A 118,931-nucleotide genomic window follows, 5' to 3' on the forward strand; every position below is an offset into this window, starting at 1 on the left:
GGTCAGACACCTTCCCCAGGCCCTGTCTGATGCACGGATGCCAGCGCAACGTCTCTGCTTGTGTTGGCTTGCTGGAGTATCACCCAGTGAGTGCCAGCTCCCAATTTAGCCTGGAAGCACATGGAAATGTGTGCGGGAAAGATGGATGGGGAGAGTTTTTCCTGGAGAAAAGCCATGATTTAATTGTGACCAATTTCCAACCCTTGAAAAGTCTCTCCTCTCTCTGAAGTGTCTATATTGGCCTCAAACCCAGGTACGAACCTGTCTTACCACTAGTTTGCAAAGCCGCTGCGCCTGGAGAAGTCTCTCTTGCATGGGCAGCAGTAGAGAAAGCAAGAGGGTCAGCATGGATGACATTGCCAAAAAAACAGACTTTTTTGAGAGCATGGTTTGGGTTGTGAGCGTTTTCCATAGGTCAAGTGACACTTGCCGTCTTCTAGTGCCTGTTCCCCAGGGAAGGACAGAGGCTGGTGCTGCCTGGGATGGCGACGTTTAGCAGGACACATGATTTGTTCTTAAAGCTTCATTATTTAAGGGGAGATCCAACTACAGCTCGGTTCTCACGCTACGCAGCCTTCACCCTTTCCCTCTTCATCCTCTTCCCAGCAGTTTGGCTAAGCAGAACCTGGACCAGATCCCTAGTGTTTGTAGCTCTCCAAGGCCTAGCTGCCTCCTTGCAGGCTCAGGTTGAGAAGATAACCGAGAGGTCTCGGCTCTTTCTGGAGAGATATGGAGCTGCTTGTGAAGATTAGGCAATGTGTAAGAGCACGATATAACCGCACTCCGCACACTTCTAAGAGCAGATGAGAAGCTCAGGGCTTGTTCTTGCTGTGGAGATGCAGGTGGGCACGTGGCCTTGGCGTCTGTCCTGCTCCGCAGCTGGCCGGGGAGCTCGGGTAGCCTGTCACTGAGACAGGAGCTGCCACCCACCAGTGCCTTCTCCAGGTGGCTGCGATGTTCAGCCTGCAGCGGTGGGTTGGGTGAAGGAGATGGGGCGAAGACCTGCAGCCGGCCTTGAGGTCCAGCCACAGCTTTTCATTTCTGTTCCCTTTCCCCTGTGTCTGCCAAACTTTGGTGCCATGGGCAGCTTTTGTGGGTGACGCCGGGGCCTGGCCAGAGTCTCCGGCTGTCCTTTCCTCTCGGGGTAGGGCACCTTTGAGAGTCAATATTTATTTGTGCTATTTGATGAAGGGCGTGAGTAGGTGGAGGAAGGGTGCGATGGGGAAGCATGCGCAGTGGGGAGGGGGCTGAGCGTCGGTGGGTGCTGGTTTTGCCCGTGCCCCATTAGGTGCCCTCTCGTTAGCCGGTTCCTTTGGCCACAGAGCTGGAGATGCTTGGGACGAGGTTGCGTTGCAGATGCCTGCACTGAGATTTGCACGTAACAGTCTCTCCCAGGCTTTGCCACGGGGGTGAGGCAATCCCTGGAGCTAAAATATCACCGTATCAAAACCCTCCTTTACTTTAACCAGTTAAAAACATCACAGGCAGCCTCAATAACCAGCCTTCCTCCCTGCACAAGTGTGTCCCAGATCCGCGCGTGGACGTTGTCCCTGCCACCGCTGCTGCTGCTCTCCTGCTTTATCCTCCCCCCGTCTCCTGTCTGGCACCTCTGCTCTCGGGAAAAGCAACCCGTGGAGAGAGCTGTGCCCACAGATGCCTCTGTAGTAGGAAAACATGAAGCAAATGAAAAATAGAGAAGTTCCCGCTGGTGGGTGAAGATGGCAGGCGCAGCTCCCGCGCTTGGCTTTGCCTTTTGCAAATGCAGGGAGCGTTTTCAAGAGTCACATCGGCGTTTGGGTTTCAAAGGCGAGCCGAGTTCAGAGGACACTGCTGGGAGCTTGGGGATGTGATCTTGGAAGGAAACCAAGAGCAAAGGAGCGGAGCGGAGCTGCACAGGGATCTCCCGCCTCTGCGGGGACGATGGGGCTCGCATCTGGTTCATCCTACCAGCAGAGGCAGGAGCCTTGCTGTGGCCTGGGACCCACCGGAGCTGAAGGGACTTGGGGGTTTCCTGCTCTTCCCCACAGCGTCCTTCGGGCTTAGGATGAACAACGTGGCCACCACTGGCTGGCAAGGGCCAGTGTCCCCATGGGTCACCACGGAGGAGCCCAGAGCAGGACACGTCTCTTGGTATCCTCCGTTCCTCCAGCAAGGTGGCTGGGAGAAGCTGGTCCCCAGGATGCTCGGGGGGGTGGGGGGCACTCGGCCATTATGGCGATGAGCATCACGGACTGATTTATTCCCAGCTGATGGCTGAGGTGAGGGAGGTCCCAGCCCGAGGTTGGTGCCTGGATGATGTTCGCACCCACCGCGCCGGCCGGGGAGGAGGTGCTGGGGATGCGGCGTGCTCAGGAGTGAGCTGGGGTCCAGAAGCAGCCCCATGCCAAGCAGCCAAGCGAGGGGACGCGTCTGCTGCCTGGTTTTTCTGCAAATGAGACATTTTGCTCTGGCTGTTTCTTTCCAAATCCTTTTGCAGAGCTTTTGCCCTGCCCTCATTTATCCCAGAGGAAGGAGGGAGGAGAACCAGGCTTGCAGCTGTGCAATGTGCAGCAGAGGGACAATTTGTCCCTTTCCCAGGTCCTCGCTCTCGTGTAACAGCCATGTCACTAAAGTCCCTCTTAGTCCTGCCTTCATGTGCTCTGTCCACCGCTTTGGTCCTTTGCACACCCACGGCCACCAGCTCGGCCCCGTTCCCCACTGAAGTGTCCCTGCAATGTCCCCAGTGGGTGAAGCACCCCAGAACCTGGGTCACAGCGCAGGGTGCTCCCCACCAGCACCAGTATTATTATCGCTGGCCCTCCGCCAGAGGGGAAACATCCGTGCCTCGGTTTCCCCGGGTGAAAAGCATCTTGCCGTCACGGTAAGGTCCATGGGAGCCCTTTGCGGGGACTTGACGGGGGGCAGATGCCCCATGGGACTCCCAAGAACATCTGGCCTCCGGCTTGGGCTGCGCTTTGACGTGCTGCCAGAGGAGAAACTTATCTTAAAATAAGGGGGGGGGGGGGGGGGGGCAAGCGCTCCTCTGTATCACAGAGGTGTTGTGGGAATGCACTACTTACCGGATCCCGGCGTGCTCCTAGAAAAGCTGAAGTGCCAAATATGATACAGCAGGGGACGTTTAAATAATTGAACCTTTAAATTTAGCTTCCAAGTGAACGAAGGCGCTGGCTCCTTGGGGGCTGGATGCTTCCCCTCTGCTTCCTCTCGTTGAAGCTGTGAGAGTTTTGCTGGAGTCGCAATTGCAGAGTTTGACCTGTCCAGTCTCCAAAAATACTCTCCCCTTTTAAAGCAAATCTCAGTTTGTTCTGCACCACCGTGGTGGAAACCCTGCCCCGGCCATGGGGTCCTGGAGGAAGGGGCAACGGCCTCGAGCCTGCCCGGGGCGGACGCTTCCCCGTCTCAATTCTCCAGCCTCGGGGCTCAGCCAGCTCTGCGGCTCGGCCCTTCCTCCTCACCGCTCTTTAAAGATGCTAAGAAGAGCCCCAAAGCGCTGGATGAGCAGCTCGGAGCCGCATGGAGAAGGACAGCTCTGCTCTCCACCAGCTTGCGAGGCTTCAACGGTGGCATCGCAGATGGTGCCGCATTGCTGCTCTTTCCCTGCCGAAGCCCGTCGTGGTGCAGCACGGGGGTTGCATGGTCCCTCTCTGCATCCTGGCTCTCCTCGCTCCCCGGTCTGAAGCAGCACCAAATCCCAGACCTTGGAAACCTTGGGAACAACAGCTTTCTTCATACCCAAACAGCCCTGCAGAACATTTTGGCTTTGAAACTGCTTATTCTGGCAAAAAAACCCCATATCTTAGCCCAACTCTTCCCAGCAGCTCCATCACAGACGTCGCCCCTGCCAGGGTGGGCAGCTGGGCGAGAGAGGAGCCTCTTCGGTGCCGGGAGCCAGTGGCATGGGGCAGGACCACCACTGGCATCGGTGTTGGCATCGGTCGTGCCGCTCGCCCAGCTTTCGTCGGCCCTCACGAATAACAGCGCTTGGCACCGTGGCTGGGAAAACGCAGATTAAAAGCCTGCGAGAAACAAAAGTGCTCTGCGCTGATTTGAGGAAAGTCAGTGAATTTTCCACAACATGTTTTCGTCCCTTTGACAACTTGGCATGTTTCATTTTTGAGTTTTTTTTTTTTTTCATTCGATTTTCTATCTTGTCTTCCAAACGGGAACAACATCTGCCGCAGGCTCTATTGCCCAGGGCAGATATCGCCGGAGGCTTCAACGGGACGGGAGCCTTTGGCGGGGGGGGACTTGCCACGAAACAGCAGCTCACTGGGGGCCAAACCTGCCTCCTCCCTGCAAGCCCCCTGGTACGACAGGCGATGCCAAACCTTGCTGCCACACACCTGCACTATTTCTGCGGCTTTGCAAGAAAAACCCGTCCCTGTTCCTGATGCAAAGGCTCCCCGAGAGCTCGCACGTTGGCCACCCCCTTTGCCGGGCTGCAAACGGCTGCGGTGCCGAGCTGGCTCGCTTTGCCGCGCTGCCCGCGGTTTGCCCGGGCGTCACGCTCGGCCGCTGCTGAGCTGCTGCGCGGCGGCTTCATCGCAGCATTATTTCGGCACGGGTTCAACGCAACGAGCAGCAGCGGTCGCCAGCCCCGGCGTGGGGGCTGCCTCGAAGCCCGGGGCCCTGCCAGGAGGCTGCTTCGCTCCGAAAATAGCTTTGCATTTAACCAGCGGAGGCTGGAGCGGAGGCTGGGGCCTGGGCGCCGGGTTTGCAAACGGCAGCGGGTGATTTGAGCGTGAAACCCGGCAAGGAGCCGAGGCGGCAGGGGCTCTGCGGGGTTTGCTTCGGGGCTTTGCTTTTTTCTTTTATTTTTTTTGCTTTTTTTGTTTTCATTGGGGATGGGGGGGGGGCTGATTGGGGACATTTAGCCCGGGAGAGCGGGAAGCAGCGGTGACGCGGGCGGCTGGCGAAGCAGTCGGAGCCGGAGGGGACCCTGCGCGTGACTTCTCCAGGGAGCCTTTTCCCCCAGGGGCTTTTTCCTAAGCCGCAGAGGAATTGGTTCAAAATGCAACATTACTTAATTAATTCTGGGCAGTGAGGAGCCCTCAGCTTCCTCCAGGGTGAGCATCAGCTGTGCCCCCCCCCCCGGCTGCACCCCTGCCCCAGGCCATTGCTTCAGGGGTCTTTTTTCCCCCTATAACAGCACTTTTCTTCCCCGTCCTGCTCAGGAACCAGCTCTGGCCACGGGCAATGTTTGCACTTGCTTGCAGCAAGGTCTCAACTATAGATTAATCCCTGAGCCGTGATCCCCCAGGGGCCTGGCCCCAACCCTGCCCGGCCCAGGCACTGCCTCCACCGAAGCGGTTTGTACGGAAAGGAGGGTGCTTTCATCCCAAAAACACCAGCAGGAGAAGCTCTAGGGTAGGGCCGTAGCTCGGGCTGAGCTGCCCGGGTGGAGCGCGACTTCCCTGCTGCAGCAGAAATGGGGATTTTGGGTCATCCGCACGCGCTGGAGGATGGAAAAGGTCCCTCTCTGCCCGCGTCTGGTGTCAGGGCTCGCTGTGTTTAGCCCGGAGGCCAAAAACAGCCCAAAAAGGGAGCTGGAGGAAGAAAAGGCTTTATTTTACGGAGCTGCACTGCAAAGCAGCAAACGGCAGCAGCGAGGGGCCTGAGGCTCCCCAGCCCCCCAGGGAAAGGGGGGTCACCAGCATCGCTAAATCCTCCCCAGGTGCTTGGCGAGGTGGGTGCAGCTGGGCTCGCTGGAGGTGCGATTGCTCCCCACACAGCTGTGGCCACTTAGCTAACGCTGCCCAGGCAGCAAAGCTGCCGGCTCCGGGCTCCTCGCAGTGGTTTCTGCTTCTTGCACCAGTCTTGCACTGGGGCATGTGGTGGCCCTGGACCTTCCCAGCCGGTAAGTCCTGCCTTAGGGCTTTGGGGCTAAGGAAAAGCGCCCGGCTCGCTGCACCGCGCTTGCAGCACAGCTGGGGAGGCCAAATGCTGCTGCGGCGCTTGGGGAGAGGGTGCTCTGCCAGAGCCACTGCCTGGGCGCCGGGAAGAGGAGGTGCTGGTGCAGGGGCCAAGCGCCTGGGGGGTGAGTGATGGCTGGAGCGGCATCCCAAACCTTTGGGGCTGCAGCTTGTTGCAGGGTGGGAATAAAATGCATAATTTTAATCAGCCTTATAGCATCTCCCCGACTTTCCAAACGTCTGTGCTCTGTTTTGGTGCCTGGTGCTGCTCGCTGGGTGCTGGCAGGGAGGGTGTGCGAGTCCCGTGTGATGTGGGGGCATCTCGTGCCTGCTCGAGCGAGCAAAGCCCTCGGTAAAGGTGGCCCGGGGGGGGCTCGAGGGTGCCCGGTTTGGGCAAAGCTGGCTTTGCTCTCGCGGGGCTGTTGGCGGGGACCCACGTGGCTTCATCCGTCGCGGGGGCATCGCGCAGCACCTGCACCCCTCGGCCTCTGCTTCTCTAGCTGGAGACCTCCCTTTGGCCCAGTGGAGCAGCCTGGGAGAGGCAGCCCATGGGAATGAGCCCTTCCCGGGAAGGGTCGGGAGGAGCCGGCGCTATCGCCGGTCCCCGGGAGGCCCCGCGGGCCCCGCTCCGTGCTGCTTTCGGCTGCAGCGGGCTCAGTGCAAGGACTCGCTCGGTGCCGCGGAGGAGCAAATCCCCATGGCTGGCGCTGAGCCGCTCCGGCTAATGCGGGATGAGGCAGCAGCCGTAACCCGTTCCCCACCGGACAGGATTCCCTAAATATCCAGAAGATGCTCAAGCTGAAGGCAAGCGATGCCCAGGTACCCGTCCGGCACCAAGGGGTTGGCCGTTATTCCCCTCTCCCTGGGGCGTTGAGGGAATTGGCGTTTCTGGGGTTTGGCCCAACCTTGGGAAAACCCTGTCACCCATCTGGACAAGCTCAGCAGGATGCATGTGCGGGGGGGAAGAGGGCAAAGCTCACCCTCGAGCACCCCAAGCTTCCCCACCGTGGAGGAAAAGCCACGCGGCTCCACGGAGCCCCCGGGATGCAGATGGCCCCGCCGGGAGCGGGGAGCGGTTCGGATGCGCCGCCGGAGACCCAGCTGATGGGTTACGAAACGGTGCCCCCAAATTTCGCCTGTCCTCCAAAGAGCTTAATCTTCAGGCAGCCGAGCAAAGCCGTCCCCGCGCTGCCGGAACAGCCTGTCTTTGCCCCGGAGGTCGGCGCACTTGGCCCGCGCTGCCGCCGCTGATTAAATGTTGTCGGCTCTCTAAATTTACCTTGCACTCATCAAATTAAGCGAGACGCGGCCAGCCCTCGGGGAGCTGCCGCTTCCAGCGCGGCGAGGCAATGGGGACACTGCACAGGGAGCTGCGCAGGGATTTCGTCGCTTGTTTGTCCGGGGAAAAAAATGGATAAGGAGATGCTGTTTCCCAGCTCTGGGGTTTTGGAGGTGAAGGAGGTTTCGGCACCGCAGGGCGCACAGCGTGCCGGCCCGGAGGCGATGGATATGTTCCCATTGGAGCTGGCAAATTCCCCCCAAGCGCTGGCACGTGGCCTCAGCACCAGTGAAGGGTGGGATGCTCTGCTTTCCCCCAAAATTTGTGGGCGGCAGAGGGGGAGCAGGGCAGGCACGAGGCTTTTGGGGGGGCAGCATCCCTTTGCACGCAGCATCCCCTGCAAGGGGGAGGTCACCCGTGGCCAGCTGAGCCCTCAAGCCCGGTGCCCGCCATCCCGCTGTGTCTCTCCCCCCTCTAACGGGCCTGGGGCTGACGTGCCTTAAATACAGCGGCTAAATAAATCCCGGGCTTCCTATCGCTCTTGGCCGGTGGCCGCTGCCAGCTGGCCGGGGCTCGCGGGTGGGCGCAGGGCCAGCCCGGGCTGCAGCTGGGCCAGGAGCGTGTTTGCTTTGGAGGGAGCCGGAGCCGGTGCCTCGCTCCGGGCTCTGCCGCAAAGAAACTTTCTGAGGCTTCGCTGGAGCTGGTGGGGCTTCGTCTCTGTTAGCAGCGGTGAGGGGGGCTCCAGCCTGCCCCAGGCAATGTCCCCCCAGGGGCTGGTGCTTGCTGCCCTCCAGCCCGGGACTTTCTCCTCCTGCCTCGGCTGGGGCTTTGCAGGGGACGGCGCCTCTGCAGCAGGCTCGTGGCTCACTATTTATTTATTTATGCATTCATTTTTTTCCCTTTTCCCCCTTGCTTTTTGATGCTGGGTCAGGGAGAGGAGCCGCAGGCGGCCGCTGGAGAGGGCTGTGACCTCCTGGGGCAGCTCATGCCACCGCTTTCCGCTGCCGGGAGAATTTCTCTTGATTTATCCGACTTGCTTAAGACTTTTGTGGATATATATATATATATATATATATAAAATTTATTTATTTATTTATTTTGCAGCTGGGCAGAACACCGCCGGGGCAGTACCGGTGCGGAGGGCCTGCCACGGTGCTGCCCTCCGCATGGGCGTGCAGAGGGGAAACTGAGGCACGGCGCTGGGGCAGGCAGTGCTCTTGCTCCTGTTGTAACATAGCCACCCAAAGCGGCACTGGATTTCGGTGCCTCTGCTCTGAGCTCCTGTTTCTGAGCCCGTCTGGTGAAGGAAGGAAGGGTTTTTTTTGGGTTTATTTTTTTTTTTTTTTTTCCCCCCCCCCCTTTTCTTCCTAACCCGCTGCATCCCGGCACTACGGGGCAGCAAGCGTGTTGCAATGGGAGCCGGGTGGCTTCCCGCAGAGCCAAGCGCTGCAGAAAGGAGGAAAAGCAGCGGGGCAGACCCCCCACCCCCAAAACTGCCAAAAGCTCTTGGCTTGCAGCTTGCAAATCCTTTAGCTTTGCTCCCCCAGCCCGGGGTCGCCCGGGACCCAGCTGTGCCCTGGCGCTGCCTTAGCAAACGCGACGCGCTGCTCGGCTCTGCCTCGCTGCAGGGAGCAAACCCAGCGCTTCTGACACACGACGGAAAAGCTGCTCCGGCGGTGGCCGTCACCCAACTCTCTGCGGCCGGCTTTTATGGTTCCTTTTTAATTTTGCTTACAGTACAGCGGGATTTACTACTTGGCCGGGCTTGAAAGCGCAGGGCCCGCGGGCGAACGGGGTGGCGGGGCCGAGTGACAGTGGGGTGAGCGGCTCTCCCGCACCGGCTGCATCGTGTTCCTGCGGGGTTCAGTGGCATCCGTGGAGCAGAAATGGTCCCCGGAGCTCAGCTGCACCTCAATGCAAATTTATTCACTAGCTGTTAAATATAATATAATGCTTTCGTGAATTAGGCGGTGATGCTTTAGGGGATGCTCGTCCCCGGGCCGGCCGGCGCGGAGCGCGGGAGAGCTCCAGCGGCGGCTGTGCACAGCGGTGGTGTCGGGCAAGAAAGGCTCGTGAGACAGAGGAGACGGTTTTGTTTGGAAGTTTATTGGAAAAATGCAATACAAGAAGCAATACTGAACACTTAGGTCTGCCTAAACGCTACAGCAACTTTCCCTTTGATTCACTATGAAAGTCCAAAATAACAGCTCCCGCCACTTACTACGCGGTCTATAAAGATTTGCCGATTCTTTTTAAAAATTCCTATTTTTATAAAGAGTGGAAACAGCTAGCCTAGACAATTCACAATTGCCTTAAAAAATTTTACAAAGCTCCTTCATAGTCTCAACTAAAAAAATGTTTTTGTTTTTTTTCTTTTTTTTTTTTTTTATAAGTTTAATCTCTAAGGTTGGGGACACTACCAATTCTTAAGGAAATTGTACAATTAGGAAATCAGCAAACCACAGTTTATTAAACCCAGAAACCAGTCGGTCCTTTGCTAACGCAGCGGTGGTGTTTAGCGATCGCTGTTCAGCGCTGCTGTCACAGGTGAATGGAGAACAGGTCAGGAGCTCCTTGCCTTCCTTTCTATAAAAACATTCATTCATATATAAATAGCTTCCATATAATGTATATTATACAATCAAGACAGTCTCTAGGTGAATTTGTGGACTGGGAAGAGCTGGGAACATTCATATAAATAGACCTTATATAGTTGCTTTGGCTCCAGCGATAGGTAACGCGCCAAGAGCCGGGTCTGCTAGAGCCCCGCGGCAGGAGGGAGGGCGCAGGCGGCCCCACCGCGGCCCCGGGGGAAGATGCGAGAAGCTACTTATGGTTTTTTGGGGGCTGGTGCTGCAGAGAGCTCCTCTATCTTCTTCCCAGGCTGCCGCTGCGTTTTTCCCGGCTCCATGTATGCAGCCTTGGCTGCCGGAGAGGCTCCGGAGGGCTGGAAATCCCCCGCGGGCTCAGACAACGGGATTGTGAAAAGCCATGGGATGGGGAGGTTGAAATAAAAGCAAGAACTTAAATGTAACCAAGGGGAAGTGTGAGTGAACAACCTGGAGAGAGCTGCCCAAAATCCAGCCAAAAAAAAAAAAAATATATATATATATATATATATATATATTAGGTTACTTTATTCCATGGCCCCTTAAGCAGGGGGGGCTCCCGCAGTCCCCTTGGAAAGGAGCCACCTCTCAGGCCAACGGGTTTCCGAGCCCCGGAGTGTTTCTGCAGCCGCTGCTCGGGATGTCTGGCTCTTTTCAACGCGCTCGGTCCCCGGGATGCCTAACTGCACGCACAGGACTGCACTACAGCCTTGCGCCGTGCTCCCCTACGGCTCGTGACTGCCAAGTGCCTTTAAGTGCTATGGAGAAACTTAATTTATCGCATTAGTTTTTCTTCTGGTAAAGCTAAAAAAATCCTCTTAAATGGCTCTGCGTGCCCATTTTTGGATGAATTACCCGCTACAGGGCGAGAACACAAGGAAGGACCAAGCGGCAGAAAGCCGCTTCCCCAGCGAGGGGACATCCCTGGAGAGATGCTCAGCGTGGTGCTCGGTTAAGGCAAGCGTTACCCAACGAGGACAAAGACAGCGAGCAGAGGCAGCCACCCGCTAAAGGATCTGCCCAAGGAAGGAAAGGGCTGTTCAGACATAAATAGGAAGATTTAATCTCTACGCTAAAGCCATGGAGTGGGATGCTGAGAACCAGCCCAGGCCCCCGAGGGTGCACGCGCGAGGAGCTGGCACCCGCCGGCACCATCTCCAGGAGGGACCAAGCCCTGGAGCAGCCTGGAGAGGAGCCACCGGCCCCGGAGGGCTGGGTGCTGACGTGGCCCCGCGGCCAGCGAGGCTCAGGGAAAGCAAAACGCACGCAGCTCCAGACAGCTTAATTAAAATTGCACCTGAATCCGAGAAGCGACACTAGCCATAGCGTAGGTCAAAGACTGTTTTCAGCTAAACAGCAAGTCGCTGCAGCCTGAGCGAAACCCGGTGACCTCTGAAACACACTATTCAAATCTAAAAATCGCAGAAAACTTCTTTTATTGCCATTTGCTTCCCTCCCTTGATGGAAGGGCGGCAGCAGAGCACTCCGGGCCCTCAGCTACCTGCGTGCCACACCAAACACAACCACAACCTCAAAGTCCTACTGAAGTGTTCACAAGCGCCTGGGCAGACTCTTAACAAAGCTTTTTCTTTAACAAAAAAAAAATCCCAACGTGCTGGAAGGAGAAACCAGGCCGTGAGCAGAACGCTTCCGTGAAATCCCAAAGCAGCGGCAGGAGTCAGGCCCTGACGCTGGGGAGGACGGGCACCGGGCACCGTACAGACGGGGAAAACGGGGGAGCTGAACGGGCCTCTCTGCCGAGCTGAAGATGCCTCTTAAAGGATGCTTCAGAAGCGATTGCAAGAGGAGGCCATAAACTTGTGTAATTGAGACAACTGGAGTGTCCACAAACACATTATGTCTGCTTTAAAAAAAAAAAAAAAAAAAAAAAAAAAAGACGTTTTTAAAGTGGTCTGTAAGCTGAGCCAGAAGATGCAACCACTCTAGACCTGGTATTTCATTCCAGCATGGTGGCCACAAAGCCAAAGTACAGGCCCTCGATTGGGTGCACGAGAAGGGGGTCAACGCTTTTGCGTGTGCCGGGTTGCTTTCCAGAGGGCTTGGCTTCATTACAGCGAGCAAAACCCAACGCCTTCCACAGCGTCTTGTCCAGCCTCCAGGTCTAAGAAGGATTGTCTAAAGGATTTTAAACTAAATCATAGTAGGATGCAACACCTTTGTCCTGATATGTGAGTAATGTGTTCGACTTTAAATAGCACTGGCAGGAGAGGGGGGAAAAAGTGACTTAAAATATCTTATTTAAAAATCAAGAACACAAACAAGTGGAAAAACTATGACACTGAAAAGAGGGGAAAAAAAAAAAAAAGCAGTTACTGTGAATGCTGCATAAGCCTACCTTAATAGCATTCAGAGTCAACGCATCTTAAACACACACTTCTAAGGGCGTTTTAATTTAATGGCAGTTAATCTAGAAAACACAAACAGGCAGGTAGCGTTCGGCAGAGCTACGCAGGAGAAAGGCGAGGGGCCTAGCGCAGCTCTCAAAGCTCTACAATTCACAGTATCAGATCCTCGAAGCAACTTCCAGTATTCCTTAAACCTAGTCAACTATTAAGATGTGGATATACGCTTACACCACCCAACCCTGCCGCGTTCAAACAGCGCCGGTCCGAAGCCCACGACGGCGAGGAAATGGAGACTAAAGGCAGCAGCGCTGCTCTGCGCGCCGGGGTATCGTCGCCAGCTTCCCAAAAAGCGAGGGGCGATTTGAAAGGCTGCACAAACTGAAGTCTGACTTTTTAAAACTGTCTCTTCTGGCAGAAGGACCCAGCGGTAGCTTTTTGCAAACAAAGTCTGCTCTCAGAGTATGCACTCGTGTGGCTTATCTCCGTTAGGCCTGACGAGGCGGATGGGGAAAAGACTCAACTTAAAAAAAAAAAAAAACCCAACCCTTTGAGCCCTGCGAGTTGTGGTTGGGCTGGCAGCTGAAGAGGCTATTGCGTGAGAGGGAATGCAAAACTGGAAACCTGTAAAAAATGTTCAGTACAGTTAGAAATATGGCATACTGGTTGTCACAATATAAAAAGAAAAAAACAAAACAAAACTATATCCAATAGGATCCATTGGATTCTGGAAAATCCCAAGTAAAATGTCAAAGCGCAACTCCTACTAAATGATATGAATGTTCAGTTTCTGAGTGTAAGTCTGGTAAATCTGAGGTCTCTGTGCTCCAGGTAGTTTCTTTGTAGTTTTGCTGGGTCTCTTTTCCCCCGTGCTCTGTCTGGAAGGAACACTGCCTAGAAAGAGAGAAATACGGCAAGTTATAAACACTCTCTTTCAGTGAAAGGGAAACCTGCTTCCCTCATCCTCGAAGTCATCTGAGAACTGAAAAAAGATGAGCTACTGTCTACAGCACGTATGAACTGGGGCTCACAGCTACAGCCAGGCATCTGTCACAAATAATACTCTATTCTTTTCCCTAAAGGGCCAATTTCCAGCCTTCCATTCAAGAGCTGCAAGTCCCCAAACCCTCAGAACAAGTGTCATGTTTGATTAGATGCGGAAGCGCCTTTAATTAGCGGAGAGTTGAAACACTGAACCACACATTGGCCTTTTCTCCTGGCCAGTATCTGCTAAATAACCTCGCCTGCCCCCGTGGGAAGCCAGGGCTCGTCATCCCTGGGTCAGCTCCCTACTTACACAGCCTTGCTACTCTTCGGCAATCTCCGTCTCCTGGTGCACGACCACTTTGGTCACCGACATGTCCGGGTGCTGCTCTTTTGCTGCTTTTATGGCTTGTGCTAGAACCTGAAAGAGAGCATATAATAATGATAATTTTGGATCCCTGCACGGTGACACTAGGTGAATTAAAGCCCGGTTCTAAGGCTCGAGCAGGGGAAATGCGCAGTCTGGCTGCTTCTGGGGAGCCCTGGGCACTCAGTGGGCCACGCAAAACGGCAGCACGCGCTGGGTCCCGGGGAGACGGCGACTTTCGGTGGCATTAGGTTATTTCCGAAAGGAAAGCTGGGTTTCTGAGAATACATCACATCTCTCAGCTGGCCCATATTATAAGATGGATGAGAGCAATTAAGCTTATATGGCATAACCAAACCCCGTTTATTGCTCCAGCAAGTGTGACAAGCACATTTCAAACACGTTCTCAGACATTTTCCGTCAGAATTAATAAATTAGTCTTCTCTTACAAATAAATTCCAGGCCCGTGATACTTGTGACTAAAATTAAATTCAAAGTTTGATTCTCTGATGACAAAACCATCACTTCCAACACACAAGCTAGAGGCCAGAGAGGCTGACTCATCAGATAGGCTTTCACATAAAGCCTGGGAGACTGACTGCAGGCCTCTCCTTTCCAGTGGTAAACACTGGCGGTGCTGAGTGCTAGGAAATGATTTCTGGCACTATATTGCAGCAACACTGCTTCAAAGTTAATTGCAGGTCATCCAGACATCAAGAAATACTTTGATATCATATTTTTCCAGATTTTTAAGAAATTAGATTTGTCCAAACCAATTCTGGAATCTAAACTTTGTTGCCAATACTAGTGTCAGAAGAGAATTAAGCTACCCTGGCCGAGCTATACATCTGCATACTGTGAAAAAGGAATTTATTACTGAAATCTGTTAGGCACATACAGATTGAAAAGTCAGAGAAAATTAATAAGATGTGACCAATGTAACCGCTCTGTCCCTTGGAAGCCCTGCCACTTCTTTTAGACATAAACCTAAAATGAGGCTGACTACCATCTGCAGATGAAATATTAGCAGTGAATAAAATCACATCTTCTATAAAAGCATGAAGTTTTACTTCTAGCCCAGCAGAACTTCCCTAGGTTGTTTTCCAATTAAATCTTCGGAGAGGCAGGCTGACTGCCTAGTTTGTTGAGCCAGCTCTGAAGAGCTCTTTTGGACAGTGCCCAAACCCTTACCTGGTCGTGGTCTACATCCACATCTCCTGTGATGACAATCCTCTTTTCAATTCGCGTCTCTGAAATGCCACCTTTTACAGTCTAGTACAAAGAGAAAACTATTGTTAGTCTCTAAATGAAAAGGAATTAAAGCGCAGAAGGGAAAATAAATACTCCATCACCAGGTCTTCAGCCCCCGCAGCGACTCTGCATCAGGCCCACTGCAGAGCATCAACACAACTTTGTGATTCTGCGAGTTTCCCGTTACCTTGGTGATCTGTGTGGTGGTGGTGCTGCTCGTGGTTTCGGAGGTGATGGTCTGAGCAGTCAGCAGGATGCCGGGCTCTTGGTCTCCGTTGCCGCCATCCGTCTGTGGGAGACACAAAACACGGCCATCAATCTCCGTACGCAGCGTGGACAGAAACAGGGGTTGTTCATCAGCAGAGCACAATGCAATCTGAGCTCCTTGATGTGTCTTTGTAATTCCAAGCAAAGTTTCATTTGGAAGGTCCTTTTTATCCTTCCTTGTACAAAAAGGAAGTGCTTAAAGGAAGACTTGCTTTAAACTCCTCAGCATCAAGGAAAGTCCAGGTATCTGCTGAACTAGAAACTGTTTTTTAAAGCCGGTTACTTGGTTCGCATCCTGCACAACTCAGACCTTCAAGATCTGCCTAAAAACCTAAAACAAGTTGTCCTTGCCAATTTAGCCTGGCTTTGCTGTCCATGTGCCACCTTAGTACAAGTGGAGGCAATGCAAGGGATGATACCACAGCAACGAACACTGGCCAAAGGCCTCGGACTGGGACCAGCACCGCAGCAAGACCATATCTGCAGTGACCACAAGGTGGGACCAGTCTCCACAGCAATTTTGTGGCACATCATATCCCAGTGCGCACACAGCCAACCTCACCCAGTCCAAGAGAATCACTTTTAGCTTTCATTTCTCTTGAAAAGAGAAAGATGAACACTCTCCTGTTCATCTGCGTTGAGCAAGAGGGTAGCACGCACCCCTCCCCGGTGCATGCTCTGCCCTCAGACGTCAGAGAAGATGCTAAGCAGCCACTGGTGGTAGATATATCCCCCAGGTACATCAGAGCTATTGGGAAGCATAAATGGTATCAGTGTCATGCTTCTTCCCACATTACAGCTGGGAAGCTTTTGAACACATTAAGAGCACAATTTTCGAAGCTGCTTGCTGAAGCCAGACACTTCTTCAGGCATCCCGGGAGAGCTGGATCTTCCCAAGGTGCCAACTGCTGATGTTCAGTGCAAGGCACGCAGTACGCAGCAGACTTGGATGAAATTCTGCTTTCTCAGCCCTGTTTTATTCCTCAGCACAGCTGGCCCTCAGTATCAGAGCGACAGTGTTATCCCCTATCCAGGAATCCCATATTATCCGAGCGTGGGGCACAGCCGAACTGCAACACCTCTCTCATCCTTCAGTTGTTACGCTCCAAAACCAGAGTATGGGCTGCTTTTAACAACTACCGTTCTGACAAACTCAAACTAACAGAGGATCCAAAATCTCAAATACGTAAATAAAACCTGATTTTAGATCAAAGATTAATTTTAACCTCCGTAATGAAACCTTACCTGCGTATGCTGGCAGTGCTCCACTACCATTTTAATTTATAGTTTCACATCACTGCAGAGGTACCCATTCTGTTTAGCATTTTATAGAGCATTTTTGGTTTTCAACACTGGTTTCAGAGTAGAAACCTAACGGGCAACCCTCACAACAAAGTTTTCAAACTTGTTAACACAAAAAGTTCTCAAGAGCCTTAAACAGGAAGGAGAACTGGGGAAAAACAAAATAATGCATCTCTTGCAGAAAAAAACGCCAAGCTGGGTTAACTCTGCGTGGTCTAATCTACATCCCAAAGCCACCAGTGGCTGCATGTAAATTCTGTTTGCACACACATCTTGAAAAGGTAATTGTTCTTCGGGGATATTGAAAACACTGCTACTCTAAAAATATCAGGTGCACCTGGAAATATCGTCCACAACATTTGTTAACTTTTGTGCTGCGACTCGGAGGGCTCGAGGAAGGCAGATGGTACCTGATGGCACTCCTGTCTCGTTCTGAGGATTTAGAAAGCAAACACTCGCGTCTGGATGAGTTTAATTAAGACCCTGGAAAATTAATCGTAACACACCTTACCTGTGCAGCTTCATAGGTGATGGTCTTCGTTTCCGTGTGAACGATGGGAACTTCTTTTGTTGGGATTTCGCTTTTCACAGCGTTGGACACGTCCGAGATGGTGACTGTCTGTGTCTTCACTAGAGGTGGCTATGAAACAGGTTTAAAAATAATCTCAGTAAACACCCAATTAGCGCTGGTACATAACAACCGTGTTGCTGGCAAATGATCTGACACTGATCTGATAAAAGCACCAAGAGGAGCAAGGTCAGCCTGGAAATCTTTGTTTTTAAGCCTCTGGTTCGACACACTTTTCAGGGGTCAAAGATCAGGCGTGAGGATTAAGGAAAGACAGAAAAATCCCCTAGATCTTCCCAAACGCTGCGGCCTGAAGTCAGACCCACAAAGGCGTCCAGGGCTTAAACGCTGTGCCAGAATACCATGAAGAAACTGTCGCCACTGATTATTAACTCTCCAATTACTAGAAGCTCATTGCAAGCTGCCAGTAAAAGATGACCCGCATTTACTGGTATGTCAGGATTAACGGAGTCTGGATAAATGGAGTTAATCACAGCTGAGAGAAGCTTTTTCCCAGCTACAAGTGGGACACACTATCCACGACTGAAAAAACCCTCCTCAAATCGGAGGTCTTCAACTTTTATTAAATCAATGTCAGACAAAACAGAAACATTGCCTCTTCAAAGAGAAATGCGGGGCAAGAAAAATCAGTTGTTCCACCACCTGATAATCATCCAGAAGAAGACGGAGTTAGTTCAGACCCACAAGGTTCTCCCAGATTGCTCGATTTCTGCTCACCTTCCCAAACCTGGCAGATGCCACCGTGGGTGTTAGCAGGGTAAGTGGACATCTATACGCACGTAAGCGATTAACATTCGGGAACACTGAAGCAGGCAAAAAACATCTCCCGTGGCGGGGAGCAGAAGGGGACGTCAAAGCCCACGTTGCCGATGTCAAAGCACGCTTGACAGCGCTCCAAAATTTGCTCTGCTGCACTGTGCTCGGCCCTGCAGCGCAGCACGAGACGGCAACACCTTAAGGCACAGCACCGAAATCGCATGCCGCTGCAGCCTAAACGTCTCCCTTTTGGGGGATGCAACAGGGCGCTTGGATCCCAAAGCGAAAGGCACACTGCCTTACACCGAGGCACGTCTCGTATTTAATGCCAAAGGGAATCGAGAGGGGCTGGGGTGCACTGACGACCTGGCTAATGAGCTCCGCAAACGAGTTCGGGCCAAGTAAGCGTAACTCCTCTTTAGGGGGTTGGGGCATCTGCTTGCTGCAGTGTTTGGGGTCCACTCCAAAGCCAAACGGGGCAGCGTGGGAGAGCGCGGGCGTGCTGGCTCACTACCTGGAAGCAGCGAATGACTGCCGGCAGCCCGTTATTAACCTTCGAGCCGTGACGCTCCCCTTTTAGCTTTCTAAACGCTCCTCGCGCCAATCTGTCGTCGCCAGCCTCCGCCAGCTCCTCGCTTGCCCCGGGCTGCAGCGGAGGGGCGGCGGGGGTTACCGGGGGCTCCGGCTCCCATCGCGCCGAGGCGGCCGCCGGCTTTTCCGCAGCTGCGCAACCGCCCGGGGCCCGGAGGCTGGAAGCAGCCGCCTCCTCCTCCTCCTCGCTGCTTACGGAGGACGCGCCAAAGTCACGACTTGGAGCAGGCTCTGAGGCAGGTGACATTTGGGTCTCACTAAAAGCTACTGACTGCTCGGGGCCCTCCCGTTCAAAGGCAGGGTTAACACTTTTCCTCTCTGGCACTGCAGCCACATCCTCTTTGGAGAGAAAGTCACTCATACTCTAAAAAGAAACGGATACACAAAAAGGCCAGAGAGAGAGAGAGAGAGAGAAAAGTTAGGAAGAACAGAAGGTCATGAAGCATACAGGCAAAACAACATTGCTCTCAGAATATATCACATCGCTCGTAATTCATGCAAGAGCGGGAGATTTTGAAGCTTGAAAACCTTGGTGCTATGCGACGTATCCTGTGGTTTTACTAACCTTCGTGGTAGATTAATAATCCCTGTTCTGAAGGTGCAAGGAATTAATACCACGACGACTTTCTCCACTTAAACGAAGAACTGTCATGCAACATTTTTTGCCCGGTTTGGAAACTCAGCAATAATTTCAGTGTAGCAAGTGGGGACTCGCGTGCACATCCAGAATCCCGTGTGCAACAAAACCCGCCGACTACACCAAAACCACACACCAATTCTGCTTTAGCTCCTTGAGATGTTTTACTCGGTGCTTTAACTTGCAGGTGGAGGGTTAAGAGAATAAGCGCAGAATTACTGTGCACTACGAATCCAGAGGGCCTATGTCCTAGCACCTGGGGCCGCGCATCCCCGAGACCCGTGCTCCTCGCTGCAGCCTCCGGGAAAGCTAACCACGGACGTGTCTGCAAAAGGTCTTAACGGCATTGGTAAAATTATTGTGAGAATATGCACAAGTTAGTGTCAAAATCAACCGATCTGATTACCAAGAGGCTCCTGAATTGAGAGGAGCTGCTGAATACGGTATGGTCTGGCCACCTGGAAGAATCGGGACTCTTTCTTCTCGACAGACCAGCTCAGTTAACTCGCACGACTTAGCGCAAAACTTTTCAGCTGAGGAATAACGAAATGCGGCTTTAAACCAGGCAGCCCCACGTTCAGGCCAACATGTGCCGACCACGTCACCGCTCCATAACCGTGTCGGACCGCTGATCCCAAACCACCGCAACGCTCGTAACGAACGTCATTGCAAAAGCAGTCGGAGCACAGAAACCTTCACGGCGGCTAAACCTCCTGGAAGCACAACATAACCGGCGTTGGCGATGGCCCGCTGTTGAGAAGACACGTGATAAAGCCACACAGCCTTGCGAGGAGAAAGCGAGCGTGCCTACGGCACCGGGGACGCTCGGGCGGACCGTGCCAAGCCGGAGGGTCTAACTACGGCTGCCCTCCGCTCAGCTCCACAGCAAGTTCATCTCGCATCTCTAGCCCGAAACTTGAAGGAAAGGAAGAGCGACAGAAGAGAAGAGTTAAGACATGAACAAGGCAGAAAGCTTTAGCAAAAAATCAGCTATTTGCCCAAATGCCCAGCAAGCGATGGATGCTTAATACACACAGTTATCCCTGGAGAGGCGTGAGCAACGTTCAGCCAGCAGCTGTGAGCTATGGCTACAATCCCATCCTGTCCTCAAAATGCTGTTTCGCTCCTTATCGACGTGGAAAGCTGCCATAGAGGAAGGGCAGGATGAGCAGTTTCTGGCATCCGCAGTTTTAGACGTATCAAAGTTGCCGCCTCATCCAAGAGTAGGCAACAAGGAGGGAAAACACCTCTGGATGCCCCATCCTGCTGTGACTACTTCTTCTCTGTTGACCAACTCTGCGCTGATTTCTGGTAACGCTGTATAAAAGTAGCCATGTATCTGCACGTCCAAAACCACAAACGGTGATTACATTTTCATAAAAGCATGGCAAGTCCACCGCTGTCTGCTGTTGTTTTAATTTTGACGGTGGTATTAAGAAATAGGTTGCACCGGTTTCTATTGAGGAGATGCTCTGGGCAACCACGGAGCTGTAACTTGGAGTCAGAGGTTTTTGGGGGCCTCTGGGATATCCAGTATAAAGCATTTTCTGCAGACCAGAAGTTTTCACCCTAACTGACCTCACCTAATGGCACAGTCCAAAATTATTTTAAGAACTGTCGCTGTTTCATACTAAAATGAGCATGTATTTGTCTTTGCATCATTTCAGGAACTGACTCTCCCAACCCTCCTCCCAGGGCTTGTGCAATTCCCGGCTTCGATACGTCACAGCCAGATTACCTGCAAAATTTCTATTCTTAAATTCTTTGGATATCGCTTCAGGAAAATGCACGTAACACGAGTGAAGCAGCAGCGATTAGCCCCGTGATCAGACATATGGAAGTGTTATTTCTGATTGCAAACCGCTTCCATATCTGCTCCTGCAAAAAGTATATATACACAGCACCGTCGTTTTGCCTAACGCAAGATCCTATACCTTAACGTTTCACAAAACAGAGTACGCACTGAGGTTATCAGCTCTCAATGCCCAAGTCTTAATCTTGCTTTAAAACCTAGATTTATATACTGTCGATATACTGATCTCTCCTTAATTATATATGTCAAAGCTGGCAAATTAATCATGGGATTTGGGGGAGAGGCAGGGTATCTTCTGCACTTTAATGGAAAGTGCTTTAGAAGCAGGATTTCCTTACGTACCAGCTGTGGCATTACCCTGACCAAGAGGGGGAATGAAATCCACAGATAAAACAAAGCAGATTAAGCAGCTACACAAACACAGATCTGTTTAAGAGACAAACATTTGTACACAGTAAAAACAACTTCCCGGCTGCCTCTCGCATACAGAAAAACAATTTTGCATTTTGGAAGCACCTTGCATGCTGAAAGCAATAAACGAACAGAAAAGCTGAAATGACGCCTATGCGGTACGTGTGCTGCTTTTCAGCAGAGCAAAGTGTGGCAAGAGACATGCAAGCTATAAAGACAGAAAGAAATCCTGATAAGATCAACTGACCAGATGCACTTTTCACCTTGCCTTCCTATTCCACCTTTCAGAAGTCAGACTAATTACCAGCTATTGCTTTCTCTATATAATTATCTATTTATGCACACATTTTTTTAATAATACAACGGTGTTTGTTGCTGTATTTAAAAACACAATCTGCATCTAGGCTAGAAGAGATCATCTTTTTACACAAAAAAAATTAAGGAATTTGAATGTCTGCTGCGAATTCTGATCTTATCAAGATTTTTTTTTTGATTTGCAAACGCAAAAGCATTCCTGTTTTGGGGCCTCGGATGCTGCAGAGTCCCAAGCACTCCTTGAGAGCCGGGAAAGTTGGGAGGACCCGGGCTGCGAACCACACAAACAACTCATTCCCTGCAAAACAAACCCAAACCGCCGAAATCAAGCACGAAGCAGACTCTTTGCAGAAGCCATACGCAGTGGCGAGGACACAGGACAGGATGCAGTGCCCGGACAGAAACGCGTCGAACCCAACGTGAACGCCCGCTACCCGGCTCCGCATGAACTGCTGCGTGCCCGATGCCTGCTGCGAATACAGCGCAATTTAAAAGCTACGGTGTAAACAGCAACACGCAGACCAAGAACTCAAACAGGGGATAAATTAATAACAGGATCATGTACCTGATACTAGATAGTGACGGGATTTTTTTTTTTTTTTTAGTGGTTTTGCATAAAAGTACGTTTGCCTTTATTTTTTTTAAGAGAAGCCATCATTTTGGATCAGGATGCTGTCCCACGAACTAGCTGCCCTCCCCGCTCTGCAGCACCGCCCCGGCTCCATGACCCGTTTTCTCACTTTTTTTCCTCTTTTGGAGGAAGGCGTGCGGGAATACTTCTGCAGCCAGCGCTGGCAGGCTGCTGCCTCTCTCCCCAGCAATTTGCAGTCACCCTCAACCCAAGAGTCTCCTATCTTGCAAGGCACTTAAGGACTGATAAAATTCAATTCTAGCCAGTTAGCACTTCCAGTCACCTTCTAATTCAGCGTAGCGGTGCCGCAGTGACGCTGGCACGTGTTATTAGGTTATCCCCAAACGAGAACGCACAGAAGCTAACGAGCTCGGTGTGAGCGTCTACGGATGCACAAGGAGAAGATGTTGGCTTTGCAGCAAGCCACACTCACCCGTAAGAGCTCCCCAGATCACCTGATGAACGCTCCCATCTCACAGCTGTCAAAGCACTTGAGTAAAAAGTATTATAAAGCAGAAAAGAGATATCCTTATTTGACAACAGCTGCTACACCTTATAAAGCTTCTTTGCCTTAAAGACAGAAGTTAAGAAGTTTAGAACCTGAGCAACCAAATTAAACGGCATTTCAAAACTGGTGGCCTTCGCATTTTTGGACAAATTTTGCGATTGCCATTGATCAGCTCACACCATATCGGCCAGACTGGCCAGTCCAGTCATTTCAGAAGGAAAAAAGCCAGTTTGACCAAAGTTAAAGGTAAGGCTACGAAATACACAGCAGGCTAAAAGATTAAATTGCTGTCGCGAACACGAATCCCGAGGTGTTATGGGATACACAGCAGCCACGTCCAGTCCACTGGATCGACCGCTTTGCAACGTGAAACGACAAGCTCGAGACCAAAAGCAAAGTTATCCAAATAACATTAGAGCAACGTGATTCCAGAAGCATTTCCTCTCCCTGCTGCCCCCATCCCTTTCCCATCTCTCTGCGGACCAGGTACACTTGGATGCGGGGCATAAAGCTGCGTATTTCTTGCTCCAAATTCCTTCTCCGGAGAAAAAGCCGCTGCTGGCATTGCACACGTGGCCGCAGATTTGGCGGCAGCAGCTGCATTTCACCCGCTTTAATTAAGTACCTGGTAGAGCGCTGGGCCTTTGGTTCCCTCTGCACACAAGGCCAGGCTTAAGACAAGCCGGATTTAACTCCAAACTGAATTATTTTGAGAGCGGGTATCACCTCCAAGGGCAAGACTTGCCTGACTCCTCTCCACGAGAGCATGAAACCCGCAGCAAAGCGTTGAGCTCTCCAGGGAGCGACGGCTCCCCGGGCCACGCACTGCGTCCCGACTTAGGCTCTGATGGCAATACTGAATGTTAGTCCGAGGAAGTCGTAACACAGGTCATATATGCCTTTTTCTTTTTTTTTTGTTAATAAGCAGTAGAAGAGGAATCTGATTTGCAGTAACATTTATTAATGATAAATGTACATATTTACAAAGAAAAATCTGAGAAAAAATACAAAACCAAAAAAGTGTTCCAAAAGAGAGCATTTTAGGTAAAAAAAGAAAATACTTTTTAGTCCAATGAGACTGTGTACCACTGTGAGGAGACCACAGACACAAGGCGGCACCAACCCAGGCCACTAAGCCTGTACCCAAAGCCTGCTAGTTCGTCCCTCCAGCTTTATAAATCAAGAAAAAGGCAAACGGGGCATTAGAGAAAACGCCATTGCCTGGTTCTCCCGTGCCACCGGCACTATGAAGTACAGACCAAAGAGTTCCCAACCGAATCACTAACCAATCTTTGAGCTTTTCAGGAAAATATCCTACCCCAGTCTGTACATGAGAACAGGCATGGTCCACTCACGACCCACAAGCCTCCAAAGGCAGGAAGAAAGAAAAACCAGTGGGGTAATTCTCCAAGTGACAAGTCACTAACCTCGGTGTAACCTCAAAGATGCTTTCTCTGTAACCGTCCCGAGGAGCCCGGAGGCACAGGCACAGGACCGACTGCAGCCAATGTAACCACAAAAATCCACTTCTCCTCTTTATTCCAGGATAGAAGGACAAATACTCAATACCTGCTGCTTAGGGTCATCACTAATCACCATGCAAACTGCAAGGCAGAGCAAGGAGGCTGAAGGAAACCGGTCTCAGGCTTAGCTGTTTCCGTGTCCTACCTTACCGCTCCTCTAGGGAGTCCTCGGTTCATCTCGACTCACTGGGCAAAGAAAGAGCGACGTGAGATGCAGACAATTCCAGCTGTCTACCCTGATTTACCTCTTCACTTTAATTAGAAAAAAAAAGTTCCTGTTTACGCTAATACCTATCTCTTGACTATCACCAGCTATCATCACGGACAGAAGCCCACACCCAACGCAGCCTCAGAGTTTCACCCGAGTTTCAAGTAATCAGTCGGGCTCAGGCGTACTTGGTGCTTCAAAACACTCACGCCCGCCTTTTCCTGGAGCACAAAAGCCCAAGAGGCTATTCTGCGTGTTAGGTGGGATTCAGAAAAGCCGACGTTAGGGGAAGATTCAGGATAGGAAGCGTAGAGCCAGCCACCAGCTTCATGATGCAGAGTTGGGGGGACCGAGTCTTTTCCCAACCGCTAACCAAGTCCACACGCGAGCACCAGAGAGCCTCGCCGCAGCAGAGATCAGCTTGCAAAACACCGCAGAAGTCTAATTAACACCAACACTGCTGTCAGCCTTCAAGCAGCTAAATCGCTGGCACGTCAGCGTCACTGAAACACCGTTTTCTGCAGCGCTGAACAGCCGGGATTTCTTATGGAAACCTGGATGAGGTCAGACGCTGCAGACATCTCCAGCTTCCCTTTGGAAGTGATAAATCAGTTCTCCAACGCTCACCGTCAGTGCAACAGGCTGCAGTAACCCTGACCACGCAAAAAAACGGTGCTTTATTCCTACCCGGCTAGGAGCTAGCGGTGCTGCGAGGGCAGGCGCCTGGGTGGCTTGTCTGTACTTTGCAGCACGTTTGTTCCTGAGGGGAAAAAAAGGAGCAAAGTAGACTTCTTAGGTCCTTCATGAAAGTCCTGAGACCTCTGCCCTTAAACTAAGCTACAGCATGGTAACTCTCATTTTGCATGTGTATGATGTTAGTGATCCTGGCACTTGCTTTCCATCCTGTATCTCAAGTCGACGTCGAGCAAAAGCAATGAAATCGGGAAGCAACCAACCCAGCGAAAAACACGTACGAGACACAAAATGCCCCGAAAGGAGACCCTATCCCGACCGCCACGGGGCAAGGAAAAAGAGGGAGGAGAGAGGGGCAACGAGGCTGGAGCACAGCGGAGGGATCACAGAGCCGCAGAGTCCCACCGCGGCTTTGACCAGATGAGCTCTCCCTTCCCAATACGCTATAATCTTTCTCCGTCCGGATCAGAAAAGATCCCATCCACCTGCATGAACGTAGATCAGCTCATCTCTAAACTGCCATAGAAATATAAAGCGTTTGTTCAGTTTCTTTATGCTCTTCAGTGCGAATTGGTGTATAAATCCCCCAAATGTTCCTGAGCATTCTCAGAATGTAAAGAAGTTTTTTTGCTGATGATAACCAGCCTTATTTCAAGATTTAAATAAATAATGAAGAGAGATCGTTTTAATGAAGAAGTTAAGAGCTGAATTGGACTGACCGGCAGAGCGCATCTCTCACTGCCCTGGGATGAATTATCCTGAGTGCTACGTTCCAAAATCACACTGGGCAAAGATTATAACCTTCGGGTCCTTTGGATACGGGAGACAGAGCTACAGAAACCCTGGCTTTGCAAAAGCCACTCTTATGGCTTCAAAATACTGATCATCTGTGCAGGAAGATATGGTGCAATAATCTAGGCAGTGCCCCCTGCAACGAGCCTCCGAAAGCAGCAGCGGGGCAGCTCGCCAGAGCAATGGCTTTTAAAAGGAAGCGGGAGTTGTGTTTAAGGAGAAGCAGTTCTCCTCCAAGAAGCACGGACAGGAAACGGACGGACAAAGAGACCAAACGGTCCCCGCTTTCATTGCGCCTGCTCCAATTTTGCACAGCTTACAGCAGCGATCTGAGCCCAGAGCATCCCCACGCTCCTTGTGCACTGCAGCACCCACCCCGCCGCGTCCTTCCCCAGCTCCCTGCTTTCTCAAGACAAAACCTTCCTAAATTTCATGCTGAGCCCTCCGGAGCTGCTCGGCGGTTTGCCTCCCTGGCGCAGGGCTCCCGGAGCTCGCGGCTGTGCAGGGACACCACCGCCATCCCTCCCTGCACCCGCGGGGACCCGCGGCTGGGCACCATTGAAGCCTGGCAACCGACTGGCTTTTGCCATCGTGACGGCTGAAAGAGGAAGACTGTGTATTAAAGGCAGTGTGTTCGGAAGGGAAGAATACTTTTCCACGGAAATCGGCGCTCACGCCAACCAAAGTCCTAAAGGCACAAACCGGTGAACTAATCAGAGCGCGTGGGCAAATCAGAAAGGTTCCCGCGAGATTAAAGCAAAGCGTTTCACTAACAACCTCAATTTCTGAGACAGCGCTTCGAGCGCCTCATCCTAGACGCCGAGAGTAAGAGATACAGCCCACGTGTGTCCTGATTTACCGCTACCCTCCCCATCAGACGGCACATGCCAAGTTGGGCACACATCCTATATGTCTTATGTCTTTCCCAGTAGGCGTATTTTTCTAGCTTCCTAAAGTAACACTGTTCACACGGATACAGATCTATAAACGAATATAAATACATATATTTATATATATTCACACATTTGAGTCCCTGGAATAAAGGACTGTTCCTTTCTCTTCTACGCTGCGGGAGCAGCTGCCAACACCGACGGTCCCGGCGGCTGTTCTCGGAAGTAAATGTTTCTATACCAATTCTCTAGAGAAAGCAACAGAATGCATATTACTAGTGAAAGCGAAGCGGTTGGCTTAGCTCAGTCCCATATTATTATATACAGAAAAGAAACCCCTTAGACACAAAGTCCCGTCTTCCCTCCGGCTCGCAAACAGCTCTGCTCAGCCCAGCTGAGCAAACCCCTGGCGCTTCCTAGCTTGGTCACCTCAACTGCCAAGTTGACTCGGATAACCAACAGCATCATCCAGACATTTACATTTGTGTGTTACAAACAACGGGCAGCATGCACCGGTTTTGCCGGAGAAGTCGAAGCGACGGATGGCTTTAACATTAGGACTGTGTCCTGAGCACGCTCTTCTTTTTTACACGTTTGGGTAAAATGCAACAGTAGTAAAGTCAACATGCTGAAGGAGACATACTTAACAGCAGGTTATTCCATTTCTGTGACCTACGCAAACATGCTTCGGTTAGTTCCACACATATTAAAAAAACCACATCGGAAGTGCACCAAGACCACGAGGTTCAGAAAAAAGGATTCATTTAGGTTTACAATAAATATCTGCTTGTAATGGGTTTTTTCCTATCACATGGCGTATGTTCATCGAAACGAGAACAGGGGTGTGAGAGGGAAGCTGTGATGCTTTGCAAAAGGCAACGCTGGGAAAAGGAAAAGCTGCCTGTCCCTATCTATAAGTTAACGCTAACAGCAGCATTGATGATCAACACTTTTTCTTTAAATATCAATCTTGGTTTCCTAGATAAGGAGTGGTTATGGATCAGATTTGGTGGATTGCTGTAAAGCCTCGTCAGGCTTTTTGGATCGTTATCAAGTGTCCTTCTGCTTGTGAATAGTTTACTTTTAAAATAACAAGCTTAGTAAGTCTTCAGCAATTGCTATGTGAAGTCTAAAGGAGCTACAGAAGCAAACATCTCCCATACACGCACATCTCAATCTGCCCTCTTACAGCTGAAGCCTTTGCAATCAGTAACATGGTTTGCACAGTTCATTTTTGCTTACAGAGCACTAGGAAACTTCAAAACGGATCTGGCAATCCATTACCACTCCTGCCAGGCCCCAGATCGCAGCTAGGCAACGAAAAACAGCGGGATCCACGCTCTAGTCGCAGGGTGTCCCTCCCCGGGACAACGGCCTATGGAGATCAGAGCCCAGGACAAGGAGGATGCAGCAGAGGCTACGGCCAAGATTTCGGGAGCTTTGGTCTTGAGGTTTCAATAGGACCCTGTTCCTGCTCAGAGAAAGAGCAGCCACCAAACAGTCAGTGCTATGATCACAAGAAAAGACATCATAACGGGAATACGCGGAGAAGGAAAAATGCTAGAGTACAGCTGACACTTTTTGAGCGATTTCTGCTCTTCAGGAATTGGAATAGAAACCTTTGGAAGAGTTTCTTCACTTGCTTGCCGGGGAAAGGCTGTCTCAGTAGGTATCTCCTGCTTTTTTAGTTTGTCTTCATCCTGTACTAACAGAGGACGTTCCTGTGTCTGCTTTCGTGGTAGAAGATCAAGAAAGACAGAGAGAGATGAACAAAAATGACAGATGAAAAGTGCCCAAAATGATACTTGGAGGTGTGCAAAGGGATAGGACAGTCTTCCTGCCAATTTAATAATAAACCGCTCTCGAGAACCAAAGCTCTGGCAGCTCAGATTGCAGCACCGTTGACCTACAAAATATGGTTCTCTCCTCTCCATAGAGCCCAAGGATCTCTGCATCATGATCCCGTGTGTTTTGCAACTTGCAAGCAAACCAAATGGGTAGAACCGATAAAGTGTTTTGGAGTTGGAATGGTTGAGAAAGAAGTTAAGTTTGTTGTATTACAAATAGAAATGGCATAGTACAAAAGGTGGTCTGTGACAACTTCCTATTCTCTACTGCCCTTAAAAAACGGTGCTTGTTAAATAACATCTGACATCTAGACTGCAGTGCAGATACAAAACTATTTTTGAAAGTCCTGATGATAGTATCAAAATTTCAGTTGTTTTGAAAACTCCATTGTAACGAGCAAAAAATTGTTACATCTTAGAAATCCAGAGTGTGGAACAGGCATGATGTCAGTGCTAGTGTCCCAAACTTCCTGAAGTTGGCTTCACACATTAGCACATTTGTTTCTGGAGTCTGAAGAACGTGAAAACCAGAATGAATAAAACATCACACAGGATCATGCAAGGGTTTAGCACTTTCATTGAAGAAAGAGGAGATTGTGGGAAATATTGCAACCTATCCGGTGCATCTCCACGCCTTCAGTTTGCCAGACATGGTCAAAGCCAGCTGCACCTATGAAAGAAAAAACTTGGCTCTGAGCTCTCTCAGCTGAGCTAGCCTCCTCTGATCAGTGCGGTATTTTGGGACTGGTTCTTTGCACACCCCCAAGTGATGAGTATCAGGGAGAAAGTAGCTGGGAGACTGGGCAGCAAAAGAAAATATAAAATGCAAGAGTAACATGATCATTAAAACAAAAACGGAAAGAAAGACAACATAAAAAGAACAGGGTACAGTTAAACTTTCATAATTGCTTTTCTCTCCGAATACACGGTTACATCTTTCATGCAGCTTTTTCGAACCGGCCATGCACCAAAATAAGCAAATCGCAAGCTGCAAAAGCTGCAGCAGTGCAAAAGTCCTTTAGGTGTTAGGTCTGGAGGCTGTGAGATATGAAACTACTTAATGTAGCCAAAAGAAAAGTGTTATTCAGCAGCTGCTGTCGAGTTTTTGCTTGGTGCCATTGCAATAGCAAAATCCTGGTTCAGAAGCACATATCAGAACAGCAGCTTTACCTCAAGCCCACCAACCTGTCTCTCAGAAGATAGGACAGTGACTTTCTTGACCTGGACACACAAAGCGTGTAAGGTTCAGTTTTCTTGCAACAGAACATAGAGGAACAGCAGAAAAGCAGCCCCTGGCAGAACACCCTTTTGTCACTAGAGCAGCCTTAAGATACCACCGTGAACTGTAGAAACGGGATTATTTTGCATTACGATTTACCATCCTTAAACATTTTACACTGATGTGCAGGTGAAGTAAAACATCCTTCCCTGTAGGCGCCTTCTCTCTCACATGGTCAAGCTGCATTTCTGGAAGTTCACAGCAGAACGTGTCAACCTCCAGCTCCGAGCAAGACCATTTCAAAGGTCACCTGAAGAGCTCTTGGGAATTTCCACAAATGCAGATCAAGAGCTGACACCAATCCTAGTGTGGCGGTGGACCACTGCAGCCGGGGATGGGAAAAGCCCACCCCAGCCAGTTTTCATGAAGAGCAGGCCCCCAGGACCTCACATGCAGTCACCACGCAAGAGTTTCTTCAAAAACAACCAAGAAAGTAATTCTTGAGCTGCAGCTGCCGAGTTTGAGAGCCGCTGCTCTACTCCACCTGCACATCCGTGAATCGCGTGGTACAACGGGAGCGCTCGCCAGCGCTCCTGCTGTATCCTGCTGGGCACATCCCTGCAAAATTTACGCTAAGACTCAGCAACCAAACGGTGAAGTCCATCCATGCGTTAAACGGGTTAATTCCAAGGATGACAATCAATCCTGACTAGTTCATCTTCAGGGCTTTGTTTTGTTTTTCAGACCGGGGAAGCAAGCTCTACAAGTGTCACGGCCAGTGTCTGGGCCCTGGGGAACCTTTCGTAAACTTGAGCACTAAAAGCCTCTTGTATCCATCCTGGTAACTCTCCATCCACAGCAAGATTATTTCTGTTTTGAAAGTACCACCCTTGCAATGGTTTGAAGATCAAATGCAAGTTTATCTGCAGAGCTGTTGGCAGGAAGGGGAGAAGCTAGGGTTAAGTCAGAAGAGATTTTGCCACGGTTTTCACTGTAGCCAGGATTTAATTTCTCCGCTTCAAGGAAAATTACATTTACTGTTTAAGAGACTGACTACCAGGGGCTCCTAACTACAGTCTCACTCATGAGCTTGGGTAATCTGAGCTGGGTAATGCCAGTATTAATATAAACAGAACTGTCAGATACCAAAGAGGAAACAAGTTGGCAGAAAGATCTCTGCTGCTCTGTCTCAGGTTTGAAAAATTATCTTTTTTAGGGAATTAGCAGGGAGACAGTGAAGGCTTTTGTAAAGAGAAAGATTTCCATCAAGCACAGACAACCCTAATTTAGCCACATGGAGTCTTTTTGAAGGCTCCACGCAGTATCCACAAGGGTATGTGCCAGCAGACCCTAATGCCAGAGTAAATTCAGTGACACACAGAACTCTCTCCAGCTTAAATAACTTTAGAGTAGAGCAAATTTTTAAAATTGATACCATCCAAGTGTTTCTCCACTGGATTACTTGCAATATTACCTTTGAAGTTACAATTCCCACCAGCTCAGGGATTTTTTTCACATTTTGGGGAGCACATTTCCTGCTACCAGGAATAAGCTGGTCCCCAAAACAGCCACCTGAAGCATACTCTAGCAGTCCAGATGACAGCAACGCCAGGAAAAGCAGCATCAAAACCAGGTGAAAAACTACTTTATATCCCCCCCGCCTCATATTTTTGTGAAACTAGCATTAAAGCATTAATACTTTCACAGACCGCTGTCCTTGTCGGAAGTCACGCTAAAGATACCTCCAAGCAAAACCTACGGGGCGTCGAGGCTGAATCTCAAGTAGCAGAGCCGTCCCACGAACGCCGCGCGCTCCTGCACGAAGCGGATGAGCCCCCCGCGCCGCGCGGTACTCACTCCATCCGCTCCCGTGGGAATCTGCCCGTTGACGTTGAGGGTGCGGAAGGGGGAGTGGGCGGACAAGCGCTTGTCCCATTCGCTCGGCCGCGGCTCGGGGACGGACTCCATGAAGTTCTTCTTCAGCTCGCTGATGTTGGCGTGATGCTTCTTTATTTCTTCTTGGGTCTTATCTAGATCCTAGCATTAAAAAAAAGCAGAATGAAGGCAGAGGCGCAGAGAGGGGCACCGACAACTGCCCGCGCGCTGCCGCAAAGCAAAGCCGTGCTCAGCGGAGCGCTTGCCGACTTCCACCGATTGTGCCCACGCTGTAAACGCGCAAGGGGAACCTTCTCTCTCCTTTTATCCCGGTCTCGTATTAAGCGGGCCAAACTGTGGCCGGCACGCAGCGGGGTGGCTCCTTCAGGTATGGGACGTGCCATCGGTCATCTCGAGCTACACCAAAAGAGATGACAGCCGAGCTGCAACCTCCAGGCTTTGCCGTACGGAGGATTTCCTTTTTTACTTCCGAGGCTACGTTGTTAAGGTTCTTTGATTTCGTGCGTTTAAGTTGGGTGGTTTTGCTTTTTCCTCCCCTCCGCACGCCTGAATATTCAAGGGAGATCCATAAATGTAGTCAATGCTGAAGAAACTTTTCCCCAATTTTACTCATTCTCGTTATTCCTATTCTCTGTCATCTTGTCAGAAATTATCTTTGGTCCCACTATATACCCCAATTACTCTTTTTTCCTCTCATCTCATCCCTCCAGGAGCTACCATAGGAGGTTTTAGACTTCTGAACCAAAGATGAGATGACGGCCCTCTAAAATTGAGCTGAGGATTTACTTTATGCCGGATCAATCAAGAAACTCTCGCTGAAAACGTTCACCTAAGAGCCGGATTTCTACTCTGTGGTGCCAGTTTACAGCATAAATGCACAGGCTTCAAGGCAAGTCAGCTCTGTTCGACCAAATTGTTTAAAAATAGCCTTTCCTTGCAAGCAAAACAGACTTGTATTTAGAACAAAGCTTTTGCATAAAAGAGGCTTAAGCCAAACAACAACTTTTCTGGACAGTGCCAAAAAGCAGCAAGCCTCACCCACTAGAGAGGGGGAAATTCAAGTCAGGAAAAGCATCACTGGCAAAGTTCACTCTTTTTGCGCTTTTAGTTGTTACGCAGCCTGTTGATTTTATAAGACGGGAGAGCAAGCGTTTTCTTGAAGCAAATGCCTTCCCAAAAGGAAACCCCCCCTCCCAACATCCGAGCCCCGGCAGCTCCCCGAGACACGCTGCCTCCGGCTTGGAGTGCTGGAGGCCGAGACGCCTCGCGAACAACTTTTGCTCTTTTTGGCACAGTTCTGGGGAAACGACAGTTTCGGCATCGGCCCCAGATAAAAGCACAAGGCAAGTGCCAGCTAGTTAGGAAAAGCACAAAGTCGTCCGCGGAGGACGCCCCGGTAGACTCTGGGAGCCCCGCACGGGTCGAGGAGCCCCGCATCTGCTCCAGCTTTAGAGAAGAGAGAAAGGCCACCTCGACTACCTGCCGCGGCCCAGCAAAGGTCGATCCTGAAAGTCTGCAGAGAAGCTAAAGCCACAAGGAGATACGCGGAGCCAGAACCGCTCCCGAAAGCGTCTTAAGGAGCAAAGCTCTAGCCGCTAAGCTTCTCCTCGGGTTTTGCCTTTCGGTAAGACTACGGAGCGCAGGTCACCGAGCACAGAGCGCTAAACGGCGTTCGATAAAATAAGCAACAGCTCCTAGAGGGTTTCTCCGCAAGCGGTCGCAGGTCTGCCGGCGATCGTCGGAGAAGAGGGGACGAAGGGGGTGAGCCTGGGAGCACCTGCAACAGAACCGCTCGGAGCAGCAGCGGAGGCCGAGGGGAAACGCCGGGAGACCCCGCTCCGGCCTCGGGCTAACAGGAAAAAGCCATTTAGAAGCCACGGGGACGGAGGAGACGCCCGAGGCGTTGGAGCTGGCCTAAAGAAAGCGGCGGGCACGATCTTCCCAGCGCTGCGGTGGCGGCCGGGCTCCCGCTGTCGAGCCGCGGACTCGGTCGCTCGCGTCCCGAAGCTTAAACGGCAGCAGGCAAAAAACCCAGAGCTGCAAAACTTGTAAAATCACGGTTAGAAGGCGGCAGTTAGCACACGTCACTCTCAAGCGCGACCAACAGGGAAACCCTACGAGCTGCTGGCGCTGCAATTTCGGGTGGAAACACGGGGACAGAGTATCAGAAGCCACAAACATCTTTGTCACACGGTGTCGAAATATATGATTGGCACCTTCTGTCCTGAGATGGCACTTGGGGACAACCGGGGCGCCCAAAGCCGGCGGGAGGAGCTCCCGTTTTTGGAGATGCGGCAAGGCAAGCAAGCGCTCGGAGAGGGACCGGGGCCGCTACGGCGGCGATTTTACGTTTTATATTGTATATTTTTATATTGCTTTGTCGGTAAAATCATGTATCTCAAACAAGGAGAAGGTTGTAAACGAGCCCCGCCACGGTTCGTGCCGTCTTGAGCAGGCGGCTCGCGGGTCTCAGAGCAGAACGGGGCGAGCGCCCGGCTCTGCCAATCATATATTTTAGGTCAGTATGAGAGAATGAGAATCAAAAGAGGAAGAAGGAAGGATGCCTGCATATTGGCATGTTTACTGTCAACATGCAAAAGCGTATTTGAGAAAAACAGGTCCGTCATGCAACAGCATGCAAAAACAAAGGCAGCAGCAGGAGAGGAAGAAAAAGTGCAGCGCAGAATGCAGAAGGTCTAGGCAAACGCAACTGAAAAAAGCGTCAAGTTCATACAAACCTCCAACATTAAATTGCTATGCCTGATATAAATGTTTTCACCATCTAGCCTCTTTGATCTTTTCTGTGAAAATGAAAGAAAGGGGGGAACAAAAAAAAGGAAAAAAAAAAAAAGAAGAGAAGCACAAAAAATTAAAACGTTGTTCTTGCGGGATTCACAAATCGGCAAATAAAAAAAGTCAACGCAACGTTCGGAGCGCAGCACCGTGCCAATATGGGGCGGGCCGTGGAGCCACGAGAGCACCTGCCCCGCGTCACCACCGGGACATGGAAGCTCTGGCGCATGGAAAAGGGGCAAATGCAATGAGGCCTTTAAAGAGACAGTTTCCCAGCATTTCCTCGGCTTTTTGCACGGGTTCAACCTCACACTGCTCTCCGCAAAGAGGCATTTCAGCATTTTTCTCTGGAAGCCTCGCACAAAGTAACAGCTTCATATCCCCGATAGCCTTGCATGCCTGCTACAGTGTCCTCGGTGGAGTATTTTTAGGACATCTCTCCTATTTATCAGTCAATCTTAAAAAAGCTTTTTTTTTTTTTTTTTTTTTTTTTTTTTGCATTTCTCGGAATGCACAATACACCTCTTTCTTTGGATTTTAACTAAATTTGTTATAGAGCAGCAAAGCTGGATTTTGTAAATCAAACCAAGTATGCTTCTCTGTAACATTTAACATGCAGCATTTTAGCAATCGGACTGGCTACGGGACAAAAAGCTGTTCCCTTTGCAACCAAATAATTGACAGCTGTGGATTAAAAAAAATAAATACCCAACCCAAAGCACATGAAGAAATTGGAGCACTGTCTTTTTAAACAGGTAACGTATGCATGAATGATATGGCAAATTTGTTGGGTGAAAGTGTAAAATGGCTAACCTTCCTCATTCTTATCAGCTCTTCCTCTTTCTCTGCAGGCTGCTGCTGTTTGGCAGTGATAAAAAACAACAAAAAATGTTGGTTCATTTAATTAGGTTGAACCTCACTGTATAACCTTTAAAAAAAAAATATGAGCAACCTAACTGAATTAGCAGCACAAACCTGGGGCTGGTCACCATTCGTAGGGGGTACTGTGACCTCAGTGTGCGTTTTCCTCACCTACATTCAAGAAATAAAGTGGTAAAAACATTTCTTGTTAGTAGACTATTTTTTTTCCAAGAGACAACTTAGTTTCAAAACACAGCTGCATTGAGTTGGTTTTGAAATGCTGGGTGAACATGCAAAAAAACCCCAACATGCAGCCTTCTGCAAAGAGTTAAGGACAACGCGGCTCTCGCTGACGGTCTGTTAGTTCGACAGCACGTTTAAACTAATTCCTTCAGCCCGGAGCGGTATTAGCATTTCAAACGGGAGCTCTGCAGCGCTTCGGAAGCTTCCCGCTCGCTTTAGGTTTGTCAGCCGATGTTTTCCAGTTTCGTTTGCAGCTGGATCTCGCAGCGAAATCATCAACACGTTCAAATTAACCCCAAACTTCTCGAAGCTCAGAAAATGGTATGTTAGGCCCTGATATTAAATTGTTTTGTCAGTGAATTAAATTCGTCATCAGTGAGAAGGGAGCTATCTACAAAAGCAAGCTTAACACCACAAATTAAGTCCTTTACTATCCGTAACCAAAGAGCCCAGATTGTCAAAGCATTTTATATCTTAGGGAAACTGCCAAATTGCCAAATAATGAAGGCAAAAGCATCAGTTGGTGTTAAAAGAAGTGACACAGTTACAGTTATTTGAGGAACAGGGTGAATTTGGCCAGGTCAGATCCACAATTTTCCCTCAAAACTACACTTAAAAAAAAAAAAAAACTACCTTTGAAACATTTGGGGGGAAAAAAGCGTGACAAAGGAAATGGGATGAATAAAATTTACTTATTCTCAGTTTGATGCTAGGGAAGTTCAAAACCGCGGCTCCAGCAACACCAGGAACAACTAAACGTCCAGAAACTGTTTCTGGAGGTGGGCAACCCTGCTGCAACCTCGAAAGGGGTGGGCCAGGAAGATTTTCACAATATTAAGGGTGCTGCAAGGTGAACAATAATTTTGCACATTATTTTGGCTTAACAATATACATACATGAATACCAGCAGAGATTTTGGACATTTGGGGAAAAGTGCAAATGCTCGATTGAAAAAAAAAAGATTGGTTAAACGAATAAACCCGTTGAGGTCTGAGCAGTTGTGTTCACACCTGAAGTTTCACTCCGGTTTGCGGAGGCTCAGTAATGGCTATGCCACAGGGATTGTGTTGATTAAAAGCCACCCGCATGTAGACAGCGGGCTGCGGAGCAGCGCTGCACCTGTGTCTGCGCTCAGACGCTCGCCCGTGCATTTCTCACCCATTTTTTAATGGGTTTTATGTTGGTGCACGGGAGCTACTGCAGTGCCAGACCTCCTCCTCTTCCTCCCTCGCGCGCTGTGGGTCAGGGGTGGGATTTCCCTTGGACCCGGATCGACCCTCGCTCCCACGGGCCGGCAGCATCGGGAAGGAGCCCTCGCCGGGCAGCAGGGCGGGCGGCTGCTCGGGGCTCCTTCCCGGTGCTGCCGGCCCGGCCGCTTCCCGAAAGCCCCCTCCGCACCGACGTACCTTGGCCGCCTCGGCCGGCTCCGGCTTGGCTTTCTCCGGCGGGATCTCTTCGCGCTTCGTTTCCGCTTTCGCCCCTTCCTTTTCGGCCCTGGGGGCGGCGGGAGCCTCCTTGGCGTCGGGCTTGGCCGGCACCGCGTCGGGGCCGTGGCTCGGGGCGATGGCGGGGGCCGAGGTGGGCCGGGGGCTCCTCTCGGGCGTTATCGCCGCCACGGCTGCGGGAGAGACACGCGAGGTTCAGAGCGCGAAACACATCGAAAGCTCCGGGCAAAGTCTTCCCAAATTACAGAGAAAGGGAGGAGGAGGAGGAAAAAAAAAAGAAAGAAAAAAAGGGAAAAGAAACCAAGATGTTGAGCAAAGCAGCTTGTGTGTTTAGTACAGGAAAGTGGAGATCGTTTTCCTGATGGTTTAAGTAAATAAAGTAAAATAAAAAACCAAACATGGTTTATAAAAAGCAAGCTTGCACTCTGCAGAGAAGCCACACCAGAAAGGCTCATCTATTTTTGACGTCGTGCCATCGATTTCTGGGTCTTTCAATGGAAATGGAAGTCCATTACCATGAAAACATTAAAGCACAGACCCTGGGAGCTGTGTTGTAGCTCTTGCGAATGTCCTCAGCCAGAAACAAATGGCTTGTGGCAGAGCAACGCTGGTTCCCCCCTCATCTCCTCAATTTTTTCACCAATTCCCACCCAAAAAAATCGACAAGCATTTCTCCGTAAAGCTTTACGGCAGCTTCCAGGTGGGTTTCAAAGCTGACTCGCACTGTCTCTCTGAGACGGGTATCTCCTGCCGCGGCACAAGCCACCGCGGCGAGGAGATATCCATCACCTCCGCATCAGGGGAAGCGCAGAAATGAACACCACGCTCCGAAAAGAGCAGCTTTCAGGAGAAGGATGACGGTCTGAAACACTTCAGAAAGCGTTCGAGCTCATGTTGTGTGTCAAAGCAAGCCTGAATTAATCCACGGTGCCTATCTATAGACACGAGAAGCCACTGAGTTCTCCAGAGGTTGATTTTTGTGGCCGTTGCACTAAAAATATTCCCAGTCACCTGAAATAATTTCTTTGACATGATCTCATGTTCATGTAGCCATAGTTTATATAGGAAGAGCCACAGTGTGTAACTCGTCCCAGCCAATACTGGCTTACTGGTGTCCGTGCAGCTTGAGACACCAGAAAACCTGACTTAAAAAAAAAAAAAAAAGATCGGAATTTTAAGTAAAACCTCAGAATTCCTGCTTTACCTTTCACTCAAAGCTAACTGCATCTCATCCACGTGTATAAAAACAGTGCAGAATGAAGTATCTGTATGGTCAAAACCATACAAGAGCGAGGGGTGAAAAAGCAAGAGAATGATTTCTTGTGAGAGTAAAATTGTAACTTTTAAGACAAATTCCTAGACACCAGCTCTTGCCGAAAATCCACACCAAAATCCCAAATCATCGCCACTGCCACTGTTCCCATGGCATCTCCCATTCGTCAACGAGGCAGGTCATCCCTGCGAGCCAGCCACTTCGTTGTCCTCTCAGAGGGACAACTGGTCCCGTGTCTCGGGGTTATTTATGCCATGGAAGCGGTGACAACTGCCGGAGAGGCTGCACACGGGGGTTGCGAGACAGCAGGCACAGTCAGGCTGAGGAGGACGAGGACACGTTAACCACGCGGGTGTGAAAAGCCATCGCAGCGGTACCTGGCTCCTTTAGGACCGCTTCTACTCCTCTCATCACCATCAATTTTTCTTCCTCTGCCTCCTCTTCTTCTAGTGGGCTCAACCCAACATTGCCAAGAGCACGTTTGGCTAAAAAAGTCATGCATATATTAAAAGGCCACCTCAAAAACCAAACGGAAAAGGAAACACTGCCACAGGTAAATCTGCGAGGCCGCCTCTCTTTAGGGACTTCTGCTGCTTTCGCAGTGCTTGAAAGCATCAAGACATGCAGGAAAAATAACAGAAGACACAAATCTTTTCCTCCAGCATTCAGCAGTGAATTACCTCCAGAACTATTTTAATTGTATCTTCTTGACTAACTACCTTTAACTATTTTGATACATGGCACGAGATTTAAACGTGGTAGCAAGAATTGCTCTAAAATGTGAGATGGCCCAGAAAACTGTACCTACCGGGACCAAAAGGTCAAGAGAAGCAAGGAGGTGGGCCCGGGCAGCACGGCAAGGGCTGTGGCTAAGGGATGCTTCCTTGCGAGAAGTGACTAACGAGCTCTGCTTTTAATCATGGCTGGTGGGGGGGATTTGTTTGAAGCAGTGAAGTGGCTCTGAAAAAAAATAACCAGCTTGGGAAGAAGCAGGCTCCATAACGGAGAAAAAAAAAGGAGGATGCAGGTTACCTCCGCAAACTCGGCCACAAAACCCGGAGAGCACGACATGGTTTTTAGGCACTGCGTGTTCCTCCTGTCCGTGGCAATAAGCCTTGCAGAGAGGGTCAGTAGCGCGGGAGCGTTAAAAGGGCATTAGCACAACTGCCATTAATTTCCACGCGGGGCACGGCGCCGAGTCGCTCCGTGATGCTTCGCTCCTTCGTTTCGCTCCTGCTAAAGAAACACTCGGCATCGCGACCGCGAGGTGCAGCACACTCGCAAAGCCAGGGCGGATTTTAATGGCGTTAACCCCACTGCAAACACAACCGCTACCCTACAGCACTTCAACCCGGGGGTCACAGCAACAGGCGTAAGGACCGCAGGCGGCCGTGGTAGCCACACCAGCGTCAGGCGCGGCTGCGGTTGTACCTGACTGCTTCTGCAACGGTTCCAGTAACGTTGGCTTGGCAACGGGAACCTTAACCACCTCTACCTTCTCCTCCTCCTCCTCTTCCTCCTCTGCAATGGGTTTCATTTCAAAATTTTCAGGAGCGTGTTTGGCTAGAAAAAGTTTGGCATGCGTTAATAGAGAGGTTGGAGAGCTGCACGGACACACAACAGTCGCTACAGCTGAGGGAACAGCGAGCGGAGACTCCCCTCCGGGGCAGTGTCCGGGAACAGCATTGGCTTTTTTTAACCAGCTACATCATTAGTTGCAATTGCACTTCAGTCTTTCTAGTGTTGCCAGCCCCAACAGCGTATTATGGAGAGGGGGAAAAACAAAACGCCTAAGCTTTGCAGGCCTCTTTCCTCGGCAGGACCCAGCCGCGATGGCAGGAACAGGCTAGTGCTTCCCGCTCGCGCTGCTCCCGCGCCGGGAGGGCTCAGCCTGCAAGTTGGGGGTCAAAAAGGTGCAGGCGCTGATGCATAAAAGCAAGGAAAAGCACTCCCCAATAGAGGATCCCGTCGCTAAAAACCAACTAACAGCTTTAATTAGATGCACTTGAGTGACCAGGCTTCGAATGTAAAAATTAAGAGCATGCAGCAAATTATCCCAGCGTCTTAAATGCTAGTCCTCCGTCTTCTGTTTTTAGGGCTCTCACTCTCAGGGCCGCAACGGGCTGTGCTGGCTAGCAAGAATTCAAGGCAAGACAGTGGTTTGGGGGATTTGCCACATTACCCTCCCCTTCGTGAAAGCGTGATCTGGATTTCAGACCAGAAAAACAGCGGTGCCAGAAGAGCTCTGCATAAATACCAGGGTGGAAGAAGGAAAGTGGAGCGGTACCCGGTGTATTTGCATACAAATCCTCTCCAGCCCTGATGCTCCACAGGCGTTCGGTACTTAAGCGATGGGGAAAGCAAGTATTTAACTGTACCACTGCTGTGACATGCTTCCTAGCATTCAAATATAGCCTTGTGCCTACACTCCTCTATTAAGAGGACTTTATTATTTACTAAATAGTACCTGTCTTAAGAGACTTCTAGGCTCCACATAGCACATTGGAAAGCATTTCTCAAACTATAATAAAACCCACAAAAGGCTTAAAGAAATGCAAGCAATTCCTGAGATGAAGCCTTACAGAAGCTTTAAAAGACATTTCAAGATTATAGGAAAAGAACTTGCAAATTTTCTAACCCACATTTAAAAAGACACCCAAATTTAATAAGGAGACAGATCTGAAGTGTCAGTACATCCCAATCGCCCCCAAACCTCCCCAGCAGAATTACTGCCCAGCGAGGTGCAATGCAGAAATTTGTAAGTCTCCAGGCTCCCAGAGCCAGGGCTCTCCCGGCCCGTCTGTCCTCCGAGCCCGAAACTCTCCTCGCAAAGAAACGAAGAAAGAAAGCCGCCAGATTTGGTGAAACTTTTCAGAGTTGTCAAGAACAAGCATGTAAAGGCGTCTCAGTGGGGAAAGGATAGGCAATGCACTGCAGAGATTTGTAGCCACGACAGCTATACCTGGCTTCTCTCGGGACTGATCCACGGGTTTTGATTCGGGAACCTCAACCACCACCTCCTCCTGCTTCTCTTCCTCTATGGCTCTAGGCTCAACTTTTTGAGGCTCACGTTTAGCTGAGGAAATTGCGCACATGTTAACAACTGCCCGCCTAGCAGACGGAAAAAGGCTGCAGACTTCAACTTGGACAGAGGCGTTAGGCTCCCAGGCTGCTCTTTGCAAGCTCTGACACTCAGGGACAAGGTTACAGCGGGGCTTCGCCTTCCTCCACGGCGAAGCTCCTCACCTGGGGTCGTAACGGTCTACAAGGCACGGCCACGGGGCAGTGGACAGCGCTGGCCCGTGCACCCAGCCTGGGTGACCTCGCGCGCCCGGCGCTGCAGGCAAGCGGGTATTTTGCTTTGCTCTCCGCGTCACGGCTGCGGGATGGAGATCGAACCAAGCTTCCCTCCCGGCTCCGAGCCCGGACTCAGGGTATCGCTGAGCCTTGTAAACCCATGCCAGGAGCAAGGGCAGCCTGGCTGCTGCTGGCCGCGGGGGCTCGGGCAGCCCTGCTCTCTCCTATCGTGACGTCGGGGCACAGGGCAATGCTGTTCTTGCTCTATCGGGTGCCCCGAGGGCAAAGGGAAGCTCCCCTGCGCCCCGGATCCTAATTTTACCAGCACCCCTAGATCCAGACCAAGGGGATCAAAGCCATGCATTGCCCCTCACACCTCCCCTCCCCTGCTGGCTCCTATCCGGCCCCTTTTAAAAAAAAACCTGGCCCACCCAATCGATGCATCACAAACTCCAACGTTATCATCACTTAAACAGCCATCGGAAAAGTTTCAAACATTAGTGGCAAAAACCCTCCCCCTCAAGGTAAACAGTATTATTATTTAAAAAGCTACCTTAAACAAAAAAACAAATCCTAGAATGGATTAATTCCTGATTTGCGAGAAGAAAATTGTGTTGAGATTCAATAAGGAAATATCTTCATAACTAAAACTTTGCTATTGACCTGCAATACCCCACTTACAGCCATAAATATATTTTGCCAGGGAGCCCTTGGTTGTATTACTATTTACATTTTATATCTAGGTCTTGAATTAAGTAAGAAATTACGGGGTTTTTTTGTTTTTTTTAAAGCAAAGCAAATACTGACTTACAATAATGGAGCATTTAAAGGTTTTCAGGGTAGTCAAAATTCAAAGTGCACTAAATAAGCTTTCGCCTCTAATCAAAGCAGAAGCTAGACACAGCGACAGCTCTCGAACAGCATCTCACTGAATCAGGCCGCGGAAACGCTCCGATAGCCACGAAGCGCCCGGCACTGACCTCCGTCGAGGCTCCTGGAGGCCCGCTTACTCGCCGTCCGTTCGAACTTGGGAGCCGGTCTGTCGATGAGGGCACTCGCCTGCCTCGTCTGCGCCTGCGTCCGGCCGCTGTAGCGGAACTTGGAGCCCAGCGCCAGGAACCTGCTCTTCGGGATCGCCTCCGTGGACGTCAGCCTGGGAGCCACAGCGACACGTTAAAACCGTACCTCCAGATGCGGGAGGTGATACACAAGGAGAAATTAAAATAGAAATTAAAGAAGTCTCTGCAGGCTCTGATGATTAACGAGACAACACGCACTAGCAACAAGCACCACATCTACAGAAGACAGAAGACCTCACACGCAAGCTGCCTAGAAGTTTATTGCAATATAGATGCTTAATTTCTCTGCAATCATTTCATTTCACTTTTTGTTAGGCCCTAAGGAACACGAAAGAGGTGTCTGTGTTCAGCAGCAAATCTAAAGCGTTAGTTATTCGACACGGATCAAGAGACAAGACCAGAGTTTAAAAACCCACCTGAAAAATGTGTGATGCTCAACACACACTTTCCACAGCTTCTTTGCTGCCCGATAGCTTGGTAGCTTGAACCCAATTGTACTTTCATATTGTTCTTGCTGCGGAAAACACATGTTATTTAGGAATAGCAAGAGATGAGTGTGGCAGAAGAGCCCAGTCCCCAGCCCACCAAGCTTCTGCCTGGGGCACAAACTGCTGGTCTGGTCCAGGTGAACTCACTGCACAGATGGGCAGGGGCCAGGAAAAGCACAGGTTTTCCCAAAAAGGGGGAAGCCTTCTCCCAGTTTCAGCTATGAACTTAACTTTAAACTCTGCTTTCCGGCCGGATCGCGGGAATACCACGCTGTGCCAGGAGGTGGTGCTAAATGACACGTTGTTTAAATTGCCACCATCTATTTTATAGCTTCAGCAAGGTGGATGGGCTTTACTTTAAGAACTGAATTTACTACCAAGGCAAGATCAGAAATGCAACAGGGTGTAAAACACCCATTCAGAAGAAAGCTTGCGCCTTTCCCCCACTTAATGAAGTGTGTAAGTTGGTGATAATCAGAAGGCAATTAAAGAAAACGGAAGACATGAGCACCAACAAGTCAGAATGTACCTCCCCTGGCCGAATCTTAATAAAGAAGCTGCTGCGTTTGTAGGAAATCTTCAGGACTTTGGGCCAAGGGAAGCGGTTGATTCTCAGCTTATCTTTGTAAACAAGAAGGCCACTGGAACAGACTCCCAGAGTGATATCCACTCCTTCCAAGTCCTAAGAAAGCAAATGAAGATTTGAGCACAGACCAGCGTCAGGGTTACAAGTTCCCAGTCAATGTTTGTCCTCCAAATTACTCCTTCTGTCTTTCCCTGAGGCTCTCTTGAATTTATCTCCCCACCTCCCAGACCTCAAACAGTTTTTAGCACCTTACGTCGCCAAGGCCAGACTTACTTTTCCTTCACTTCTCTCTTTACAGTCTCCTGCTTCTGCTGGTCTGCTCTGCAACGCTGTCTGCTCAAAGTGCTGTCTACAGTCTATCCTGCATTTCCCTGAGTTGTGCGAGTAGCTGACTTTGCAGGCTCACAACCTTAATCTAAGTGCTTCTGAGCAAGGACCTGTCTACATCAGTAGGTTTGCAAAGCTTCCTATAATATATAAATAATAAGCAAATCAGGAAGAATCACTTCTCTTGCTACACTCGCAACAGTGCTTACAGCATTGCTTCAGGGCTTATAGCCAGCTTGCTGCCTGCGTCTTTCAACAGGGACCTCCTGAAATAAGAAAGCTTGCTCCTACAAAGAAAAAACAATCAACTTACAAAATGTAGAAGACCGGTACACACGCTGATTCTCACCTTGGCTTGGTGAAGGTCAACTCCATACATAGAGAGCTTTTTTGCATTCTCAAGAAATTCCAGGTCTGCTTGGGCTGGAGTCATGGATCTGGGGAAAGAGAACAGGGGCTTGATGTTCTCCGTAGCTGTTACTTTTAAGGGGGGACACATCAGCCTTCATGAAACTGTTTACTTCTCACAAAACTGTTTACTTGTTCGATCTTCTTTTGCTTTGAACACTAACATCTGTGCCCAGATGAATTATTAAATTACTTTTCACGCACACATTTGTGCCTTGAGATATCCTCATAAAATGGAAACACCTTCTTTTCTGAGGAGCAGCAGTAGAGATACCAGACAAGAAAGCAAGTTATCTGGCGAGTAAGTGCTGTAGAGGGTATAAAACTCGATTCTACGGAAGAAAGACCAATTCAGCTGAAGGCACAGGGTGACAGGTACCGTCCTCCTCAATGCACTCGCTGCCCTGAGACCTTTCCAAACGCGGCTATTGTTCCCCAGGCGAAGCGCAAGGACAGCTGAAATCACTTAGCAGAGGCTCCTACTGGGGCAGCCAAGATGAATGAGACATTTTCTGGGAACAGATGGTGCCGTGTCTGCGGGAGCGGCAACACAACCGAACAACTTTGGTTAACAGCAACATCCCGATAATGGAGGCTATTATCAGTGGTATTCAAGTGCCCTTGTTGTTAAGTTTCTCTTGTTCAAGAGGCATCTAACAGCTCTGCTGGGAGAGGATTTGGTTCTATATGTTCTGTTTAATCACTGGTTTGGTGTCTTTCTTCCCGATCACTTGCGTACATTTTGGGTGCAAATATAAGCAAGGTTATTTAGTGGTGTGATACAGGGCAGATGACACTGTAAGGACGATCCTACGCAAGAGGTTAAGAGCGGTCGCCATCTCCGGCACGTGCCTTGTGCTGCGCAAATAAAGCAGCAGCAGAACGAGCAGTTTAGCAGAGAAATTTTCTGCTGAAAACCCTCTGACAAATTAATGCTCACAGAATACGGACCAGAAACGAAATGGGGATGTTACTCCCTCCTCCCTGCACACACGAGCACATTAAATAAACCTCTGTCCTTTACCATAAATTAGCTCTCTAATAAAGCCAAAAGGCCCATGAATAATTCAGCAACGTGCCCCCCTCTTCTAGCACGGCTAACAGCCTCTGACTTCAAGTCATGAAGCTTGTCAGCGGCCCGGTACTTATTTTCCCTCATTTCCTCCCCTCTCAATGCAAATGGAGGGGAATCAATTTAACGTATCGATTTGCGGAGTTGAGTGAAGTGTTAATTGCAGCTTTGGTAACAGCCAGGGGCACACGTCCACCCTTCCCTCCTGCACTTACGTTATTAGCTTCCACGCGCCTGCGAGAAGGTCTCAGCTTTGCTCTGCTCTTTTTATTAGCGTATCACAGCCAGCAGCTTTTCACAGGTCAAGAGGCTGCTGGTTCAAGACCTTCCCAAGGCCTCGGGATCACAGAGTGGTTTTACGGGCTTTTTCCCTCAAAGCCTGAGCACGTCTCCGGGAGCGTGCCGGCCGCGCAGGCTCTCCGCGGCACCCCTCCGGGCTGGCGTGCACGCAGCTCGGCACCGCTTTTGTGATCAAAGCACTCGAGAGCGTCTACACAAATACGCTCCAAATTAGAGGAGAGAAAGGACTCTGTTATTGCAACCCTCCAATCTGCTTTAGAGGGGCTCACAGGAGTCCTTCAGCCCTACAGAACAAGACACATCTGCCCAGCTCATTGCTACACTTGGAAACAGGAGGAGGGCAGCACGGCAGCAGGTTTATTATACCTGGCACATTATCTGGAATATTTCCACCTTGTAAAGTGTTACTTATTAACTGTGGCTGCAGAAAAGCCCAAGCATGCTGTAGGCTACAGTATCCACACAAAGCCCCCGGATCTGCTCTGTCCAGATTACAATCCGAAATTACATAAATCCAAAAGCAAATATAAAAAAAGACAAAGGACAAGATTAAAACAAGCAAACCTTGCATTTTCCTACGAAATAAAACCCACTTTCGTGGCTGGATTGTTGAGAAACAGCACCTACCTAGGGCATTTGTTAAAAGATTATTGCAATAGTTCACATCTGCTTTCCAGAAATAGTTTCTTCTTCTAGCAGGAAAAAAGACTTCCAGGTTCTAGAAGGATTTTGTTATACCTTCCAAATATTAGAGCTTTTTAAAATAGCTGATTTCCTTTCGTAGCTGAAAATTCACATCTTACTGTTAATGCTCCTGGTGCCAATATAAATAATGGTGCAGCAAGAAATCAAAAGCACAGAACAGATTGGGAAAATACTAAAAACCCCATTATTCCAGTTGCTTCTTTCACTTTACCTGTACGTTTTATGAAGCTCCATAACCTTCTCCTCAAGCTCTTTAGTCTGGTTTGGGGCCAATTTAAATTCAGTGATATAATCTGCGCTGTGTAGTTCTGGATCATAGTCTCCCAGCTCGGACTGGACTGTGTAAGACCCCAGCAGAGCCAAAGTCGCAAAGGAACAAGGCAGCCGCCCCGTAATGATGTCTTGTCTAAGCTGAAGACACAAGTAATACCTTCAGGAAAAAGAGAAAAACACTGTTTATCAGAAGACGGGTGACCTTATGAAACGTGTTTCTAGGGTCAAACAAAATCTGTTCTTTACATCACTGGTGCAAGCAACATGATGCTGGTGTTGAACTTGAACTTGTGTTTTCACTTCTGGGGTAATATTCACACATTAGTGTGAAGGACAGGAGGACTTAAGGTCACCTCCGCTCTGGAAAGGGAGCACACTTATGATCAGAGGAGCCCTTTTTTAAAATAAAAGTGCACTTTCCTACACCAATACACACAGGCCAGGATTAGAAGTGACACCGCTTTGCGCACGTAGGCTTCAGTGAAAAGAGGGAGCAACCTCCACACATCCCCTGCAAAGAAAACCCCTCCGAAGAGTTGCTATATTTAGACAAATAGCTCCCTTGGAGCTCCCAAAAAGCAACCAACACACAGAGTGTGTTACGGAGTTATTCTTCTGCACGGAAAAAAGAAGAAAAAAAACACGGGTACAGCTGGAACAAGCACCTCTTAACAAACCAGAAGAGCCCAGTCAACCACAGTATGAACGCTAGAGCGGGCTTCAGAACAAAGCTTTTGAAGGCATTTGATCTCTGTGCTGAAGGATGGAAAACCACCCGAGTATTAACAATCTCTATTCAATCAAATATTCTATTCAGCCATCGGTTCTGGTGGTTTCCCGAAAGCGCCGGCTGCTTTGCTCGGCAAGCTTACTGTCTGTTAGCAAGATTAATAGGTAATTCACCTCGTTATATCCTCGGTCAGCTGGGCGGGATCTGGTGGATAAAACTTGACGTTGAAGGTAAAATCCCAGGGGCCTCCTGTAAAAACAAAGAAAAGTTTGGGAAAAATACACACAGGCACAACAGCTTCCTGCTAGTCGGGCTTTATAAAATGCTGCGAATATCCAGTATCTTCAAAACACGGCTGTCAGATCATAATACTGATTTTAATGCTGTGCCCTGACACAGCGAGCTTTGCCGGAGCAGAGGGTGTAAGACATGATTTCTTTCCTTTTACAGGAATTAAGATATAAGCACAAGAAGACAAAGTGGGACAGACTAATACACTTGCAAGACACCACAGCTCGTGGAAAACACAAAATTCATTTGCTAGCAGGCTACATTACTCACTGACTGGAAAAGAAAAGATTCATGGAGAGAGGTCAGCTGTGTGCGATAGGTTAATGAATTAGCATTTTATCACTCAAGACCCAATTTTCAAATTTCTCATAACAGCTGCGTTAATTTACTCAACAGCCCCACACACTGTGGTTGTGTGGTCGACCCGCAGCTTAAGCTCAGCACAGTCAGTCCCTGGAAGAAACACCAAGACAGGAAGAGCTTTGCAAGTCGAGACCTAAATGCTTTAATGACAGCATGTTACAGGCCTTGCAGAGCACTGCTACAGGCAATACCCGCACTCACATAATCGTATCTCGAAGTGCTGCTATTTGTTAGTACGGTTTGCCTCTGTCTAGATAAATACCATAGCTGAACTGGTAATTTGTGCACGCTGTTAAACGTGCATAAAGTGCAACCCTTCCTCACATCAGACAGTGAAAACTTTGCAGTGAAACTCGTACTTGAGAGCGTGGCTCTAAATCACCCACTGGTTTGGCATCAGACTCAGCAACGATGGGAACGTCTCCCTTCCTCCTCCTTTAAGGAGGACAGGGAAGCTCCTAAAAATCACTGAATCTGTGTTCAAACTGAAACCCCCCCTTCTCCCCTGAAAAAAATAATCACTTTTGCCTGCAGAAAACTGACAGATCCATTAAATGCTAAAACTTTAAACTTACAACCTCTTCTGCTGTGCCCCTTAACATTATAGGTGGGAATAACATTTAATTCAGAAAGATAAGACATCCTTGCACTTAACTTGCTAAGAGATTTATCAAAACCTCAGACAGGGAGGAAGGGGAAGAAGCACACATGGATTTACCTCTTATGCAACACCGCAACCGGGATAAAACACGAGCCAGGTTGTTTTCATTGTGTACAGTTCAAAACAAGCTATTCTAAGGAAATATTTTAGGTAACAGCGGTTGCCCGTGCGTTGCAAGGAGCGTGCAGAGCCTGATGCCTTTACATCAACAAGCACTCTTCCAGTAAACTCAAATAATTTGCCATTTTAACCGTCTCACTGGCCCAATTCTTTAGACTTATCTACTGAACGGTACCTGCATCGCCTTGCAGCTGGTAAGAGCAGGAGCTTTTCCTACCCCGTAACCCTGCGGCATTTCCCCCCTCCTGGGCAAAGCGCTAGTATGTAACTTAATGATACGCTTAATTCTGCACCCCCCTGCCATAAGCATACCTAAAACTGCATTTTTCTGTCCAAGCAGTCAGACTTTAGGCTTTTTCCTCGGGGAAAATAAAAGCCTCTAAAATACTCGACGCTGCCCTCGTCATGAATCGCTTCAGTGCTAACAGAACTTAAAACACAATTTCCTAAAGCGGCCGGTGTTTGTCCTGATACTGCCTGAGCCATTTATTTATCGTTCCCATCCTGCTTGGACTCCTGAACGGCACAAGAGTCCATAAAACCTTGCTTCAGTACGTAACCTCAGGTTTTCCCAATCTCCGTTTGGATTTAACTGGTTCCCTCTGACACCTATTTTCCCATGCTACAACAGGGAGCAGATCTCTTATTTCAGGGTCTATAGGGTAGAAGGGAGAGCATGGATTTGCATAGGGGGAACACGCTGCAAATTATGTTTTGCTGCAAGGAAACACCACTGTTTTTCCTAAATCTAGAGCATCACTGCATGTTTAAAAAAAAAAAGAGGATGCAGAGACTGCTTGAACTCGTGCTGATCCCTGCCAGATCCCTGGCTTGAACTCTCCCTGATCCTCGGGCCCTCTGGCTTGCACGCCAAGGCTATATATATTTAGGGAAGGAGAGGGGGAAAGCCACACGCACCAGCAGGATAAATGTGCTCTACTTACCATGAACCTGCTTTTTTATTTCTTTGGCAGGATCCAGCCACGTCTGGAAGAGGATAAAAACATTCACAGTTTAGCAGACGTTACAGAAACACCACGGCAAACGGCAATTCGCTAAAAATACAGCGGGAACGCTACGTTTGACACTAACGCGGCCATGGAAACCGAAGACACGGTGCATTTTTCAAACTTTTACTCCAATCTGCGATCTCAGTGTGTGAATCTCCAATCTTCCATCTACAAGGTATTGTAGGAATGAAGAACGGGAGCATGTTTTTACCCAGACTTTCTCCCTCCAGCTGATCCAAATATCACCCTACACCACATGCATACTCTTTACAGAGAAAAATTCAAATGAATGACTTTATGCTGGCTCCTAACATTAAAGCAATAGTTTCCAAGGGAAGCAACCTGTACACAGCGTGTTCTGCACTGTCAGATCCCATTTTCACTATTATTAAAAAAAAGCAACGTCTCAGAAAGGGCTGAGCTCGGAGGGCACTTGTGCAACATAAAGCATTTCTCAAAAACCTCTAAAAACAGAAGAAAAACATGTTTGCATCTGTTTTATGCATCCAGTCTCCACACTCACACCGCTCAGAACCAAGATCACCAGGACTTTCTGTTAATAGCTATGTTTTTAAGGACCTAATCACCAAGATAAAAGTGAAAACACTCCGCAGCTGGGGAACGCTGGATTCTTTTACAGGAGCGAGACCCAAACTTAGTCTCTTTTAAGCATGACTCAAGTTTCCAGTAATTACCTCAGCTACGGATTTAGAAAGCTCTCCTTTTTTCCCCCCGCGGTAATTTGGGGTTGTGTGGGATGGCGGTGCAGCATAAACATCAAAACCCCATCGCTGTTTTTGCCAGCACTGTCATTACACCTCTCGACGTGCAACGTCGGGGGACAGCAACAATTGCATTAAATCTTTTTAGACGCTTGCCCCTCTAACCTATAAAACTGGTGATATGAAACCCATGAAAAAGCTAGGCATGCCGATCCTGCACCTTTTTTCCTTTTAGGGCCACGGTTTTTGAGCAGAGCGTCTCTACGCGAGTGCTGACGCCGCGACCGCTCGGCAGAGCGGCGAGAGAGGCCGGTTTCGGCGCGCCCGGCCGCCCCGGGTGCAGTCACGCGTTCGCGGCACCCATCCTGCCGCCTAATCCGGGGGACAATGACGAGTGCAGGAATTAATGAGACTTTTATCCACCGCCGTGACACGAACCGGTAGGAACAATCCTCCCTTTGAGCCCGGCACGAACGGCAAAGCCCTTCGGTGCTAAGCAGCTGCTCTAGCCGCTGTCACCCTCTGCTATTCCCAGGTGGTAAAAAAGCCCATGCTCAGGAAGGTTTATTTCCTAAAAAGGTGGAAAAACCTGGATATAAGCTTTCCCCGTGCGTGAATGCACACGCGCATCTCGCAACCCGGCTCTGCATCGCCGTGGGCGAAGCGCACAAGCTCTTCCCTTGATTTCCCATTAAGATCATTTCTCCCAGTGAATCAGTAACTAAGTCGGTGTCGGTTCGTTTTTGAAGTTCAAGCAGGAGAGAGATGGCATTCGAGATTTAGAAGTTCAATGAAACGTAACCAGAAGGATTAAAAAAAGGTAGACTTCCCCCATCAGAACAAAACAGAGACTTCAAAGAAGAGCAGTTTACTGTGGAATTAAACCCTTGCGCAGCAGCTCTGCCTTCCCTGGCTCTGAGACCCAAATCCAACCAAAATACCTATCCTCACTCACTCCGGTTCGAAAGCTGTACCGACTCCCAGCTCGCACCAAGCAGGTGAAGGAAGGGCACCTTTCTGCTCGCAGAAAATCAGCATGCTCCCGTGCCCGACGCCAGCAAGGTTGCTGCAATCCAAAACGAGCAGCAGACCCAAGGACGCGCTTGGGCGAGACCAGCAGAAACAATAAAAAACCCAAGACAGAGCCTCGCCTGCCACAAATAGCACAGATTTATTTAGCTGTGTATTGAAAATCCATGCTTTCAAGTATTAAGTCTTTTAACAATAAATACTTCTTTCAGCCGTAGTAACCTGGCCCATAAGTGACTGCTGTATGCGAAACATGGGAACAGGCACGACGTGGACCGACGTAACTGGTCTAAAGGACGTTTAAGCAGGGCCTTGATTTCAATTCAGCATACTTGGGGCTGGCTTTGTTACACAGTGCTGCAGTAATTGCCTACCAGGAACCGAGTTAAAGCATAACCAAGGGTTTAAAAGATAAGATACTGCTTGAGTCTACGCAAAGACCTCAAAGCAAAACCATACCAAGAAGAGTTTCAGTATGAAAAGTTGCATGTGTCCTTTCGCAGGGCAAAACCTCAATCCAACCCCCAAATCTCAGGCCAGGAGCCCTCACAGGTCATCACCGAATGCCGATCCGCAGCCGGCAGAAGCCGAACGGGCGCCGGGAGCCGGCAGTCGCTCCCAGCTCCCTCGCTGCGCTTGTGCAGCTGAACGTTTTGAGTCTTGCTCCAGTCCCACACCAGAGAATAACCTTGTCCAGACAACAAGCTGAAGCCGTCGTTATTAAGAATGGTGACATTTGCCTACGCTGTACTGGAGGGGGAGGCTACCAAGAGGAAAATAAATCCAGCCTGAATTCAAAGTCTGGGATTTGTTACACAAGTCGGGCGGAAGAGGAGTCACGAGGCAGAGGCAGAAGAGAAGGTGAAGCCAAGGCTCTTCGGAGACCACGATGTGCATTTGCTTATGCCTTAAATTAATATCTTAGATGTGTATAATGACTCCTCTGTCACTGACTCCCAAAGCAGAGCAGTTTTTCTCCTGCTGACTGCTCAGCCTCGTGCCTTCGGCAAGCACCAACTACAGCACTGCGAAGACTTTTTGCAATGGGCCTACGTTCAGGTCCTCCTCCCTTAGTTTAGAAGTAGCTGACTTGCTCTTTAAACCTCAATACAAAAAAACTGCTCCTTTTCTCGAGTGAGAAAAGCCTTATCTTGCGTCCTATTTAATCCTTACAACTTAATGGCATCATTTTGCAGTAAACTACTATAATCGATTTTCTCCAGGTGAAGATCCAAGTTCATGTACCTCACTTACTTAAATCCACACTCCCGTAGTCACTTATGCACAATTTCACTACCTCCATGACACCCATTAGTCCCTTCTTGGGGAGGGGGGCACCAAAAGTAGCTTTTAAGATGACGCCCTCGGGTGCAGAACACGATACAAGCAACTTCTTACCCTGCAGGTCGGCGTGTCCCATACGGCCAAGCCAAAGTAGTCTTCTTCCAGGAGATTGAGGTGGTCACAGACTTTTTTAAGTAGATCCTGCCCTTTGGCATGTTTCTGCAAACACACAAAAGAAATTTCATGGGACGGGCTGCTTTTTGCCTGCCCTCTTTCCCAGGGGTGGGGGGAAAGGAGAAAGGGAACGAACCAAAACCACACCGCACACTACCAAGAAAGGGGAAAAGTCCTGACTAGCTCAAAATTTCAGCTCAGATCTCCTGGCAGTCTCCAGGCAAGCGCTCCTCAGAGAAATGAGCATCGGCACAAGATTTGAACCGGACAGACCAGCACAACAGCAGCAGGGCTCCCTGCTCCCTCCGGCTCCCCGTCTGACGCCCGCTGAAGCCGTGCTGCTCTTCATGCAACTCAGAAAACACAACTAGAGCATCTGTAGTTTGCTCCGTCTCAAAGTGCTTCTGCTGCCCCGGCTGCTCCTGGCACCAGGCTCTCCGACCGCCTGGCGTGGATCAGAAGATGGCCAACGTGGGCGATGGAAGTGCTACCACAACCCACCGTGCCCGTCACTGCGCTTCAGGGGCCGCCCGGCTCAGTACTTTCATGGAAGAAACAGCGGCTCGGAACAAAGGACTGGCTTTTCTGTAACCTTTTCCTCAATTTGATGAAATCCGGCTTCTCCGGTTCTGCCTCCTGCCCTGACTGGTGCTCAGAGCACCGCTTCTTGCCTCCAGCTATACTCTTTGAGCATTTCTACCTCCTGCTTTTTTTCCAAAATCCCGCAGAAGCGAACCGAATGAATTGGCCGTAGGAACAGACACCCTTTTAGTCCAAAGCACGAAGGAAAACGTCCCCAAGGCACAAAACTATGGTAACCAAAAGCAGCTCATGCCATTGGAGACTTGGGTAAGGAGCGAGTGCAGTTCCACTGACACAAAAATAAGCTTTGCTAATGCGTTGCTTGTGCCTGCATCTCTCCTTTTAGCGGTATTTGGGTGGCAAAGGATCAAAGATCCCATGGCCTTGCTTTATTCCAGTCCTTCAGCAGTGAGGTTTGAGCACACGTATTGCGATCCTACACTTAACTCACTGCACGCATTACCCTGGGGTATTTCTCAAGGAATTGGACCTTAAAAACATGTAGGAATCAACAACCTTCTGGGGCTGTCAGCTAGAAAGGTGGTCTGAAAGGGTTTATTCTTCTTGAATAATTTGTCTTTGCCCACACCTTTGCAATTCCTTCCCAATTAAGCCTTAACAAATTACGATCGCACCTCCAGCAAGCTGAACAAGGCAGGGCTGGATCAGTGCTCGAGAGGGAGCAAGAGCAGGTCCTGGAGACCTGCAAGCCCTGCTCCACCCCGAACCACTGCTGTCCACAACGCCACCAGCTCGCCCATGACTGATGTCCTTCAAGCGTAGCATCACCTAAAGGTATTACTGCAGCGCGTATAGATCAGCGGCTGGCAAATGCATCTGCACAGCCACAGCAAACCGACCCCGGCCGCAGCTCCGACAGCCGGAGGTGCTGCCCCACCAGTTGTGGGGACAACAGTTCTCTTTCGGGGGCCGCGACCGAAATCCCCAGCCGACGGCCGGGCTCCCGCGGCTGCAGGTCAGGATTGCGGGATTGATCCCGGGCGTAATGCTCCGAGCTGATCCCGGGCAGTAACAATAGCAACGCTGTTACACAAACTCCCCGCGCTGACCTACTTGCCCAGGATCACCCAAGGTTACTCCTCTAAGGAGCCCAGAACGCCGCAGCCCAGATACCCGCTCGCGGCCTGCTTAGTTAGTGGGACACAGGGAAAAAAAACGAGCCGATGAAGCATGCTCCAACGGACCAGATTATTAATATTCTGGGCAAGTACTTCCATCCTGAAATAACGATTTCTGCTGGCTTTTTACTGCCCTGACAGCAAGACAGTCCTGTGAGGGAATGCGCCAAGTAAAGCAGAAGGAAAGGTCTCAGATCAAGAGTTTTGCAGTGTGGTTAAGTCAACATAATGATTTTAAATTGTTTACTGCAAATATATTTAACTACCAGCTAAACACAGCTCTTTTTAACATCCAAGCCACAGGAGCTACGTTAGCCAGGAACCTGAAAGGCTAAGGTACCTTGGGTGAAGAGAAAACACAACTCAACCTGGCAGCGTGTTTTATTCAAATGAAAGGGGCAGAAGACATTTAGACAATCTCAGACATAAAAAATTAAGTTCTACTCTGGGGTAAAAGTGAGAGAGAAGATCAACAACAAGTGACATCATATTTTTTAAAGTTCCCCCCAGCCTTACGCAGCGAGGTACCCTGGAAATTGCAGAGCAATAATAAAGGGACGTCCCTAGGCACCGGAGGTTTTTACAACACGCTAAGTTATTATGGCTTACAGCAAGATTGCGCTGCAGTAAAGCCGGTCGTGTAATTCACTGGGAGCAAATCAGCCCCCTCCTAAGCAGTGTTTGTGGTACATAGTTTTTCAAGGGAAAGAGAGGGGGGAGGGAAAAGAGGAGAAAAAAGAAGCAAACCCCAAATGTACTTACATCCATGGAACACTCAAAAATGGTGTCATCCAGCAAGACAACTTTGCAGTACATGTTTCTGTGTCTTTTTACTGCCCTCTGGGTAGCTTTCGAATCCTTGTCTGCTTTTGTCTCGGGAGTCTCCTTCCTCGGCTCTGCCTTGGAGCACTCCTCCTCCGCTCCACCTTCTTCCTTGCCCTCGAGGTCTCTGCTGTCCGGGTCCTGGTCGTCCCTCCTGTCCTCCTGAGCAGGCTGAAACCCCCAGCACATCCACGTTGGCATTTAGATGTGTCAAACAAAGAACCATCACGTGAAACGAGCATTGCACGGGAGTGCTGGAGGGCTGGGATCCTGCCCCGAACACTGGTTGCCTGGCCTAAAAGTGTCACCTGGGACCCGGAACAGCTGCTCAGGTGACACTGATTGATGTTAATTTTGAAGGCTAACAGCCCTTCAAGTCATTCTCAACCGCTTATTTAATAAAGGATGTAAGAAAACAGAAAACAGGGTTGATTAGGGAAATTAGGGTTGATTAGATATGCAAATCTTCACCGTCTTAATGACGGCGCATAGCGAGAGGCTTCTCTCCTAGGCAAGAGCCCAGCAAATCAGCCACAAAACCAACTGCAGCGTGCTCCTGAGCTTCCACCGTCACCCGGGAAGACTTGCTTTGATCCAGTACACCGCAATTTGGTATGGTAACGCATATTAAAAGGGAATTTGGTGTCGAGGTTTCATGGCCATCTGAGCTGACCTAACAGTTCCCTTCCACCAGAAAGGGAAGGTGCTCTTCATACACCCCGTGGCCTCTCCCCGTTGCCCACTGAAGCATTTTAGGAGCCACTTTAATTCACCAAAACGGCAGAAAGAGATGCAGTTTGGGGGCGGAAGGAGGAAGGAAGGGGGAGCAAAGCCCTGTCTTTTCAGCCTGCGGTGAGCTTAATTCACCCCATCGCATCTCATGAAATCACCCTCGGGCACAACTGCACGGAGGCAGCGCCGGCTCCAGCATTTAAAAACTAAATAATGTCCCCAAGCTGCTGACCTATGTTCCAGCAGGGCCGGGATAATGGGCAGCAGAGAATCGGTCAAAGCTCGTAATGCTGGTGGTCAGCAGTTATCACACAGGCAGCGCCCACAAACGCTTTCACAGCAGAAATATCTGCCGAGTGTCACAGTTCAAAAAGCCACCAGCGTCAGTCTAAAATAAGAGCTAAAAACAACAAGTGCGTCGTCTGAAATGAATAGGACGCGCTGAAGGAAGGTTGCGGGGTTTCGCTCCGTGCGTAGTCACACGCGCTCAGAACAGGTAAATCCAATTTAAATAGGGAAAAATCCACTCCCTCCCTCTCAGAGACACAACTTCTGGGCTTAAATTACATGAAAATTTCCAATTCTTTCCCATTCTGCTAATCCCAAGCCTCCCAGGTACAAAGAACTAGCAGAAATCATCCCATGTTTTTCAGAGGCTCAGAAATTTGGGAAAAGAAAGAAAAAGAAGTTACCTACTGCCTTCTTTATAACTTTGTAATTTTTAGGAGGTAGATTTATAAATACTGCCTGCAGTTGGCAATGCTCTACCTTTTAAGGTATTTCTCCAACAGTCAGATAAAGCCTAGAGATTACTGACATGTAACACCTCTCTGGAGACCCTTCAAAACGTTAGAGCAGCCTGGGAAGTAATCCAGACTTTACCCCTGCCTTGCTAGGACTCCAAAAACACATACAGGTTGCTTAGGAGAAGTGGCAGGGGCCTTTCTCAAACTATGGGCAGCCACACTATTACTCAACACCCGCCGAGGAGAGGCCATCCAAAAATCCCCAAAGAAGAAAAACATGCTTTAATAACTAGCTGCTACTTTGTGCATGTCTCACTGTGGATATCTGCCTCAGTTTCTACCACGCATTAAAATTTTTTAAACTTGCGTGAAAAACAATCCTTACTGTAAAGACTGCAAGTCAGAAAGCTCCTAGGAGCCTACAAACTGCAGAGAAATCCAATGCACAAGCAAAGAATATCTGTATTCGGCAACAGCCCGGACTGAACACACGTCCAAGCCTTGACCTGCTACGTTCACACGCCTTGAAGTTCAAGGAACCCTTTTCCAAATTCACTTTCTTTAGGAATTCCCATTCCACACCACTGCCCTGTCCTTATCCTGTACACATCAAGGATATCCAAATGAAAACTAAAGCAGCTGCCCCGTTGTGAATTACGAATTCAAATCTTGGTTCTGATGTGAATTCCCATGCCTCAGCAGAGCATTGTTAAAAGTCAGTACTGGACAATTTACATTCTGCTTTGAACTATTATGAGAATTTCAGGGGGAAGTACTTTGCTGTATGGTCTGATACAGGAAAGCAAGAGTGGAACGTACACTAAGCAGCACAGCTTTCGTAAAGATATTCAGAGTTGACAAGAGCCTTTTCAGCATCTCAAGGGTTTTTGCTTTTAGAGTTATGATTAAATGACACATTTGCATGAATGGAAGGGAACATGCCAAAGAGAGCAGGGGTTTACCTGCGTTTCCGCACTGCTTAACGAATGGAGATCTAGCGACGGATCGGTTTTGAGCTCAGGCTCGGGAGCTGCAATTGGGGCCTTCACCAGGATCTCTTCGTCAGGACTGGCTCCTAATCCAGGCTCTTTCTGCTCACCTTCTCCCTCCTTAGGGCCATCGGCGTCTTTGTCCTCTTCAGAAACCTGAGACTTGGGCCTCCTGAGAAAGGATGAAAACAGGCGGGACAGGCCCCGGCCCTCCGAGGTGCGGCGCTCCTTCTTGCCCTGCTCCTCGTGCGTGGGTGTATCGCCGTTGGAGGCCTTCTGCTTCTGCCCCGATGGGGTCTGCTCCTCCGACGCCTGCTGAGCCGCTTCCTCCGAAGAAGCCTCTTGCTGCTGTGTTTCAGCAGCTCCCTCCTCCTCCTTCGCTTGCTGCTGCTCCGGATTCTCGGCGTCCGCCGCTAAACTCTTCTCTGTTGTCATGATGAGGCTGTAACAGAGGTGCAAAACATGTCAGACAAGGCTTCTCCCAATATTTACGTGTGCATTAAGCTACTCAAACCAAGCACTTATGCACCATGTTCCCCAGTCACGCCACCCTGTCCTGCTGACTCCAGCCTACAAAGCAATCAAGAGTGAACAAATCATCCATTTTGCTAAGGTTTTGTTTGCTTTGAAAGAAACATCTCGATCCATCTCTGCTCATACGTCTTCCACCATCTGGATGACACCGGCTCCAAACTGCTCAACATGCTGGCACCTGAGTGCTGCAAGCCCTCCGTCCTTCCAGCGCGGCTCTTCAAACCACGGATGGACGTGCAGCTCTTCCCTTAGGGAAATCACAAGTGAGGAAGGATATCTACGCCCGGACAAGAGCAAATGGTTAAAGAATGGAAGCGAGATTAGGCAAAGGGGAAGAGATGGCCGGTGGTCTGGCAGCACAGAGTTGTTCGAGGGCCTCTCCTCCTCCAGGTCCCTCTTCCCCGCTCGCAGGGCTGGGGAAGTGGAGCAGATGAGGACAGGCACCTGATTAAACAACCGTCCTCATAACATGTCACGCAAAAATCCCACGCGGCCTACAGTGGTCTGAAGCATTGTATCATCCTTCTCCACACCTGGGTCTGGAAGGAATAGTCCACTGCTCAAGACAAAACTAATACAGCTGACAAGATTCACTATTAGGTCAAAAATTTCAAGAGCACCAACAAGTTTGAACATCTGCTCACTTCCAAATGTCCCTGAGGCAGCCGCAGAAACTCACAATGAATTAAAAGGGGGAATATCTAAACGCCATAAACCAACTACACTGCTCAGGATGCTGCTACTCGTAAATGCTCCTCAATCACGTCAACACAAGATAGGTCCCGTGAAGCTGCGCAGGCTGAGGGATTCACGAGATCTTTGCATTGCACAGCCAAACATGCAAAAAAGATTTAAACGAAAAGGCTTTCCAAATGATCACCACAATGGAGAGCAGATTTCTTCAGGGTCCATTTTATTAAGCTGATGCAATGTGCATTTCAACTTCAGCCTGGATTGTTGACACAAAATGATGGAAATCACGTGAGTAGGATATCTATTTAAGGTATAAAAAGGACCCCAAATAATCACGCTTTAGAGAGGATAGAACTAATCTTTGTGCATTGCATCACATACATTTGCAGTAATAAATTGCCACTGCTTACAGAGAGCAAATAGCATGTAATCCAATATGCCTTTCTATCCCCCAGCCCAAATCTTGACATATAAACATGTACTCAGTACACATACTTAATTTTAAGATGCACTTTAAGACGTCACCCTCCTATGTATTATCGCATTCAGCAACTCTACTTTGAATCTGACTCACACTAACTGCCAAAATAACCAGGGTACTTAAAAGACAGAAGCCTTCCAAGCTTTCCAAAGCACTCTTTTTGCATTTAAGGCAAAAGCTTATATTATTCCTAAGGCTGTGGTTAAAATAAAGCAGCATAAGGGACCTTTACTCACTGAACTTCTCCAGGAATGCAATTTTCCTCGATTTCCCGGTGGGGTTTTTTTGCAAGGAGGGCCTTTGGCCAGCCAGGAGCCTCGGAGCCACCGGGCAGCAGGGAGAGGTAACTACGCACAGGAGCCGGGCTCATGTCACGGTGATTTGGAGCTCTGCTCGATTTGGGCCTGGATCTCTGAAGTCTTTGACACATCTCCACTGGGACTAGTCCCAGCAGCCAGCTTGGGGGACGAGCTGCCAGGCCTGTTTCCGCCTGGTTTCCTGCAGAAGCCAGGTTTAGTGCGAGACCCTACACACGGACCTCCCCTCGAGGAGCTCCTCCAAGCTGCAAGGAGGTTCTTCCAGAGCGGTCGGTGGGGTGGACACCACCAAAACGGCACCTTCCTACGTGCACGGAGGAAACGGGCATCGGCGAGGCAGACGCACGCGCCGCTCATCGAGTGCAGCAGAGCGCAGCCAATGTACCAGGGGAGCCGCAAGGGAACGGCAAGTGCCAAAACCCAGCTGGGTCGAGGCTCTGAGCTGAGCGGAAGACACGGATGTGCAGAAAACCACGTGTGGCAGTTCTCATGCTCCAACTCCTCGCACGGGAGAAAACCTGACAGCTCAGCGTAGCTGAAAAACAGCAGCACGAGCGTGCAAGGGTAACTGCAAACTGCTCCGGTTTGGGAGGTTTATACCAGTGCTTGGTTTTCACAAAAAAAGTCTTGCAGGAGGGTTTTTTTTCCACAATTAGCATGGAACAGGCTCTCTGAGAAAGCTGTAAAATCCCAATAAAAGGCTACAGCAGACTGCTGCAGCATCCAGCTGGCTCCCCACCACCGCCCTGGAAAAGGCAGCTTCACGCCTGCTGCTCGCTTCCCGGGGAAAGCAAAAAAGCCGCAAAGCTCCGTTTTTTGGTCCCCTGGGGGAAGCGGCAGAGCCTAATCCAGAGATGACAACGAGAAGCAAAAGCAAATGAAACCCAACCACACGCGAGCCACGAGGGCGCTTTGACCAAGGGCTCCCACACTGCACAACGCGCACCACCAAATGCCAAGGCAGAAGCCGCAGCCACTCGGGACCCGGCTGAGGAATCACCGCCCAGCTCCAACGGGTCGAACTGAGGTTCCTGCTGCTTTAACGGGGCCGAAGCCGGATTACGGTGCGGGCAGGACACTTCGGGAGAGGTTCGGAGAGCCGCGAGGCTGTGCGCTAGTGGGGCGCGGGGCTGCGATGGGTCTGGGGACCACGAGCGTGTGGACACTCTGCTTTGCAGCTACGTCCCACTGCGTTTATCCGGAGTGAATCCATTTGTGAGGATCGTTATCAAGACACAAAATCCAAGCACATTTTGCTCTGAAATCAAAGCCAAAGTCATGGCTCTTGAAATGAAGACCGAAGGGAGGGTCAGGCTGAAGGAGCAGGTCTCACCAAGCACAGTAAACAAGACGGACGGTCCACAAACAAACATTTCCCCTGGACGTAGTTTTCTCGTTTTACATCCTACCATTTGGGGAACACATCTGTTTACTCCTCTGCATTTCAAAGGAGCGACCGGCATGCAGAGCACGCTCTTCCCAGCCCCGCAAGGTGGGTCTGCCTGGAGCCGAACCAACATCTCCACGTCTTTCCTCTGTCCCCCAGGAATTACGTCACGGCTCCGCGGGGCCGCGGATGCGGAGATGGGCACGTACGAGCACTTCCCTTCCCTGCCCTTCCCAATAAACATTTAATAGCGGCCGTTAGCCGCCAGCACCGATAACTCACTAAGTGCAGTCAAATATCTTGCTGCAAGACCTCGGTGCTCTCATCCTCCGTCACCGCACAGGCTCGTGGCTGCTTCTCTCCCTTTGAAGTTTTACGTTCAGAAACAGTTTTGGACGCTTGCAGCTTTCAAGCAAAAGCATTTGTAAGCAAGCAAGATAACCGAGAGGCCGCGTTATTTAACAAGCACATTCCTTTGGCCTTTGTTGTACGCAGATGTTTGCTGAACGGGGTTTTGTTTGCAAGCGAGCAGAGCTCACACGCAGGACCAGGTTCCCGCTCCACGGCTCCTTTGCTAGTTTTTTGGAAGAAACGCTGCCCATAATCAAAGCACGAACAGGTTTTTAAATAAAGCTCTCTTCCATCGCTATTCCCCATGGCAATTTTGCAGGTGGTGCAGGTGTCTCCAAAGCTTTGAAATAGGGGGGAAGATGGAGATGTTCCTGGTTTTTTTAGGAACACCCAAGCGGTGCTGCTCATCTCTTGCTCCGAATTGTCAGATCTGGGACCGCTGACCCAAGCAGTGCATTCGCTTTTGTTGTTGTTATTGTTGTTGTTTGGGTTTGGGTTTTTTTTTTTTTTTTGGAGAGGATGAAACCAGACAGACTGTCTACATTTGAAGAGCTTTTCCGAGGCTGATAAACGGCAGGCTGTTGCCCTCCGCGAGCCTGCTGCGGAGAAGGCATTAAACACCGTATAAATAAGCAAACCGCATCTCCCCACTGAAAATGCTTTCACTGCATCTCTATTGCTGTACCGAGAGCATCCCCAGTTCAGTGACCATCATTTCCATGTCACCTGAGTCGGATCCAGTCCCTGCAACAGGGCCTAGACCTCCATGGCCAACAGCGGTACTGGGAGCATCAATGTGCCAGCAAAGAGAAAGCCTCACGGAGCTCTTTTTAAAGGTATCGCTCGCCTCTGTTTCCATCCAAGGGCTCTTCAGCATCCTTGCAGGGAGCATGTGGCATCTCTGCAAACTTGCTTTCACCTAGATACTCACCCTAGTTATCAGCATCAAAAATTTTTATACAAATCAAACTTGAGACTTAAAAAAAGTGTTCCTAATATCCTTGGTTTGATCACACACTAATGCCTGGCAGGCAGCCGCCATCCAACCTCAATTGCGGCTCTGCTCCCGCAGACCTCGGAGGAGAGCGGTCCCCACGGGGAGCAGAGCGCAGGGTGCACGGCCACCCCTGCCCCAGGGCTGCGCCTCTGCCGACCCAGCTCCCCCTTCCTTCCGCTTGCCCTCACCCCCAGCCAAAAAAAAGCTGAATGCACGAGGCAGGATTTTTGCGTTAGGCACGCAGAAGTCTACTACCTTCAAAAGACAAGGCCGTGCACGTAATTGCAATTGTGGCCAACAATTAAATGCAGCAAACTTCTCTTTCGTTACCCGCCGGAGGAGAACTTTCCCTTGCAAATCCAAACGAACACGAAGGGCATCACTTCAGTCCAGGGAGCAATGCAGCCCTCCAGCCGCAAAGCCGTCAGGTCTTCATAGCAGATGAGAGCGGAGCCCGTATACATCCCGAAGGGAACTAACCGAATTTATCTAAAATACAGATTTTTGAGTAGCTCGACAGATCCCAGCAGCTCCCGGTCAAGAACGCCTTCAAACCTTGAGGATGCAGAATTATTCATTTGCTGTACTTCTATTCGCAGAAGGCTGTCATTAAGTAACAGTGTTGTTAGTTCTCTGAAAATAAAAATGCTGCTTGTTTGTGTTGTTTTGTGACAAATTAGAGTGGCTTAAAAAAACCACTATTGAGATACATGTCTGTGACTGCCTCTCACCTGCCAGAGTGCTTCAGTCCCTTTTATTTTGGCAAGTAAAAAGAGAAGTGTAGCATGTGCTTATTCTCCCAAACAATAGTATGACATTGACTTATTCTTGCTTCCAAGGCCAAAAAACGGTTAATGGCTCATTCCGTAACTGACTTAATTTCCAGCGTTTCAGTTTTTCAAAGAGAAAAGAAACAGGACTGTCCTCCAAGAGCACTCGTTTCGGCGAACACAACCCATTTCACGGCGATGCAGCGCTGCAGATAATCGCAATCACGCGGCTTGGACTTACTGTCTCGACCTTCTTACCCAAAAATGCGCGGCCTCACTGCAAACTACTGCTCCAGCCAAGGATTGCCAAAAACGATAAGAGAGAGGTCTCAACTAAAAATAGACAAAAATCAAACAGCTTCAGCAACTGCGTTTTTTTCTAAATGCATTCTTTCCTCTTTCATAACATGTGTAAGAGGTGCACAATTCACCAGGGAAACCACACAGAATGATACTCTGAAACGGATAAAATAAACAGAATAAAAATTCTGATTTTCAAGAACCGGTGGCCTTGCAGCAAAGCTATGTCCTCAGATGGAGGAGAGGCCTTCACTGAAGCTGGAAGTATCACCAGCAAGCCTCATCCCACACGTGCTTTCGAGTAATGTGTCTTGCGCATGGTTTTACTATGATTAAAAAAACAAAGCAGAGGCAGGAGGTCTGGTGGCTCTGCCTTAACAAACGGGAAAATGAGCCACCCGACACGCCACAGATGGTACATTGTAACTGCCCGGATTTAATTCTCACTAGACCAGTCCTAGTAATCTAGTGCATGTCGGCAGCGCCGTGCCCCTCTTTCATCTTCTGGTACCGTGCAGCTTTCCCATTTAAATGAGGGCAAAAAATAGTAGCTCACCATCTGCTGAAAGCAAATCATTTATGTCAAATTGAAGACTGGGCTTATAAAACGACCTGAACTAAACAGAGCAAGTAAGTGCATTACAGCTGAAAAGAGCTCGCAGTCCTCTCCTGTATCCTCAGAAAGCCTCCTGGATGCTGCAAACCTGGAGGTTGAGCAGGAATTTCTGGGCTTTGCTCATCTGCAGAGCACTGAAACTTGAACAAAAGCGTGTGCTTGAGTCTTGTCAAGAGCAATAGGTTTGAAAAGGTCGCCCATCTGGGACACGTTAAGTTAGTTAAAACTCACTTGAACTCGCACCAGTTAGACCCAAAACGGAGCGATCTGGGAATGCACTTACTGCTTCGGGGTCGTTAATGAAAGCTGCTCACGTGCCACCCCTTGCAACACCGACGCAAACGAGTCATCCGTCAAAAAGACTTAAGGAAACTGTCCGTTTAATACAAGCGCTGTTTTGGATCACGGTAAAGGCAAAAAAACTGTGCAAAGAAAAGCACTGAGTTGGAGACGAGTTTGCCAGGTCTTTGCTTCCGCTTCCCGCGGGTCACAGCGGAGCAGAGACGATGCACCGATTCCCCGTGCAACATCGTGCTCCAGCACCACAATACTTCCTAAAGCAACAGTCAAACCAAAGCAAGCAATCGCTTGCAATCGACTGAACGCAAGGATTTCTGCCATGCATTATTCATAAGGGGTTTTTTTCCCCCCTGCCTGAACACAGATGTGTTTACTCGCACTGTGCCTCATTTACACTCAAGGTTTAACATAACAGGGCTCATTTTCCTTCCTTACAGGTTTTTCAAGCACAGGGTAAAATAGGTTTGGGTGTTTTTTTCTTTTTTTTGGTCGTTTTTCCTTTTGGTCGTTTCCAAAGCAAAGCTGTAATTAGCAGCCAAGAGGGACCCGCGCTCCTTTGATGAGGAGCGGCTGCTAGCTAAACAGCACGCGCGGCCCTGCGTGCGCGCTTGCCAGGCACCCGCCACCGCGGCGCGGAGAACGGGGCAGGCGTTTGATGCTAACAGCTCTTAGCAGCCCTCGTTGCCTATTGCTATTTTGCAGATTCCTGATGGTTGCATTGAGCGATCCTGGCTCCGGCCGGCTTGCACGCTCGGCCTGCAGCGCTGCTGCGTGCCCGGGACGTTACGCTTACCTGCTCGATTTACCTTCACACCTCGGTAGTACAATCTGCGTTCAACCAGGCCTTAAAACACGTTTGCCTCATCCTCGTTCGACGCCCCAAATTCATCCAAAACCACCCCGTGGTGCCAGTACGAGGCGCACGGTAAATGCACGAGGGGATTTAAGTGATCTGAGAACGGGCCGGCCGGCCTTCGGCCAGCGCCAGGGAAACGCTGCCCGTCTTCAGCCCGGCTTTGGGCCAGCACCGCTTCCGCGCTGCCCTCAGACCTGAAGGGTATCGAGATGTGTCGGCACCGGCGCTACCCTGAGCTGATCTCCAGATCTCTTCCCCTGCAAAAGGAGTCTGTGCTTATCCTCTTTTCCTGCATGGGCATTCAGAGAAAAGATACTCAATGCAAAAAATACCCGTTCTCCCAAGCAAGAGTCTGCAACGAGAGAAGTACCGCCTGGACGAAGGGCCTGCTCGGAGCCGCCAGCCACGTATTTCGGCTTTTAAGGAGGCGGCAGCTTGCAAACAGATGCCGGGCATGGTTTATTTATACGCTTTGTCCCGGCTTATTCGCTACAATCCTCCAACAACAAGCAGCAAGGAAGCAGAGCGTCGAGGCGACTGCTGTCTTCATCACAATCAGCTTTCCGCAGGGCACGGCCAGACCCCGGCCCGCTTACGGCTGCCGCACGCGGCAGGGAGGAAGAGGAGGAGACCGGCGATGGCTTCGGAGTGAAAAGCAAGACTCGCCAGGTGCACGCAAATAACGGGACGTTTCAGTCCCGCCTTCTCCCCGGGGCTTATTATTTTTTCGGTCCTTGATGTGGCTGCGGCAGAGCAACCGTACCAAAGACTCGGCCCCACAGCCGTTTTCACCAGTCTGTTTGTTTTCTTTTCATCTGGCAGCGAAATCAGGCAGCTTTCGCTTTTAATCCCTTTAATTAGGGGTGTGCAGCAGCTCTCATTCCTTAATTACATCCACTGACACATCCGAGGCAACACATTTGCAAACACCCATTTTCCCCGGCGATGGCTTTGAATCCCAATTGCCTCTCGCTTCCCACAGCCGCCGCTCCGCAGCCCCGAAACGCGGCCCATCCGCAGGAGACGCGGCCCAGCTTTCCGGGTGCCGCGACAGGACACGCGTGCGCGCGACTCCGAGAAACAGCTTTCGTGAAATAACCACGTTTCTTCAGCAGGATTTAAGGTGACTACAGCATTGAGAAACCACTCACAGCCTGCTCGAGTAGCAGAGTGGGAACGATGCTATTAGAGAAGTTTGCAGAGAAAAAGTCACAATTTGGGGCAATATGCTCAATGTCGAAGCAAGGCACAGAGGGACGATATTTTGGTAACTAACTCGTTTTTTTTGGTACATCGTCTTTGGGGTGTTTTTTAGAGATGGGCAACAGCGCCCTTTGTCGCAGCTGCTCAGCTGCCGGGAATCCCTTCGGTAATGGCTCGCTAGGACACGGCAGCCGAGCTCCAGCACAAAGCCTGCATCGTACCAATGACAGCAATCAGTGAGCAAGATATTAAATATCATCTTGGAGGGAGGGGAGAGCACCGATTTTAAAAAAAAAAAGGGCAAAGATGGCACGGTTTTGGAGATCTTTGCCCCCGCCGGAGACCCGAGCGAGCATCCTCGCACACCCCGGCACGTGCCCCGCATCCATCCTCCGGCTCGCGGCTGTTGCAGTCGTTTGCCCGGAGGAAGCGTGCACAAACCTCGCTTCGCTGCGCTTTGCTTCTTGAAAGCAGAGAAAGGAAAAGGAAGCTGGGTTCGCCCCGCGTACCTGCAGGACGGAGCTTTAGATACACTTTACACCCACACCGCAAGGGCGGGTGGTATTTTCGGTTGCTGTTTTGCCTTCCGAGCTGGCAGGGTTTGTACTGGAAGGCCTCTGACATGCTCCTGCTTCAGCACAGTTGTGCAGAGATATTTTTTATTTCTTCAGTTCCCTGCGCTCCCGCTCTCCCGTGCTTCTTCTCCTCCTTCTCTCCCGCCGGTCCCCCCGCCGCCGCCTCCATCCCTCCTTCCCCCCGCCGGCCCCGGGCTCCCACCCGCAGCCCTTTGAAGCTCGCTTTGCATTAAATACCGACGCGGGAGACGCTCCGCGGCCCCGAACGCGCTCGGGAGAGGCACTTTGAAGCCTCGCAGCAGCTCGCTCCCGCTGGGATGCAGGTGCAGCACCCGCGGCATCGCCGGCACGGGTCCCGCCAGCGCCCGCTGAGCCGGGCGACAGCCGACAGCTCGCAACTTTCTCAGCGTTGCGATTTTAAAAAAGAGCTGGGCAAAACAAAGGATTTTCTTTAGCGAGGAAAAGCATATGTGGAAAGCAGCAGGTTTAAGCATCTGCCTGCTAAAAGAAACCATCGTGTTTACGATCAGCTGACGTTAACCCTGCTCGCTGGATACGCTACTGATCCTGTGTACACAACTTAGTGTCTTGTGCACACAAATCTCACAAGTTAGAGCTGCCAATAACCCTTATTTGAGCACACACATTTGTGTCACACATTCATACAAGCGATATAAAAGCAGTATTAATAACCGCATGCTTTTTCGGAGAAGCTCTGCCCATTTTTCCCTTTTTCACACTTAAATCCCCACTGTGCAATTGCCTCATGCGCAGCTGAAGCCGCATTTAGCTATTTCGTCCGACTGAAAGCTCTGCAGACTCCCGGGGCCTCGGTGTGGCTGGGTATTTATCAAGTCCCAAACACACCCCCAAAAAGAAATTACGAATAAACCTTATTAGCATCAGTATTTTAGAGGCAAAACCTGCTGGTCTCGTGCAGTTCATAGAGTTAAGGCACCCGAAGGCAGAGCTGAGATTCGCAGCCAAAATTGTGCTGCAGAAGGGCTCTGCGTGTCGCCGTCCCCATACCAGACGAGTGACCTGTGCTTTTCAGCGGGCTGCTGACAGCACAACCGGCAGAACAATATTGCCGAAATCCACATTCACCGCGCACAAGAGAGCGAAATGCCACACAAATCCCCTTTTCTGCAAGCGCTGTTCAGATCATTGTTCGGGTAAAACTGCAGCGAGAAGACCCTTCGCACGGAGCCGGGGTGAAAAACCGGAGAGAGCAAAAAGCGTCCGTGATCTCACCCGCTGCCGAGCGGGCGGACGGCTCGGGCCAAACCAGCGTTTCGCCCCACCAGTAAACATGTTCTTCAAGCGCATCCTTTTGCGTTTCCTCCTAGGTCATTGCTTTGGGTTGTTTTTATAAACTAAACGACCTGAAGGTAAATGGTCGCCTGTTCCTGGTCAGCAGTTCAGTAAGATAAAAATAATAATCATGCAAACGAGGGCTGGCAGCGGGCTCATCTAAGACACTTCCTCACCGATGTTCGCTGCTCAGCGGGCCAGCCAGAAAAAGAGGAGGTGGAAAAAGAGCCACGTTAGCTCTAGAAAGCAGGCTGGGTTTTGCAACCCTCGCAGCGGCCAGAAGCATCTCTGTGCTGACTTAACCACGAGCAACAGAAGCAAACTTCAGCACCGCGTTTCCTCACCGTGCCGTTATTTCGGGATTGCAGCGATGGAGCAAGCACGTACAAAGCCCCGGCTAGGAGGGGGCTTGTTTCAGCTGCTCAAAGTAAACAGGTTGTGGAAAGCAGAAAACTGTTTAGAAGCAAACAAAAAAAACCCCACATCAAGAACATTAAATTACCTTTTCACTAAGCAGGGGAGGTCTTAAAAATCTGACTTCTTTGGTGCTCGAGAGCCACCCCACCGAGCAGAAGCATGCAAAGCGCCCGCCTTTCACGCAGCAAGCCGCTAAGCGTTTGGGCTGAGATTTCTGTTTCGCTGGGTTGTTTCTAAGCGCAGGCACCGAGTTTAGCAGGGACTCAGCGGACGCTGGCGGCATGCGCAACTGCTACATCGGAAACACAGGATTTACCCTTTCCCAGGCGTTTTACCTGCTGGTATTACCTCGCCAAGATGGTTTTATTAACCGCGTTCCCACTCCTCAGCTGCCATCCAATTACTGCTCCCAATTACTCAGCACTCACATGCCCACATTAATTACAGAGGGGGTCCCCTGCGTGCGGAGTCGGAGGCGCTGCCTCGAAAGAGCCGGCACGCGGCATCCAGGACCAGCCGCTTTCTTAAAAAAGAAAAGGAGCTGCATATTCTCCGTGGCAGATGAGCAAAGAGCTTTCCAAGCTCGGGCACTTCGCCCAGGCTGCCCACATTGAACAGGCGACATGCGAGGGGGAGAAACGCTTGCAGCCAGATCAGGTTCAGCGAAATGGCAGAGGAACAACAGGTCCTAAATACCTCCAAAGCACAGCTCCCCAAAGCCTGGCAGCCTCCGGTATCCACAGCATTAAATGTCCATTTTCTAGCTTGGGGCTCAGCACCAGCTGCTGAACATCCCTGGGACGCACAACATCCACCGCTCTTAGAAAGCACATTAAAAACTCACACGCGATTTTGGGGTCACCCTCCAGCACGGCAGCGAAACGGAGCCGGTTCAGCCATTAACGCCGGGGCGAGTCGCCGAAACGCTTCGCCGGTGCGGAGCCCAAGCGCCGGGAGCCACCGGCGCGGTCTCGAGAGCACGGCACGGCACGGCACGGCACTTCCTTCCGCGGCTCACGGCGCCTTCATCAAAACACCGGCAGCTGCGAGTGCTAATGCAAGAAGTTATTTTGCAACTCGCATTACTCAAACGTAACGCGCCTCCAGCAGACATTCCTCGGGAGGATTTTGAGAAAAAGACGCATTTTAAAGCCATGTGCCAAAGAGGCCATAAACTTTGCTCTCTTTTTTTGCCTTTCTGCAAGTAGGCTTCTATCATAAGGACAAAGTACTGGTATAGCATCACTTGCGGAACGGTTGCAAGCCAAAGCAAAATGCCATTTGCATAAAAAATGAGTAGATAATGTGGTCGATATTGGACTTTTTTCGAAATGTATGTTCCTCCTTTTTTTTGGCGCAGCGCGCTTTCAAAGCGTTTTACAAACAGCACTGCAAAATTCCCCCTCACCCATGTCAGGGTAGGTGAGCACTAGCCTTCTTTTACAGATGGGAGGGGGAAAAAACACTAAAAGAGCTTATAGGTGCCAATATGAAGAAATCTAGATCTTTTTGCATCTTGGTGTTAACCCTTAATTTTCTGCTGGCGCAGGGACTAAGGGTATCCCAGGCTGTTTTCAAGAAACTTGTGCCTGAGCCCTGGTGGGTCCATCCCACGCGTCTTTGACTCGTAGCATCCAAAGGGATCCCAGACTTGGAAACCTGCACGTGCGGGCACGAGGCTTGAGCTCACTTTCGGCAGGCGACGGGGAGGAACCGGTCGAGCAAACCCAGCTCCACCACCGCGAGGCATTTCGCCCTGCCTGGTGGCAACAGTCTCCTGGGGGCTTCACACTTCTAGGACACCCCAAACTGAGCCCGAGCAACAGCTTCACGTGCTGCATCCAGGAAACCAGGCAAAAACACAGTAAACAGGTTGGCAAGCAATGGGATGATTGGGGAGAGCACTTCACTCAGGAGCACGTGCCGGTGGCCCGGTCTCCAGGAGGTCCTACAGGATTGCTGGACACAGCTGAACAAGGCCTGCCCAGAAGACCAAGGTCTGACTCCAGCCTATGGCCTTTCCACCCCAGCTGGCCACTACCACAGATGTTTTTACTTAAAAAAACAAACAAAAAACAGTCTTCATCCATCCCAAGCTGTTTTTCTAGCGGTAAAGTTCAAGTGTTACAAAAGCAATAATTATTCAAACTTCGGTTTCGGGATAAGTCATCGCTACTCATTTTTGCCACCATCTGAAGTTTCAGAAGCTTAAACCCTTTCAAAGCAAGCGCAAACAGATACAACGTGGTAGGGTTTTTAGGTGATTTTACAGTTAACACATCAAAAGGCTTCAGTTGTTTCTTTACAACTCTGTTTTCTGTCTAAAGGCTGAAGATTTGGGTTATACTGTAGAGCAAAACCAGAGCTAAGGGGTTTTTTGCCTCTCTGTCACCTGAGCAATCCTCAGCTAGCGAGAAAACGGTTTAATCCCCCCGCGTTTGTGTTACTGCATCGCCTGCTCTTCCCGCGATCAGCGCCGCAGAGTCAAACCCAGCCCGAACCACCAACCTGGGCAGGGTGACAACAGTCGGACAAGGCTCCCGCTGGGGAATCCAAAGCAATTAGAGAAGAAATAAAGCTGCGAGAAAAGCGTCGCGGTGAAATACTGAATTTCATTTTAATTGCAAGTCTCCCTGCTCTGCTGGAGCCATCTCTCATGCTCGTTATGGGGCCGTATTTCTGCCTCTCGCAGCACACGGTCGCGGGAACACAGCACTAATAGATTCAGTTTTCCCGTGCTGTCCCTCTCTATTCATCACGGAGCGGGAGCTCTTTTTAATAAGCTAAACCTTTACAAAAGGAATATCACCATTTGTCATCATCAGGTCAGATGAAGAGAGTCAATAATTATTTTTAAATAAGCTACAGAGCTGCAGAATAGGAAGTCAACAACACGGCTCCCGGCACTACCCGCTCCCCTAACCACATCCAAGATGCCACTCGCTGGGCGCTGGCAGGTGGAGATAAGGTGCACCTTAATGCAACGGAGAAGAGGAACATGTCCCGCATCAGCACCCCAAAACTGAGGGAATGAGAGACACAAGTTACCCAAACCATCCCACTGTAGAAGCAACAGAAAATCAGGAAAAAAACACTCCAGTGTGCAAATGGGGGGAAAAAAAGGCCGTTCCGGGAGACAAAATAACAGAAGCAACAGTTAAAACACCTTAATGAGAACCTTGCTTTGGAGAAACCTTGTCCTCCAGCGCTCCCAGCAGCCCGCCCTTCCCATGCGGATGCAATCGCTCCCGCTGCTCCTCCTCGCTTCACCCCAGATAACGCCCCTTTCCTCCATCTCCCCCCACGACCTTCCTCTGCACCACTATTTTATCCCTCAGAAATGCCCAATTTCCCCCTCCCCAAATCACTTTCTCCTCCTGGAGGTTCCTCCTTCCCCCAAAAGCACGGAGGCCCTTAAAATTTTTTGACTAGCGCTACAGAAAAGCCAAATATCCAACAAATACCTGGCGGAAAATAATCATTTTCTCGGCAGCTGGACTCTTCCCCAGTCCCCAAACGTTTCTGATTTGTTACCGGCTCAACGTTAACTCAACAGCCATAACGCACAGCCCACACTCGTGTTTTACAGCCTCATTAGCTGCTTCGATGTGTTGCTTCGCCAAGTCCTTTCCTAGGTCCTTGCTACACACGGTCACTTCCAAGTCGGCTGCCGGAGAGAAAAGGAGCAACGCGGATCCCAGCCGCCCGTCCTGGCTGCCGCAAGGGGAACGGGGACGGCAAGGCAGGAGGAGCAGCGCTGCCGGCGCTCTGCCCCTTGCTCCCTCGCTGCTCAAATTCCAGTATTTCCTACTGGGAACCCTAAAAATGCTTTCTTTTTTCGCATGTGGTGCAACTCCTGCAGCACGTTTAAGAGCACACCCTCTGCTTTCCGCATGTCCTCGGCCGCGTTTATGGTGTAGACGGGGCTTTTGCTCTCCCCATGCGATCCTGCATGCTCATGCAGGAGGAAACAGAGGTGTCAGCGGCATTTATTTCTGATTCCACGCAAAGCACCACCCCATCATGTGCATTTTAAATATACAACGTCCATTTTCAGCTGCATGCACCCACCTTTCGCCAAAGCCTGCACTGCGTGGAAGGCGCTGGCTCCACGTAGGAGACCCACCAGCTCGTGTCTCTCCAGCGTTGACATGTGCACGTCAACACGATGCCGTTGAGCCGCATGTGCACGTGGAAGCAGGACTAGAAAACTGAGCCCAGAATCCTGGGATATCTGTTTTTAGGGCCCTCTTAGCATTTGTTTCAGGAACTGGAAGGTGGTGAGCGAGGCCGAGGATTGCCCAAAGAGGAGATCCTTGCTAAGGCAGCTGAATTTGGACCTGAATACGAGCCTCTCTCCTCCCGTGAACCAGACCCTGCCCGACAACACGCAAGTCTCAAAACCCTCCAGGAATGGTCGCTATCCGCATGCTCCTCATGTCCCGAGTGCCTGGCTCGCGGCACGGCCCGCAGTTCGCAGCAGCAGAAACCGGGGCTTGAATGTGAAATGCTCCATCGCACTTCATATGAAGCCGGGCAGGAATCAGTAATTCTGTCTTCACAGCAGAGCTGGAATAGTGGGAAATAAATGAGGCCTGGGGCCCCATAAGCAATGGGGCAAAAGCAGCTTTCTCTTATATTCAGCGATATATAAGCCCGGTGGGAAAACCCCATATGCAACCACGCGATCGAGGCAGCGTGTCGGCACGCACTTGCACAGGACGGGCGAGACGAGACACGAGGAGCAGCACCACGGGCCGTCTTCTCCTTCCAAGCCTTTGCCTTTGCAATTCTACCGTAAAGCTGCGAGAGCAGCTTCGTTATTTAACTAAAAGCTTTTAATTATCTCCCTCACACACGCGCACTACGTGGGGTGGGGAAGGGAGAGAAATAATCAGCCGAGAACCGGTGACCTGCAAGTTCAAAGGAATTGTGTTTTTTCATAGAAATCGCTAACTAACCCGCATCTTCCCGCGTGGCCTTCAAGCCGTGCCCCAACCTGCAGGGCCTCTTCCCTCCGCACCGTATTTCGGTGCACGCGTAAGTCACGCCAAGCTCGTCCCCGCGAGAAGGACCCTGGCTGGGGCAAGGAGAAGACTCCCGCAGGAGGTCCGCGCGCCGGGCCGCAGGTCTCCTGGCATCGCCGCGTATCGCCCGGCCCGAAGCGGCCGGACAGCTCGCCCGGCACATGGCACTCGCCCTCGGTAACAGATGGGAGCAACCGCTCTCCAAAACCAGGGAAGCGCACAACGTTAGGGCCACCGCCACGGCAAGCCACGGCCAACGTCACCGAGCCTCCCACTGCCAGGAGCACGTTGCAAGCAGCAACGCTCGCAGGAGCTGCTTTTCGGCCTGTGTTTTCCAGCTTTCTACACCAGACCGGGGAGACGCAGAAAATTCAATCCCCCTCCAAAAGCACCAGAGCCAGAATATTGCACAAATTTAACAGAATAGAAATTATAAAACCATGCTATACACGCTTGCTCCGAGTCCAACACCTAAAGCAAGCACACGTGGGCATCTGCTAAAAAACCCCTATATATCAGAGGAAAAAAGCCCAGCAGAGTCCTGGATGAGTGTGTCCTGGAAGAGCACGACTGCTTAAAAAGCACACCCAAAGGCCACGCAATTTTCCCCTCTGCAGAACTGCTTCATTAAAAAAAAAAAGAAAGAGATTTACCCTATCCATGCAGAATTAAAAGTATTTGCTTTTAATACAGAAAGTCAGTGGCATTACACAAGCAAAAATTCACATAAACAGAAAACAAGCGTAAACAACCGCCTGAACGTAAAGAAACTAATAATATTAATCTGGATTATCTACAAGCCATGAACATTCCTACCTAATCCATCTGATGGGCAAAGATAAATCCCGGCTACGCTGCATCCCACAGCTCTCTGCAACGCAAGGAACCGCGCCGCTGCTCCAAACGGCCTGACAGATGAGAAGTATACGGTGAAATCTTTACGTATAGCCGCCCGCTTAATCTACACGAGATTAAAGCAAAAGCCGAGTACCCAGAAAGCAGAGCAATCATTGCCAGAGATCCCGAAGCCCAGGGCGCGTTCCCACGTGAGATAGGAGCGCTTCCCCGGAGAGGGGGATACGAGCAGCAGCACCGAGACCCGAGGCTGAGCAATCTCAGGGTCTGGCGTTTCCTAACACCCCAGAAAAGTCACGTTGGGATGATCAGAGGTTTGTAAGAAGCCGGTGAATCCGCAGCAAAGTTGAAAAGCATGAAATAACATCTCCAACAGGAAAATGTTTCCTCTCTGGGGCTGCTGCAGGCCCCTCACAGATTATCGTATTGAAGCTACCTCCGTGACCCCTCTGGTTCATCGCTGCTCCTTACCACGAATTTACCAGCACTGTCAGCAAGCAGAGCAAGTCCAAATCTAGTGGAGGGCACGGAGGTATCCCAGCCCGAGCGGGAGACCTGGGCAGGACACCCCGCAGCACACCGACGGGCAGGGGAAAGAGGCGTCTGCTGCCTCCCGCCTTTGGCTGGGTTTTGCTGTCCCAGGCGATTCCCCGGTCCGAGCACCCGAAAAGGGCCCGGAGCGCCTCTGCCCACCCACCGCCGGCACGCCAGCTCCGCAGCACCAACTTTCGAGCTTTTTCCAAGAAATGGATGTAACGGAGCAGTAAGAGGCCGAAGAGCAACCTGCTTTGCAGCAAACAGATACCGACATCAGCGCCCGTGAGGCAGCGGCTCTCGTGCAACACCCACGGCGGGGAGCGCGTCCGGGAAAGGGGTTCGAGGAGAAACCCCCGACGGCTGCTGCGGGACCAGTGGCCAACACCCCTGTTGCACCGCCAGGGAGGACGAAGACTCGGAGCGTCTGGTACCGGATTCACCGTAACGCCAAAAATCCACAGTTTTGCAAAACCCTCCATGCAGAACCGCGACCTCCCACCAGTGACGGCTCTGCACGTGCAATGTCATTCCGGCCCGGGCTGCTCACTAGAGAAGCAAGGTGTCTGCAACGCTGCCGCCCATAAATTTCAATATTTGCTCACCGAGCAGTAAAGAGAGGCTCAGAAGAGATGTTTGACCGCTGTGCAAAAAAATCAGATGCCGTCGCCTGGAAATATTGCACCCGCTCCCGGGAAGCGCGCAGCGAGCACTTTGCTGCAGGCAGAAGCTATGGATTTGCAGCAGGATCGTCCAAAGCATTTTTACGCTTCAGGAACACGCGACGTTTTGAAACAGATGAGAAGGCTTCTTCCTCCCTTCACCCAAAGCCATGCTTGAGGGAGGGACTGCTGTCACCAAGTCTCATGCTTGGCTCCCGATAAGGATTTTCTTTAAATTGCAATAGTGAGAGCAGATTAAAACACCGGTTATTCCTGTTCCTCTAACCCAGAACGATGCAGGAAACAATGTGTTTACCTTGGGGGGGGGGGGGAAATTGCATTTCTCTCTGCCAAGACGCTCAAATTTAGTTTTAAAGGTACGGAGCAGTGCGTTTATCCTGATGTTTACCTTCCGTGGCAGATTATCTTCGGCCATGAGCATCCTAGAAAATCCCAGCCTTCTTTACTAAGGAAGGTTTGCCATGTCAGCAGAGACACGCAAGGACAGCGCTGCCTTTCAAACCACGCGAAAGGCTCAAAATCATCACGGCAACGTAACGAAAGATGTCGGGGGTTGGCACAACCCGCATGCGACGTCTAAAAACACACGCCGAGCGCACGAGCAGCGCCGATGCCCGACAGGCAGCAAGAGCAGCCCTCCGCTGCGATCGCAACGCTGCAGGAAAAAAAACCCTCTGATGCATTTAAAATCCGGCCGTGAGGGGGGAAAACGCTACGACTGCACCTCCGTAAAACGCCATCCCCGAGGACGGGGCGCAGAAGGAGCAGCGCTGCAGCCAGGCAGGCACGGGGCAGCCGAGGCTGCAAGCTCCCGCAGCGTTTCCCAAACGCTCCCATCCTCCTCCCCCGGGATTTTTAAAGGATCGTTTCGTGCGTTCGGTAATTGTGGAAGAGGAATCATCGCTCAGGAGACCCGTGGCTCCGCATCAAAGCAGCTTGCACAACCCGAAGCCTGGCGCATTCGCAAAGCCTTTGGATGCTAAAAATAAAGCATAGCAAAAAAGGGGGTTTGCTGTTACTCAGAAATACGATTTTGCTTTGCTTCGCCGTACTCTGCGCTTCCACCGATACCATAAGTGAATTAAATTATGACTTAATTACAGTTTCCAGCACGACACCTGCCCCAGAATTTGGACGGTCTCTGAAGAAATTCTCTGCCTGCAGCCAAACAGATGACGGCGGTGGTTAAATAAACATGTATCCGCCCCCAGGCAGGAGGGCTGCAAACAGCCCCGGGGGCACGAGGGGGGCCGAGGCCCCCGTCCCCCACGAACGCCAAAGCGCGGCAGCAATTGGGACCTTACAGACGTGGCACTCGCAGACGGGCTCACCGCGCGATTTTAACTCATTCCTGGCGCCCTGAAGTCCGCCGTAAGCGTCGCCACCAGAGAAAAATATACTGGGGGGGCTGGAAATCCTCTTAAGTGCTGCTTTTCAGCGAGCTGGAGCGTTGCTCGGTCTGAAATCGGGAGCAAAGCGGAATGCACGGCAGGGAGAGGGCTTTAACCCCGCCGGTGCTGGGCCTGCCAGCACGTCCCCACCATGTCGCCTTCCTCCTCCTCCTCCTCCTCCACGATGGACCTGGGCGACACAGGGGTGCCGAGCACCAGCTCCTCCGTGGCGGCCCCCGACCCCGGGCCCTTCTGCTCCCACCATTTCTCGCCTCACGCAGGACCTGGCTCTGGCTGAGCCGCCGTCCTCGGGCTTGCGACTGTCCGTGACACACGCGTCCCCAGGGACAGCTCACACACACCGTGCACACACACAGACACCCATGCACACGCACAGACACCCATGCACACGCACAGACACCCCATGCACACGCACAGGCTATGCACACACTGCCCCATGCACATATACACGCAGAGGCCACACACACCCCGTGCCCCTCAGATCCACCCAGCACGCACACGCCACTTGCACACGCACTGTGCACACCCAGACCGTGCATGCACCCCCTGCACACGCAGATCGTGCGTTGCACCGAGCCCAGGCGCACATGCAGCTGCAAGGCGCACACACACCGTGCATGCACGCAGAGCATGCACACACACACACACCGTGCATGCACGCGCACACCGTGCACGCGTGCACACACACGCCGCACGCGCACAGATGCACCGTGCACGCACGCAGAGCATGCACACGCGCACGCACACCGTGCGTGCACACACACGCCGCACGCGCACAGATGCACCACGCACGCACGCACCGTGCAGGCACCCACACCCGTGCCCGCCGCACACCCGCGCGCGAGCACCGTGCACACACACGCGCTCCCGCGCGCACCTACCCGCGCGCCGCCGCCCCCGCGCGTCGCCGCCGCTCAGCGCGCCCGGCCGCGCAGCCGCCGCTGCGGGTGCTGCCGGCCGGGCCGCACCGGACCGGGTCGGTCCCTCCGCTCCGCTCCGCGCCGGGTCGGGCCGGGCCGGTGCCGCCGCTCGCCGGCCCTGGCGCTCTGCCCCCCGCGCCGCGCGGCGGCCGCGCACCCCCGCCGGCCCCGCCCCCACCCACAACACTGTAGTAAGTTCCCATTGGCCGAGCGCGGGGGGCGGGGCGCGCCGGCCGCCCCGCGATTGGCGGAGGGGAAGCGCGGCCGGCGGAGGAGGGAGGAGGGGGGAGGAGGAGCGGGAGCGCGCGCCCCCCCCCGCCCCCCCCCCAAGCTCCCCGAGGGCCGCGGCGCCGTGAGGGGAACCGGGCGCGGCGGTGGCCGCGGCCCCCGTTTCTCTCGGCCTGACTAAAAAAGACCCCCACCACCACCTCCGGGGAGGGGGGCTGAAACGACAGGGTTCCTGCGCCCCCCCTCCGCCGGCCTGCCCCGGCGCTAAGCGGATAGAGGCGGGGGGGGGGGGGGGCGGCGGTATTCTCTTTCTAGTAGACGCGAAACGAGAGGAGAGGGACAAAACCGAGCGTCATCTCACAACAGCTCCTGAGCGGGAACAGGCTGCTTCCTCTCCCGTGACCTAGATTTTAAATACGTCTTGTTGTCTGACAGGGAAAGTTGTAGCACGACAGCTCAGAAGGGAGTTATTTTATGTCAGTCTGTTCACAAGGTTTTTTTGTTTGTTTGTTTCTGTGGTTTTTTTTCGTTTTTTTTTTCATTTTTTAACATCAGGTCATTAAGAACCAAACCATTACCGCCTCGCTAGATGAGGCTGCAAGCTGATCCAGCCACGCTAGAGACGAGAGATAGTAAACACTCGATAAACAAACAAGAAACCCCACGACCACACCGATCACGGAAAACCGGTAAACGTGGAAAACTGGTAAACGTGCAAAAACAGGAGCACCCAGGCAAGCCTGGGAAGGCACCTAATGCGTCCATCTCTTTAAAAGAAAGCACATAGCAGCACAGACAGGCTTTCCCTCCTCTACAACAGAACTGTAAACAGTTATTTTTGTCCAACTAGAGCTGTCCGGTCCTCTCTTACGTACGTGGGAGCAGTACACTCGCCGCTGTGCGCTGCTGGCTCGCTCCAGCGTTTCAGCAAGGCTCCCGCGGTACTGCCTGCCCGCAGGGGAGCCCAACCAGCTCAAATCCCTTTCAAATATTTACACACCCCAAAAGACACATGGCACTGAGGCCTTTCCCTTTGCCTCCAGAGGAGAATTAAGCTGTAGGGCATGTTTTCTGTTTGCATTAAGAGCAACTGTCCTGCCCCTTCATCAGCAGGTACTAACACCCGGGCCGAAGCACGCTCTGGTTAGAGCTGCTTAGGCCGCACGCCAAAGCAGCAAGCAACAAGGACCGCTCACGCACCAAGGACACCGGAGCTACGCAGGAGCCCAACAAACCAACTGGTCTAGGAAAACAACACACTTTGCACTGATATTTACCCCAAGATTGCAGAGGCCCTTCTCTATAAGCATCAGACTCTCGGCTGTAGTGCTGCAGGGTGGCTCTCCTCCTGTCTCAGTGTTGAGGTAGCTTGTGAAAAGCTCCTTTTTGGGATGGCAGGGGGATGTTTTTGTGTTAAATCTGGAATATCTGGTGGTCTCCTCAGCCTCGATTCCTGGGCTCAGATGGGCATGTGTAATTCGGACACAGGCTGGGTAACATCTGGTGGCTGGAAGTCCTTGCTCCCACACTGGAGACACCTGAAACTTGCCTTTGAAGCTCCCACTTCACTCTCCACAGCCTTAAATTAACACACTGAGCTTGCTTGAATAGTCCAGGCTGTCAATAGGGGGGAGCTCAGAAGTTGTTTCATGCTGATCCACTGCTATAACTTCTGTTTTGCTAGTGTTCAGCCAGGGATGGGTTGGCACATGAAGGCTAGAACAGGCTGTGTTAGAAGGGAAACGTGATCCCAAAGGACTTTAAAAAAACCACTGAGCAAACAAGCCACGATTTTTGGATGCTAGGGATTGGCAGCAGCTTATTGCAATTAAGAAAAACAAGCAAATGAAACCACACTGACTTACAGCAGGTTGCACGTTACATGAGAGAAGACCAGGGCAACCAAAACTTTGCATCGAAACGATGGTTTAGCAGTGTACAGCGCTTCTGGGGTCTCCGATATCTACCAGCCCAGTCTCCTAAGCAGTGTGCAGGACCCTGTTACCTGCTTGGATCCCAAACAGCCAAGAGTCTGAATGACGGGAGAAACAAAAGCAGTAAAGTCGGCAGACTTGAAAAAAGGCGCATGATCTGTGACATGAGACAGCCTTGAACTTTTTCTTCTGGAGCAGGAAGATTTGAACCTAGGCCAGAGCAATCCCTTTTTTAGGGAGTAAAGAGAAAAACCTGCACATGGAAATGCCACCATCAACAACACACTTCTGCTGTAAATTTCTGGCTTAGCGTCTAACCTTTTCCTTCCTACGCAGCCCCAAACTGACCTCTGAAATCCCATAGGAAGTAATGGAAATTTCTTAAATTCTTAACTATAAGAACAGTTTGACCTGCGCCAAGCCAAGATTGCAAATATTGAAAGAGCTCTCCCAGTTATAGCTGGTTGAAGTCACTTTATAGGAGTCAGTCAAAGACTCAGAATTATTTTAATAAGTCAGGATTTCTTGGTATTTGGCTGCTGGATATAGGAATAAGGAGAGGAATTATATTCATTTTAAGCATGCATTTGTGGACTGCAAAGCAGAAACCTTCCCTTGAAAGCTGAAAGGCTATTTTGTGAGCGCTCAGCTCATCAGACCTTGCCTTGGTCAGAGCAAGTCAACCGGGTCACAACGGAGAATGACACAGGAGAAGAGGCTTATGAACAGGGCAAATATTCCCCCTCTGCCTCTGTTTAACGTGCGCAGCTAGCACTAGTGGCTTAGCAGTCTGCACCCTAGCATCGTAAGGGCATCTAGAGACTAGATTAGCTCCCGCTCAGATAAATTCTTCACATAAAAAAACCTTTGTAAGGTGGTCCGATACTCTGCTGGGCCCCTGTAGGACGCACTACTGGTAGGATTAAGGCCCAGTTATAGATCAGGGTTCCCAATTTACCCCCGTGCCTGTGAACACTGTGCTTAGAGCATTGTGGACACTTAATAAACTGCACAAAGCTTTCCCCGCCCTGAGGAGTTCCCCTAAAGGAGGAATTCCCAGTCTAAACAAAGGAGTTGTGCATCACACGCATCGGCGTTCCCTCCCCCAAAGCAAACACAATTTAAGGCGGAGAGAAACGCTCCGGATTAACCCCAGTTCTATGAAGACAAAGAAATGAAGACGATGCACTGAACGATTTATCCACCACCGCTCCCCGTAAGCTGGCTGCGCATCATACGTGCGTATGCACGCACACAATAGGCATATTCAGTTCGCATGCCTTGCTCACACACTTTGCTAGCAAGTGACAGTCTCCAGAGCAGCAGCAGCCATTTCACATAAGCAAACAAGGTGGGAGGAGAGCAGGTGGCTTCGTTTTGCCAGCTCCTGGCCCTCTGCCCTTGGCTCCTCATCTGAGATTTACTGTTGCCATCAGCAGCGCTGATTTGGCTGATAGCAGAAAGCCAGGATGAGGTGTAAAGGAAATCTCGCTTTAACTTGGTTTTACTGTGAAACACGATCTGCAGCACAGAGACTTCAGGTAAATGTTTTACCTGGAAGGAAGGGGTGCTTCAGTTAACGCCGAGTTTCTCAAGCGCTCACCCCTCAACGTGGCATGCAAAGAGCCCAGCCGAACTCCCTGCCAGCAAAGCCTGCAGCAGTTCACTTCGGGCAGGTGCAGCTCACCTCTGCAAACTTGAGCAATTCTTAAGAGGAAATAGAAAAGGCTAAAACATGTGTGCACACAGTAAAGGCAACCTGAAACATCTACATTTACCTGGCTCTGTACCAAGTATTTAACCAGTGAAGATTAAATCAGTTCAGCCCGCTCTCCCTCTCCGAAACCAACAATCGATTTGTTGTTGAGCAAGTTATTTAAAGACCAAACAGCAACCTCCACGTTCAAAGGGACTAAGTGACTGCTACTGTAATCCTATTCAGCCTTTTGGCAGTTAGTCTCAAGTTTTGCCAAAAGCGAGCTGTTCCTCCCATCCTTTTCTGCGTGGTCATCGACTGGCGTGCTTCCCTTCGCTGCTTTTGAAACGGCAGGAGCGGTGCCACTTGAAGGCCATTGCTGCAAAACGGGAACCACATGTTCTTCCTTGTGGAGGGTGACTCACTTCTGAGCCACTGCATCTTCTTGCTGCAGGGTTGGCTTAGCCTGTTGCCCTTCAGGAGATGGGGAGGGCAGAGGGGATGTCTGGGCAACTAAGCCTGTCCACCTAGGAATTCACATCCCAGCCAGAATCTGGTTAGTTCATGCAAAAAGCTCTCATTATGGGTTCCATGGGTTTGCCCAAAGTTTATGTTCTCTTGGATCAGTGCCATGCAGCACAGCACACTAACTCCAAGAAGAAAGAGGAATAAAACAGATGAAGAGGAACATCAGCTCTCTCCAGGCTGCACGCCAGTACGGGACCAGCTCCCTGGAAAGTCAGCTTTGTTCTGGGGTTAGAGAAAGTGCATAAAGCACGTTTCTGCCAAGACGCACCATTTAAGGATTAGAAGAGGTCAGCTTTAGATCTCAGGATCAAGTTTTCATCTGGTGAATGTTTCTACACTCAGAAGCGAGAAACACTTTGCCCCTTAAGGACGAGTAGGAAGTATTAAACATAAGTGGCTGCACTTAAAGTTGCTAGGAAGTGCTCAAACCCCCCAAAGAACAGATTATACACAACACTGTGAATGCAACTAGCACAGGCTCAAGAAGAGGCAGTATCAGCATGGCATGAGCCTGAACTCCAGAAAGAGTCCAAGAAGTGAACTGTACCATGGAACAAGCCAGCGCAGGAGAGACGGCCAGCACAACGGCACGCCGTCCCCCATTAGGCTGCAAACCCTCCCTCACTTCAAGCGTTTAGCAGTTTTTCATTCCCTAGCGGCTCTAGTGAAAAGAGGCACAACTAAAAATAGAGGAGCACGGTCACACAGAGTGCGCCGTCCCCTGTCCCTCGTTAATAAATTCCAGGAGACGCTGCTGGAAACCTCGATGTTTGGGCAGCAAGAGGAAGTTCAAGCCCTCCACGCCAGACTCCTAAACCAAACACTGACAGCTAGCTTGGCTAGAGAAACAGATGTCACTTCAGCAGGGGACAAGCTCGGCTACGGAGCCTTTGCTGAAACAAACCCAAGAAAAGCGGGAGGCAGAAGAGCCACAGCACAAACAAAGGATGTCAGCAGCTGATTTACTCCTTGCACAGATGAGAAGTCAAACTGTAGCGAGGAGAGGTTCTGGGTTATTTAAATAACACCAGGTGGATGTCATTTAAGCTAGAGGGTCTCCCCAGAAAGACACCAGGTTAGGTGAAGCTTTAACGAGAGACTGCTCAAGGCCAGATTTAAGTCTGTACTGTCACTCTCCCAAGCGCAACCTGTGGTCTGGGCAAAGAGCCTCCCTTGGCTTCAAAATATTCACAGCTCTTTGATTCGGCTTGATGCAAAGCTTCAAGATCTGTCTTTAATAAACCCTGACATCCACACCTAGCAGTAAGTTAGAGAGCGATGCCAGGCAGAGAGCCCTCCATGCATCGCTTTTAATCTGAGGGCCGTGCAAATTCATCCAAGCTGGCACTGGGTAACTGACAGCAGCTCATTATTACAGACCAGGTTCCCTCATCCAAGGTGGCTAAGCCTGCACACGAGCAAGAGTTATCTGGCAAGATCTAGCATATTTATTTAAGATCTCTACTACGGAGAGCAAATACAACTTCTAAACAGAGTGCAGGCTACCATAAGAGCTGAAATGCCACACCACCTTGTCCGGTGCCATCTCCCCCCCTTGACTATCTCCTTGGACCTTGCAGGTTTCATCCTAAGCTACTAACTGGATCAGGCTTGTCACTCCAAGTCCTTCCTACAGATGATCCCGCAACCTAATACAGGCACAGCCAAAGCTGGCTGAGAGAGGCATTTCTGCAGGTGCACAGTGATTAATTGGTGCACATTTCCATATCACAAATAGAAAAGAGTTCTTAGCTTAGTTGAAACGCGGTATATTAACCTTTGAAACTGGCAGTAATGGATACCAGCTTCAAAAAGATTAATATCAATAGGACAAAATCCCAGAGGATAGCTTCACATTTCTGTCCGTTTTCCTGTAGCTTTACGAAAAAGGCATTTTGAGACTTTTATTTAAGGTCATATCTTTCCGCCCTCATTTTATAAAGACAATGCAAAGTTGTTCAGATTTATAGGCAGAATCCAAGTGCTGGGAGCTGGCTGAGGGAATCAGGAATTGTTGAGGAAAGCTGTGAGTATGGATGGAGACACTAAGAGGAGGGGGGAGTAAGCATGCTTCATTTGAACAGTTAATCGCCAAGAGTCGTGCTCTGTGGAAAAGGTTTGTTATTGAAATAAGTAATACAACTCCATGAATTCAGCGTGTTTTGCAGGTCTGCAGAGGCACGCACGGAGCTGCAAGGTAGCACGGTGTTCACAGTAAATCTTTTAAGCTACAGGAGGAAAGCCAGCGGCAGCCCCGAGATGCACGCTAGCCCAGTCTCATCGCTGCATTCTGCTTTCACTGCAGACTGCTTCAGAAAGCGCTAATAATCATTAAGCTGCCATCTTTTATTTCTAATTATTTGTCTCCACAGCAGGGTTCCTGCAACCATCAAGGACAAGGGAAGCAAGTCTCAAAGGAGTAACTGTTTTGAAGAGAGGGCTTGCAGCTGCCACTGCATGAATGGCTCTCCAAGAACAGTAGCAACTGCTAAAAATGACCCACAGAGCTAGGAGGAAAGGAGCTCTGTTTAGGCTAGTTTTCAATGTTGATTTTTAGGTCAACTAAAACAGCTCTTCTTAAGCAACAAGAGATGCAGAAGCCTCAATTGCTTTGAGTTTACGTTCGTTTAATTAGATTGTAATTCAGAAGGCAGCACTGCTATTTTAAACACCACAATGACAACTGTTTCACTGCCTTAGAAAGCATTAAAACGAAACCACTGAGCTAAGCCAGCCCTAGAACCTGACACTGCATCAGATTTTGACCGTCTCTTCTGAAGGGGTGAAAGGGATACCGTGTTACCGCATTCCTAGGAGAGGTTCAGAGTAGAAAATCTGACTAAAAGGCGGAAGAGCAGGAAAGCTGATTTGTTCTTCCTCTGTGAGCTGTATGTGAAATGAGAATTACAGGAAGGCCTGAGTTGGCACCACAGCGGCTGTTCAACAGCTCCAGGTAGCAATGCCTTTCTCCAGAAGAAGGGTATCCATGCATTTAGGAAGAGAAACAATTTCACATACAGGTAAACTTTGAGACACAGTATGTACCTCCTAACATCACCAATGCCAACATATGGAAAGACAGAGCCCGTAGCAGCAGCCGCCAGCTTATGGACACACTATGGTTACCATCTCCTTTGCTACAAACATAGCTCTGAACAATTTTTTCAGTCAGCGTGCATCTCCCCACTCCTCACTTAGGATTTCTTGACAGGCTTCAAATAATCACAACATATGTGGACCTTAACATGAAGGTCAAGAGCACAACCTCGAATGTCACAGGCGCCTCTTGCTGCACATGCAACTTCAGCATTTTGCTCCCTGGCTTCTGCCCTCCAGCTTCTCACAGCATCTCCCTTTCATGGAAGCTGCTGGTGCGTTACATTTATGGCTGATGCCCAACACTTATCAGGCCTGGAGATGAGATTTACTTACTGCAGCTCCTATACGTTTTACGTTTACCTCGGAGATAGATAAGCCAGGCTTAAAGTTGGAAAGGCAACCTGAGCCAGCTGATTTCTCCACTGGGTGAAGGTCAGGGCCATCCCTGATCCGGTGAAACCGAAGCGCACAACCTTTATCTTCGCCGTCGCTAACAAGGTACCATTTAGCCTTCTCGTTTGCTCACCACGATTAAGGCCAAGTATTCATCAAGCAGCAAATTCCACCTAGTACCAGGGTCAAACCCCCAAAAGGCTAAGATAAACAGGAGCACTGAAATGCAAGTCTCTACCCGCTGTGCGGTACGTGACAGCCAACAGCCCATCCAAGCACAGGGGAAGTCATAGCGAGACTACGCTGGGGGAGAACAGACCTGGGGCTTGTTCGGGTTCCCGATTTCCCCCAAGGAAGAAACTTGCCCTTGACCAGAGACAAGGTCTTCTCACTGCTCACATGCATAGGTCTACCCCAGAACAAGATCACAACCAGCTCCACGCTGCACCAAATGTCAAGGACGTTACTCTTTTCGAAGCTACGTCTCCTCAAGCTAATCTGCATTAGCAGTGTTGTCCTGTACGGTACCTGCTGTGCTTCTTATCTAAGGTTAGATAAGATTTATGTACAGTGCTGTGTACACATCTCCAATACAGTGCAAACGGAGAATTAACTAAAACAGGCAGGCCTGAAGAATAAGTACCCCCGCAAGGTACCAGCAAGTTGTCACAGAGCGATAACCAAATGAGTGACTGCGTCCTGAAGGTCTGCTCAAGCACGAAGGAGGAAGATCCTCCTGTCAATCACCTGGCCCCAGGTGTCCTGGCCAGCCTGGCACAATTACAGCTGCTGCACAGGCAGAGGCAGGCCCTTGCTGACCCACTCCGACGGTCACACGGACAAGCACTTGCATTTTGCTCCAAATGCCAGCTTCCGTCCAGCATGCAGCTAAGGGGCATTGCTTGTAGTTACACCTGTGCGTGGGGAGGAAGCTTATTCTGCATTTGAACGACTGTTTGGCGCTTGGCAGGGACGTGAGCTCAGCACCTCCGAGCAAGGCAGATTCTCTAGTTAATGATCCTTCTCTTAGAGACTGGGTAGCAAAGAACAGGGAACAGCTCATTCAGAACGGGAGACAACCACTCAGCTGCCATATATAGCGCTTTACTTATTTCTCCACAAGAACAACAGGTTTATGCTTCAATTTGATTCATCTCTTCTGCCCTCCCAAATAAGGCATCGTATAATAACGCCGAGTTTAAGAATAAAGCAGTCTGTTCCCAGCACCTTCCTCTGCTCTCCTTTCAAGTCTTTCATTAGTGACTGACAGTACCTTGAGCACTTGGGCACAGAGCAGAGCTGCTCTAGACACCCCCAGTCATCTTAGTTTCCGGGACAGAAGAGAACATGACTAGTGGGGTGAGATGCACAGGAAAGGGGAAAGCTCAACAGCAGGATATTTTATATTAAAAAAAAAAAAGTCACTTAAACATTTCTGAAGTTTCCAGAGATAATCGCAATGCAGAGAGACCCCTTTCTTCTCCCCCACCCCAAACACACGCCTTATTATGACAGGCTTTAATACATGAACTGCACCCCACCGCCAGGTTCAGGGGGAGGCACTGAACCCCGTGCCGCTCTGCTGGGAAGAAAGATCAAAATCCAGCTCACAAAGACGATTTCCCCCCCACGCAGAACAGGATCTCAGCGAGCACCAGCTGAAAACCGCAGCGCCCGCCGCACTTCTCCAAGCTCGCACGCATTTCCTCTCCTCTCCTGCCAGAAGGGCCTCGGGCTCCTCTCCAGGCCCTGTGAAGCCCCGTCCACCTGCAGGTTTGCAAAGGGGGAGCCAGCCCAGCACCGTGCTCCGGCCTCCAGACAGCCCCTTACATAACCACAGCACTGATTTACCGTCACAGCTGTCAGGAGGAATTTGGGGAGAAACAGGGGGTATTGCTTTTCACACCCAAGAAAATCTGCACTTCCATTTGCCCCCTTGCTGGTGCTAGGTGTCCTTTTGTCGGAAGCTCAGCAGTCCTGGCCAGCAAGAACAACTGCTCTTGGGGGCATTTTCATATTACAGTCAGCCTGGAAACTGTTTTATGCAACACTTTGCAATATCCAAAATCTTAAGACATACACACACACACGAGAAAGCCTGCTGTTTCATAACCATCAGTGCTCTGAAGTTTAAGACAAAAGAAACAAGCCAAACATTATTTAAGTGATCCACTTCAGTTATTCCCTCTCACTGATCTAAGAAAGCAGGTACTTACCCAGAGATGAGCCGGCCGGGAAAACCACATCAGCAAGACACCAAAATCCATCACGGGGTGAGGTATAGAAGAGAAAAAGAAGAGACATTGGTTAATAAGGAGTTACGGTTAAACACAAAAAAACCCCACATACCAGCCAGAAAAATCCCTTGAGCCACAAAGCCAAGCGCTCTCGCTTGCATTTTATGGGAACTCTGCGATAGGGTCAGTCCGAGTTTCCCCAGGACAGATGGTGGAACCGGACGGACGTTCACGTTGGGGTATTTCTTAGAAACATAAAGATGAAGTGAAGAAAGGGAAAAATTCACCCTATATTATTTAAATGCTGGTAATACCACAAGCGGCGACGCAGAAGTCCCTCGTCCCTCACTCTCCAGCAAGTACGACCGCCGCGGACCCAGACGGTGCCCTCGGAGGCACGGCAAGGATCAGGCACCGCCGAGCGCAGGGTAAAGCCGGGCAGGAGAAGGGGCGAGCTGCAAGTGGAGGCTGCAGGCTGGCCCTGGCCTCACATCCCCCCGGTCCAGCTCAGCCTACCTTACATAACTCTTCTTTTAAACTTCACCAGGCGCTGGCAGGGGATGGGGCACAACATAGCGGCAAGCCTCCAACCCCAGCTTGAGAGGGCTTCCTGAGCCCTCTAGCGGGCTTTGAAAACCTCAACAAAACACCCATAGACTTAATTTAATTAACACTTTGCCAGAGGCCTCTAAACCCTAATCCTCCCAACAAAAGGATCATTAACTAAATGAAGAGATTCAAGAGCACTGGCTCTCTAAGCCGCAGCACGGCCGGGCCCGTTCCGGCTCCGGCGGGAACGCACCGGGGCCCCGGCCCAACCAGGGTGCCAAAACGCAGCCAGGTCCTTGCCCCAGGGTCCAGGGACCCCCCCAACACGAGCGCTTGTCACGGTGCCGCACCAGGCTCCGGACCTCCTCCCTCAGCCCAAAGCCAGGAGCACGGTGATGGTCGAGGCTGGCCACATCCTCGGAAACACGGGGCTGCAGCGGTACTCACAGATGCTATTTTGGGAGAGATGAACCCCCCAAACACCACCTGCACCCCAGGCACCGTCTCGATGGAAACGGATGCTCCCAGCCCTGGACGCAGGGGATGCAGGCACGGCAGCTCCAGGGCCTTTGGGGGCAGCCCACGTCTTTGGGATACCCAAAACCCAGATCCTGCCTAGGGCATTTTTCTGGGGGTCTCTGCATGGCTGCACACAGGGGACTCCCCAATAGTACGGCGATCAGGAGCAGAACCGATTTTAATTACAGGGTGCAGAACGTCCCCCCTGGGTCTGCACGTCAGCGGGAGCCTCGGTGGAGGCCGCACCACCCCGTGGGACAGGCCGTGCTCGGCAGAGCCGGGTCCCGAAGGAGGACCACGCGTGGCTCTGAATTGAACCGAGTTAGGTGGGGCCACGGGAAAAACCCGAGCGCCAAAATATTGCGAAGCAAATGTACATAATGTTTCTGCCTCCCTCCAAGACCGGCGTTCGAGGCTTCTCATTCCCAGCATTGGCCACCACGAAGCGCTCCAGCATGGCCCACCACCGCTCGTCTCACCACGTCCCGGCAGAGACCACAGCCAGAGGACTCATCCCGAACAAGCTCGGCAACGGAGCTGCAGAAATGCTTCCAACAGGCTCCCGACATGCAGATGCACAGTCACCTGCAGAAGCATCTCCCAGCGCCTCGGCCAAGTCCCCGCGCCTCGGTGTCCCCCTCTCCGGGAGGGGACACGGGCGTCACACCGCCCAGGGACGAGGCACGGCTGTACTCACGTGCCAGCAAAGCCTACCGCGGCCCCTCGCATTCGAGGACGTCCCCGTGTCAGTATGCGCCGCTTGCCGCTGCCCCCTCGTCTCCTGGGGACGAGCCTCCAGGACAGAGCCGACGCTTCGAGGCCTGCTTGCGCGGAGGAGACGGGAACGACCGCCCCCAGAGCTACGGAGGCTGTCCTGCTTTGACCCGGGGCGCTTTTTGGCAGGCGCGGTATAAGCAGTCCTCTCCACGCTCGCCTCCTGGAATAAATCCCAAGAGCTCCGGTCTCCCTAGCCCGAGCGAGAACACAGATGGTCACGGAGATTAAAACATACAGAGAATTAACAGCCCCGCGCAAATGAGCTGCTTCATCCAGCCTGGTGCTGCCAGGTGGTTCGAGGCACCACGCGAGGATGCGATGGGCGCTGTTTGCTGAGCGCTGATAACGGGCTGCTATCAAGCGGGCGCAGGGGCCAGAAAGGCAGTTTGTAGCGACGGGGAGGCGAGATGCAAACTGCCAGAGGGAGGCAGCTGCCGTAACCACATTTGCCTCCTGCAGTAGGAAAAACAGCTCCGGGAAAAGACCTGGCCCAGAGCACGGATCGATTCTTCGCTCGGATATCCTCGTGCTTGCCCACCAAGAGGCAGCTTGGTTGGCTTCAACATCACCCAACGGCCTAACCGGGGCGCACGCAGCACCGTGGGCACGTGGGGGACTGGCAGCGAGGGAAACCCACGCTGGCCACTGCTGCTTTTCCTAGAAGGCCAAGGTCTTGGCACCCAGCTGAGGGCCTGGGATCCCTCGGCACATGCACACGAGGAGGACGGGACCATCACACAGAGCTGAGCGACCTTCCCGAGAAAGGCAGGCCCTGATGGACAGTTTGTGCCAGGCTCCCATCCGGGAATGCAGCTACTCGGGGAGGAACCATACCTGGCATTCACAAGCACGTTAGCATCACCAGGGATACGTTTGAACCGCGTTTTATTTTAAAAGACATCTCAAAAACAACAACAAAAAATCTGGAACAAAGCTGAATTCTCCCATTCGGCCGCTTCCCAGCTGCCAGTCGGTATTTGCAAGGAACGGGTTTCATGCTCTGCGATGACACAGACGGCCGCGTTCGCTATTAAAAGCCTCCATTCTGCCTCCGAGGAAATCCCCAAGCAGCGCTGACCCCATCTGCCAGCCCGCCGCGAGGCCAATCGGACCACGCGGGAGCGGTTTACCTCCACATCAGGCACACGTGCCTCGAGCACAACATCAACACCGCCGGGGAAAGTCACGTTACAGCCCAACGTGGCTCGGGGCCGGGCTGGCGTCTGCCCTCAATTCTTCTCGCGTGCCACGTTCAAGCTGGCGCGGGGGCACGGAGGCGACGCAGAACAGACGCTGGCCCTGTTTGAGACCAACTCTGAGCCTCTCCAGAAGTTTTGAAACACCAATAAACAGCTTAGCACAACTCCACGGATACTTGGAGAGCAGACACGGAAACACAAGCCCTTAAAAGCCGCTGCTAAAGCATCGTTGCAATGGGGGGACGGCACCCAGGCGGGGAGCAGCTCACTGCGGCCACGTCGCAAGCTCAGCCCAGACCTGGGCACCTCCGCAGCAGCACTGACCTGTCTCGCTTCACCAGCCACCGTCTCCTTCACCTGGCTGCTCCACACGGCCGGCAGCGTTTAAATACCGCCATGCACCGTGACCGCATACCGCGGTCGGAGCGTGGGCACTTTGAGGAGTCGCGACACACACGGAGCCTCACAGCCCTTGCTCAAATCCAGCTCAGGTCACCTGTGGCCAGAAGTAGTTACCTACGTGAAAGGAGCTAGAAGTCACCTCTAGCAAGAGGATGGATTTGCACCATCAGGCCTAGGTTCCTCGTTCTGTTTTCCAGCTGACCGGGATGCCAAAACTCACCCGGCATTAAGCGGACCAGCACGAAGGTAACCTCATTCCTTGCTACCCAACAAGGCTTTCTCGGGAAGAGCAGGAAAAGGCAGGTTTCTTCGTCCCCTATCCACAAGCAGGAGCAGAGATCATTTTAATAGGATTCGTTCACTTAACTGAATAGCGCACGGGACATCTGTGGTTATATATGCGTTGGCAGAGGGATTTAGGATGAGCAAATGGAAATACAAGGGCAGGTACCTCCAAGGGGCCGGGCAACGCGATGCCCGCGTCAGCTGGCATTGGGTTGGGTTGGGTTGGTTTTTAACAGTCCCAGCACCCTCCCAGGAGCGTTATCGCAGATGCCTTCCAATTACCAAGACGGAGGAAGAAGCCAAGGGGACAACTCTAGCCTAAAAGTCACGTCACCCTAAGACGACCAACGCTTCCTTCCAATCTCTCCTTCCCTTGAAAACTGCAAGCGAAAGGCAGCGTTGGAGCCTTCTCTTTCCAAGCAGGATCCGACCGAGCCGCGCACGAGCTTCGGACGACGCAAAGCCACTTCTACCCGACGCTTCCCGACTCCGAGCAGATGCTTGGGAGGGAGCCCAGATGGTGCACGCACGCATGCCCTGCTCGCGGCGCGCTGCGCGTGCACATCTGATGTTTCAGGATTTTCTCGGGGGTATCAGGAGGGGACTAGAGACAAACCATGCTAATTGGATAGACGTGTCCTCTGCAGCCCTATAAAGCTGGGAGCAGCTGCTCAAGACCTCTTGTGAGCCACAGAAACAGTTTCATCTCAGGAGCAGGCGTGGATTAAACCCCACAAACGCCCCTTTCTTTCCACCGCGCCAACGCATTTCCACCCCGTCACAGTCTAAAACCCAGACCCGGAGCTCAGACCAGGAAGTTCAGCAAACTCCAAGCAGCAACAATAGCCGGAGGATTTTCCAGGCCTCGAAGCTTGTTTTGCAAGTCGCAGATTATGTAAAGCGCAGGTCGGCATTGTAAGGGAAGCCGCGCTGCCTGCTTGGCTGCCGAAGCCAGCTGGCACCACGCGCTGCCCTTCCTTCGGCGCCTGTAGCGGAGGCAGTGGGGTCTTGTGCAACATCCCAGCCTGCTGCTTGATTCCCTCTCAGACACCTTCGGCTGCAATTCTCACCATGCAGCAGCAGCTTTTGTTTCATCCATCGCTGTCACGCGATTAATCATCTTCCCAGGGTCTGGGTTTGTTTTCCAAGACTCCAGACTCCCATCCTGCCCGAGCCCTGGAAGAACAGTCTCCTCTGTGTCTACGGGGCAGCTTCACCCCGTCGTTGCAGCTATGCCTGGCGGTTAAGGATTCCTTCCGTCACTGAACTAATCCGTGGCTTTTCTGCCAGTTGGGATATGCCGGAGGGGAGAAGCAGTTATCGCTGCACACGCAGCCTCTAGGAGACAACAGGAGCGGATAAACTCGCTCCCCACGCAGCATCCTGAGACGGCCAGCTGGAAAAAACCTATAAGCGCCCTGGATCCACGCTGGTACCCTCGGTACCGACTCCACGCGCCCCCGGCAATCGCTCTGCACACACCAAGTCCCCATGCGTTTGCCTAATTGAGCCCTAATGAAGCGCAGAGATCTATTGTGGGCCTGAAAGGAGAGCAGATGCGTCCTGGACGCCCCTGCTGCCGGGGGCGGCTGCCGTCCCCAGGGTGATTCAGCAGCGAGAGCTCGCGGGGGAAGCGCAGGCCGGGATGCTCCGCACAGCCACCGCCGTGCTGCAAACTCAAGACCCCGCTGCTGAGTCCAAGCAGCGGAAAGAAAATGCTCTGTCCATCAGCAGCCTCTAGCGGGGGAAAGCACGCAGCCTCTGCGAGCCCCGCGGAGCCGGTGCGCCCCGACCGTGGGACCCGCCAGGCTCCCTGCCCAGGGCGGCAGCAGCAGCTGGGGCTCCGGACCAGCGAGCTGCCCCGGGCCAAGCACGGAGCAGGCTGCAGCACCTCCCCGGGAGCCTGACTCAGAGCCTCACATCAGCCACTAAACGAAGAAAAATGCACTAAAAGGGACTCCTGACGCATCAAAATCCCTCCTGGGCAGGTCACGGAGAAGAGCAATCCCCGGGCTGACGGTGAAGCCAGCCCCCGTGCTGAATCACGCTTCGGAGAGCTCCCGCATCGCCGACCTGCCGCATTCAGCACAGCTGAGAGCCGGTTTTAACCCCAAACTTTCAGCCACCCCATCTTTGCGCCTCGTCCTCCCCCGGTTAGCGGGGAACACGTCGCTCTGCTAAAATCACGCGGAAAGGAGCAATCTGCCCTGTGGGGTACGGACCATCTGCAGTCCGCTCTCCTCCCTGGGGAACAGCTCTGAATCAGGCTTCCCGGAGCTCAGAGAAAGCTTCATTAAAATATCTATAGGGTCCCCCCCCCCCCGAGAAAGGCTGAGATTTCGCTTACCCTCCGAGCGATCCTGGGAAAGGCCGGGGCCGGGGGGACAGGCGGCGCAGGGAGATGCCGCTCGCAGCCGATTCCCGGGACGGCCAGGCTGCGCGCCGGGAGGCGGCAGCAGCGCTACCAGCGTCGCCGCAGCCGCACAGCCGCGGATGAGAAGGCACTTTCGAGCCAAGGCAGGGTGTTCGAACCCTTTCGAGAAGGCCTGAAGTTTCCCTAAGCCAAAGGGCGGACTGCAACGCACCGGCGAGGGCGCGCGTTCTGGGAGGCCCGCGCCGCCGACAGCACAACCCCGGCAAAGCAGCTCAATGCATCAAGTTTGCTGTCGCTACCTCGTTACCATCACGACACGCAGAAGCGGCACGTGCCTCCCTTTCGGGGAGAAACACACAGAACCGGCAGCGCTGAGCTACGCCGGGGGAGACCCGGGCTTAAGCAGGCTCGGAGCAAGCACCCGCTGCTCAGAGAGGAGCCGCGTCGTGTCTGCGCCGCCAGCCCGCACAGACCTCCGTGCCCAAGGGGCGAGTTTCGCTCTGCTCCCGAGTCCCTGCATCTTTTCGGGGACGGGCACAGCGTAGCTGCGTGATCCGCGTGCATATTTAGCGCAAGCGGGGCGAAAGCTGCGGAGGAAGGATTAAGCCGAGCAGGGAACCTCAATCCCATGCTACGTGAAGCTCCGGCACCGATGCCAAGGTTCTCCCACATACCAGCCCGGTTACTCCGGCAGAAAGAGGACACGGAGGGGAGCGCGGGTGCTGCCGCCGGACTGCGCGGGCAGGATCCCCGAGCCCAGCTCTGCAGCCACATCCGTGCCGCCCTTAAAGCCTTGAACACTGCCCGCAGAGACAGAGCGGCAAAGGGCTGGAGAGGGGTGCATCTTGCAAGACCCTAACTTGCTCCCACGCTTCAACCCAGCTGCCCTCACCCAGCAACACAGAGGCGTGAAACAGGGTGGCAGAAGCCTCTTTGCCCCTCCAGCCTTCCCCTGCCGTAGACTCCAGCTCACCCTGCCTGGTACCAGGCCGCAGCGGAGCAGTGCCGGGTGCTGCTGGGCCGTGACCTCACCGAATCGCGGCCCCGCGGCAACGCACACCTTTGCCCAGCCCGGCGCAGAGGGAAGGGTGCGCGGCGCTTGACGTCAGCTCCCTCCCGCCAAGCCAGCCAGCAGACTCGGCAGCAGCGGCGCTCCAGCCGCTTGCAAACACCGCCCGAGCACGGATACGCCAGCCCTGGCGTGGGGGCCAGACCCGCTACCCCCCACTGCAGCCCCCCGGCACGGAGCGGGCTGCAAACAGGCCCCGCGACGCCCGCTCTCGCCAACCGCCGCAGACGCAAACACTTCCCCACACGAGCCTCGGCGTAAGTCAATCCCCGGGCGAGGAGGCGGCTGCCCGCAGCGCCGAGCCAAGGCACACCCCCAGTTGCGACACGGCCCTAAAGATAGCGACCGTCCCCTGCGAGCCCGGCGAGCGGCTCGGACCCCGCGGGAGCCACCATGGCGGTCGCAGAGCCCGCAACCGGCCTCAGGGCGGGGGGGAAGGCAGGAGCCCCCGTTTCGGCACGCTTCGCGAACCAGCGAGCCGCTCCGCCGGGTCCCCACGTGCCGCTCCGGCCGCCCGGCAGCGACATCCAGGAAGAGGAGAGGAGATTCCAGGAACGGCCGAGGACGCTCGGCGCTGCCGCACGCTGCTCTCGTTGCGCCATCAGCACAACGCGCCGCCGTCTAAAAGGAGATGTGGCGAGATAAATACCCTGTTTGTGCAACCGCCCGGGGGAAACGGCGCGGAAAGTCGATCGCAAGAGTTTGAACGCCGCCAGATTGAAGGCGGCATCGATCCGGGCTCGGGCAGGTATCGACGGGAGGGAGGAGCCCCCGGCGCTGCCGGGAGGCGCCACACCGGGCTCCGGCGACGGCCTCGGAGGGCCCGGCCGGCGTCGCCGGCGAAGGGGAAACGGCGCGGCGGCTGCGAAATCCCCGGGCCAAGGACGGCAGAGTTCACGCGCGGCCCCGGCGAGCTGCAAGCGCCGACCGCCTCCGGGAAACGGGCGCCAGGGCCGCGGGGCTGAACACGGGCTGCAGCGCCCGGCGGAGGGCCGGCACCGGGCGGCCCCCGCTTCGAGACCCCCCTGCAAAAGCCCAAGGCAGCTGCTTAAGGCGCCCAGCGGCCTCCCCCCCGCCGCCCCACTGCTGCCCCAGCGCCCCCCACTCCCAGCCTGGCCCCACGGGGGACCCCCCCAGTCCCGGAGCACCCCACATCCCCCATAACCCCCCTGCCCCACACCCAGCCTGACCCCACGGGGTGACCCCCAGGATCCCCCGGCCCCAGAGCCCCCCGTGTGTCCCCAACCCCCCCCGCCCCACACCTCACCTGACCCCGCTGTGCCCCCTCCACACGCAGCCTGGCCCCACTGGGGCCCCCCCATTCCGGAGCACCCCAAACCCCCCCACTCCTCACCTGACCCCCAGCGCCCCCCTCGCTCTCCCCAGCCCCAGAGCACCCCACTGCCCCCCTCAGCCCGCCCCACACCCGGCCTGGCCCCACTGCGGCCCCCCGAGCCCCCAACTCACCCGGGCCGGGCCGGGCCCCGCTCGGCTCCGCTCCGCGCTGCCCTCCACCTGCACCGCTGGCCCCGCCCCCTCTGACGTCAGCTCGCGCCCCGCCCCCCGCGCCGCTGGCCGCGCCCACTGGCTGCCTGCGCCGCCCGTCAGCGGGCCGCGCGGGGGGGGGGGGGGGGGGGGCGGGGCCGGCGGCGCGGCGCTGCAGTGGGCGGGGCGGGCAGGTGGCGGCGTGACGTCACGGGGGCTCGGAGGAGGCGGGGCTCGGGGGATCCCCGGCGGGGGGCACCCTATGGGGTGGCGCGCGGTGCGTGACATCACGGCGCGGGCTGCTCCCTCCTTATGTCATAGCGCCGTCGTGACGTCAGCGCTCCATATAAGGAGCACCTGCTCCCTGCCGGTTCCCCATGGCTCCCCTGCGCCTCCAGAGATGCCCAGAAGTATCCTGGGCTCTTCCAGGGGCACAGCCACAGGAAAGACGATGTTTTTGGGGGAAAAAAAGAAAGATTTCCCCCCCAGCTGACAAGTTGCATTTTGCTCCTTCCCCAAAATCAGGCCCTTTCCCCTCCTTAGCTGCTGCCACCGGCGCGACCTCCAGCCTTATCAGCGCCGCGCAGCAGCCGCGCCGGGAGCTGAGTCACGGCAGGGCTGGGCGCGCGGCTCCGACACGGCCCGGGGCACCGGCGCAGGGAGGCCGCTCGGGACACGCGCGCTCGCGTCCTCCGCGGAGGAATATTCTTCTTTTCCCCGCTGGTTTTTAGTGGTCTTTTCTTAGCGGGGCTGGGACCGCGGCCTCCTGCCACCCCGCAGAGGCCACCGGCGCGGCAAGGCCTGTCCTGGGGCACCTCGTGCCGGTGGCCGGGCCGTGGGGACACGCCTGGGCTATCGCGGCGCCGCAGGCAGCCTTCGCCCGGCCGATAAGGGGGGAGCGGCCCCCGGTGCCGGGACGCGGCCTCCCCGCTGGCACCGGGCCCCGGTGCCTCCCCCGGGAGGAGGCTGGTGCCACCCAGCGGCCACCGCTCGGGTCCAAGGGGCACCGGCCGGGGCCCCCGCGTCCCTCCGCCGCCCGGTGCTACGGCTCCAGCGCGCCCAGTGCTCCCAGTAAGGCCCCTCTACCCAGCGGGAACGAGGAGCCCAGCTCCATACGGCGACGGGGTCCTCCGGAAGGCTCCTCCCCCGTCCCCCGTCCCCCCTGCCCTCCCCGGGACCCCGGAGCCTTTCCGCGGCAGGAGGGAGGGAGCAGCCTGCCCCAGCCCTGCCCTTGCTCCGCAGGCACGCGGGGAACCTCCGGGTACCGCGACGAAGCCCTAAGCCGTTAAGCCGCCGCAAAGCCCCTGTTCTGGCCCTGTTCTCACCGATTTCTGCTCACATCTGCTCGCGGGGTTATTTTTAACCGGGTATTAAGGACTCCAGGGGTTCGGGAGGAGGCAGAGGTGGTGAAGGGCAGCCCGAAGAGACACCAACACCAGCCCCACAGCACCCAGGGGGAACAGGACCCCACGGGACCACCCCGCGCTCCGCACCCAGCTGTGGGCTTGGCAGAGGGTCAGGGCATCGCTCCCAGCAGCCCGCTGCCGCTGCGGAAAGGCTGGAAATGAAAAATCGTTTGGAGGAACGATGGCCGTAGGCCCCGTAAGGGGCAAGGCTGGGAAGGGATGCAGCATCCCACCTTTACCCGCTCTCTGCTTCTCCATCCAGCACCTCCAGCATCACTGACGCTGGCTGGCAACGAGCCTGCGGCTTGGAAACGCTGGATCCCACAGCTCCACTTGCCCTGGTGCTTGTCACTGTGTCCCCGGCCTCCCTGCCCCTCACCGCCCTCGCCTCCCCCAGCACCCGCATCCCGCGAGGCCGCACGGGAGCCTTGCACAGAGGGATGCTGGCAGGGATGGAAAAAATAGAGAGAGATTTATTAGCGTCGAGTAAAGTGCGACCCTCAGCTTAGTTTTACACGCAGAAGGCAGGTAAATGGCATGGAAAAAAGTTCAGGCCAGAACTGGAAGGGGAAAAAAAAATCTACATCATGAGAAGACTCCAAGCAAGGTGGTGATAAAAGGATACAAAAACTGTACAAAGGCCTTTAAAAAAAAATCAGAAACCAAGAGACAAATTATTTACAGTTCAAACTGATTACAGGTAACAGGAGCTGAAGGCTCATGAGCATCTGCAGGCCGAGAGCGCAAGAGAAGAGGGGCTGCTGCTATACGCGTGCCCCGAGCTGGCATTTCAGCATCCTCAGGGCAGGCTGTGTTTCTGCGGGCTGCGTCTGAGCCCGGTGGGTGCTCTCGGGGACGCTCCTGGGCTGGTCCGTCCAGGAGTTACGGGCTGGCAATCAGGGCGAGCAGCACATTTTTAATGGCAGTGAGACTCAGCGCAGGTCTGGGGCAAGAAGTGAAGCCCGCGGGTGGAGAACCCCCAGCACCAAGCAGTTCTTCACGTCATTGTCTCAGTAACTCCAGATTACATCTGCTCTGGTTACAAATAGGGACAATTTTTCCTGCCCCTGCCTCAAACTCCCCAGGGAGGTGCGAGCTGAACTGTGTCCTTGCAGCTTATGACCCACAAGCAAGACAGACTCCAGAGCTGAAACGCAGTTGCAACTCTATCACGAGTGTACGAGCCCAGAGCCCAGCTTCATCTCCCACCCAGGAACCGTTTCCAGAGTGATTACAAAAGGGACAAGAGGAAATATCCACTGCTGGCACCAACAACTGACAGGGGGACATGTCTCAGACTGGCAGCCTGACTCAACCGAATTTTATGCTGGAAGAGCTCCTTGGACCTGTGTATCTGAAATGGGCTCTCTAGGAGCAAACTGCTCTGGAAAAAAGCTGCTGATGGAAAAGCGTGTGGAAGGGAGAAGGGTAGGCAAAAGGGACAGGAAAGAGCTTTGCCAGCTTCTTAGATCCAATTAGCCAAAAATAATTGCAAGACTCAGCATGAGCCCAGCATTGGGCCAGGACCACTTTCCTTGCTGAGATGCTTTGCATCAACAGACATCAGAGCCCCGTTCTGCTAGAAAACAAGCTGCAGAGCTCTACATCAGCTCAGGCCGCCTGGACTTCCCCTTTGGCTCATGCTCTGGGTTCGCTGCATGGTCCTGGCAGGCTAATGGCCTTGGGGAATTGCACCCGCTGTGCTCTCAGCTGGGGACAGGCTGGAGCCACATGGCTTCGATCCACTCTCCCATCACGTCTGTGGGAACGTGGATCAAGTTTGTAGCTCAGGCCCGTTTCTGGTCACCTCCCCAGCAAGGTGCAGGTTGTCTGAGGAACCTCAGTGCGGATTCCTTCCCTGACCTTTGCACAACTCTAGGTCTGGGCCAGCAGCCTGGGACTGATGGGGCTGTTCCCTCCAGGCACCTTAGCTTGTTAGCAAGGCCTCCGAGACCACTGGTGGCAAATGGTGCCGTTCTGAAGAGCACAGCCCCTCACAGAGGGGGAAGAGGCTGCGTTGTCCTGGGACACAGCCACAAAAGCACTGCAGAGCCCTCTTGACACCTTGGCCTGCAGAGCTGGCATGGAGAGGGCTACTGCCTCTCTGTCTTGACGTGGTCTCCAATCATCCTCCTGTGGTACGTGGCCAAGAAGATGTCATTGTCTCGGGGGCAGTCGTAATGGCAGGAGCACATCTTGATGAACATCATCTTCCGCTGGAAGAAGTCCCCCTCAGGGCAGCGGAACTCCACCTCCACGGTGTTGGTGATGTAGGGGGTGCAGCAGCGGCCGTCCGTGCAGCTCCCGCAGAACTTGGGCCGGTAGGAACGGCTGCTGGTGCAGCCCGAGAACTCAAAGTGGAGGCTCTGGCGTGGCTTTGGGGTCCGCACACACTTCTTCCCCTTCTAGGGAGAGAGCAGCAGCAAAAGGGTGAACAAGAATGCAAGAATCAGATAAGAGGTCCACCTTCCCTGCCATTCACTGTGTCATGTCTCCTCCCCTCTCCCCAAGCCAGTACCTTGGTTTTCTCCATAGGGAAGTCGCAGGGCCGGACCATGCAGAGCCGGGTCTCCTTCTCCAGGCGGCACTGGGGGTTGTCGTTGGTTACTCGGGCAGAGATGCCCATCCCGCAGCTCTTGGAGCAGGCGCTCCACTCGGTGGTCTGCACCAAGCAGTTCTCCTGCAGGTTATTCAGCTCCGGCTTTTGGGCTGGAGTCTCCCTGAAAACTGAGCCACGCAGAGGAGATACAAGGCAACGTTCAGGGCTTGGGACAGAGCGTGACACAAAGCTGGTCCATGGGGCTGCTCCCAGCTTGGCCTAACTCTTCACAGACATCAGCAAAGGACAACAGGAGGCAATCAAAGATGCAATGTAGGGCCCCAATCCAAAGGCAGCTTGGGCTTATCTCTGTTCCCTAGCAAACAGCTCCCACCCAACGTGCTGATCACCTGCTCCCGCGCCTCCCCAGCCCCATCCCGTCCATCCACCACTCACCTGCCATGGCTGTTTCGAAGCGGTTTTCCTCACTGCCCTCCTCGCAGATCCACTCCTCGCAGCACTTGTTGCGAAACTTCACCCGCCGGGGGTTGGGGCATTCGGGGGACGGCAGCCGCAGGTCGTCGGAGCACAGGGGGATGCAGCCAATGGCCCCGTCCATGCAGATGCACTGCAGCTTGCACGTGGGCTGGAAGCTCTCCCCGTTGTGGTAGATCTTGCCCAGCAGGTCACAAGTTGCCCCTTCATGAGCTGTAGGAAAGGGGCAGAGGAGAAGTTAAGCAGCTGGTATGGGGCTGACAGCACAGCCTCTGCCTCGTAGGGCTGCTGGGCCTCCTGATGTCTTCATGAGGGACAAACACCCATGCACAGCCTCTCCTCGACTCTGATCCCAATGCTGGATGCAGCAAAAGTCAGTGCATTTGGTGTTAGGCTCCCTGGACCCCAGGGTATTCCTGATATTGATTTTGGAAGTTGGCTTTAGCCATGCCAGACCTCCCAGAGTTCACTAGAGAAATCTCTTCCCCACTTGGATGAGCTGCTAAGCGGGACTTTCTCTTTACAGACCTCCAGCTTATAAACAGCTTGTTCCTGAGTCAGAGAGTTTTCCCTGCCAGACTCAGTAAGTGCCCTGGTCAGCGACGTTGTGCAAGATGCATTCCTGACACGATACAAGAACCTGCAGTTTTGTTCCAGCTATTCCTACAAGACCAAAAGGCAACATTTTTCTGTGAGCAGTTGGTTTCCCACATGTTTAAAGGTGACCTATAAAAGGAAAATAACACGTTGGGTTTATGAGCTTTTTGGCTTCTCTGCGATTCATGAATCTTTTCTTCCTTCCAGTCACAACTTTTTCTATTTGTTCCTGTCTGCTCAAGCATCCTGATCTCCAGACCTCTCGTCTGCAGCCCTCCTCGGAGTCTTTCACTCCTTCCCTATAAAACTTAAATGAGGGAAACGGAAACACAGTATCTAACACATAGGACCAATCCTCAGTCCGCAGGTGCGAACAGCGCTCAGAAGTTTGTAATTTTGCAGTGGCCACAATTTTTCCAGTGGAAGACTTTTCCAGCAGAAAACTCGTACTTGGTTAAGAGTTTCCCAGGCCCGTATCAATTTCATCAACTTTTTCAGTGGGAAACAACTGAACCATTTCAATCTAATATCAAAAATTTCCTTTATACTCTTAACAATAGCTCATGTCAAAACCAAAATTCTTGTTGGACAGAACCCATAAAAGGGGAAACATTTTGCTTGGATAGTTATTTTATATACTATAAAGATCAAAATTAAATATTTTGATATACTCAAAGTGCAAAGTTTTGACAGATCCAAACAAGTCTTCCAGGTAATTCATGGAAAATTTTGAGAGTGGGGTTTTTTTTTTTTTTTTTGGTCTTCAGCCTGAAATGAAGTGTTGAACTCTCAGAGTTGCCTCAGCTCTAGTCAGCTGCCTCTTTCTGCATTTCTGACCCTTAAAAAATTTCCAAGCAAAACTTCTATTGGGAAGTTACCAAAATGAGGGATTCTTGGCTGCTTGTGAAAGCTTACCAGGAAACCTGATCTATTTTCTCCTAGTCCTTCTTGCCCGTGGACTGGAACATTGTCTCAGGCAGAAAGCGTTTGGACCAAACAACGAGAGCGAGCCTCATTCCTTTCCACCTAGTCCTTGAGAGGACACAAATCCTTCTGGTCTGCTAATGCCTTGTTTCTAACCAGAGTTGGATCTCAACTTGCAACTCTTTTCAGTGCCATTGGTATAAAAATACTCCTGCTGTTCTTACTTGGAAGTTTCAAAATCCTCACTTTTTCCATCAAAGTGGAAGCGGTCCACTTCTACATGGCCATTCATACCTATTTTTAAGCCTTCTTTCACTGGTTCTTAGCCCAAGCCCTCGAACTGATCATGCCGTTCCCTCAGAAGCACTCCTCCCCACCCAAGGAATGGCAGCCTGCTCTGGGTTTTTATTATGTTTTCAAAATTCAATCATTCAGTCATGCTTTTCATTACCTTACAATGACTTCACTTTCCTGTTGACCTGATCCAATTAAAGCACCAAAATGAATCGCACTGGTGGAGTGAGAGGGCTCTTTATTTACCAGCTCCGTTTGGCACCACGGGCTTTTCCTGCCTCCAGACACCAATTCCAGCCAAGGAGACTTTTGCCCTCCTCTGCAAGGAATACAGCAGAGCTCAAGCGAGCGGCTCCGCCAATGCAGCTCTGAAAGCTCCCTGCACCCACCCCGACCACCCCACTCCCCTGGGCTCTCGCCCTTCAGAGTTACCAAGGGATCTTTCCTACCTTTCCGATACTCTGAGGTCTCCATGGAGGAATTCTTCCCTTGCTGCAGTATATAAAGTGCTATGTACTGTGCTAATGTTAAACAAATTTAATAATTTTCACTCCAACAGTTCCCTTTCTGCCTCTTCTGATACTGCCTTCAGGCTGGTACCCAGCCTACAAGCTTTTCCCTTGGCATTTTAACACCTCTCTCTTCTGCTCCCATCACATCTTTCTCATGTGGATACCAGTAAGCCCTCTTTTCTCCCTTCACAAAAGCTGATCTTTCCCTTTGTTCAACCCATCACTACATCCTCAGCATCCTCTACTGTCTCCAAAATTCCCCATTTTTGGGGCTATCAAGGTAAACATTACAAAAATATCACCCAAGGACGTTATGACCCACATCCTCAGTTCAACACATGGAGATATCCTGGTCTATAGTCTATAAGTCACTTGGAAATTCTGCCATAAAAAAATCTTAGCTCCTCATTTAAAGGCAAAGAGGTCAGTTGTGATCTTCTAGTCTCATTTTCCACATAACAGAGGCCAGAGAATCCCACCCCAAAATCTTGATATCTGTTCCTCATATACATCCCGTAGCTCATGGTGAATATGGCACATTTTAGAAAGATGTCCAGGCCTCATGTAGAGTCTCCAAGAAGGAGCCTCCTCTGCGCTGAGTAAATCATTCCAATGATTTAGCTACCTTCACTATTACAAACATATACCCCGTTTCCAGTCTTGCTTACAGCTGCTGGATATTATTACGCCTATACACCTTATTAAGCTTCAGTCATCAGCTTGCAGGTGTATCGATTCCTACAGAAAGTAATGGGAAGCTCATGCTATGGCCTCTAAAGGTCACAATAACCAGAAGGAGGAAAATTAAACAGATTAACAGATAACTAAACAACAGAAGTCAGAAACAATTTTCTTCTGACTAAAAAGAAGCCCCAGAATTAATTTAGAGAAAGCAGGTTTGCATTTGTAGTTGCCTGGCACAGTAATTCTCACTTTCTATGGACACACTGCTTTGCAAATGAGTCGTTTAGCTGTTTCTACCCACATGCTAAAGCCAGAAATACAGGTATGCCTCTTGCATGTAAGCAGTTGAGTGCAAAAAGCCAGTCTCCAGTGCAATGCAATGAGATTTCCAAAGCAATAATCCTCCACAATAAAAATCCAAACTGCCAACGTTTACCCACGGGCACTACAGGGTCACAGGATCTCCCATAACAATGTCACAAGGACGAAGGGGAGCCCCAACCTCCCACATGTGCCTTTGGAAATATCCTTCCCAACAGAAGCAAATACTTTGTGTGTGCATCAGTACGAGAGCGTCTGTTGGCTCACAGGGGTGGCACAGACCTCTCAGGATGAGACTGGATCAATCTGAGTTTGAGCACTGCGAGAAATGCTGCCAACACCGCGGTGCTTCTGGGAGGTCCGCAGGCAGAGGACTGAAGGGGCCGCAAGCAAACTGCACAGGAACCGAACACACAGCTCTCACCTAAGCAGATCCCGCTGCCTCTGTGGATTTTGGAGAAGTCGCAGTAGAGTCCCTTGTGATGATCACAGGGTTTCTGAAGGGAGCAGAGCTCGCCCAGCTGCCTGGCGCACACCTTGCAGCAGCCACAGGCATCCAACACGTGGCTGGTGCCAGCAGGGCACTGCAGCGGCTGGGAGGGACACTGGCAGGGGTAGGTGCAGGGCTGCGCTTCTACCTGGAGAGCACACAAGCCACGGAGAGAATGAGTCTCCCGCAAGCCAGGCAGAGAAACGAGAAACATGAACCCGTTTCAAGCACAGACACCCCGCCGCCTCCAAGACCATCGCTAGCAGAGCATGAAGATCTACTTCTCCCTCCACCAGCGAGCCCCGTGGCAGAGGCCTGTGCGTGCAGCTCCCGAGGACTCTGACTCATCCTTTTCTCATCCCTAGCTCGTCTGAAGCTCAAGGAATAAAGATGCCTCTAGGAAGCAGGGCCAAAACAAACAGGACAAGCAGTAGCTTGGAGTCCCATGCACAGCTCAGCCCTCCTCTTCCCTGGAAGCAATTAAATAGTAATTATTAATAATAAGCAATCCTCAGCTTTTATATAGGCCTGTTCAGGAAAAAAAAAAACAACATCAAAGCACTCTGCAGTAACATCATTAGGCACAGGCTGAAGATGGAAAAAACAAGACACACAGAGAAGCAACTTGCCCAAAATCAGCCAGCAGACTTTGACATAGCTGAAAACCACACCAAAACCTCCCAGGCCCCATTTCGTCCCCTGGACCTCATGCTTTCTTCAGTAATTCCACAGATATGCCCTCTCCCCCTCTCCTTTCTGGGAAACATCATGTAACCAACCTTCCTCGGGACCTTACAAATTCACAGCTGGGTCCCTTGGGACTGCTACAGCTTGGTAGCGTTTCAGAAGCCCTGGCCACCTCCCAAAATCCACCCTTGGCTTTTATGCCCTTCAGATACTAAACAGAGGTAAGACTATGTCTGAAGGACGGTCACCTTCTCTGGAAAAAGCTTTAAACACTGCTTTAAACACTGCCAGTGGTTTAATATGTGGCATCCTTGTCCGGAACCAGCTTGGAATAGATACATCAGCCTCAGCGCTGGATGTACCCAGATTTGGGCAGGAAGGAAAACCACGACTGTTAAAGGTGCACAGCACATGGTCTCTAAAGATCCTTTTGTATTTCCTCTGAAAAAAATCAAGGTGCTAATTCTAACCTGGATTCCCATTCAGCTTCTGCTCTTTAAAGCTCTCTGTGCAGTTTCAGAGGGATGGAAGGGCCCTACTCCAGCTCCCAGTGCTCCCATGCTGCGCCCTGCTAGGCGCCGGCCAGCTCCCACCCCAGGGGCAGCTGCTGCTGCGGGGCTGATCCGACCCCGGCCCGTAGAGCACCTCAGGTGCTGCCTGCAAAACGTTCTGCGATGCCGTGTAGCTGTGAGCTCCTGCGCAGCACATCCACGCTCAGCACAGCCAGGGTGGGGTGAAAGGGAAAGCGCCCGACAGCGCAAACACACTGCGGTTCCACTGCCGGACCTGGCTGCTGCCACCCAGCACGAGGGATTCTCCAGCTGCAGCTCTGCAAAGCCTGGGGGAAGGTGAGAGGGGGACGCCTGCAACAGAGATATCCAGGAGGCAAAGAAAAAAAAAAAAAAGAAATCTTGCTACAGCTCCGTGTGCACTTGTTATATGCCATCCAGCCCTCGCTTGTGAAGCTTCCCTGGATATTGTGTTTTGTCACCAATAACAGTAGTAAAACTCTTCCAGCTGTTTTGGCTGTTGCTTCAAACAGCTGTTCTAACTTTAGCTCACATGGGGTCAGAAGATGCCAACTGTTTTATACTTCTGTAACTATTAGCACAGTACGGCATAGGACAGGGATCAGTCTAGATCTTCGCTCACAAGATCTCCCAAAGTTTTACCATATTCAGCAGGAATCTGTATAATTCCCCTTGAAAGCTCCTAGTGCAAAGCTTTTTTGGAAATAAGCCCCTACTGCCTGTAGCCCAGCTGTTCTCGGGCTGCAGTGCTAGGACCACTTGCTGGGAGCTGGCACGTCATAGGGATCTCCCCCCAACTGCTAAAGCGCATTAAAAGATGCTAAAAATACAGAAATGCTTTCCTACTGGTTTTCATGTTGGCAACCACTGTAGCTGCCAAGGGGACGTGCTATTCAGTCATGGACGAGGCGGGTGGTGGGTACATGAGACCTGAAAAGGGGCAAAGCCTGTCTAACATGGGACCTGTATTAAGATGTAATCCATGCACTGAAAAAAACAACAACAACAACAACAACAACAAGCATTTTTCAACAGTGTCAGCCACATGCCACAAAAAGAAACACTCTCAGGATGTCTCTCCTACCGGGAAAAAAACCAAACCAAAACAACCTCTGTCAGGATAACACAGAACACGAGGATTAAACCCGACTGAGTTTTCTTTCTCCCCTTTATTTATTTCCTTTAAGAACTCGCCCAAAGAAACTAGACCACCTGATTTACCTTCTTTTTATAAGTCAGCTTCACTGCCTCATATTACAGCTGCTTTCAGCACAAAAACATCTCAATTTTGGTCTCAGAAGCATCAGAGACCTGCTGGGTGACTCTGTACCTCCCCATCTCTTCTGTGCCTCACTCTCCCCATCTGTGAGCAAAAGCGTGACTCCAAAGGCCCAAATTGTCCATATTTGCAGGGCTCTTTAATGTTTAGAGACTTTCCAACCAGTCACCTCGGACATGCCTCTTTCCATCATCCAGTCCACCTGGCCCCAGGATGTGTTGGGACTCCCGTGCACTTCAGCAAAGTCAGCTCTTGCTATTTATAACTGCTGCTCCTCTCACAGGCCCAAATGAGCAAAGAATGAGCTGAAATCTTTTTTGGCCGCGTGCACTCTCAACATTGAATAAACTACCTGGCAGGAAGAACTTCTCGAGCTGGGAACAGCTGGTAGAGAGTCAGCGCTGAACCAACTTTCTAGAGCGCTCCGTTACTCAGTTTGCTTTCCCAGCACTTTCAAAGAGGTGAAATAGCAGATCATATTGCCTTCTGCACGGAGCACCCTCCACCCTGTATTATTTTCAAGGACTGCTTCTAGGAGTTGTTTCAACACAGTGGGGAAACTGCCCAAAATATCATAAAGAACCGGAGGGAACGCGAGCAGGGGCTCACGTTCAGGGCTTTGCTACAGACCCACACAGAACACGAGGACCGACATCCCCACGTAACATGCCACAGACCCGGGGGCAGAGGGAATCTACTTAGAAATGTCCATCCCTAAAATTACACTCTTACTCTCCATCGAGCAGGGTCCGTGCTTCAGATTCCCTATAGGCTTGATCTTGTTTCTGTTGAGGTTAACCGTATACTTCCATCCACTTTGAGAGCAGCAGAACAGAACCAGTATGGCAGATCGAGGCTATAGATTTAAGAAAGGCCTAAAGCCTGGAATATTACTCTCCCTGCTCCCAGCTTTGCTGGCAGCTCTCATACTGATCGCAAACATCACGCGTGAATCCGCCACTCCCCAGAGCCCTGAGCGACGGCCAAGCCGCAGCTGGAGCGGACACAGCCTGACGAGAGGACTCCCATCGCTGTGCTCCACACCTATTCCCACCGCTCACTCCCAAGTCCCACCAGCTCAGCTGACAAGTCAAAACAAGCCATCTCCCAACTGCCGGCACTGCAGGCTGAAACCCAGTTACCTTCGGGGGGAGGAAGGTGAGCATGTTTTCTGCTTCAAATCCATGCAAACCTCTCCCCCCATGCCCTCGTGGAGGCAGGAGCGGGGGACCCGAGCTCACATCTCGGCAGCGGCAGGGGTCCTGCGGCACAGCCAGGCAGGAGGTCTTGTTTCTGATCCGTCACCCGTGTCCCTGTGAGCCCAGGGAAGCAGCTAACAGGGCCAAACTAAAGAGGACTTTTGAAACGTGCTGGGGCTCACGACTGCCTTCAAAGGGCTGGGAAAGGAGGGCTGTGAAACCGAGCTAGCTGTTTGCCAGGAGCTTTGGGAGCCAGGCATCACTGCTGCGAGGTAGAGGTAATATAATAAATACATAATTGGTTCTCTTTCGCACTCCAAGACTGGCAGTGCCTGAAGTAGTCAAAACACAGCTATGTGCATACTCCAAACACTGAATTACCACGGATCATACCTGCTCTCCCTCCACCACGGGATCTCAAGGCACCTCCCCAACGCTGCTGCGCTACATTGCGCAACGCCCCGTTGTGCGAGATAAGAACCATCACTCCCATTTCGCACACACAGAACAGACGCGGAGATGACCTGACTTGCCCAGGTTATAAGAGCTGCACGGAGCTAAAAATAACACCCAGGAATCCCAATCCTACTCTCACCTCTGAACAACGTGGGAGGTGGTTTCGGGAGTAACCGCTCTCATTCCCTTGCTCTATCCACTAAACATGACTTCTCCCCGAGCTGGGAATAGAAGAAAGTCAAAAGTCCCGTTTCAAAGCATTCAGCAAAGTTGGGGGAAAAAACAACCTCATTTTGGATACCTGATAAAGCATCACAGTGAGGAGTTTTACTGCTGTCGTTTGTAAGGTTAGCATGATGCTTGCTGCCAACGCGGGGTCAGGGCAAGAAACCAGAAAACCATCGCAGACCCCAGGAACTGCCCGGACATCCCTGCAGCACTGGATGCGCAGGACGCGCTTCCTTGCGGGAAAGGGGCCGGCACACTTCTGCGCGCTGCGAGGGACGATCAAACAAATCCCGTCAGCCAGCAGTTTATTGCATGTATCAGCGCAATAAGCCTCACTCAGCACAGCTGCTCGTAGTGCAAATCTGACTTCTTCACTGATCCAAAAGGTACTTACTGCAATTTAGGTCTTATTTTAACAGCTACGTTAATGATTGCAACAACGTTCCTGCTATTACTGGTACTGCAGTAGCACACAAGTCCTAAGCAAGTCAGAGCTGCTCTGTGCAAGTGCTTGTACCAGCACACAGGCAGACAAACCCTGCCCCAGAGAGGCTGCAGTCTGATCTCCTCCCGAGGATCACCGTTTCTGGGAACAAACGGGTGGGAGGGCAGGTTCAGTGGCAGCCGGCGGAGGATGGTGATGGTAAGGAACTGGGAGATGAGATTTTTTTTTATTCCTTGCAGTGCCATAAACCTGGTGACTTCACCTCTCTGCTCTCTTCTTCCCTCTCGTAAACCAGGGCTGGCTTCTAACTCACAAGAGCAAAGTGAAACAAAATCCATTCACAGTTGCCAAGGGCTTCAAGATCCTCAGGTGACAGGTATTACACACGGTGCAGCTTGGAGCACGATTTAGCTGCGCAGTGCATCTGCGCTGCTCTGCTAAAGCCAAACTTGTCTGGGAAGCCCTGAGGCAGGTGGCTGCTGTGGGAGTTACTCAGCCCAAAGCACTCGCATGCATCAAAGCAAGAAGTTGCAATGCTCAGCCAGCAAACAGAGCTGCTGCAGTGCAATACGTACCCAGCCAGGTGCAAGGAGAAGGAGCAGGGTCCAGGTCACTGTCCCCGAGCTGCCAGACATCCCGAGTAAAGGGAAGGGGGGATTCAGGCTGCCGACTGAGCCACTCACTCTCTCGCTCCCTTTCTGCTTCGGAGTTTCTTGTCTCTCTTTGGAGAAAGTCGCACACCAGCTCCTCTTTAAATAGCCTCCTGGAGGGGGCGGGCCCTGCCTTTGAGTGACAGGCTGGAAAGCAACCCAAAATGGGTGCAAATTCCAGGGAACTTGAGCAGATTCCTGTGGCCCTGGCGGTTACGGGGCTGCCGGTGGGGCCCACAGCTCGGTTACATTCCACGTGGGTAAATCAAATCCCAGTAAAAAGCTCCAGAAGGATTATGATGATTTTTTTTTAATTCTTCCCTCTAATTCCAAAAGTATGAAGCCTGGAACAGCTTCCTTGACTCCCCTTTCCCTACCTACATCCATTCCTTTTTGGCTGTGAGAGCTGAGGATTTAAATAAGCACAGCTTTGTGGTGCTCATTTTCTTTTTCCTTTGAACAGAAGGAGAGATGGAAAGTTTAGCACTGTTGGGAGCAATTAGGTACCGTAACTGCCTGTGCATCAGCAGCACTCGCAGTGCTGCCAGCTCCAAGAAATAAAAGCTTCCCGACTACAGAGACTGATGTCTGGACTCCTGCAACGAGGAGCTGCTTGTCTTCGAGGCCATGAAAAGCTACGGGGTGAAGGTTATTGTTAAAGGACAGCAGCTCCCCACAGTGTTTTATTTGCACCTCAAAAATCAATGCAGGATATCACGCATTCATGTCCCAGGGCATTATCTTTTCTGTTTGCTGCCAAAATACATAACCAGGCTCCTGCACAGCTAGGAATTCATTAAGACAGACCTTCATAATAGGAAAGGGGGTTTTTATATAGAAAAATAGTTTTGTTTATTCCCAAAGAGCAAGCAGAACGCTGCCACGAAAGGATGAGGAGAGCGAGTGCAGCAGAGGGCACTCTTAGTCCTTGCTGGCCTGGGGTGGGAACGGGACAGGGATCCTCCGTGCAGGCACATGAAGCAGCCTTAAAAGGATGCAGCCGTGCCTTTGAGTCAGGGACCTTCCCAGAGTCAAAGTGTTTTAATAGCTGTGTCTTAGCCTTGCTCCGGCTCCAGGCATAGCACATGGGGCAGGAGCATGCACAGAGTTCACTGAGCCCCTACCACATCCGAGTGGAGTGTAGGATGGGAGACGAGGAAAAATACAGGGAGTGCACAGGGGCTCCTTTACGTTCAGCCTCCTTCCTGCCTGCCTCCAGGTGTAGGGCTTGTTACCTGGGAATCAGGCCCTGCATTTTATTCGGGTTCTTTTAGGTCCCCATGCAACACCAGCTGAGCTTCCCCTCTTCCCATGACTCTGCTTGTCCACTGCTGAAATCAAGCAGTTCTCACCCTTAATTAATAAGCCCTTGGGAAGCCCCTTGGGATTTGCGGTTGGAAAGCATTAGCACAGTGCAAATCACCTCTCGCACACCTCCTCCTTTTCCTCTTCAATAAGATGAGGGATTTCACAATCATTTCCGTAACAGCTACCTCTAATGTCACAACAAAGGATTATGTCTCCACACAACAGATTTAATGTACTGGAGGTGGCATAAACATCCAGTGCCCTCAAGCAGTTGGGAGCTAAAGGCAGTCTGCCTGGCTATAGGTTCCTTCCCTTTTGGAAAGCTTGGCACTTTAAGCTATGTTGTTGCCTAAAATTAGCTGCTCGCATTTTGCCAGGTGTTTTCCCACTGTTCATACATGAGACAGGGATGAAGCGCTACACACCTCTGCTCTCATGTTCTCACACAGCAAGGACATAAGCCACAGCTGAACTCCAGACCACATGGGGCATTTGAAGGCATTACATTTGTGTCTTTTCTAAAAGGAGAGTGTTTAATGTATGGCTCAAATCATATATCATTCCTTGTCTGAGAAGCAGCAATTGGACCTTGAGCCATGATCTTCCCAATTCTGCTTTTAACATAAACCTGCTGCACGACCTTGGATGAACTGTTTAACCACAATCATAATATGCACTTACCTCTCAGGAGTTTTGTGGGGAAAATTCAGCACTAGATAAACGAGCATTACAATGGCTGGTTAAGTTTCCACCTAAAACAACAAAAATAAAGAATAATTCAATTATAAAACATCCTTATCAAGCTGCTCATCATCTACCTGGATGCTTTCAGCTTTCCAGAATGGTAGCAAAGGGAAATACTGAGTCACAGTCCCGCTTACCCTACAAACCACCTTAGCTCTGCCAGTGTTAGCCAGTTGTCTTCCCTCCTTGCTAAGAGAGGGGTAGCTGGATCCATTCTAGCTCCTTTACTAGGTAACAAAACCAGCACCTTGCCCCTTCACTGCAAAGGGCTAGGAGCATCCAAACAAGGGCTTCTGGAGGTGGAGGAACCCATCTTACCTCTCATAGCCTGGAAGAAGTCTGCCACAAAGGCACCTTCTTATGGCAAGCTGAACAAAGTAGAGCAGGAGCTTGGCAAGAAGTATAGACCTCCCCCCACCCCAATAAACCCAGACTAAGTCACCATTAGGAGAGAATATCTTTTAGACTTAGAAAGATGAATCAATTATTTGGGCCCTCAAAATACACAAGTGGCTTCCTCTTTCCTGGAGATAATCAGGAGAGAAGCCCAGCCAGATAAGCTCTACCTTCTTCAAGCAGCAGGACACGAACAGCAAGTGTTAGATGGAGATCCCCGACTTCTGGGAGCTCCATACACTCATGGTTCAAATTTTTCTTGGGGCACCGGGACAACTAAAACTACACATGAAGGTTCAGTGCTCCTAATGATCAAAGGGAGGAAACACCCAAGTTAACGCTGATTTGTGTCTCTTCTCTTTGCCTGAGCTGTTTCAAGTGACGGGATAAAGATGTCAACCCTGCTTAAAATCTCCCCCGAGCAAGGAATACTGGGTGTTTAATTTACCTTGTTATGTTCTTCTGGGTTCACTTACCAGGTACAGCCAATGGCTTTCCTGAATTTGTACTAATAAAAAAGACATGTAGATAATTGCTAAAAATCATGTAACACTGAAGAATAAAACTAATGGAAATGAACACATGGGGTTTTTTGCTCAGTGTGATCTCTGCCAGCACAGGCAACATGGTAAAGGAAATCAGGCTCATCCTGTCCTCAATCAGTTCAGAACTGTCTCCTGCCTCATAGCTGCTTTGAGGGGCATGTGACATCCTGGTGGCTTTCAGGACAGCTCTTTACAGGATGGTTTCTGTTCTCACAGCTGGCCTGTCTTAGCAAAAGTCACTGTCCGAGTGGGTTACAGGCAATCATTCTAAGCTGGCCCTGTTTTAACCTTACGAACTCCACTGGCATTATATTAAACATAAATTTGGCCCAGCAGAGATAGTGAGTTTCGTCTAGGTAGATGGTCCAAAACACATAATTTTGTTTCATTGTTCCTTACCCAACTACTAATGCCTGCTTGATGCATCCCGCTCACATGCTCAGATTAACTGATTGTCAGATTTGGGGCCAAGGAAGAGTCCTGCCTCCTGCTTTTTTGCCTTCTTGTGTAGTCTGGGGATGCGATGCACTTAAGATTGACTGGGCATTTTTGCCCAGCTTCTTCCCTGCTGTTAAAAAGGCTGCAAGGTGTAAGCAGCACAGCCAGTTGCTCCATTTGTGGTATATCACTGCAAAAGAACAAAACCCATCAACATCTCTTGAGGCCTTAAATTTGCTGTGAGGTTTGGAAAGGGTTCTGCAGGTTCACGTGCTTCGGGGTAGGAAGGGCGAGTGGTCTCCGAATGCTTTTGGCTAACACGGTTGCCTGGGACTTAATGGCCAAGATGGTCTCTTCCAGACTCGTGTTCCAGTTCAAGTTCAGTGCTAATTCAGTCTCAATCCGGAGGAGCATTCGGGATTGGATCCATCCCATTTACTGCTGCATATGGGTCAGCTGCATCATGATATCAGCTGCTGTAAACTGTCAATAGAGCTCAGCAAAGAGTAAATTTGAGCAAAAAGAGCAAATAAACTGCAGTATATCTGCCTCCAATCTGGGTGGGAAAGGCTACCCTGCCCTAAGGACGGAAAAGACAGGAAAAGCCACCCCTTTCCACTTCAGCATAGCCTTGAGACGAAATCCTGACTGCACAGGCAACGCCCGCCGGCTTCAGCAGAGCGAGGATTCCCCTCTCGGCCTCCGCTTGCCAGATCCCGGAGCCCGAGGGCACGCCGTCCTGCCCACCTTTTGGGGAGTTAAGCACAGAGCAGATTTTGTCCCTGGCTGCAGAGTTCACTAATGAAGTCTACAGTTATTTTAGTACTGGGAGGAACACTCCATTGTATTTGAGGATTTATTGTGAAATCAAGGTCTATCAAGGGACACAAAGTTTGGGATGGGTGGGGTGCCTGTTTATGTCCTTATAAAGGAAGTAAATATATAAAGACACGCTTGGCATCAAAGGTCCAGAAAGAGCCAGTGCTTAGATACAGAGCTCGCCAGCAAAAGCACACGTTCTCTTCTGGAAAAAATGCCCCCCTGGAGCCTGATCTTTGCAGGAGGCAAACAGCCAGCTCTGCGGCTTACCAAAGGGTATGCAACCAAGGGCACGCAGAGAGGCTACCAGGAAAGAAATTAAACCCCATTTATCAAGGCACAGAATTCCTGTATTCAGAGCAGGTGAAACAATACGAAAGCCAGCACTTGTGAGGACATAACTGCACCAAGCAGCCTTCCCAAAGCTGAGCACCACAGGTATCGATTTTTTGCAGAAACTAGGCCTTGGTTTTGGAAGTGGAGCCCTTGACAATCTTCTCTCTGCCTTTCAACGCTGTTTTTGTTCTGGTGAGAAATCTGGCTGCTCTCTCCAACCCAGGGCATCTTAGTCAGAAGGGAGGCTTTCAGGCTAGCTAGGGCCATTATAATTATCTATAACAAACTAGATCCTGCAACAAGTGCTTTTGTGGCCAGTTTCTATGCTCTGCCTCCCAGCAGGTTGCAACCAGCCCTGAATCTGGCAAAGCTGCCACCTTCCCAAGTGTTCCTAGTTTTCTTGAAGGATCCTGGCTATAGCAGGGCTGAAATATTTGTCAGCAGCTGCTGCAAGCGATAATATATTTCTTTATCCAGGGCAGAAGCTCATGGACCAGGCTGTGGACTAGAGCTCTGGAGAACCTGCCCCAGCTCCCAGTCCTGCTGCAGGCTCCACGTGTGACCCCAGGCACACTGCACCATCCGTGGCTGCCATCCCAAAGAGCCGTCCTGGAAAGAGCTGTGAGCACAGCTTGTTCCCTGACCGACGGTGCCTGGAGGCAGCGTGGGCCGGTCTGCGGGCATACTCAGCACCAGGCGTGCTTGGGCAGGCGGCTGCCCAGGACCCTTGGGGCTCAGCACCCAGGTTATCAGCCCAGACAGAGGATCAGGCCTTAGGGCAGTGCAGACAAAGCTACCAACAGTCTATCTGTGCCTCAAGGTTTGTTAAGGTGAAATAACAACATACCTGCTACCTGCAGACAAGCACAGGTTTCCACATAGTGGCAAAACAGCCAGTGATCTTCTGAGACCCTTGCCAACTGCGAAGTTTGGGTATGAATGTGAATCACCATCACAGCCAGGAACATTCATGCCGAGGCCTTGGCTTGCACATAACAACTGCAGGAGGAACAGGTCCTGGGAGGAAAATCAAGCTGCACCCACCTGTGAAATGGATGCTTCCTTGGGTTTTTCCACTTCTTAGTTTGCTGCATGCTTAATCATCCCGAAGGAAAACTGGAGGGGGGTGTATTTAAGCAGGTCTTGAGCAGACTCATTTAAAGAGGTCTGCTGATCTAGAGTACTCCTCTGGTGCACATCTCCAATGTACCCAAGTGCCACCCCAACCTTCATGAGATTTGGCCCTCACAACATCTCCAGGGACAAGGCACAGAAGGATTGGCTCAAAGTCACATAGCCTGTGAAAGAAGGGACTGAAGTGAGGTTTCTCTGGCTCCTACATCAATCCCTGGCTCACTCTGCCACCCACTGAACACACAGCCACTCTGCCAGGCTTACTAGGAGGCACTTCTAATGCACAAACCAGGGGCTGTAATGAAAACACAACCATACCTGAAAAGAGGCAAGGTACAGTCCTCCCCCAGATCCAATCTCTCCAAAGACTCCCTAGTATCTCCCAGGGTAGCTCAAGGGATTACTCTCCTGAAAACTCAGCCCCCAACCAGAGCAGCTCTGCTGAAATCAGCAGGTCCTCCCTAATTTATACCAGCTGCACATCTCACACACCATCAACAAGCAGCAACAAGTCTTTAAACTCTGCCAGGCTGGTAGGACCTGGAGGGGTGGGTGGCCTGCTGGGACTTAAGTGTATTGCTCATTAGGGACTTGGGGCTACAGCAGGAGCCTGGCTGCACCTTCCCCATTCCTGGAATGATTCCAGTTCATTATATAGAATCAGTGAGTAATTGAGGTTGGAGAGGACTATTGGGTCATCTGGTCCCACCTGTGGCTGATTCCAGGAAAGAGGACAGAAGAGAGGGATGAGACTTCAGAGACCAAGAGGGAAGTGCAGGTCAACAGGATCTACAAAGCTCAGGAAGTTACTGCAGGCGCAAACCAGTTCGTTACTGTGTGGCACAACTGAACCTCAGCACCAATTTTGACTAGCTTTCTAGCAGGGCTGTGACGATGAGCCAACCATAACACAGGGCTTGCACCTTTACAGAGGCAGGGACTTCCCTCTGCTGGAGGGAGTGTTAATCCTGGAGTGGAATGAAGACACCATCAAAATTAGCTTTAGGCCAACTATTTCACTGCTAATTAAAGAACTTGATCTTCCTCTGCAGATCTACACAGACTACTATTACTGATACAAAAGCAAAGATGCAAAATAATTTGCAAATTGTTAAATGTCAGACTTTCATCTACATGTTCTTAACTCTTTATTACTTCTTACAGTCATACATTTCTCTGAGGTGAATAGTTTATACTTGTTTTTTTCATTTTTTCCTCCTTAATAGAATTTATATCTTGTTTGATAAGTTCCACAAGACAAATGTTTAAGACTCAAAAAGACAAGTCTAAAGCTCCGTGAATGTTCTTGTTATAAGGATGGCACGATTTTACACAAAATTGATAAGGGAAAAAGGCTGTATTTGCAGCTGCCATTGCCTTCAGATAGACTGACTTTACAAGCTGAGGAGAATAAAGTGTTTCAGCAGGCTGTAAGCCTTTGTGTAGTGTCTAGTGAGACTTTCACGTGAGCAGTCAATGCTGCACTCCTGTGCCCCGGTGGTGGTCCCAGCTCCTCTGTCTGTACGCTGGAAGATATCTACTGCTTCTCACCATGACCTGGTGCTTCCCTCCTCCCGGACCCCACATCCCAAACAACTGCTCTAGTTGCCCTCCCCAGCAACCTGTGTAATGTTAGAAACCTGCTGAATATGTTAGAAATCTCCTGGAGAGGACAGCTTTACTAGATAGTAGTACAAAAATATTAGCTCTGCATACAAATGCTGCGTTTTTCATACCCTTTTACCTATAGCTACAACAGCATTACTGTTACAAACCTGCTTATACAGTTTTAAGTTCAGAGCCTTTATTGCCAGTATGGCTTTTGCTTGTATTTGTCATATGAAGTTTTAAAAATATCCTATTACTGGTAAAGCAACCACTGTGACAGAACACTCAAAGCTATTATGGTTTAGACTGTTTTACCCCAGAGACGCAGTGATACACATTTTCAGATCGGTTTTG

General features: G+C 51.3%; 2 protein-coding genes across 19 annotated transcripts; both read right to left on the reverse strand.

The window, feature by feature from the left end:
- Window positions 1–9,276: 9,276 nt before the first annotated feature.
- On the reverse strand, window positions 9,277–97,573 carry EPB41 (erythrocyte membrane protein band 4.1). 18 transcript variants are annotated; one of them, XM_064524965.1, is made up of 24 exons: window positions 97,496–97,573; window positions 58,171–58,622; window positions 55,671–55,901; window positions 53,128–53,232; window positions 49,913–49,955; window positions 47,707–47,782; window positions 46,742–46,960; window positions 44,395–44,482; window positions 43,662–43,814; window positions 43,061–43,158; window positions 42,546–42,718; window positions 41,231–41,344; window positions 39,700–39,831; window positions 36,957–37,168; window positions 35,422–35,478; window positions 35,260–35,304; window positions 34,392–34,454; window positions 31,615–31,794; window positions 18,194–18,634; window positions 16,846–16,974; window positions 14,953–15,054; window positions 14,706–14,786; window positions 13,461–13,568; window positions 9,277–13,057 (listed from the first exon to the last, which is right to left on the reverse strand). In XM_064524965.1, exons 3-23 carry the CDS (start codon window positions 55,722–55,724, stop codon window positions 13,470–13,472), a joined length of 2,664 nt encoding a protein of 887 aa, XP_064381035.1. In that variant the 5' UTR covers window positions 55,725–55,901; window positions 58,171–58,622; window positions 97,496–97,573; the 3' UTR covers window positions 9,277–13,057; window positions 13,461–13,469. The 18 variants fall into 18 exon arrangements, with proteins under 18 accessions (XP_064381035.1, XP_064381026.1, XP_064381025.1 ...); XM_064524956.1 differs by lacking the exon at window positions 97,496–97,573 and adding an exon at window positions 88,834–89,114 and having other exon boundaries at window positions 58,171–58,639; XM_064524955.1 differs by lacking the exon at window positions 97,496–97,573 and adding an exon at window positions 78,701–78,917 and having other exon boundaries at window positions 58,171–58,639.
- Window positions 97,574–99,372: 1,799 nt separating this feature from the next.
- LOC112981223 (CCN family member 2-like) lies at window positions 99,373–111,331 on the reverse strand. Its single transcript, XM_026096713.2, has 5 exons — window positions 111,175–111,331; window positions 105,710–105,923; window positions 101,915–102,166; window positions 101,438–101,646; window positions 99,373–101,324 (listed from the first exon to the last, which is right to left on the reverse strand). The coding sequence occupies exons 1-5, from the start codon at window positions 111,232–111,234 to the stop codon at window positions 101,013–101,015; spliced, it is 1,047 nt and encodes a 348-aa protein (XP_025952498.1). The 5' UTR covers window positions 111,235–111,331; the 3' UTR covers window positions 99,373–101,012.
- Window positions 111,332–118,931: the final 7,600 nt, after the last annotated feature.

This window comes from Dromaius novaehollandiae, chromosome 23 (assembly GCF_036370855.1).
Source record: "Dromaius novaehollandiae isolate bDroNov1 chromosome 23, bDroNov1.hap1, whole genome shotgun sequence".
Classification (NCBI taxonomy): Eukaryota; Metazoa; Chordata; class Aves; order Casuariiformes; family Dromaiidae; genus Dromaius; species Dromaius novaehollandiae.

Coding starts and splice junctions, on each gene's coding strand:
- LOC112981223 (XM_026096713.2), bottom strand. CDS start 111,234: ATGTCTGGCAGCTCGGGGACAGTGACCTGGACCCTGCTCCTTCTCCTT. Junction 102,167..105,709: donor AGGCAGCGGGATCTGCTTAG/GTGAGAGCTGTG, acceptor CCTTTCCTACAG/CTCATGAAGGGGCAACTTGT. Junction 101,647..101,914: donor CTTCGAAACAGCCATGGCAG/GTGAGTGGTGGA, acceptor TGCGTGGCTCAG/TTTTCAGGGAGACTCCAGCC.
- EPB41 (XM_064524950.1), bottom strand. CDS start 60,275: ATGAGCCCGGCTCCTGTGCGTAGTTACCTCTCCCTGCTGCCCGGTGGC. Junction 41,345..42,545: donor CTCCAGGAGCCTCGACGGAG/GTCAGTGCCGGG, acceptor CAATTTCCTCAG/CTAAACGTGAGCCTCAAAAA. Junction 39,832..41,230: donor TCAGTCCCGAGAGAAGCCAG/GTATAGCTGTCG, acceptor AACTTTTTCTAG/CCAAACACGCTCCTGAAAAT.